The 142088-nt window shown below is 42.2% G+C and overlaps 9 protein-coding genes across 9 annotated transcripts; 3 read left to right on the top strand and 6 right to left on the bottom strand.

Annotated features, from left to right (window-relative positions):
* Positions 1 to 1293: 1293 nt before the first annotated feature.
* On the bottom strand, positions 1294 to 6191 carry nrros (negative regulator of reactive oxygen species). The gene is made up of 3 exons (XM_062379875.1): positions 6039 to 6191; positions 4551 to 4665; positions 1294 to 3387 (listed from the first exon to the last, which is right to left on the bottom strand). The coding sequence occupies exons 2-3, from the start codon at positions 4650 to 4652 to the stop codon at positions 1435 to 1437; spliced, it is 2055 nt and encodes a 684-aa protein (XP_062235859.1). The 5' UTR covers positions 4653 to 4665; positions 6039 to 6191; the 3' UTR covers positions 1294 to 1434.
* A 3382-nt stretch (positions 6192 to 9573) lies between these two features.
* Positions 9574 to 13157, bottom strand: fbxo45 (F-box protein 45). The gene is made up of 3 exons (XM_062379974.1): positions 11802 to 13157; positions 10699 to 11055; positions 9574 to 10566 (listed from the first exon to the last, which is right to left on the bottom strand). The coding sequence occupies exons 1-3, from the start codon at positions 12126 to 12128 to the stop codon at positions 10381 to 10383; spliced, it is 870 nt and encodes a 289-aa protein (XP_062235958.1). The 5' UTR covers positions 12129 to 13157; the 3' UTR covers positions 9574 to 10380.
* A 248-nt stretch (positions 13158 to 13405) lies between these two features.
* fam168b (family with sequence similarity 168 member B) lies at positions 13406 to 21650 on the top strand. Its single transcript, XM_062379682.1, has 7 exons — positions 13406 to 13521; positions 17683 to 17774; positions 17889 to 17969; positions 18617 to 18759; positions 18864 to 19059; positions 19851 to 19969; positions 20057 to 21650. Exons 2-6 carry the CDS (start codon positions 17705 to 17707, stop codon positions 19955 to 19957), a joined length of 597 nt encoding a protein of 198 aa, XP_062235666.1. The 5' UTR covers positions 13406 to 13521; positions 17683 to 17704; the 3' UTR covers positions 19958 to 19969; positions 20057 to 21650.
* Positions 21651 to 22168: 518 nt separating this feature from the next.
* Positions 22169 to 28881, top strand: rbbp8 (retinoblastoma binding protein 8). Its single transcript, XM_062380007.1, has 17 exons — positions 22169 to 22321; positions 23112 to 23232; positions 23357 to 23399; positions 23809 to 23904; positions 23985 to 24076; positions 24526 to 24598; positions 24843 to 25024; positions 25147 to 25242; positions 25627 to 25700; positions 25809 to 25876; positions 26067 to 26358; positions 26447 to 26585; positions 27604 to 27771; positions 27862 to 27904; positions 28044 to 28131; positions 28213 to 28354; positions 28627 to 28881. The coding sequence occupies exons 2-17, from the start codon at positions 23133 to 23135 to the stop codon at positions 28713 to 28715; spliced, it is 1785 nt and encodes a 594-aa protein (XP_062235991.1). The 5' UTR covers positions 22169 to 22321; positions 23112 to 23132; the 3' UTR covers positions 28716 to 28881.
* A 272-nt stretch (positions 28882 to 29153) lies between these two features.
* On the bottom strand, positions 29154 to 34339 carry LOC133933094 (transmembrane protein 241). The gene is made up of 15 exons (XM_062380056.1): positions 34163 to 34339; positions 33271 to 33317; positions 32483 to 32560; positions 32316 to 32397; positions 32096 to 32173; positions 31489 to 31514; positions 31274 to 31325; positions 31131 to 31179; positions 30855 to 30900; positions 30700 to 30735; positions 30439 to 30473; positions 30290 to 30359; positions 29861 to 29954; positions 29622 to 29686; positions 29154 to 29321 (listed from the first exon to the last, which is right to left on the bottom strand). Exons 1-15 carry the CDS (start codon positions 34232 to 34234, stop codon positions 29258 to 29260), a joined length of 894 nt encoding a protein of 297 aa, XP_062236040.1. The 5' UTR covers positions 34235 to 34339; the 3' UTR covers positions 29154 to 29257.
* Positions 34340 to 34831: 492 nt separating this feature from the next.
* On the top strand, positions 34832 to 50207 carry nsmaf (neutral sphingomyelinase (N-SMase) activation associated factor). The gene is made up of 31 exons (XM_062379536.1): positions 34832 to 34986; positions 39079 to 39165; positions 39841 to 39919; positions 40204 to 40265; positions 40422 to 40458; positions 40638 to 40688; positions 41309 to 41380; positions 41543 to 41590; positions 41710 to 41762; positions 41870 to 41999; positions 42091 to 42162; positions 42269 to 42377; positions 43445 to 43621; positions 43710 to 43789; positions 43885 to 43975; positions 44168 to 44231; positions 44643 to 44694; positions 45231 to 45351; positions 45505 to 45636; positions 45723 to 45765; positions 45857 to 46023; positions 46234 to 46345; positions 47031 to 47089; positions 47190 to 47257; positions 47337 to 47404; positions 47484 to 47607; positions 47874 to 47957; positions 48066 to 48216; positions 48667 to 48769; positions 49034 to 49143; positions 49404 to 50207. The coding sequence occupies exons 1-31, from the start codon at positions 34949 to 34951 to the stop codon at positions 49496 to 49498; spliced, it is 2739 nt and encodes a 912-aa protein (XP_062235520.1). The 5' UTR covers positions 34832 to 34948; the 3' UTR covers positions 49499 to 50207.
* A 348-nt stretch (positions 50208 to 50555) lies between these two features.
* On the bottom strand, positions 50556 to 60000 carry LOC133932728 (cyclic nucleotide-gated cation channel beta-3-like). The gene is made up of 18 exons (XM_062379537.1): positions 59864 to 60000; positions 58585 to 58720; positions 57711 to 57825; positions 55510 to 55670; positions 55098 to 55397; positions 54795 to 55003; positions 54644 to 54694; positions 54228 to 54314; positions 54065 to 54129; positions 53394 to 53516; positions 53136 to 53277; positions 52843 to 53002; positions 52630 to 52727; positions 52098 to 52181; positions 51878 to 51996; positions 51326 to 51478; positions 51025 to 51175; positions 50556 to 50877 (listed from the first exon to the last, which is right to left on the bottom strand). The coding sequence occupies exons 1-18, from the start codon at positions 59954 to 59956 to the stop codon at positions 50854 to 50856; spliced, it is 2271 nt and encodes a 756-aa protein (XP_062235521.1). The 5' UTR covers positions 59957 to 60000; the 3' UTR covers positions 50556 to 50853.
* Positions 60001 to 61240: 1240 nt separating this feature from the next.
* On the bottom strand, positions 61241 to 67605 carry LOC133933054 (cyclic nucleotide-gated cation channel beta-3-like). The gene is made up of 17 exons (XM_062380008.1): positions 67590 to 67605; positions 67238 to 67310; positions 66587 to 66747; positions 66177 to 66476; positions 65874 to 66082; positions 65719 to 65769; positions 65303 to 65389; positions 65132 to 65196; positions 64367 to 64489; positions 64109 to 64250; positions 63816 to 63975; positions 63603 to 63700; positions 62895 to 62978; positions 62673 to 62791; positions 62125 to 62277; positions 61823 to 61973; positions 61241 to 61674 (listed from the first exon to the last, which is right to left on the bottom strand). The coding sequence occupies exons 1-17, from the start codon at positions 67603 to 67605 to the stop codon at positions 61651 to 61653; spliced, it is 2016 nt and encodes a 671-aa protein (XP_062235992.1). The 3' UTR covers positions 61241 to 61650.
* A 2106-nt stretch (positions 67606 to 69711) lies between these two features.
* LOC133932816 (cyclic nucleotide-gated cation channel beta-3-like) lies at positions 69712 to 79920 on the bottom strand. Its single transcript, XM_062379671.1, has 17 exons — positions 79732 to 79920; positions 79274 to 79316; positions 78183 to 78306; positions 76008 to 76168; positions 75357 to 75883; positions 74970 to 75020; positions 74796 to 74882; positions 74619 to 74683; positions 74126 to 74248; positions 72680 to 72821; positions 72187 to 72346; positions 71794 to 71891; positions 71626 to 71709; positions 71372 to 71490; positions 71055 to 71207; positions 70604 to 70754; positions 69712 to 70503 (listed from the first exon to the last, which is right to left on the bottom strand). Exons 1-17 carry the CDS (start codon positions 79888 to 79890, stop codon positions 70483 to 70485), a joined length of 2268 nt encoding a protein of 755 aa, XP_062235655.1. The 5' UTR covers positions 79891 to 79920; the 3' UTR covers positions 69712 to 70482.
* Between the last annotated feature and the right edge of the window lie 62168 nt (positions 79921 to 142088).

Consider the following 142088-nt stretch of genomic DNA (forward strand, 5'->3'; position numbering starts at 1 on the left):
AGCGGCATCACTGTGGGTCTGGCGATTTGCTGAGCTATATAAAGACAGTTCTGTTATTCATATGTAGCACATATGTAGTCACCGGTCATTGCCTCCAGTGTATTCACTGCGTTGGCGACAAAGATCTTATCAAGGTTTGTCTGACGTGTGTGAGTGCGTTGCCCTCTGACATAATTCATATATCCTCTGACTCCTGACCTTAAACAGTTGACTAATCAAAAAAAAATTCCTCTTGGTCAACAGTTTGTCACAAGTGTCAAAGGGCCTTCCTCAAAAGATGATTTCTCGGCTGCAACTCTACGACTGTGAAAAAGGCTGTTGACGCCTTTTATCGGCCGAGCAGCACTTCATCGATTTCTCCTTCTTTTAAGATTCTTGAAGAATTCAGAGGATGTGCGCCCGGTCATGGTTCATGTTTTTCATTATAAGGCGAACGGTGGTGAGCTGAAAATTAAAAGGTCAGGTGCTTCCCCGAGTTGTCTCTGTTTTGTCTTATCTGAACTTGTTTGCATGATAAAGCTTAATCAGCGCTGCCCTGCACAGGAAGACTCGCTCAGATCTATTTTAGCTCTTTGACAGAGCGGTGACGTTTTGCAAAAGATATGTAAAAATGTGAGGCTTTTAATGAGGCTGCGCTCCTCTTTCAATTTTTTTTGAGCTCCAACCACCATGACCCTGAGCATCACCACAGCGGTATTCTGGTTTCTTTCTGGTTAAGCCTCCGGCGTTCTGCTGCAGCTAGATCAACTCCTGCTTTTGGGCAACTGAGCACATGAACATGAAGGGAGAGGCATAAAATGTCTTTGCACTGTGTGTGACACTTGGCTGATAGGTCCCCTGTTAAACAGTATAATGCTCACGTGGTCTCTGGATATATTTGTTAAAACTTAGTTGCCTGTCACTGTGTTTTCTGACAAACATCAATATATGGCTCTAACTCCTCAGTAGAAGTGACACCCTGGAATCTTCATGTTTCATCTGAGTGCCACTGGCAGGGAAACTTCAGACCCCTCCTCCTCGAGATACAGAACTGGGCAGTTGCTGCACATCTTAGCAAAACAGGAAATTTCATGTTTCCTCTGCTGCTTATAGCAACTGCTTGCATCACATTACTTCTGCATATGTTGACACACTCATACACCCACGCTCAAGCTTACACACACCCAAACACACGCACACGCCATGCACCCACAAGAACGCAGCCACAGTTTTACATAAGGATGTCAAATAGTCGTATAGAGCCGCATGTCAATGAACGAAACTAAGCAATGTAAAGAAAAACTCAACACAATGTTATTTACATACTCTTTTACAATTGCTCCTTCATCAACACAGACACTTTTACAAAAAATTCAGTTCATTACCAAAATACATTCAGTTAACATTTCTCAGTAATATGCTGTGGAGATTACAATTTTATTTTGGGTATCATTATCAATAAGACGTAGACTTCAGACACTTCTTTTTAATCGATTTTTTTAGCATCTGGGGCTTGAACGTGAGAAGAACCATAACTGAGATGCCAACAAATGAAAGACTTATGGACACGAAGAGCAGGATGTACCAGTATATAGATTCCCCAGCTTTGTTGAAACACACAGATGACTCTAAGTGCTGCAATCGCTGCGTTCGGAAGGGATCTTCACATTCGATGTCTGATAGTCCGACCATTTTGATTGTTTTTGAATTTTCAAAGGTCCTGAACCATTCTGTTTGGCAGCAGTTGAACGGATTTCCTGTGAGGAAAACAATCTGCAGGTTTGGAGCTAATGCGTTAGCCAGACCTTGGGGGATAGTGGACAGTCTGTTGTCCCTCAAGTCGAGCACTTTCAGATCAAGAGTTAGGAGGGAAGGGGAAACGTGGGCGAGAGAGTTCCTTGAAATGTTTAAAAACTTCAGATGTTTAAAATGGGAGAAGTCAAAGTCTTGTATGTCAGTGTTTCCCAAACCTAGATGCTGTAAAGTTCTGCTGAGGCTTTGTATCGATTGCAGGACGAGTCCACGGTTATCGGACAGTTCCAGGTGCGTTAGCGACAACCCTGCAAATGCAGACGATGGAATTAATTCAAGGTTGCATCCTTTGAGGTAAAGCTGCCCAAGGGACACAACATTTCTCCAATCCACACAAGCTGAGACACGGTCTGTACTGATCTCAGCTTCCTCAGCGAGACAAATGTCAATGCGGTTGTAGCTGAGATCCACCGACCTGAGGCTTGGCAGTGAAGAAAATAATCTCGAGGGTAACCTATCAAGATCATTCAGGCTCAGGTTGAAGTAGGTCAGATTGCCAAGAACCGTCAGCGTTCCTTCATCTGCTACAACCTGCTTCAGCCTGTTGTTGCTGATGTCCAGCTCGTACAAGCTGCCAGGGAACTGCTCGGAAGTTAGATTTAAGGATTCCAGACAGTTGGTGCACATTTGAAGTCTTGACAGGAAGGGCATTTTCTGGATGAACCCATAGGGGAAATACTCGACCTGGTTTCCTCTTATATCCAAAATCTCTAGAGAAGAGATGTCCCCATGAAGACTGTCATCCCACAACTCGGCAGTCACATTGCTCACATTCTTCCTCAGGTTGTAGAACTCCACAGTTGTCGTTAAGTTAGGTAACGTGGCATTGTCTGCCAGCTGTTCGTAGAACCTAAGGCGGTTGTGGGACAGGTAAAGGTTGCGTAAGTGACTATGGCTGGGTAAGAAAGGAAAGAAGAGCAGTTTGTTATCTGAAAGATCAAGTGTCTCCAGCTGGAAAGTGTCATTGAGGTCTTGTCTGGAGATGAACCACTCAATGAAGTTGTGGCTGGCATTGAGGACCACTAGGTGGGTCATGTGGAAGTCTGTTAGGCAAGGCAGGTCGTTGAAGGCCAAGTTGAGCCGCTGGAGCTTGGAATTGCTGCCAAAGGCTCCATCAATCTCGAATATGATGTTCCTTTGCAGGTTGAGCTCTTTCAGCTTGTTCAGGTCCCTGAATGAGGTCTCGTCCAGTCTCCGCAAGAGGTTTCCAGAAAGATTGAGGTACTCTAAGGAAGTCAGATTTTGGAGAAGAGTGGCTGCCATTTCATCCTCCAGTTTGTTCTCTGACAGATCCAGAACTTTGAGACCAGGTAGCTTCTTTAATGCCTGGCTGGTTTCTGGGTAACCGATATACAGATTGTTATTGGCCAAATTGAGGCTTTCTAACAACCTTAAGTCTCGAAAAGTGTTTGATTCTAATTTCTCCAAACTGTTACAAGCTACGCTCAGACTGGTTAGTGAAGGGTAACGGAGCAGAGAGTCGTCCTGTAGTGTTTGGAGGTGATTGTAGTTGAGCTGAAGTTCCTCTATGTTGCGTGGCAGTCCCGGAGGCACAGAACTGAGCTTGGCATCGTTGCAGAGAGCTGTTCTTTGTATCTACAGAGAAAAGAAGAGTACACAAATCAAAGGTAGAGTTAAAGGAGGCATCCACCGCTGAAGCGGAGACAATAGCTGGCTTCTATCAGTTGTCAGACAGTACGTGTTGCAGGGAGCTAGGTTTACCTGTGAAGGATAAATAGTGTAGCCTGTTCTTGTTAGCTTTCCCAGGATTACCATCCCTAGCTTTAAGAATGCAATCCAAACATAAGTTAATGAGTTATTTGTTTAAGGGAGAGAAATCTAACTGGAACAGGAAGTTCCTGTAATAGCCTTTGCACGTTAAGACCACAAATAGTTACTATGTTTTGTATCAGGGTGGTGTTATTCCTCCAAGAGTTTGACATTCTTGTTAATTAATTATTTTACCAGGCTCAAGGACAAAAAGCACAAGGCAGCATTTCATAGTCTCACATAGATGTTAGTGAGACTCTTCATATTAAACGTATGAAATCAAAATCGAGAAAGAATTAGTTTATCACAAGCTCTGCTGTTCAATTCAAAGGGCCAGTCCAAACATTGCGATAAACACACAGATTTTTACCTCCGCCAAGGAGGTTATGGTTTCAATAGCGTTGTCTGATTGTTTTTTATGTGACAAACGATTCACCTGATTTTCATGAAATACCCCAAAAAGTATTCGATAAATCAGGGGACGGATCCAGGGATTTGTGTTTTATTTTATTTAATATAAGGCCCATTAAATAAATAGAAAATGTTGATATTTTTAGAGCACTGATATTTATCAGTGTGTGTAATTTTGTGCAGATCCAAATAAAAATGTGGATCTGGTCAATTTAAACCTGGTTTCGAAATGGGACTGTTGGGCCTTTGGGTGAGATATTTGCCCTACAGAGTTAATTTACAAGTTTTGGTCGCTCAGGTACATTTGAATAAATCTGTCAATTTATATCCCAGGCAATCTGGATTTAGTTGCAAATGAAGATGGCTTCTTTGGTTCATCTTTATCATTTAATAGTTAAAATCTTAAACTCTTTGTTGCTGGTTCTTTCATTCATCATGAACATTTTAAAAACACACACAACCAGATACTGGGCCTTCAGACCAAACCATAATTACTAAGGACTAACACAGAAACTTGGATCTTTATAGTGCTCCTCAGATTTCACAACCAGCTGCCGAGTGAAGGTGAGACCTCTTACCAGCCGACATTCGCTGAGCTGTGGATGACCCCATGCTGGGCTCGGTATAATCCAGACGGGTAACAAGCAGAGCAGGATGGGAGTGAGTCCGTGGACTGGCATTTTAACATCTTTACTGTTGACAATAAGACACAGGGAGAGAGAAATTAGACGCTGAATGATGTCTTATTCTACAACATTAGATCCTTTCGTTTAATTTGATCTAAAACTTTACAACTTCTTAATACCTGCGTACTGTGATCTGAATGTAAAGTCTGGTATCATGAAATGAGAAACCGTGTCTTGAAATGTTTGCTCTGTTCATGAAGAGTTGGAGAAATCAACATCTTTATCAAAGTGCTGATTGCCACAGGCGTTTACATTCAACCTTGAAAAACTTGAAAAACTTGAAAAACAAAAAAATGTCCAGGCATTGAGATTTTCATTTATTTATTTTATTCTGAAGGTTTTGTGGTCTGGTCCTGGCGAACACCTCTTTGAATCTTTGAGCAAATTTGTTTTGCTGTCATATCTTAGGCTTTAACGGCGACTTGAAAATGACGTGTCCACTTCATATGTCTCTCATGGTCGAGGTCCTGTACTGAATGGGGTTTGTTTGTGTCCTTAATATGTAGATTTAATGTCTGTTGAATGAAGATGAGCCTACACAGTGTGGGAAGATGTCCCAGTAAAAAGCAGAGTCAAATAATTTGATAAATGTTGGATTGTGTTCTCCTCTGTTGAGATTGAATGTCCTCTCTGTGATGAAGCAGCAGCTACCATTTTCGCAAAATTTCAAACCGCTGGCAACACAAACTGAATATGGAGTTCCTTTATTTCAATTTCTTCAAACTATTTTTAATTTTTTTTTATTTTAGTAATGAAAAAAAGGGAAAATACTTTCAGGCAACAACACGTTATCTCTGCAATCTTGTTCTCGTTCGATTTTACCACATGATCCACATGGCTGAAAGTGATGAACCTCTGCAGTTTGTAACATAGACATTTTACACAACACTACTTTTACATGTCCTTTTGGACTTTTTAAAACTTGATTGTGAGAAAACCGCATGATCTATGATAATAACACGCAAAGTTATATTGCATAAATGCAGAGTATATAGTGTTCTATTCTTCAAAGTAAAAAAAGGTTCAAATATCATTGAGGGATACAAACCAAAACTGTATTATAAAATTGAGGTGATTTTGTGTCATTAAGCTAAATAATTTAACAAACTAGCATAAATGTGTGCAAATACATAATTCAAGAGACATCATTCCAATGCACCTCTAAGCAATTCAATAATATAAATATGGAATAACGGTGCAACTTTCTTTTCAACATTAATGCTGAGTTATGATTAAGTCAGAAAAGGCACGTGTCTCAAAGAGGCTAAAGATAATATGCATTTATATTCTTAATTCAGACACAGCATATATGTTGGCTTTCTTTCAACAGGCGCGTGCATGCAGCTGCAAAATAGCCGAGTGCACAGTGCATTTACTTACCCTGGTGGTTAGGTGAAGATTTCCCAAGCCACCGATGGTTGATCCCCTGACCATAACGCTGGTTGACTCGCCCTTGCAGAGCACGTTCTCGTGTGTGAAGCTCGGCTGCCTGCTTCTGCTCTCGCTGAACCACTGATGCCTCTTTTTTTACTATTCACGGAAGCAGGAGGCAGGCAACGGAAATCAAGTCACATGGACAAGCTGCAATCAGAAAGAGGTTCTCAAGGGCCACAGGAAGGCGAGTGCAGGCGTAACAGCTTTCAACCAGCACTGCAGATTGTTTTTTTTACCTCTAAACCCGATGACAGAAATGCTGTTGAACAGACAAGCATGGTTTGGTAGCACAACTGCCACCACAAAAACCAGTGAGAACACACCCTTCACACTCTCGGCTTGGTGTGATCATTCAACCTACAAGAGAGGAAATCGCACGACACACACCCTTCCTGCCTGATCTTCGGCCTCTCGCAGCACAAAAGACATGTTTACACTCAAAGAGACACTGAACTCTATGTGTATAAAGTAATATACAGAGGAGTCATAGTGCTCTTGGACCGTGAGACAGGGAATCAAGAGGATGACTGATGGAAAAGCACAAATAATATTACGGCATTGTGCACCAAGTGAGTAAACAAGTCCTCCAATGCTTTAGTTTCAATATAATGGCTGCTTCAGGTACCTTCAGTAAACTCTGCCTTTATGTGTGTTTGTGGCCCAGCTTCTTAAAGCAACCTTTAGGTCTATTGTGTTTTTCAGTCAAGTCCATTTCTGAACGTGTTGCTGCAGGGGTGCAAGAATAGGGAATAAGGAAACAGGAAGTGATGGTCCTGTCCTTGGAGAATTGATTTGTTGGTGAGTCCTTCCTGTTTTCATACTGGACATCTGTGGGACTCGTTTTCTGACTCTTTTCCAACTATGAGTGGCAACATGATTGTCTCCATGTTGGCTTTCATGTCCTCTCAGCAAGGTCAAATATCTGATAGAGAAAAAGAGCATTTGCTGGTTGGGCTCACTGGAAAATGTATTTTATCACACAATTTTACATAAATACATTTAGCTCCCACCAACACTTACAGTTCCTCCAGTGATCGGCTGGGGCAGCAATGCTTCAGAACAATGGCCACTTTAAAACAAAATGCACCAGAGAAAAAGAACCTTGGGGGCACCCTGGTGGCTGAAGGCTGCATGTCCTTCAGAATCAGAATGTATTTAATGCCAAGTAGATTTACACCTATGAGGAATTTGCTCTGGTTATTGGTGCATACAATGAACATAGAACATAAAAACATACAAACACAATAGATACAACACACATAAGAAAAGAGAGGCGGTGGACTAGTGGCAGAAACTTGGACTATGGGCAGAAAAGGTCTCTGGTTCGTCTCTGGTTCGGCTCCACGGAGAAACAACAAAAAGACGAACCTGGATTGATCTGTCCAAAAATCCAAGAGGATTCTACCTACCCTGTCTAGTGCCCCTGAGCAAGGCACCTTACTCCCCCAACATCTGCTCCCTGAGCGCCGTACATGGTCGCTCACTGCTCTGTGTGTCCTGCACCAGATGGGTTAAAAGCAGAGGTTAAATTTCCCTACAATGCATGAGTGTGTCTGTGCATGTGTTTGGGACAAATAAATGCATCTTAATCTTAAAGGCAATAAAAAGAAACAATATATATTTACTCACTATTGACTTCTTATTTACTCCCTTTTTCTAATATTTATTTAGACATTTATTTAGACATAAACATATCTAAATAAAATATATATAATAGATAAAAGATATAAAAAGTGAAGTAAAAAGTGAAATGCAAGACAGTGAACAGTGTCAGATTGCAATATGCAATGTAATGCAGTATAATATAATATAATGTGTTAATTTGACACATCCTTGAGTTGTGGGGGTGGAATAAAAGTCAGAGTCAGGTGGGGGTCCCGGGCCTTGTTGATGAGGCCAACGGCAGCCGGGAAGAAGCTGGTCTTGGGGCGGGCGGTTTTGGTCCTGATGGACCGCAGCCTCCTGCCCGAGGGAAGAACCTCAAAGAGTTGGTGACCCGGATGGGAAGGATCAGCCACAATCTTACCTGCACGCCTCAGGGTCCTAGAGGCAAACAGGTCCTGTAGAGGTGGCAGATTGAAGCCGATCACCTTTTTATCAAATCAATTAAATAAAATAAACCCGAACTTACCAGAACATACATCAGTGTGATAACAACCACCTGAAATGATCTTTTGCGAAGTATTCTTTGTCTGTCGCCTGATGGACACTACGGTGCACTACGAAAATTTGCTTTGCATTTTTAGTATATCAGTTGGGGAGAACAGTCCCATGGGTGATGGTCTAGTCAGCTCTCACCCCACAACACCCCTATAGGAAGGAGAATTCTCAATGTCCCAGCTTACCCCTTTTTTCTTAAGAACAGATTCACACAAATAGTTAATGTCTTCCATCTAATACCTTCAAAACATGCACGTAGATTGATTAAAAGACAACCTGCTTGACATCCAACTTCACATGATCAGGCCTTCTGTGGCGTAATACTCATATCTGTTGGCATAACACAAAGATAATCACTGTCCTCTTGTGGAAACAGGACATATTACATGCTTGAGAGGTCCTCAGAAAGGAGTCTTCTGACCCACGAGTACTCAGTAATCATTACCACATTATCACACCAGGTGTCTTGCTTATGTCTTTTCACATGAACAGGGGATGGTTCGATAAGCGGGAACAAAGTCACTCTGAGGCAGCTGTAATAGGTTTGATGGTGATCTGGAGGACACGGGTACTGTCAGTCCCAGGATCAGTCTTACAGAAACACAGCATGGTCAAAACAAGATGCAGAGACTCGGCCAGAACAGAATGACAGGAAGCTTTAGGTGCTGCTACATTAGGATACACATGTAGATTCTCAGAGAATGGTACAAGTAGTTGGAAATATAGGCTCCTAAGCTCTTAGCACATATTCAATAGATCATAAGCAGTAACATATCTCATTCATTAGGCTCCTCTATAAATCACATTGTAACTTGATTTAAAGTATCAGCGTTGTGGCTGAACCCTAATTACAACTCTAACGATGCCGATGTGAAGCTGAATATATTTTGTTGTTCAGACGATATATATTTTTCTGTATTCTCTAGCCTTTCCCTGACTGTACACAGTTCTGAAGTGTTTATGATACTGCAGCAGGTCAGGCAGGGACAGATACTGGATCCTAGTCTTGATAACTCTAAACAACTAGTAAAATGATGACTGTGTTTTAATGTCCCTGTGCAACATCTTGAATCTACCTCTGAGTGTATGAAATTAGCTTTATGAATAAAACTACTAGACTTGCCTTGCAGTGAAGTGGCTGCAGGGTAAGGGAACATGTGAATGATCTTTAGTCTGTATCTTTAAACGTTTAAAGATGCTTGTGGCATTAACTGGAAACAACTATATATTTATATAAAGCACAGTCAGTAAAAGTCAGTCTGCATATCCACAGCTGTCCAGTATGTGTATATATATGCCATATATTCTGTGCAGCCAAAAAACACATCCAACTTTCTTTTTCCTCAGAGTGGCACCATGTAGACTTTATTTTCAGGCCTTATGACATACACTATCAATAGTACCATACATAAAACCAATAAATAGTGTGTAATACTACAATAGCACATTGAAAAAAGGACAAACATTAATATGATACAGGTATATTTTCCAACACGACTGGAGGAGATTTTCAGAGGACAAGAGGACAAATGTTTGGGTCCACACTCCAGGGTCCATGCAAGTGAATGACAGATGGTCCCCACCCCCTCGGGTTGACTTTGTCAAAACACAACATTATAGGTCATATTAATTTGGCATAAAACCTTTATATCCAGTCTATAGTTCACCTGTGTCAATCCACAATGCACTGTCTCCTTTATCTCAGCTAGTTATAACGACTACTGTGTCACTCAATAAAACGATATCTTAAAGTATTTGTCACGGTTTAGAATGGTTTTGGCCTCATTCAAGCGGACATACCATCTATGTTCCCCCCGGTCACGTAAATAAAAAAAGTCCAGCAGCTGAACTGTAAAAGTGGATGCTTCCACATTGATCCAGAAACGTGTTTATGAGCTTTCCCACACCTCCCTTTTCTCCTGTAGTCTCTTTAGTCCAAAACCGGCCTCTGGCTTCATGTCCAGCCGTACTTCTCTTTCTGTACATGAATTGAGTTGTATTGCTTGGAAGAAACATGACCACCGTCTGACATGGTGCAAGGAGCATGGCGGGCACTCAGTGGATGGAAAAAGTCCTACACTCATTGGCGGTGTGTTAGTTTGAACGGTGTGGCACGTGTTGTTCTGATCTACCCATCCAGAGGTTTTCCTAGGTACACCATGGTGACTTCAGTGTTGCCGTATACTGCAGAGACAGCGGGGAATAGGCAGGCTTTGGGAAGTCCACGAAACGCTATTCCTAAAAACTCGAATCCCCTCTCAAAGGCTAACGTCTTGTCATCCATGTCTAGGATCACCCGGATTCTCTCCCCGATCTGTGGACAAACATAATCACAAATGTTCGTGTTGGATTAAACAAAGACAGTAAACATGTCTCACTATTTAGATCAATAGGTGCAAAGTTTTCAGCATCACAGACAACTTGCAGACATGGCTCCAGAACCCACCTGATATTTGGGTGCATTGTTACACTGTGGGAAATTTCCGTTAACCTCCCCATTGTGCAGCAGGTTGTTGTCGACCAGGTTCCAGCCCCAGCTCTGGTCGTCACTGCCCAGCAGAGCCACGTAGCCCTGGCACTGCAGAGAGGCCCGCTTCGTGGCGATGCCGATTACTGCGACGGTGCCCAGGGGGCCCTCCCACCAGATCTCCCAGGCATGCCGCCCTTCCAAAAAGCCGATCTTGCCCCGCGCACCGTCCGTGCTCTGGGCGATGGGGTTGCGGTGCAGGGTGAAGCCGTTCTTCTTCACGTAAACGTTGCGGGAGCAGTCGTGGGAGCTCAGGGCATGTTGATACGACTTGAGCTGTGGAAGACGGGAGATTGATCAGTTCTTTATCGGCTAAACGAATCTGTGAAAAGGTCATTATCTGTATTATTGGAATTTCTAGATAATTGGAAAACATGAATGATGAATAAGAGTGGTAGTTACAGTTTGAGGTCATGAATATCCTCACATGAAACAGCAGAAGTATGAGGTTTCACTCAGAGCTGGATTTTGCATTTTGTAAAAGGTGTAGAATCGGATTCAGTATTATCAGATCAGCAGGGCTCAAACTGAGGTCAGGGGACCCCCAGGAGTCCTTAAGGGGGGTGCACATGGTCTCATGGAAACTAAGCAACGTTTTCCTTCAGACAATCCCATTCAGTTATTGCTCTATAAATTAATTTACTTTCTATCACTTCCTAGCCTGTGATGTGCACAGTTATGAATATGTGCTGCCTGCTAGCAACAACAATCTTCTGGTTAACTTGTCAGTCATTACCCTAAAGTCATTTTGTGACTAAACACAACCTCTCACAAAATCCCATTTAAAAAATCTGAGATGAAAACACACAGATTTGTTCAATGCATTATTTACAAGGCTGAACGTGAATCACACAAGGGTCTCCGGGCGGTCAATACTATGGCGTGCAGGCCACTATCCACCACGACCCGTGAAGCTGTTTGCAGAACGGAGGTGTCACTGAACCGGCAGATTTATGAGCTGGGGTCCTAAGTAATCACTGCTCTCCCAACCATACACAGAGGTGGTGCACAGGTGAACCTACTTTCGCTTTGTAGGTGGGCAGGTTGCACAGGATGTCAGACCGCAGGGCTTCATCGGTCAGAGCCCGGCTGCAGAGGCTGCGCCACACCTCGCTGTTTTCGTCCGACAGGATGTTGTTCCAGTGCCAGCAGACCAGCGAGCAGCGCATCAGGTCGTTCATCTCCAGGTAGGAGAAGATGTGCTCCAGGACCCGGGCCGGCAGCCTCCCGGCCACCCCCGCGCCTCCTCCGGCTGCGGCGGCGTAGGGAGAGCCGGCGGAGCTGCAACTGGCCGCCGCCGCTGCGCCCCCACAGGAGGAGCCTCCTCCTCCACCGACGGCTCCAGACATTACTGCCTTGCTCCGCACCGACGACGCCAGCCGACAGAATAGCTTGAGCTTACACCGCAGAATGGCTCCTAATGGGGGTTACATGGCAACATTTCGCTGTGGAATCACACGTAGATCGCAGCTAAACCACAACAGCGCAGACCCCGCTGCCCCGACTCCAATGGCTGAATGGAGGCGATGCGTCAAGGTCCTGGAAGAACAGTAGACCTCACTGAGGGGCTGACAAAAAAACGTGGTAGTTAAACACAAAAAGAAGCAGTACACATAAGAGTTGTTCACGTTGTGTCAAATCCATTGGAGAAAAGCTGCCAATTAAAGAGAAAGCCCCCATCTCGACTCCAATTTATTTTAGTTTCTGTCAGGACCAGAGGGCAGCACTGCGGAAGAGCTGCCACAGAGAGACTAGCAGCTGTAGCATTGTAGCATGGTGACAGTTAGCAGGGTTACAGTGTTAAAATGTTGCAGTGTTACAAATGACACTGTAGCATGGTGACAACTAGTTGTGATACACTGTTACAGTATAACACAGTAGCATGGTGACAGTGTAGCAGTGACACAGGTCTCAGTGTTACAGTGTTACAAAATATAGTGTTACAGTGTTATGTTATAGTCTTACACCTTTACAGTGTTATCTCGTAGCTGTGATGATTTAGCACTCTGGTTTTACCATATAACAGTGAAGCATTGATACAGTTGTGTTACATTGAAAGTGTCACCGTGTTTTAAACCGTTTACAGTTGTGTTACGGTGACACTTACAATGTCCCAGTTAAACAGCATTATAGCATTTCAGTTTAACACTGTCAAAAATTCAGTGTAGCAGTGTTAGTGTTACAATTATATTATAGTAGTGTAACAGTCTGGTCCTACTTTATTACAGTGTGGCATTTGTATAATGTAACTGTGTTGCAGTGGACCGACACTGAGAGCACAAAGGACCTGGAACCTCATTCAGCCATTGGAGACTCTGAACAATAATACTAAACAAAACATTTATATTTTCTGTTTCATAATTGTCTTGCAAATTGATCATATATTGTGGAATAAAAAAAAAAGGTTGTATATCTAAAGACGCGAGAAAAAATAAAAAGATTCACCTGATCAGATATTAAATATATCTATTATTTGTATTGCGGTTTTTCTTTTCTTTCTTTATTCACTCAACCTGAGACCGAGTCATCTGATGAAGGACATTTGAATGTGTATCGGTTTTAGTTTTGTAATTTTTTTTTATATAAACGTAATAAAATAAATATATGCGGACCACGTGACGCCACTCGGAAGTGACGCGCGGTGCTCAAAAGAGTTGAGCGAAGCATCTGGATCAGAGCAGCGGCTGCAACGACTCATCTGACGGCAGAGGACAGAGGGACACCCGACCGCGACCCGTACAGGTACCGTACCTCACCGGGGGTCATCGTGTGCGGGACATAGTGCGTGTTCACCCGTGGTTGTGGGGGGAGGGGGCCGGCGGTGTTTGCGGGACACGGCGGTGTCTGCGCTGTGTTCTGCGGCCTTGCGGACAGGCTGCCCCCCCCCATCTGTCCGCCGCTGGCCCGGGGGACGACCGACGGGCCGGCGGTGTTCTCCGCGGTGGGACAGGTGTCAGTGTAGACGCAGGGTCCGATGAAGCTGCGGGGGATGGGTGTCCTCAGGGCGGCCGCAGTCGGAGAGCCAAGCCCGCTTGTGGTAACAAAGCCCCGGCCGCGGCTGCTCCGCTCTGCCACTGACAGGTTGCCATCTTTATTCGTGCAGGAACATAACGTCACCTGTAAACAGCAGCCTGTGTGTGTGTGTGTGTGTGTGTGTGTGTGGGAGCGCGCGGGTCCCGAGGCTCATCCACTTCGGCCTGTGCTCAGCTATTGCGTTGTGTTCTCTTTGTTGTTGTCAGTTTTTGTGTTGGGACTCATTCTGACACCAGACACCGGAGATCTGCTGAGTTACCGCTGCTCGCTGAGCTGCATGTGTGCGTCGCTGCTTTAATCACAGCTAAAGCTGCCAAGTCGAGCCGATTCGTCGATTAGTTGATCAACATATTTGGATTATTTTATAATCACTTTTAAGGCAACAACAATAATACTAATCACAATAAGATTAAATAAGACTGCACGGTATTAACCCCCCAAAAAGTATTGTGCCAGCTTGCTGCAGGATCACAATATACAACAGACTTCAGAGAATAATGCAATATAAGTTTTTAGTCAAAAAAGATTACTGAAAAGATAAATATAAGTAGAAAGTGAATTATAAATGAAAATAAAATGTTTTTATGGAGTAAATGCAGAACCAATAATTGATATAACAGTAAACCTGAGAATAAAATAAGTCAGTAAGGAGTATTGCACATGATATTGAGCATAATATGATGGGGATATAGTAATATTTTACATGAATAGTAACGTTGCCCATGAATAATACAATTGCACATGAATAGTAACATGATTTTCTTAAGTTTGTTGTCAACTGCCTCAACATCATTTTCTTCAGTAGGGTTACAACAAAAGTTGTCGATATAATGCTTATGCATCGTGTGAGCCCAGTGAGGAGGTTTCACATAATCGATCGATGTCAGATTTTATAAATGTTTTGCTGTTTAGCATGTGTTAGTAATTCTCTGATCATAAAGAAGTGCACAAAACCACAACCCTCACTCAGAGCAAAAAATAGCCTTTAAACTTTAAATGAATAATAATAATATAAGTATAGATATAGACTCATGTGAATCATTGTATCTTGATATTATTTTTCGCCCTTTCGCCCAACTAAACCTTTTTTGTTTTCACCTTCTCAAATATGCAGATTTTTCTTTATCACATGAGTCTCTTTAATTTAATTTAACAGGCATTCCCACATTTTTCTGATACGCTTACTGAAAAAGTTATTATTGTTGTACAAAGTAGAATATAGATTAATCAATAATGATAACTAATAAAGTTAAGGATACATCTTATTTAACAGCGCCTTTATACACACCCAATGACACCTTACAATATATCATAAATAGACACATAAAAACAGATGTAAAATTCAATCAATCAATAATGAAAATAATAGTCGGGTTCTATCCTATCATGAGCTCATATTCTGCCGTGAGGAGATGCCTCCCTTTAGCTAAAACAAGTCACTTTCAGCTCACTACACAGTTAGTGGTTCATTCAATCTTTAATACTTCCCTGAAAAGTGATGTAACGGTGTTTGTCGCAGCACAGAGACAAACCTCTACCCGAGTTCTCTTCTTCTAATGAGCATCATGTAGAGCAGATGTCAGAGTTGCCTCTGGCAACAGAGCAAAGAAAGTTGTGAAATGCAAAAATTAAATGTGAATGACACAAACTGTGTGTTACTGAACTGAAACCTTTTTGATGAATTGCAGTTTACAGAATGTTGCAAAATTCAAAAACGGCAAAAAACAGTGAAATGTTTATGGAACAGAGCTGGTAGTTACATTTTAAACACAGTTCTGCAGTGAGTGCTCTGGCAGAGCCACGCCTTGCTCTTGCACTGTGTTAAATTAAGCATACCATGCAAAACACAAGACCAGTTTCCACAAAATAGTTGTAATTCCAGTTATGAATATTTGTGAACGGATACACGAACAAAGTAAGTGTTACCTGGCAAGGTCATCCCAAACAAGCCCAGTCCTCACTGGACCCCTCACCACAGAATTAGATCATGTGCTCAGTCAATTTTAAACCGTCTCATCACTGAAAGATAAAGAGCTGTGGTTCCTTTAGCACCTGGGCTGGTGATGGGCTGATTAATAAACTGTCTGCAGCCATTAAATATGATTTCTCAACAGTGAACCTCTGATCGACCTTAATCGTCTAGTGAGGAAAAGCTAGGTTAGAAATCAGTTAGCTAGGTCAGAGTTGCTGATCAGGACCAAAAATAAAATTTGCGTGGAAATAAATGTCCATTCATCTGTATTTCCATCTGTAATCATTTACTATGTGGAATTCAGGGGGTAAAAAAAACACTTCTCTGTAATTGTAATCAGGTAGTGGAGTGGTAACCTGTGTTATTTTAGATTTCTTGAAATGAAATTTTTTCCTTGTATTTCCATAGCAACGATTTAGACACGATTTTGGCTCTCAACTCAAAACGTTTCATTGATCAGCAGCAGAGAGATGCCTCGGAGCGTTCTGTTTACAGGGTGCGGATAAGAGGGGAATCATTTATGGAGAGAACAAAGACTCAAAGAATTGTCCCAAATGTGCTTTACATTATCTAAAAGTGATACGTAAGATTTCAAGACATTTATCTATGTTTACGCACAAGTAATTGTCCATTTGTACGTTTTCATTTGACATTTTTTGTCTATTTGCTCTCCATAATAACCTGCGCTGAATTACAGCATCACTCAATACTCTGCAACCGCAAGCTAGGACAGATAAATAAATAAATAACAATACAAAATATGAAAAAGAAAAAAGGGCACATCTTGTGAATCCATAAAATTCCCACTTTACATGCCCATACATTTACTGTTTATGGCCTTCTTGTTGTAACAGGATTTATTCATTTTTAAATACTATTATGGAAATCAGGAAAAGGGGCCTTTGGCTTGAAAACCTTTTTTATTTATGCAGGCTGTATAGAATTTGGCAAGGAGGAGCAATGAATTAATGATAAAAGCTTTTTCCTCAATTTTTCTGTCATGGTTCCAGAATTGTTAGAGTAGGCTGACACTGCCAGACAAGCTGGGTTACCATTTCAGATTGAACCGTGCAAAAAAGTAAGATCAATATTTGTCTCAGTCTTAAATTGTGAGTAAATTGTGGTGGGATAGTTTTGTGTAGAGAAATGTCCATGAATAGTATCCTGCTTACGGAGCAGTTCTTCATCACACCAGCAGCTCAGCACGCTCTGTTCCAGATGTCTCGGTGGATGATAGAGCCATTAACACAAATTACAAAACACATAAACACTGTTGTATCTGATTCGATGTGGAGAAACAGCTGGGCAGTTAAATCGCACAAGGTTTGATTTGTTGTATGTGAAGTCAAAGGTCATGTATCATTCTAGACTACTGTGTTTATTATGTTTTCCCTCTTGATATCTGAGGATGAAAGTTTTTGGGAAACGAGGAGAACCGCTCATGGATCAGTGTTGGATTCATACGTTTATCTCATGGATCATTGAGTCAATGATGCATCAGTGGCTTCAAACAAAGCAAATACAGTGACACCTGGTGGTCTGCTACAGTCATGGCAGCAGTCTCCTGTTAGCGTTTTTAGTCTGAGTCCTTTTGTTCAGAAGTGCTGCTGTTACTGTGCTGTAAGATAAAATACACAAGAATATAAAATGATGTTGTTACTCAATATGAATGTACCTCACTGGTGTCGTCTGGGCCCAGTTTCTTTAGCATGATCTTATTCACAAGGTCTGACTACTTGTATGTCTTTGTCACAAGGTATCAGGTTGACATTGTTTTCTTATTTAAGGTGATGTCCTTCTTGTCTACATCTTCAAATTTCACCAGAGTTTCAGTGTCGTCTCTCTATCTCTATCTAAGTTTAACATGTTTTAAAATAATACTGTGCTTCTCTCTACAGCACCTGTGAGAACGTGACCATAATGAATCCTGTTTACAGCCCATCCCCAACAGGGGTCCCCTTTGCCAATACCAAAGGTTTAGGCTACCCAGGTAATCATTTAAATCCATTTAAAGACTCATATATCTAAACTCAAGGAAAATATCCTAAAGTCAAAAAACATAAAATTCCTTTTTGCTCTCTCTGTTTCTCTTGGTTCATGGCAGCTGGATTCCCTGTTGGCTACGCAGCTGCTCCAGCGTACAATCCAAACATCTACGCAGGAGCAAACGCAGCCTTCCCCGGTGGTAAGAAGAGTGTTTTTGTTAAGATAGAGGCGATTAATGCTTTACACATACTCACATTATTCCGCTTCATTAAATTGATCAAATTAAACATGTTTGTTCCAATGGTTTTATCTTAATACACTGTAAGAGTACCATAGAAGATTAGAGAATAGCTTTTCCTCACACTACAACTGTCCAACAGTCAATCAATCTCCCTGCGCACATATGAGTCTGATTTATTATTTGGTTTTTTTTCAGCAAAATACATGATTTATTTTATGGAAAGTTGGAGGAAATATTAAAACAATGTTAAAGAAAGCTATTCTTGGATCTGCCCCTTTGTCTGGATCCATACCAAGTCCAGTGTCTTCTTTCCTGGCATTTATCCCATCCTTTCACCAAGTTTCGTGAAAATCTGATCTACAAATAGAAGTTTTAGTCAAGATTACAACCCAAAGTGCTCTTAGTTGTCACATGACTCTCCTTTTATAGACAAAATAATAATTTGAACTGCATTATGATCATATCACATCAGAGGAAGATGACACAGAGTACTACATAAAAAAAAAGGCTAATCATTCCAGCTGCTCTTCAACCACAACCAGAGATTTAAGAGACAGCACATTTAAAACCTGCAGCCCTAACGGCGTCTCCCCCTCGTTCTCCAGGTTACGCTCCGGGCACTCCTTTCAAAATGTCCTGCTCTCCCAACTCAGGGACTGTGCCTCCATACTCCGCCTCACCCAACCCCTACCCTTCTGCTGTCTACCCTGTCAGGAGCACCTACCCGCAACAGAACCCATATGCACAGGTCTGTACGCCGTCAATTTCTTGTCATGTAGACGGACACTGGTCCCCCTGGTTCACCTCTGTGTTTTCAGCCTTCACATGGTGTTCTGCTCTCCTCCTATCCAGGCGTTAACACCCTCACAACAGCAGGCCATGTACTACACCCAGCCGCTGTACGCTGCACCGCCTCATGTGATCCATCACACGACGGTGGTCCAGCCGAACGGGATGCCTGCGGCCATGTATGCCCCGACCATGCCTCACCACCGCAACGGCGTCGCCATGGGGATGGTTGCAGGCACCACCATGGCCATGTCCGCTGGTGAGCCACAGTGTTTTCATACGTCTTTAGTCAAGTCACTTGAATCATACGGATGATTTGATATGTTACATTATTGTGGATTTAAGGAGAGGTAAAGAAGAGTTCAAATAAAAGTGCAGGTCAAATCCACTTGTGGTTTAAGTGTAGTTTGTCTGAAAGTGATGGCAAGTTCACACGACGCGACTTGCTGTTAGGAGATTGGGAGTCTCGCGTTCATCATCATGGAGGAGAGGAGAAATGGTTCAGTGGGCGTCACATCACAGTTGAATGGAAATTGCTTATATCTTTGTAATTATACTCAATTTTGCCATTTACAATATACCAACTTTTACATGGCTCAGGAAAAATGACTCATGTATTTTATAATTTCCCTCATACACTTTTATAGTTTGTGTGGCTCGTGCTCTTAGCCGACTCAGTATATATATAGTACTTCAAATAAAAGCAATATGCAAAAGTCACCACTTCTTATACCTTCTCCACCACCTCTGCGTTCTCTACTGATTTGTCTAGATGTCTTCACTGCTAGAAATAGTGTTTGGCGAAGGTGATGTGTGGGCGAGCCCTTTGAAGAATTCACATATAGTGTTTGGCGACTGCTGACTGAACGCCGATTTGGCTCAGACTTTGGGCTTTTGTCTGAGGGTTCCAAAATATGTTGGCGACTGCTCTTGAAGAGAACTTAATGAGGTGGAAAAGATTTATTCTTTCCCTTCTCTAATATCCTTGTACCTCATGATCTATGACAAACATTGTTTAAAGAAATCTTCTGCTCTCACTCTGCTCTTCAGGAACTTTGTTGACCTCTCCATCACCAGCATCTGTTGCCCCCCACCAGATGCCCACATATCGGACTCCCGGCACACCCAGCTACAGCTACGTGCCGCCCCAGTGGTGAAGAGAGGGAAGCGTGAGTATGATGTGCTCATCCGAAACATATCAGCAAAGTCACGCATGGACTTCGACATCAAACTAGCGCGTGTTGTTCTCCCTGCAGGTCAGGAGATGGTAGATATGCATTCACACTCTACTCCAGTGTTTTTTGCTCTCGGCGAAGACCTGCTCTGCCAGAGTTTGCAACCAGTTACTCCTCTTCCAGCATAATGTGAATCTTAAAACCCAACTACATACGGAGAGGGCGCCATTCAGACAAGGAGGTGGTGAAGAATCGGCCCTGTCCCCATTATCCCCTTCCCCTCTTCCCCTTGACGGAATACGACTGCATCCCACGCCACACCCCAGCGCCAGCACCTCTACAACCTGCTGCATATCTCACATCAAACAGCTCCCATGCAAACCTTTTTTTGTGGACTGTCATGCAGGTTTTTATAGCTTCAACTCTTTTAAGTGGTGAAAAGGGAGTTTTTTTATTTTTATTTTTATTTGGGGTACACCTATGATGTTGAATGCATGTGTACATATAGCTATATGAAGTAATGCTAGCTCAATCTACCTGCAGTGACAGATGCAAAATCAACAAAAAGGCACACATCCAAAGGAACTAAAAAGAAAAGTAATAATCTCCGATGCTGAATCACCAGTGACCATGTCTTGTATGTGAAATAAGAAAAGACGAGAAATGTTTGTTCATGCAAAAACCTACCTGCGCACTCCAGTGCAGACTAAACTGTGCTATTTTCACTGCTTTGTGTTTTGGTGAGTGACGCTAGTTTTGATTGTTTCCTTCAGCGATGCGGTGTTATGCATTGTCATGTCTTACCTTTTTTTTTGTATTTTAGGAGAAAGATGAGACTTTGAGTTTGTGCCTTCGACTGATGGCCATTCCAATAATTAGTCGCTTTACGCATGTTTGATTTTTTTTTTCTGCCCCGTTACACGTTTTAGGACAAACTGCGTTAACTTTAGCAAAAGTCTGGAGCAGCTTTTGATCCCTGCTTGAAACGCTTTGGGTGACATAAAGTATTCACTTATTTTAGCAACAAGTATTCTGGGTTTGGGTGCAAGCAGAGGATTTTTTTTTTTTTAACCATTTGCAACCATTGAATGAGTAGGAACAGAGTTGTGTGTGTGTGTGAGGGTGGGTGTATGTGTTTGTGTGCTAGACGACTAAAATATAACCCATTAAAATAGTGCCATAAAGCTCAACATGAATATTCAACCTACATGCCATTTAGTTCTTAGGTCTGAAGCACTACATCTTTTAATCGCTGCTAAATGTGGACATGTTAGGAAATTATAATGCTAATAGTAATGGTCAAACACATACAATTTGTGATTAGCACTACTGAGTAAAGGCACTAATTATTAAAAACAGTTAAGATATTTGACCTTTTTGACATTGCTTACCTCAAGGTTCCAGGCTGACCCACCAACATCACTGTTTCAGACATGCTTTTCTATGTTGCCTCAGTCACCTCAGTTTAACGATCTGTTTTGTAAATGTTACTTTTGTGAATTTTGGTTCGTGTTTTGTATTCTAAAGAAAGACCAAAAATAAAAACAAATATAAGAATAAGCAGTGTTTTCCTTTTTTTTGTTATTGGGTATTTTTTGGCACCAAAGTGTACCAGATATGAAATGTCAAGAACCTGTCCAGGATAATTTCACAACAAATAAACAAAAAAATGGTATTTTCTGGTGGGATTATTTTTATTTCTATTATTTACTGTTTATTGCACTTATTTCCTGACATTTTATACTATGCACAATGGTTAAACTTGATGGTAAATCCAGTTATATATGCTTCTCCCTGTTCATTTAATGGATGTGTTATAGAACATTTAAGAAGATATACAATTATAAATAAATTATTATTTTATTCCTAGAGACTCATACAGATGCAAATAATCATGAATGCTAAATATATGATATGATACAATTCCACATTTAGCATTTAGTTTCATACGTGACCTCATTGATACAAAAATAATATTAAGAGTTAGTAATCGACTTGCATCCGAAATAAACAAAACACTTGCAATCACAGGCATTCAGGTAAACCATTCCCTGGAAATAAAAAGGAATATATCCAATAAAATAAACAGCATGGCAAGTTCCCACTTGTCCTGAACGCAGCACACTTGACGTACATAGAATGGGCGGGGCTAAAGACAGGAAGTGGTAGAGGCGCTCTCACAACAGAAGAAGAGGGAGTTTTTCCCAGCATGCAGCGGGGCCCGCCAGTATTTGATCCTGCAACAAGAAGAAGAGCTGAGTTCATATTAACAACATGTCAGCGTGTTTGTTTTAAAGCTGATAAACTACGAGTTTTATTGGTTTTTACTGAGGGCGTCGTGTATGTGTAAGTTTAATTTAATTCTACCTTCGTTCAAAGGCTTCTGTTTGTTGACATCCCGGTGAAATGGTTGAATTAACAGCAAGAAGGAGTAGAAGCGCCATTAGTGTAAACTTAAACCCCGACAAACGGAATGAATGGTGTTTGTGTCCTTCACTTGTCATTCATTCTCCCAAGGAACTGACGATAAGGATAAGAAAACGAACCAAACCACTATGTGTGTAACACAAATTAAGTCGTTTGAAAACATGGCCACAGTTTGTCAATGTATTTTCCCCTTATTTTAACGGTGTTGAGACGGTGTTTACAATCATGAGAACGCACACACTGGGCAATCTAATTGGGACAGAGGACCACTCTCTTGGTGTTTAAACCCACGTTGGGTATTTCTGAAAACGCCCTTTCCTTCACTAACCCTTACTCACTGTATAGGGGCTTTTATGGAGACGACTCAGTGAGCTAATCAGCAAAAGAATAACACGTTATGACACTACTGTGGTCATTTCTCTGGGTCAGTATACACATCATTGTCACAGGATTATGATGTACAACAACAATGTCGGTGTCAAATCCCATTTTAGTGGTATATCACCCATTCACCATTCCTTTAATACTACACCACTAGGTCAGATTGTCTCCCAATTCAAATTGTAAATATCAAACGTGTTTGTTAGGAGGAGCTAAGTCGCTCCAGCTATCTTCCTGATTATCTGCTAGTGTTTGCCCAGCAGTGACTTCAGAAGACTTAGAATATGTTTCATCTTCAGTGTGGTTCTTTGTTCTTCCTTCATTTAAGAAATCCTCTCCAGTTGTGAGGATGAGCAGCCCAGGGCCGAGCAGTGGGACAAACAAAGCAGCTGAACTCTTTGAGGACTTGTGGAGGCGACTTGGAGAGTGTCACCAGGATGCACTTCAAGGTGACGGACCCCGTGATGTGCTGCACGCATATGTGCATTTTCTTTCCCGGCTCAGGTCGATTATCGGATGCTAAAATAGAATTCACTCACAGGTTTGGTGCATTTGTTGCTTGTTATTTTTCAGAACTGGGGGAAAAAGTGGTCAAGCTGAAGAAGGACCGCTGTTTGTAAGTCCACAGTGTCACTCAGACAATCATGGTGAAGATAATAACAGTATTTTAAACCTGAGCTTCATGAAATTATTTATGTACAGTTTATTACATAGTATCTACACACATACAAGCATGGAGAGATGTGTCCATAAAAAATGTTATGGAAATAACACAAGTAGTAACAAGTTTGTGTTTACAGGTTAATTAAAACGTTAAAGAAATAGGGTTGAAAGAAAACTAATTTATCATAGTTGTTGTTTTGTCCGACGAGTCATGTAGGAGAAATATCAGCTTTGAATCCCGAAATGTGAGGAGCTGGAGACATTTACTATTTTGTACTTCAAATGTGTAACAATTAATCACTGACTGAAACAGATTTTGTTGATCGATTAATCTTTTGTTTGATTTTGTTTGATTTCTGCAGAGATGCTCAGAGGCTTGAGGTGTTTTACAGTCGCAACCAGCAGCTGAAGGAGCAGAACACAAGCCTGCAGGATGCCATCAGCCTCCTGGAGGAAAGGTAACTACCCTCAGTCCAGGTTAAGTTCAAACCGTATGAAACCATGGAACAGAGAGAGTGACTCTGTTCACTGTTTCCAGGCTCCGAGCAGGAGAATGTGATCGATGTGCCGTGTTAGAGGAGAACCTGAAAAACGACCAGGAACAGAATCTGCGTCTCATCGCTGAGCTGAGTGAGTCAACTCATTGTTATTGTTCTTATTCTACTGTCACACCGAGCAGTGTCTAACTGAGAGATTAACATTGTGCCTGTTGTAAATAACAATAGTTATAACTATAAAACTTTATTTATTCTGCACTGTTCTTAACAATGTCACAAAGTGCTTAAGAAGAAGAGCAAAACCAAAAAGTAAAAAATCAGACAAAGCAGTTGACTGAAAAAACGACATTGGCCACAGAAGAGATAAAGCGGTCGTTTTTCTGTTGAGCACTTACACTTTTCCTCCAAGATATCACAACCTCTGCAGGATGGATTGGCTCAAACTGTCAGCCTCCATGTTGGCTGCACAATGACTCCTGATCACTTTGGAGATCGCCTGATTTCAATTTTTCCTCTAGTGTGTCTAGACAAGATATAGATAAGTCGAATACGCTGACACCTGCTGGGAAATGTGTTCCACAGAGAATGAAAGAAACGGCCTGAAGGATGAGAACAGAAGACTGCAAGCTGAAGTGCAGAACTTAAAGATGGCTTGGTAAGATTTTTACTACAAACATTTTGGTTTGACATTGTACATATGCTCAAATAAATGAGATAAAATGTTTTATATTCTGTAAGACAGCTACAAATCCTGCAGTTGTTTCATTTTCACTCATGTTTTCCTCTGTACCTTTCTACAGGAGCACTGGTTTATTATTCAAGTCATTCTTGACCTGTTGTTGTTCAAAGTGAATCTAAGGTCTCAGTTAGTTGTTGTTGTTTCTCTGTTGCTTCTTCAGCTCAGAGCTCCAACTGGCCTCAACCCCAGAACAGGAGGAAGGCATCATCCCAGACTCACCAGTAATGGCGAGCTCGCTTCCCGTGGCGAACAGACTGAAGAAACGTAAAAATATGGACAAAAGCCGGCGCCTTCAATACACAGAGCAGCCTCTAACGCAGATCAACAACTCGCTCTTCAGTGGTCAGTCTGCTCCACGTATATCTCAACATGTAACGCCCTTGTCTGTTTTCTGAATCCGACCCCCCCCCCCCCCCGCCCCAGGACGTCATATCTTCAATCCCGTGTTGTTCTTGTCGTTTTAGAGCTGAATAAGAAGCCTGTTGATGCCGCAAAGAATCCTGGAAGAGCAGAAGTGCTTGTACCCGAAACATGTGTCCTGGACTCTTCCCAGATCTCAAGTACGAGTTCATCCTCTGTTCTCTCTCGTATCATCGTCGTTTTAGAACTAACAGGAAGGACTTGTAGTTGCTAAGAGATCAGAAACAGGAAACTGATGTCTTGCAGAATTTTCTTCCCTTGAACTGCTTGATGACCTGGTTTGCCCTTTCGTCATGTGGTCACATTTTCGACATTTGTTTTGCAACACTAATCGGTAACTGATTACATCCTGGTGTTAGGTAGAGCCTCAGAGAGTGGAGACTAATGAATGAATTTAATAGCGAAATAAATACTGCCACAATTTATTTTAATCCAACTGCTGTCATTGATTTGGACTCAGGAGCTTGACTCCCGGTCCTGTGGTGTTGTTACTGTAGTTTGAACTCGTCCCTGTGTCCTTTCAGACGATGTGATTCCTGATAGAGACGAGGTGGTCGCAGAAACATGCGGCTTCGATCTTCTTGTCAAGCATCACATGGTAGGTAGGGCTCATACAGCTGCAGCCTAATCATTATGTCTTTTTTTGAAACAATAATTAAATCTTAACCTAGTCAAACAGTCATTTGGTTATTTCTCCTCTCCTCAGAAAAGTGAAGTGGTTGCAGCGCAGCCGAGAAGCTTGAAGCCTCCCTGGAAAAACAACGTTTCTTTAAAGTAAGTACTGTTGGTGAAAGAAATATTCAGATCGTTTACTCTTTACAAATACTAGTACAGCAAGGTGAAAGTTATAAGTAAAAGCTTCTTTGATTAAAAATGTACAATTCAAAAGTATGTACGTATTATCAGTAAAATATGAATAAAAAAACCACACCATTAACAGCCATGTTGGTTCTCGTGTCTAAAGACCCTGTGGCTCCTCCTCCTCCACACTGATCCACAGTCCAGACTCCACTTCGGAAAGGTCCCTGTCTCTTCTCCCCCGAGTCAAGAGGTTATCAGTGGACAGCTCCATTCAAAAAGCTAAAAGGAAGAAGGAGGAAATTCAGAGGCAAGAGGACACGAAACATGGGATCCAGGAGCGGGTGGGCGCACAGAAGGAAGGCAACCACATAGAGGCCGAAGTGACCGAGCGCACCTCCACACCAAATCAAAGTCTCGTGAAGCAGCCACCGGACAGCAAGGATAAAGGGAGACAGGTGTTGTACAGGAACCAATTTGAGTTCCTTGGCTTCTATATCCTGTTACCCATGTGTTTACATAGGTTCTATGTTATCTGTTCAACAGGTTCATTCAGGACAAAAGGAGCCCAATGTTTTTCATGCAAGTCCAGTTTTCAAGAAACCAGACGAGAGGTGTAAAGGATCGGGGGACGGGGTTGGGAGGAGAAGAAACGCATCACATGACCAACATGAAGCAGACAATGGCGAGTTGCTGTCCTTCACAGTGGAGATCTTTTGAATCTTGTCTCCGATTGTTCCGTTCAGTTGATTTTAACATGACTGTGCTGATTTGTGCTCCCGCAGCTGAAAGGAAATACAAGGTGGAGCCCATGTGGAGCATTGACCCTGCGCTCGCCCTGTCCATGTACGACAGCGAGCGGAGAGGAGACGAGGTACAGTCACATGACCTATCATTGTTTGTGTTGTTTATAAAACTTTGTCTTCGGTCATTCTGTAGTATTTAAAAACAAATATCCTGCTAGTTGTCAGGTGTCACCCAGCGGCTGCTGCTCCTGGTGGTTTATGAAGGTTTTCTGTGATCTGCACAAGTCTTCACCTTTAAAAGTTAACGTGAATGAAACCTTGAAATAGAGCATCTGGATTTACTGGATAAATGAAACCTCACTCAGGTTTTGTTTGTCTTTTAGCAAACAGAGGAACAGTGTCATGAAGAACTCGAGGACACCGACTGCACTTGGGTTAGTCACAGTTTACTGCAGGGTCATGGAGAGAATGACCGGGACACAGAGGACAGTGTTACAGGTAAAAACACCAACCAAAACTTTTGGAACTAAGATGGCTCTCAGAGAGTGCACACCTCCACCAAACACCAACAGTCCCCAGAGGGACCCACATTTAAATTCAAGGGATCTGCACCAGATTACACACACTAGTATACACAAGTATTGTTGAAAAACATCCTTTTAGGTTATTCTTGGATCTACACCATAATTTATTGGAAACTTCCTTGGCCCATGTCCCATCCTGCCACCAAGTGTTGTGGAGATTCATTCTGTGGTTTTTATTTGATCTTAAAATCAAGCCGACGCACAACATACTGAAAGGGGTTAAAACACAATATTCCTTGGTGGAGGTGATAACACTCAAGATCATGAGCACAAGTTGATTCTGTCAGTGCAGAAAATGAAAACATTGTTATAAACCATCTTAATGCGCTGTGATTAAATCCTAAGTAACAGTTTCATTCTTCTTCATCTCCAGGACTGGGCGGAAAGGCGAATGACAGTTTGGACATGATGTTTGACACTTCGGCTAATGGGGAATACAAGTCTTTCACCTGTTCACACGCAGGCCAAAGCCAGCACTGTGGTGGTGGGGATGATGATGATGATGAAGAAGAGGAGGAGGAAGAAGATGAAAAGGACAATGGTAGGTTTCATACTAATAGTAACTTTGTGAATCATTAACTAATCAGAAGAGGTCAGCACTTGAACTTAGCCTGTTTGTTTCCTGAAACAGAACGAGATGCTCCTGACAACTCTCCAGGTCAAAGCAAGTCACGGTGAGCCGCTCAGACGTCCACTTGTATTTCTATATTTCATGCTTTGTCATATTTGATGGTGAACAGATAAAGGAAGAAAGAAAAGACGGGAACTGAGGTTTGTCAGTTTCTCACAGCCTGATTTTTCTCTCTGGCTCAGACAACCAACATTTGCTCATGTGGTGGTAGTTCGCAAGAAAGACGAGAGAAGAAAACTGAAGGGCACTACCTGCAAGGAATGTGAAATTGTAAGTATTTTGATAATAAGGTAAAAAAATTTTTAAAATGTATCCTTTTATTTTTTTTAAGTTTACTTGTTTTTCTTCCAGTATTATGCTCATCTCCCAGAGGAGGAAAAGCAGAAGAAGTTGTCAGCCTGCTCGAGGCACCGTTTTCTTTACATTCCTCCGTCTACGCCGGAAAACTTCTGGGAAGTTGGATTCCCATCCACACAAACATGCATTGATAGAGGTAATTTAACAATCCAGTACAGTACAGTATGGTAGTGGAGCATTAAAGGAGCATTTTGACCAACATGCTCTCGCACACCCTGGTGCTTTAGAATACAGGGAAATCAATGTACTATCTGGTAGACTGAGATGAATAGGGCCAGAGCAACAAATGGATGTTTATCATTTCTGTCTTGTGGTGTCTTTCTGAGGCCTTTAACAGGCTTGATAACCTTGCACACATGCACGTCCTGTCAGGCTGAAATTTAAAGACTTTTCTCCTTGTTTTCACAGGTTACATCAATGAGGAGAAGAAACCTCAGGTTCGCTCACGGAGAAGAACACCCTTAAATGCTTGTTTCTCCCCAAAGCAAAAGAGCTGAAGAAGTTTGACTTCAGTTACAGCAAGTAAATAACATGAGAGAAGAAGTTTATAACTGTATTTAAACTTCACTGAGGACAGTGAAGCCGTCACCTGACTGTACAGACTGTAGATACTATGTGTGCTTGTGATGTGATAAGATAAATAAAAGTTACTATATGCCTTAAGAGTTTTGGGAATGCCAATGTTCTTCATTCAAGTAGATTGAACATAATTAAATATTTCACACAAGCCATTTTCAGAGGGTCTGAAGCAACTGAGTCTGACATTTGAATTCTCACATACAGCCCCCCCCAGCCCCCGGATAATTTCAGGAAAATAAATTCACTATCAGACCTTAAGATGTTTAGAGAATGTCTCTTCTTTCGAAATTAATTTCAGACTTCTACAGTGAAACCTCCGTCCAGATTCTGATATTTTCAGAGGAAAGCAGACAACATATTACAGAGATCATTTTATTTCGTCAGCAGGTTAAACACCAAAGATTAGAAAAGTGAAAAAATATAAACATGTTCTCTTCGTTGAAGTGAAAGCTGCTGTTTGTCAAAGCTGAGGTTCTCTGTCAGAATACACCAGCAGGGCCTCCCCGACATGACTCAACAGCACACTGCAACCACATAACAATATGAGCAGTTATCATCAGCAGCAGGCTCAGAAGGATCCATGTGGTTCTGATGGGTTCGAAGGTTCCAGAAAGTTGAATTTCAAACATAATCTCACAAAAAGTAGTAAAAAGTTGGACAGGAGAATCTGAACAGTGAGGCATTTAGTAAAAGTAAACTTAAGTTAGTATAGCATTTGAGTTATTTGAAAGAATAATTCTCTGATCATGCACCTTCAGTAGTGACAATACTCGTAGAAACCTAGACATAAGCCTGGAGGGAATAAAAGCAGCTGAGAAACTCACCAAATCAGAGATGGAGTGTTTATTTCCATGGAGAAAACCAAAGGAGAGAGGCACATGGCAGATACCTGGGGGCAAAGCATGAACAAATGTAGTTAGGGTTATCTGGTTAATCTGGTTTTATCTGAATTGAAATCACATAACCAGCTTTGGTGTCAACTTTGAAAAATAATTATTCTAATTCTGTCGCCACAAACAAAGAATTATAACTAAAAATGAATAGAAATGTGATTGATATTCACCTTTGATATAAAACACCAGATCCTAAAGTGCTCGAGGGAGATTCCACTCTTTAGTTTGATGGTGGCCAACAGCAGAAGAAACCCCAGCAGGGCGCTGTGGACCACACACTGTAATCAAAAACTAGAACTGACCTCAAAATACAAATTCAAACACTGTCAAATCAGTAACTATATAGAAACAACAACAATTGTAATTAAAATTATTGTGACATTCAATTTTTAGAACACTAGTATTTTTCTGAAGAAAAGAGTAGAAATAAAATAAAAAATCCACCCATGTATTTTCTATTTTCATCCTGTAAAACTAAGGTCATATTTCCTAGAGCCATTGTTCCTGGAGGATTTTAATCAATACAATAAAATAAATACAGATACAATAGATGCAGTGCTCAGTGCTGATTAATTATAAGAGCACAAGCTACGAAGTACCTGGCACAGCAGCCACAGTGAAACGTGTAGGACTGAAGGGAGGGGAACTCCATGGCAGCCATGAGGTCGCCTGCAGAGAAACCATGATGTGATGCAATGTGAAAGTGAAATGAGAAATGATGGGGAGCATCAGCCGAGGGGATTCCTACCTGTTGGATGAGCAGCAGCCGCCAGCAGCAGAAAGCTGAGAGGAAAAGATCAAATCAGTCACTGACAACAACTGAAGCTGCACCAGCGGCCACTTTTATCTACTGATATCAAAGGAGACACATTCAGGTTTTAATTTTAATTTGGATTATTTAACCTTGACATGCTTCAATGTGTATTGCTCTCACATACAGCACATCTGGAAAATGTCGGAAAGATTCCTTAGCATCTCTGAAACCAGCCTTCGTGTAGTTCCTTCTTACCTGAACGAGTAGTTGATGCACTGTATTTCAAGGTCACTAAAACGAAAAGAAATAAAAAGATCAGCAGTGGGTGAGACAGTGTCAGTGAACTGGTTTGACAACTTTAATAAAGCGTAGAGTCTGTACTTAAGATGAGAGAAGGATCAGGAACATACCTTAAATTACTGGGCTTGTAATGAACTTGAATCACCCTGTATGCACCTGCATGAAACGAGACATCTCCTGCTTTAGACTTCTGGCCATTCTCTATTTAAGTTAATCATTTATTTAATTTTATAAGTAACTCTCTTATATCTAATTCAGATATTCTCTTTGATGTGTAAGAACCAGACCACTGATGGTAAAGAGAGTCTAGTACATTCTCATTTTCACATGCTGACGACTTTCAATCCATTTTCTACAGCGGTACAGATCAAACAGACTTTACTCACCGACACAAAACAGATGAGCAACAGCCCACAGGTACCCACTGTAGTCAAACTACAAAGAAGGGAGAGGTGAAGCCGACACTTGATAAACACTGATGATGGACTGCTTATGAGAAATTCATCATTTGATTCTGATGTATTTTTACCTGCGGGTCATAGAGGGGAAGGTTGATGGCTGAAAGCAGCATGAGGCAGATGCTTTGAAAAGAAAAACAGTTTAAGCTTCAGGGAACTTTTCATTATCATACTTCGGATTTGTTCAAATAATCTTTGATACATCTGTTTATCTGTAGTTATTACTGTTGCTTTTATGTGACTTTTAATGTAACTTTATGTGGAAGAAGAAACAAGAAGGACAAACCTGATAAATGTCATCCAGCGCATCTTCTGTAAGTGGAAAGAGATGATGATGATGAGCGGTGTGCCACAGAGCTGTACGTGTTTATATCGTAGACCATCTATAAAGATGGACGACGCGTCTCCACTTCCCTCACTGGCCAGAAACTAAGCTAAAACAACCCAGATACTAGCGACTGTGCCATCTTGACTCAAGGAAATAATTTGGAGCCTGAGTTGGTGCCGCAGCGACCAGGAGTTGGAGCTGCGGTGTCAAGGTCACGTTGATACATGCACTCGACCAATGGTGTCCCAAGTCTGTCCCAGATGTCAATCATGATGTTTCACCCAATTTTTATAGCATCGAATAAGTCATCAAAACCAGATCTATCAGAACACTTGAATATAAATCTGTAATTACCTACAATTACATCAACTTTGGGGAAATTCAATTTGCCTTTTTAGTTTGGTCCATGTCCCACTAACGAACATGGAGGAGGAAGGATTTAGGACCTATACCACAGCCAGCCACCAGGGGGTGATCGAAATGCTTTGTCTTCTGTTTGAGGACCTTTCCTGTCGTCCATCTTTATACACAGTCCATGATTCAGATATTAAGTGCAGGATCTTACCTCTCTACGAACAACCTTCAGGATTGTGTAGCTGACAACATGAGAGGAATTCTGGAGTGTGAAGAAAAAAGGGATTTCCTGCAAGGGGAGAGAAAACACACACTTCCCTTATAACACTGCTGCAGCCACCTGATTCGTCCAATCCTGAGAATGGCCTCCTCAGGCTTTTACATCCTTTAAGAATACCATGATTTTAACTGTAGGAGGTTTCTGGACGTACAATGTGTGACAAGGCTCTGGATCCAGCATATATGTTTCCTACGAACAGGAGGGAGGCCGGGAGCCAGGGCAGAGCCGCCGACCTGTAACACAACGTTAAAACACATCACACCACGGAAAGAGTCGGCATGCACCTGGTTACGAATCCTTTGAGTCTCCGAGCAGTACCTGGTGATGCGGCTCATCTCCACCCATCCCATCTTCCAGAAGAGCAGGAGAAGAAGAGCCCCGATGAACGTCTGCCATCTGAGGACATGATTTAGTCCCGAAAGTTAACATAAACAGTAATTTCCATAGACTGTATATAAAGATGGACAGCATGACCCCAAAGCGTCTCGATCTCCACCTAGTGGCTGGCTGCAGCATTAGCCATAAGTCCTGCCACCGCCGTGTTATTTTAAAGGACATGGAAAAAACAAAGAAGTTTCAAAGGTGGTTTGTGTCATTTTACGTAGTTCTTATCACACTGCTGTTGTGTTCATTTTCAAATACTATTGGTTATAATTAGTTATTTGATACTATAAAGAAATAAAATGTTAAGATATGGCACAAGATGACAGCATTCGTATTTAGAAAATTTTGGATAGTGGGAGGAATTGGAGACATGTTGTCCATCTTTATCTACAGTTAAGTACAGGGAAGAGAGAAGCACTTTAACAATAACCAAGATGCAGATTCCTAAATGACACTTTTTAAGATTCAGAGACCATAAAGATTGTCTATTAACTGAGACACCTACAGAAACAAATGTTAACTATGTTGATAATTGATTAAAAATCTAAATTTGTCTCTATTTTCTGGCATTTTAGAGACAAAATGAAGAGAATCACAAACTGAAGCCAAATAAACTGCACAGATATTCCTCTCACCAACACTTTGACCTTTAAGGACACAGCTGGCAGCAGGTGTGTTAACATTTCAGCCCATAATGACCGTGACAGGATTCAACTACTCACCCTTGAAATAACGTTGGATATGTGAATTTTAACACAGACAGGACAAACTGAAAAAAGAGGAGAAAAAACAATTAGATCCAGGTAGTTGTCTTATCTTCATTATAAAATGCAGTGACACTTCATCACTTATTAAATCGGGGCAATATAACAATAACAAATATTGTCACAATATACAGTAATCGCATCCATATAAATATAACTAAAGTGCTATGCATTGTGTGATCACACTGAGGACGTATATCACACCATTGATCCACCTCGTGTTTGTGAGATCCAGTGTTTTATTATGTGTTTGTCGTTCTCTGCTCTTAAAGAAGAGTTTTAAACCACAACCTTCACTCAGTCTTTAAACTTCAAATAAACTAGAACAGATCTCAGTAGAGGGCAAACATCCGGCAAGGCCCATCAGTCCCCTTTAAGTCAACAAACCAAATTGCACACACTCAAAGACTACTATCAGTTCAGTTCCCTAAGTGCGTCAGATTTAAATCCGTCAAGTAGTTTTCATGCAATGCTGCTAACAGACAAACAAACAAACAAACAAACAAACAAACAAACAAACACAGATGAAAACGTCACATCATGGCTAAGGTAATAATATTATCGCAATAATTATTGGAGTATCAACAACATTATAGATTATTGATTATCAACCAACAACTTTTGTGTTAACTTGTTGCTTTTCACTTCCTGTTCCCTGCTGCTCTGATGAGCCACAATCTGATCATGAATCGATCTAAAGTGACAGTTTTGGCAGGTTATTGATTATTGATGACGTTTTGATCGCCGTCCACCCCCCCTCTATGAGGGACTTTGTTCAGCGGTGAAGAGTTGAAGAATTGGCACAGCGGTGATGACAGGATGTCGTGTGGGGTTCGAACTCCACTCTCACCTTGTTGGTGAAATAAGACACCACGAAGACGAGGCTGAAGACGAAGCCGCTGATGTGACGTCTCCATGACATGTTGACCCCTGAAGGGACATGATCATGGTCCGATCCCCTGCGTGTTGGCTTCGATGAAAGTACACAACACGCACATCTGCACACAAACTTCCCTGCACAGTAGACACGTCACCACAAAGATCGTCTATGCGCCGCAGCCTCCCAGATCTTTACATACTCACACGTCTAGGAGCCCGAGGTCTTACTCCACATGAATCTCCTGATTCGATTAATCAGACATTTGCATACAGCAGCATGTTTATCCGAAAATTGAAAAAAACAAACAAATTTACAACAAAAAACAGGATGAATTAACTCCTGTTGCATCAAATCATGTTTTCTTCTGGTTCACGATTTTTTTTTTTTTACTATAGATACATTGAGTAGAATAACATTACATGATGAATAAATGGAGTTACATGAGTTCAGTGCAGGTGACATTAAACTTCTTCAGGATATGAAAAAAAGAAAACATGTGAGGGAGTTATCTCACTGGAAATGAGTTCACTTTTCCTTTTTTCTGAGAGGCACTGTTTGGCGAAGGAGCCGGTACTCGGAAAACCGAGTCAGAGTGAGACCTCCCTGTGGAATCTGTGATCACATGGTTTCCTGACGGCTTCCGTGTTTACTGGTCTGGTCGCAGTCCAGAAGCAGTGTGCAGAACGCAGAGGAGAACACGAAGAAGAACACAGAGGAGAACACAGAGAAGAACACAGAGAAGAACACAGAGCGGCGATGGCTTCTCTAAAGACGCAAGAACGGACCAAAGAGAGGTCAGTGCTGCTTCACCATGGTTACCCCGTCATTGTCGGTCAGTGTGTGTTGTTGTTGTTGTGTGTAGCGTCACTCTGGGCCACTCAGCTAATGAGAGCTAAGCGGTGTGACGATGCGGGATCGGGAGCAGTGACCCGCAGAACCGAGATCACACCAAACGCCTGCATATCAAGCTACGACCAGGGCCAGGCCAAACTCCTGAGGGGGCCCAGGGGCAAAAGTGGGCTTTGCAACCCCCCCAGCCCCCCTGATGCACTCATGTTCTACACAACAGTCTTTTGGCTGCTGATGCAAACAATTAGAGGAGTTGTTAGTTTGTGTAGTTTCTTGTGAAAGTAGCTTCAGCATCTTTGGCTCGGCAACTGTTTCTCCGTATTGTCTCCAGAGGAGGTGTCGGTGTCTCTGATGTGCGACAGATGCAAAAGTGAAAAAATAAAGCAAACATCTCTGTGAAAAAAAACGGTGGCAAACACGCAGAAGAGGCAGACGGAGATGTCAAGAGAGTTTCTCGCCTGAAAAAGCTGACACTATGTTGTGCATGTGTGAAACGCGGACTGTGCGTTAACTCGGTACACACTTTACCCGCAGGTCATATCTGAAAACTGCTTCAGGGGTTTTGACAGTTACAAAAATATGTTCACCAGTGCTCCACTTAACAATGAGGCTGGTTTCACTGTTAGCTGACAACTTATTTAAGTTCACAATCTGTGATTCACAGCTCTGTAGTGAGGGAGTAATATGATGTAATATGTAATATGACTTGCAATCATCCCAAAGGTGTTAGATGGGGTTGAGGTAAGGGCTCCGTGTGTCAAGCCGGGCAGTCAAGCACTTCCAAACCAAACTCACACAACCATGCCTTTATGGACCTAGCTTTGTGCACTGAGGCAGATTCATGGAACAGAAAGGGGCCTCCATCAAACTGTTCCCATGAAGATGGAAGCATAGACCTTTCCAAAATGTCTCATCAAGCTGAAGCACTAAGGTTTCCTTTCCCTGGAACTAAGGGGCCTTATCCATCCGATGGCAATAGGACTGAATGGAACACTTGAATTCGATGATTAATATGTTTATCCCAATAATTGTGTCCATACATTAAATGTTCTTAGTGTGCCCTTCTAGTTTGTCATAAGTCTTTTGAGAAATACTTATGTATATACTAATATATTGCTGGCAATGTTTTTTTTTTTAGTCGGGCTCTAGACCTCACTAACGTTTTCCGTCTGATCATTAGTGTCAAACACAACAAATTAAAACAAGTATATGAGACACAACTTAACAGCAACTGGGTAACAAATAAACACTAAAACATCCCAGTTTAAACCTGTCACAGTTTCAGAAGCTTGTTAATTTTGACATTATACTTCATATGCTGTAAGTTTCTGATAACTTTGTTATCAATACGGTTAAGTAGACCTGGGGCGTTGTGCACCGGGTGAACCAGCCTTATGTATAATTGATGAGTTTCTTCCCTAAGCCGTTATATCTATCACAGTGAACCCTACGGCAGCTGCTGTGAACAAATGAAAGACGTAGCATCATACTGAGTAAGAAGAGAATGACATATGATCCTGATGTACCAAGTTGCTTATTCCCTAAAAGCTTTTAAACGATGCTCCATGTGACAGTGGTCTGAAGTGCTTAGTCAGGGCAGATTGACTCAGAGCCAACTTGGCACGACAGGAGAAGTCCCTTCCGAAAAATTATAAGATATTTGGGCCTCAGCTGTGACGAACTGTCTTTAGACCGTGGGTGGGTTGATAAGGATAATTTGTCGATAGGAAAATAAAATTGGATAAAAATCTGTCTGTTGTTGTTTCCACTGCGGTGTGTAAAAATAACTGACTTTATTGTTTCTCTCAGCTCAGAGGATCATGTGATAATAGCCCCATGACAGTGTCTTCTTCCATAGTTTAAAACCATCCAACTACTCTGCCTGCATGCAACTCAAAACCAAAAATATATTTATCTTTTTACTATCTGTTAATTCAATTGGATGTACCAACACCGACAAAGGATTTTGTCAGTAGCGTTTTGAGTATCCATCAGTTTACTGCTTAAAAAAAATTACGGGCATATTCAGAGAAACAGGATATTTCAGTGAATGTAAAAGAAGTTGATGTAATTTGTTATTCCAAGTAGAGGATTTCTATTTGTCTTTGGCTCTTTTCTTTTAAATATTTTATGCAATCAAACATTTGCTCAAAGTAGAAGGGCACTTGGAGAGAGCATTTCTCTGCCAAAGCTGATTTCTCTATATTTTAAATACATGTATTGCATTCACATACATATAACGAATACACATAAACTAACTGAAATCTTCTCATAGGAAGCGCAGGTAAAATATCTATCCTCTGATATAGTTATGAGAAATATGTCTCAATGTATTACAACTGTGCATAGATCATCCCCTTAAAATATTTATTTTGAATATTGATCACTATCCGGATCTGCATCAGATTTCAACTGTTTATAGTTATTAGTGCTATACACACGGCTAATGTTCACAAAAGTAGAAAAATGCTTTGTTAAAGACAAGTTATAAAAAACTCATTTTTTAGACGCCCTCTGAACTCTATCCCCTCCACAATGAATAGGGTCTTCCTTCACCCATACACAACCATTTCATTAGTTTCTATATAATGTTTTTAGCAGTTCCTGACTAATCTGGCTAATAGACCAACAAACAGACAAAATGCAACGACAACAAAACCTCCTTGGTGAAGATTACAAAGGTAAACACACACATTATCTGACTGGATTTGCTGGTGATCTGTTCCTGGGTCAGTGTTGCAGCGACCGAACACCTGCCTCTTCCCCTACATGCATTGGTTTGTGTTCATGTGAGTGAAACTGAGTTGGTGAGTGTAGTACAAATCTAAAACACAAACACACAAATTGGCTTTGAATGTGGAAACCACATCCTATTAGTTTGATCTTTATCAGCACCAATACTAATCCAGCAAATCCGAATTTTGTAATCTATTTTGCAATGTCAAGTGGTTGCACAATAAAATCTGAACTTGAATAGATGAAAGAAGTATTTCTTAAATCTGCTCCTTTTCCCTCAGTTTTCAAACATCGATTTGCTGACTTTCTGCCTCTGAGCCATGGGCAAATCTATAAAGATATCCAAATAAGAGTCTTGTCACAGACTCTCCTGCTCTCAACAGATCTTGGGTGGCACTTCCTATAAGGATTAAGAAACTAGGCCAAAAATACCACAGATGAAAACACTGCCACTTTGATCAATCGCCGTTGTATTGAGGTCCCACATATACGTATTACATGCAAGACCAATCATGACATGTCACCCCCTTAACAAACACAAGTGTGATAAGAACTACCTTAAATGACAGAAACCATCATTGAGAAATATATAATTGACAACGTGTACTTTGACCTACTCCATGTCCTGTCCACTAACATAGAGGAGGCATGATTTATGACCTATTCCGCAGCCAGCCACCAGGTGGCGATTGAAACGCTTTGCACTCTATCGTCTTTTGTGGTGGATCAAGGGCCTGAGTGAATAATCACTCCCAGTGGCGCTGAGCAGAAAGTTAAATGACGATTGCTAATTGTGTGATCAGACTGTGACCAAACCTGCGGATCAGGTTTGGTCACTTGAAAACTTCCTATGTTTATTTTGCTGAGTTAAACTTGATCTGAATTCACATCTGTAACCGAAACATTTGTCTCAATAAATGACAACTGTCGCAACTGATTGTTACTGGGATCCCGTCTGGAAAGAAGCCTCTGACTGTACCAGACACTCAAAGAGCTCTGTTCTTCTTTCCATGCAGTCTTCTTCCTTTGGGCCTACGTTACCCATGAAGCCGTTTGAGCTCATTGTGACATCACTTGAGGCCATGTGTCACACTTGGCCTCAAGTGAAAAAATTGTATTGCGCCTGTTTGTCCTTTCAATAATTCAGTGGTTGGGTTGTTTTTAGTCACTGGTCAGTTTATTTAGCAGTGATCCTGTTTACTTTTATTATTTTTAACTCAGTGCTTGGTTTCCTGTTATTCCCACCATGTTTAACACACTGTGCAGTTGTTTCACTTCATCTCTCCTCTGCTCTCCCTCAGGTTTTCTCTCTTGTTGCTGGATTTGGAGGAGTTTTATTTTGAACAGCACATCGCCTACCATGTGACAAACATTTCAAAAAAGGAGAGGTAAGTTTGATTATTCACAGCAGCATCTTTATCTTCGACTAATGACACCTCGGGGTCAGTGTGAGTTAAAGCCAGAATTGTTAAATGTAATTGTAGGTCTGTGTATTACAATTACACTTCAGTTAGTGATATTTGTTGAAGGTTGGAGGAGCTGAGGGCAGCTTGAACTTTACAACTGTTCAAACATCATCTCATCCTGCTATGAAGACTTTAACAAACTACACAAATAGACTGACAAGATAATTGAGTCTGAGTGTGGTTTGTAACACAGACACATTAGGGTTAGGGTATGGGATTGTTTGTTCTCTAAATCCGTTTCCAGATGTCAGAGAATTAGTTTGACATTAGTTTTCTGTCAATGTTTGAACAACAAGCTGTTTTCAGATCAGCCTTGATGTTTCAGGTGTTTCCAGCACAAAACAAAACAAAACACACAATCCTATTTATTTATTACACTCTGTAAATTAATATTAGTTTAATATGATATTTGAATTCATTCTGTTTTAGAGGAAGAAGAGTAGTTTTTTAGAAGAATATTGACACATAGCAATATATACCCAAAAAATTGTTAAATAACATAACATCCTTACATCTGTTTCCCTTTATACATTCATTACAAATTGCAGTATAATATAAATAGTTTTATTGTATAATAATTTTTTTTTTCCTTCCCAGAAAAAGCAGAGGCTCATTTAAAGTCTGTTCCAGATCAATCATATTTGATCCTGAGGATCTCACCGAGCCAATTCTAAAGGTTTGTTTTAGTAGTTGTTTTTTTAAACTCTTCCTGTCAAATATATATTCTTTTTAATAATTTCGGTGTAATAAATTTGAAATATATGTATTATTAGTAAAATGTTCTCTTAGCAATCATGAGGGGAAATCTGAGGATAAGAGAAAAAACGGTATATGTTCAATTATTATAGTGAGACGCAAAGTGTTTATATAAAAACACAGTGCTCAGTTTTGAATGATTGTCTGAAGTGGAGATTCAGAAACCAAGATGTGTGTTGATGTGGTTTTTCTCTTCATCTGCAGATTCCTCTCAGAGACTGTAAGAAGATTGAGTTTGTCCAGAAAGAGAACAACCCTTTCAATGAGTGAGTTTACACTTACACTTTACTTTCAAACTGGTTTGGTCACTTCAAAAATACCACACAAATGTTAAATATACCTGGAAACCAACATTGGGCTTTTTAAAATAATGCTCTGAGGTTGTTTCTTGTTACTTAAACACTTCTGTGTTTTCCTCACAGGCCTCAACCATCAGCCATCTCTGTTTCATGTGGACAGGTGAGTTATTATTTACATGGAGATGTGATATTGTGTGCTTGATCCTCAAAGTGACATCAGTGCTCATGACTTGTGAGGCTGAAATAAACGGTGATTGTTTGTCTTATTGTTGTCTTCAGTTGTCTGGCTTAATTATTATGGATTTGTGAAGGAAAATCTAATTTTCTCTTTGGTTTCAGGTTATTTACATCAAAGAAAGCAACGTGATCTCCCCTTACAGAAATGAGAGGGTGAGTCAACCGAATCGCTGGTCGCTGGAAACGCTGGAAACATCTGGTCATGCATGTCCTCAAAAGCCAGATTAAATCCACTCAGTTAGCAGGGATGAGGATTAGATGTGGATTTCAGAAGTTTCAGTACTTCAGGCATCACATTTGACTACTGGTTCTACCAGAATCGCGAAACGAATAAACTTGATTAAGTTTGTAATTATGTCAACATTAAGATTTCTAATTACTTGCCTGAGTTCTTAAACCACAATGATTGCAGATGAGGCTGAACACAGGACTCTGAGAGACTCCAAGACTTGTTTATGAGTTCAAATATGAAATGTGAAGCATTTCAGAAGCGATGTAGGCTGTATAAACCCATATGAGGCCATACTAACTTTTTTATAATGTATTGCCATTATTGTCTCTCTATTATTTGGGGAGATATGGTGGAATATGTTTGTTTGATGTCATATTTTGTTTAACCTCATTCTTTGACTGGCCATAACATATCCTCCCAAGTAGTACCCACATGAAGTTTGTTAAAAATCTTTCAATGCATGGTTATTTTGTACACACAATCTCACACATGCACACAGCCATGTCGACAGGCTGGGTAACTTCTCATATGTCATCCACAGGGATTAAAGAAAATGAATTTTCAACTGGAGGTTTGGACTAAAACAGAAGACGTCGTGCAAACGTTACTTCAGGTAAGTGACTGTCAGCGGGCTGAGCAGTGTGTTTGATTATCAGTCCATCAGATTTCCCTTCATCTCTCCATCTTTAGGGGTTTGGGCTGAATTTGATTTAGTGCACTCTCACTGTACAAGTTACTGTAATTCTGCACCTTCTGATTCTGCTGGTTCTTACAGCTTCACAGAGCATCGTGTCTGGACAAGCTAGGAGACCAGACTGCAATGGTGAGTCACTCGCTTCTTTATGTTCAAACGGAGAAGAAGAGAGACCGTAAATCAAAAGCATAAATTATTATTTCTGTCTTTCATTCCAGTAATTTATCTATTCTTTTGTGTGTTTCCAGATTGCTGCTAATTTACAGTCACGACTGGCGAGGTCTTCGTTTGACAAAAACTGGTATGTTGTGTATAAATTCCAAACAATAATCAAATATATAGCTCCGCAGTGTTGATTCTTTTGGATCATGTAGCTGAACATGACGCTGGCGGTACTTTGCTGTGAAGTTTTCAGAACGTGGCCGAGAAGCCTCACATGGAGTGTGAGGTGGAGATGGTCACGCCGCTGGTGTCCAACCCCGGTCACGTCTGCATCACGGATGAAAACCTTTACTTCCAGCCGCTGAACGGATTTCCGGTGAGCTGACGCAACTCATTCAAGTGCTCTCAGTAAAATAAACAGTCACCTCATCCTAACTGAGTTCATTTTCAATTTCTTCTCTCATCAGAAACACGTGATTCAAATCAAACTCCACAGAGTCAGGAGAATCTACAAAAGACGACATTGCCTCAGACCACTGGTGAGGGATCTCGCACACACATAATGATGTTAAATTATATCATGAACTGTCACAGTCTCGTATGTATGTACAGTTTGATAAGTACGTGTGTCCATGTGTGGCCAAGGGTCTGGAGGTGTTCTGCACTGAGAACGACTTCTGCTCTGACATCTACCTGAAGTTTTACCTTACCGCTGACAGAGATGAAATCTACTACTACATCGCCACCTTCCTGGGTGAGAAAATCAACACGACTGAATATGGTTTACCTCAAACCTTTAAAATGTTTTACTGCTCTGATGATTTGGCTATTGCCTCAAGATTGAACATTACAAAAAATGAACTGTTTGAATCATCTGTATTTGTATTTATAATAGTTTCAAAGAGCAGGTCTTCATCTCAATGACAATAATGAACAAACTAAATCCTTTAACAGACAAATACTAGTTGTGTTCTTCACCATATTGAAAAAATCCTTCAAACACTCACAGTGTGTGGTGGTGGGATAGATCCTGCTTATTGCTTGTGCTGTGTTTCTGTGAATATCAGCTATTGCCTATGCCAAAGGTTTGTTTGTCTATTAAATAGCAGTGTTACACAAAACTGGACTGCAACAGATAACCACGGAACTTGCTGGAAGGATGTGGTGTCAGGGAAGAACACAATAATTATGGTGCAGTTAATCAGGGGCAGATCCAGGATTTAAATTTAAACCTTTTCTCAGATTGCAAGATCATTGACCTTCAGAGACATATCTAAGGAACTAAATTGTATGAGTGAGCCCTTTTTTGATGTGGCTTGATTTAATCAAAAATGACTGTTAAGTCATAAAGTGTTGTGGAGTCGCCTGCAAGAAATTAGATATTTATCAGTTCCTAGTGGAGAAAATGGATTCAGTTTTGTGGTTGGTCACACATTAGGTCCTAGCTAATATGACTCAGACGCACAAAGCAGCGTCAGTGAGGTTAAGAAGAATAAGAAGCTCTGAGTATCAGCCCGAGGCTCCAGGGAATCATTGGAGCTGATTTACATCGTCCATATGAGGATCATGTAACTCAGAGTGCGGTGTCACAGACGAAGCTGCTCTCTCCAAAAAGTCACCATGTGTTTGATTAATGCAGAATACCAATGGTTCCCATTGTGCGTATATATAAACATCATAAACTTTGACATTCAGGAGAAAAACTTACTATCTTTATTTTCAATTGTTTTGTCTTTGTCACTTAAATTCCAATGCAAAATTCTATGTTTTTATTGGACACATGGCTAAAGCCACTCTGCTGTTCTCACATGACTCCCTCAGAGAACCACATGACGGAGCACACAGCAGAGAGCTACATGCTGCAGTGGCAGCGAGGTCATCTCAGTAACTACCAGTATCTCCTCCATCTCAACAACCTGGCGGACCGCAGCTGCAATGACCTCTCCCAGTATCCCATCTTCCCCTGGGTCATCGCCGACTACACCAGCTCACAGCTAGGTGAGTCGTCAGGCCTCTAGTAACTGGTGGTATCTAGTATCACGCGTTTGAAAATGGAGCTTTAACCATCCGGGCTTCTGTGTCTCAGACATGAAGAACGCCGCCACATTCAGAGACCTGAGCAAACCGGTGGGAGCTCTGAACAAAGAGCGTCTGGACCGACTGCTGGTGAGTCTCTTTCCCGATGTCTCCTTGTTTCTGGACCCTGAGCGTCCGTGGACCTCAGCTCCTCAGTAAGTTCAGAGATGTTCTCTTGTTCACAGGCTCGTTACAGAGGCATGCCTGAACCCCGCTTCATGTACGGCAGTCACTACTCGTCTCCAGGCTACGTCCTCTTCTACCTGGCCAGAGTTGGTACGTCGCACACTTGTGCATTAACACACAGCATGTACGGCTCCATATCAAATGCTAAGTGTGTTTATACATGTTTCATTTGTGTCAGCAGGGTTGCAGGTATTATATTAACACTGTTAAGAGCTCCCTGCTGTGTTTCCTGGTCTCCATGTTGGTGTTTTGTTAATCTGATGAAATGTCTTGTGCCTGCAGCTCCGGAGCACATGCTGTGTCTCCAGAACGGTCGCTACGACCACGCAGATCGCATGTTTAACAGGTACAGGAAGTCTGACACCAGTCCAGGTCCTTTACCAAACATATGCCGGGTAGTTGTTCTCTTTTCTTGACTGGGACCTGACCAGCCTTGAATTGTAATCACCAATCACAAACCAGTGATGTATTGAAAATTTTACTCCATTAATGGTAATGATCTGTTAAGAACCACTTAAGAAATTATGAAATTACCATTAGATTAAATATGCTTTTATTTGATCAAATGTGTTTATGAGGAAAAACCTCTTGAGATGTACAGTTTCGTCTCAGCATCACTATCACTACATAATAAAACAGGAAAACAGGTATTAAAACAGCAACGCACACAAACCATTATAAACAACACTAAAACCCAGACCACATACTTAATTTGTATACTTAATACATAATTTATGATGATGTCTCCTTTTCACAGCATCGGTGAAACCTGGAGAAACTGCTTAGAGGGGGCAACTGACTTCAAAGAGGTAAAACACTGATTTGATTATTTAGAAATGTATTGAATCAGGACAGATTCAGTGACTTTCAGGACTGTAGGACAGTGATGATACTGATGAGATTATACTGTAGCACTGCATTCAGACAGTCCGCCAAGTGGAGCCCGAGAAGAAAGAGTTTTACAGCTTAAAGGTCCTCAGCTCTTTCACCACTGACTCTCCCTGTTTCTGATGTAGCACTTGTATTGACATGCTGTGTGCACATGTGATCTACTACTGTTTGTAAGTTTATATTCTTTTGTTCTGTTGCTGATTTACAGTTAACTCTGGTACATACCATCATTTGGCAACAGTTATCAATCAATCAATCAATCAAATTTTATTTGTATAGCCCATATTCACAAATAACAATTCGTCTCATAGGGCTTTAACATGGTGAGACATCCTCACCATGATGTCTCATCATGTGCAATATTGCACATGATCCCCAATAAAATGGATATTAATAATAACATCAGTATGACTGAATAAAAATGATTATAAACCCATTTTTCTCTGACGTGCAGCTGATTCCAGAGTTTTATGGGGACGACTGCAGCTTCCTGGAAAACAAGCTGAATCTGGATTTGGGCAGGAAGCAGAATGGAAGCCTAGTCGGGGACGTCGTGCTCCCATCGTGGGCTTCAGGTAACTTCCTTTTCCAACACAGATGGGTCAAACTCCCCTCAGCCCCATGCCGCGTCCACCTGATCCTGCTGCCCTTTATTAATAATTCAACTATAGTTTTTCCGTGTGTCCTGCTGCGGCATATTTATTGTGCCCTCTCTCTCTTTAATCCAGATGCTGGTGATTTCCTCCAGAAGCACAGGACGGCACTGGAGAGTCAGTACGTGTCAGAGAACCTTCACGAGTGGATTGACCTGGTGTTTGGCTTCAAGCAGAGAGGCGGCGAAGCTGTGGCAGCTCACAATGGTAAAATACTGTTCCCAGCAGCCATCACCAACATCAGCAACCCACCAGAGCTGGCAAACACTCACATCGGTCTCATTCTCTTTCAGTTTTTCACCCTCTGACCTACGAAGGCTGCATCGACTATGACAGGTATCAGCTGAAATCCCTCAAGAGTTTTTAGGCCGATTCTTTCCTCTGCATCATTTGACCAAACCTCTCCCTCCGACATCTCTCCGCAAAGCATCCAAGACCCCGACGAGAGGATCGCCATGCTGACACAGATCCTAGAGTTTGGTCAGACGCCCACACAGCTGTTCAGCAGCCCCCACCCTCAGAGGATCACGCCACGGTTTCACAACATCACCCGGAGCTCCAGCCTCACCTCACCAGTTAGTGAACTGTCTCCATGTGAGTTACACAACCGTACATCTCGATTCACGAGTTGATAGTGATTAACTCTGAAAAGACTGATGTATATATCAGGGGAGGTCTGGATTTCTCGCCAGGTGTGCAGACATGACATTAAAGAAGTGGAAGTTCTTCACCACGGTTTTCTTGCCATATCCAACATGGATATCCAGATGTTCCTCCAGCAGTGACTCCTGTGTTGTTTTCCAGCCTCTCAGAGCGAGGACTCATCCTTCGAGGACCTGACTGAGGAGAGCAGGAAGATGGCCTGGACAAGCATGGGCACCCTGACCCAGGTCTCCAGCCACAGGATCCATAAAGAGTGAGTGAAGAGGCTTTTGGTGGGCTGCAGTAATAACTAGAACTCAGTGTTGAGCATCCCTCTGCCAAGGCCAAACAACCCTCTTAAATTCAATCATCAGCCCCAAATTGCAGCCACTTAAAGATATCACTCATCTAAATAAGCCAAGTTTGTCCTTTTATCAAGATCTTTAAAGTTTCCCCTTGGAAAACAGTCAAATGTCATCTCACAATATTAAAAAATGATTCCTGGAACCGCTGCCTGATCTGTGTTGTTCCCTTATCCATCTTGACACATCCTGCCACAGAATTTTGTATAAATCCACCCAGTAAACCAACCAACAATAACCTCCTTGGTAAAGTTAACAAAGCAGATATGCAGCTGCATTGCTGGTCTGCATGTGAAATGAAATCTCTGGTTGAAATATGAGGAAGTTCATGCAAAGCAAATAGGCGACATGCAGCTGCACCAGTCTCTCATCCGCCGTGTGTTTTAAAAAAAAAAAGTAACATCTTGAAATTGATTGTTGAGGACGTTAGAGCAGAAGGTGCTGAGGACAGGTGGCTGCTGACAAAACAATCTCACGTTTCAAAGTTTCTCTCCTCATGTTTGGCTCAGTTTTGTCTTTGCTAATTGTTATTCATGCGACTGCTACATGAACCTGAAAACCTCCTCAATCCTTCCACATGTTCTGGTGAACCTGCAGGGCTGTGACGGGCATTGCAGTGACCCGAGACGGAGCAGCCATTTTCTCCACATCCCAAGGTGAGAAACAAATCTTTCCTTCTTTCTCTTCAGAGATTTAAAATGTCTTACCTCTCTATTATTCCTCTGGATCATTTGCCTGTTTGACTCTTCATTCCAGACTCATCACTGAAGATGTTTTCCAAAGAGCTGAAGGAGTTCCAGAGAAGCATGTCCTTCTCAAACATGGTACACACTTTGACTTTACTCACCTGTTCGCCATCTCTCCTTGTGCTCCTCCTTGACTCTCTCTCTGGATGTGTTTCAGGCCTTGTCGTCGTGTTTGATGCTGGCAGACGGTAAAACTGTGGCGTGCTCTTCGTGGGACAACAATGTGTATGTACAATCTCGTGTGTGCATTCTACGCAGGGGGTTAAATAGATTTTCCTCACTTCAACATGTCTCTGTCCCCTAGGTATTTCTACTCCATCCCGTACGGCAGGCGGCAGGACACACTGATGGGTCACGATGACGCCGTCAGTGAAATGTGTTGGTATGACGACCGGCTGTACACGGCGTCGTGGGATTCCACTGTCAAGGTGAGACAATGATAAAATACAACAACATGACATCAGTGTTGCAGACAGATGTTTTCTTTTTATCTATAGTTGTTCATTTGTTTAATTTCTACCCAAAATAACCCTATGCAAAGAGACAGACACACGTGTTTCACTACTTGAGTGAAAAAGAAAATGTGAACGTTGGAGGGTTTTCGTGGGAACAAGGATCATTAATTAACTGCAGGACTGGGAGAGAAGAGAAGGCAAAGAAACATCGGCTGTTGTTTATTTTTAATTTCCGACAGGTTTGGCAGTGTGTGTGTGACAGCTCCTCCAGCAACAAGAGATCCCAGTTTGAGCTGCTGGCTGAGCTGGAACATGACACTGGGGTGAGTGAGGCTGTTAAATCCGGGTTTTCATGTGATGCCAGTTTGTGTGGATTCAACAAATTCAACTTATCGTCCCTGTCATGCTGTTTTATCCGTCCCCGTGTTCAGGTGAACGCCGCGGGTCTGAATCCAGCGGGGACTCTGTTGGTGACGGGCTGTAAAGACGGAGCCGTCACCATCTGGGACACGAGCAGCTACGAAACACTGCAGCAGATCCACTGTCACTCAGGAACCATCCACCACGCGGCCTTCAGTCCTGGTACATGTCAGAACCTCTTCTGGCCTCGCTGATTTCAGCAGGCCTCAGAATCCTGTGTGATTCAGTAACTGCTTCTGCGTGGCTCTTTAAGTGCTGTATTGTTTTACAAAGCACTTTTAACACTTTGCCTTCAAGTGTAGGCAGCTATTGAATTAGTTATTCTGTGTGAGTCATAGAGGCAAGCCAAGCAGACAAAATAAGCAGGGGTGTAAATGGCCATTACATATTTTAGATTGTCCTGGAAAACAACGTAACAGCTGAACAATATCACTCTATATCAACAAATAAAGCTGAATTGAGAAATAACATAACTATGGCAATGATCTGGGGACCTGAACGTGAATTTGAAAGATCTAAACAAACGAAGAAGTGCAAACCTGTTTTCTAAACCCTGAATCCCCTGGAAACCCAGACTCACTCTGAAGTAATGAACCTGTCTTTCGTCCTCAGACAGTCGACACATCCTCAGCATCGGAGCCGACTCCTGTATGAAAGTAATTGATGTCCAGACAGGGATGGTGATCTCATCGGTGAAGGCAGAGGAGGAGCAGAGGTGAGATCACACTGCCGTCACCACAGTGGAGCGTTTCATGGAAATGTCCAGAAACACTGTCTGTTGGAATTCGTCAGTTGAACTTTTCCTGCCTAATTTCTGGGGGTTTTCTGCGTTCCATTTCTGAAAATGTCTTTAGTGATGCTCCTTAGAAAATAAGTCCAAACTGTGATCACCAGTCTTTAACAACTGTTGTGTTCAAGTTTCAGCCATGTCAGCAGCCTGTGGTCTTCCTAAAGGACTCACCTGTTTGGTTGTTTCCAGGTGTTTCTGCTGGGACGGGAACTCGGTGCTGTGCGGGGGGCAGTCAGGTGACCTGCTGCTCTGGGACCTGCTCAGCAACACAGTCACCAAGAGAATCACCGCACACTCCGGTAAGACCTCATGAGTTTAACATCTCACCTGGGGAACAGTCTGTAGATTTTATCTGTTAAAATGATGCTTTAAATGTAACTCTAGTCAAATCAAAGGAGCTGTGAAACATTTTGATAGTGTTGAGCTTTTACAAATTCAGACCATAGAGTCCACAGCTTGTCTCTGGTCTGTGTTTCTACTTGTAAACCTTCTTTCAATCCAATTGATTTCTAATATGAAATACACTTTGTCAAATTAAAAATGATCTCTCTTTGCCCAGGTGCCGTCACGGCGATGTGGATGAACGATTTGTGCAGCACGGTGATCACAGGGGGGGAGGACCGACAGATGATCTTCTGGAAGCTCCAGAGTTAAACAAAGTGCTCCTGCACAAATCCACCATGGAGATAAAGACTTCCTGTGCAGCAGGCCAAGTATCCTGCACACCCACTGACTCTGAACAGACTCATGACGGAGCTGGACTGTAAAGCTACAGTATCAGAGCAGGGGGAGTAGCCGACACCTCTTTCTCAACTGTTCTCAATCCAAATCCGGATTATAGGAAACGCTATTTACCAGGTCTGTCTGCATATTGAGAGAAAATGTCAGATTGCTGTTTTTTGCATGAGGAGAAAAATATATAGTGTATATGCCTTACGTTTCAGCCTATTCTACATTTGTGTGGATTTTTCCCTTTGCTCTTTACCATGTTACGCTGCTGTTGTTGTTGTTGTTGTTGTTTTTTAATCAGTGATCCTGTTTCTGTAGCTTTATGTGCATTTTGTTATTATAATGTGGCCTCACAGTTACAGAGCTTCATGCTACTCAGGTTTTATTGTTAATAGATGCTTACCTCTAAATATACACAAATCAGAAGCCTCAGAGATTCAGATTCAGGCAGTTTGTTTCCTTAGATGCACCAGGAAGAGATGTATTGATAATTATTAGGTAATATTAAGAGAAACCAAACCATGAGTATACAGTATTAGCTATTCCACCAGGTGACTTGTTAAAATCATGTGGCAATAATCCAGGAAGAGAGGAAAAGACCCCAAATAAATGTGCTCATCATGTGGACATGAAATATGTTTGAGGTGTGCTTCTTCCTGCAGAGACAGAGACAGTGGACGGCTTGGATTCATGTCAGTTACAGTAGATTCCAGTTTTCCAACAGAAAAATGAACCAGTTCTCTGTGTCTTCAAGTGTTTAGTAGGTTTTACTCTGAATTTAAAAAACACTGCTTCAGTGTCACCATGTTAGTAAGCACCCAGCACCTCACTTCAATTCTCCTGTCAAACAGCAGATGGTGCTCCTGGTCTGCTCAGCCATGGATGCCATCACTGCTCATTTTAAAAAACGAATTCTTTCAATCTAAAACATCCAAATTAAAGGACTACAGAAAGAACCTCAGTCTCAAGTATAAGAGCTCGGCTTTTAATAGCAAAATATTATTTTCAATACATTTTATATGGAAAGATACACATGATTTACAATATACACAATTAAAACACAATAATAACTGCAGCATGTAGCTTAACAGACATTTCTAACCAAAGTTAAGAAGGTGAACATTATCAGATTATAACTACAGCTGTCCTGTTTCAGCTCTGCAACCTGGTTTCATGTGTGCTGAGGAGCATCACATGAAAACTAGAAACCTTTTGACTGGCAGATCTGTCCCTTTGAGTCAGTGCAAAAGTGTGGATCTGTGGCATCGAACGTCCTGTTCTCAATTTGCGTCTGCTGCAGCTTTCTGTGGACAGAGGACAAAAAAATAAATAAAAAGTCACATCACTGCTCCATACTCGGTAGGTGATGAGGTGGCTGCATCCAGAGGTCATCAGTAAAAGCTGCACACAACCAAATCAAAGCTGATTGGGTCTAAATATGAAAAGTTTACCTTGAGTCTTTCCATGAAGCCTCCTTTGCGCATGTCGGCGAACGCTCTCATCAACTTGGGCGTCTGCGGTTTGGTTCCAAACAGAGTCATACCTTTCTTCTTCTCCTCTGTGGTTTTCGCAACTACAGGACCTTTGGCTTTGAGCAGTTGCCTTTGCAGTCACAGACATAATCAACAATGAGTTGCTTATTTATTTTGATATAGTATGAAATGGATCTGATCGAGTGTAATTTGGGAGGATAAATTAGTCGTGACAGTTATAATGAACAGGCGTAGTCAAAATCAAGCTTCAGTGACTCACCTTCCCTTCCTGGCCAGCACTTTCTGAGACTCTGGGTAGTGGACGAGGATGTCAAACAGGTCCTTCTTCTCCAGGACGAAAAGGTTGGCGAAGCCGTGTGCTTTGACGTTAGCGGTGCGCCTGTTTCCTCCGTCTTTAGCAGACTGCAGTAAACTGTCGGGAGGAGGAAAGGTTAGAAACATAAATGTGTCCATGTCAAAAATCACTGGGTCTCTTGCCATCATCCTTTGTTAATATACCAGTGTTAAAAAAAAAGTTGTTGGATTGCAGTTGATCATTATTACAAATGCAATCTTAAGAAAGACTTCTAAATGTAAATATGCTATGTTTAATAGAACGATGTGGTTGCACTTGGGGAGAGTTTTTAATCACATATTCATTACATTTCATTTAGCTAACGCTTTTCTCCAAAGCGACTAACAATAAGTGCATTCAAACCTAGGGAACAACCCATTCACTGATATCAAGCTGTTCATGGATGACTAAACTAAGGACAGTATTGAATCCTTTTATATTACGTTGTAGTGGTCACTACCACATGTGCACCCTAACCTGATTTCTCCAAACACGCAGCCGGCCTTCAGTGTGACAAACACAATGCTGTTGTCAGGTCCTCCCACAACCTGCACCGCTCCACCTTTGATGATGTACATCTCTTTACCGATGTCCCCCTGCAGAGAGCGCAGGATGGGAACACAGACGTCAGCAGTGTTCACATTTACTGCATTTTAAAGTGTGTCATTAGGGGAAACACACACATGCACGTACTCACTTTCTTCACCACAAAGTCTCCAGGCAGGTAGACGATTGACTTGAGCCTCAGCAACATGTCCACCAGCATCTGCTGGTCACAGCCCTGAAAGAAGCAGATGAGGTCCACAAGTAAGTTTTCATTAGTAAGGTAATATAAACTTCTTAAATATGTCCTAGTATAATAAGGGCATCAAAAGCGTTACTAAAAATCTCAAAGGCGTAAGGCGTCAGAATATGTTATAGTATAGGAAGGCTTCCAAATTTTCATAATTTTTTTTAACAGTATAGTAGGAAGTAAAATGTCAGAGTATAGTTTTATTTTTAGGGTGCATTTTAGTTGCAGAAGACTGCAGTATCTAAAGAGACCTGATTTTGAGGTTAATTTTTTTAAACTACCACTACTGATGTAGCTTTCACTAAGGTATACAGGCCCTGTAGTTCTTTAAACTGTTCACTCAATATAGCAATTCGGCAAAACCTCAAACATTTAGTTTAAAATAACCCCAAAAACAATGCTGCTATCAAAGTGGACAAAGTGAATGCTACCTCACCTGAAACAGTGCGATCTTCTGAAAAGTGGCCAGGTTGATATCCACGGCGATGGCGATTCTCATCACCAGAGGCATCTTGTCCAGGAGCTCGGACTCATCTGGATGGGACAGAGAGTGTGTCTGCATGAATGGAGGTTTATCTGTATACACACACTTGAAGGTCTTAATTTGAGGGTCTTGACTTTCTCTATCTGTTTTTTCATTGAGACGTACCCAGCATGCCCTGTTCGGCCCACGTGTAGTTGTACCAGGTACGGACTCTGTTCTGGACGACCTTAGAGATGGTATAAGTGTTCATGTACTCAACACAGCCGTCCATCGATGCCCGGAAATATGTCTGTCCTGCTGTGGCTGCTCCAATGACATCTCTCATCTCAAAGAAAGAACAAAATCAACAAATTAAGTAAATACATACAACAAAAAACAGAGACTCAAAGAACCACTCGTATTAAAAAGAATAACCATCGAAATGAAAGACAAAAATAAAGTAAAAACTCTCCTCCCACCTGTCCAATCAAACTTGAGAACACAAAGACACCAATGAAGAAGTTTATCATCTGAAACAAGATCTCAAAGATGGTCACCGGCTCTGGAAGACCCCCGATGTTGATCAGACTCCGGACGGCGAAGTAGTAACAACGCAGGTACCTGTACCAGGACGGGAGCTTTCAGTGTTTCAGCACCATGGACAGCTCCGGCAACACCACCTAGCATCAAAATGATTCTAAATCGCAAAACGGTTACACAAAGTGAGAAGAACCTACGCCGTGCCCTTTCCGTCATAAACCCACGTAGTTGAAGCAAGGCCCTGGTGAACCGAGGCGACGTAGAACGCGCAGGCATTGAGATGGAGCACGAAGAGCAGGTAGCCTGTGGTGCGAGCAACTCTGCATCAGACACACAACCACGGAAAAATACACAAATCAATTTTAAAATCAAGGTTCTGTTTCAAATGATTTCAAGACACAAGAGGGTGTACCAAGATTATAAAGCGACTTTCTATTCTACTGTTCATTCATTTGTTTTATACTACGACACAACTCCAACATTTGAATGGCCTCATTATACTATTGCACCTTTTGATTGAATTAAAAGAAAATCAGATTTTCATGTTTTATGATAAATTACATTTTTATTCCTTTCTATATACTTTTCTGTTCAACTTCTTTTTTATTTTATTTTTTTTTAAAGTTTTGTTATTTACTATGCTATGATATATTTTATTACTCAAAGAAGTATAGTGATTGAAAAAGCATGGAATTTTACTATATGAGTTAAGGGTAATAAATACTGTATACTAAGCCAAAAATACTCATAGCGATAGCCATAAAACTGTCATTTTAATGTAACTGAAATAAATGTCAAAAGAAGATATACTATAATATATTCAGTGAATGTGAGAATGAACTTGCTCCTTTGATCCATGAGCATTTACCTCCAGATGTAAGCCTTGGCCATGATGCTCTCAAGTCGATCGCTGAATTCAAAAAACGAGTCAATCTAGTCGACAGAAGGAAACACAAAGAAAACTGTGAAGTCTTGTTAAACCCAAACTTTTTTTTCCATTATTTGTAAAAACTGATGTGTTGCCTGCCTACCCTTATCCACCGATTGAGTCTGTAGATGGTGGAGAATTGAAAGTGCAGGCAGAGAATGTCGAAGGGGACGATACTGAATAGATCAATCTACACACACACAGAGGAACAATAATAAAAACACTTATGGTCACAAAACTTCGCTCGCTGGGAGGTTACAGTGAGTTGTAGGTTATGTGTAGGTATGAAATGTTGGGCTCCAAAGGGCCACAGGATGAATCTGACAGGACATCAGATGTCAAGGGACCGTTAAGTACACACTGCTTTTAGTAATCTCTGATATTGGATTTTATTTTACAAGCGTACAATTGTATGTTTTCATATTTCAAACCTCTCTAAAGCAATTCTAACTAAAACAAGTCAAAATATATTAAACCTGTGTGTAGCCTACATCGTTGGAAGTGATTTTGCTTTATTACCTTAAATCGTTGTGATTTTCGATAGTGAACCTTTGTCATAACTCTGTCTTTCTGTAGGGGAGAGAGGATTGTGTCGGTTACACACAGTAAAACAATGCAACTCAAAGCTAACAATCACAGACACAGGACAATGACAGGGATTGTGACTCACTATGATGTCGCCGCCTTTCACAAACTGAAGGCGGGGCTGCCAAATGACGATGTCAATCACATTCACTAAGTCACTGAGAACATCAAAAACTATCCAGAAGGGGTTAGCAGTTGCGTTATGGAAAGGGAACGCCAACCGGGCCGAGCAAAACCAAAGGTTGTAGTTGTAGGCCACGGCTACCACAGTCAACCAGGCGATGTAGCGGCGGTCTGGAGACAGAAGACAGAACGGTTTTCAGTCTTTTTACTTGTTCATGTTTCATTTGAACTCAGCTGTCAGGTCGTCTGTGTGCACCTCTCCTACCTGTGAAAGGATCTATGGTGGTTCCAATGGTCGAGTCCATCATTTCCTCAATTGGCTGAATGAGGACGTCAAAGCAGGAGCAGCTGATTTCCGGGAGGAACCTTGCTTTCTTCCTGGCCTCTTCCGCCAGCCTCTCCTCCTCCGCTTTCTTCTCAGCCTCCAGCCTCTTCTCCTCGTCCTTCTTCTTCTTATCCTCCGCCTTTTTAGCGGCCTCCTCTGCCTTCTTTTTATCCGCTTCCTCTTTCGCTAACCGCTCCTCCTCCTTCAACCTGATGTAGTCCTCTTTCTTCATGATAGGTGCTAAACAGGTAAAGGGAGCGATGTTGGGTTAAGTGGCTCTTTCTCTATGTCTATGAGCTTCTATCCCGTCTCCATGCTTTTGTTTTTTTGTGGGATATTTTTCTGTACTTACTGACAGGGGGGGTGATTTCTGGAGAAGTAGCATAAGGATCTATGGCTTTCTCTCTCAGCACCTCTGTCCGTTCTCTTAACCTTTTGATCAAATCTCTGAGTGTATCATCTGCATAGCGGTTGTAGACAACAGGTGGAGGAGGAGGAGGTTCGGCTTGTTCACTGAAAACATGAAAAGAAAACAATATTTAGTGGTGATCCGTCTCAATATAATCTACTGTAGTATATTTAGCTAAGAGATCGTTTGAGCATGGTTACAAAACATAATGACATGTTAACATCTTAGGCGTGTTGATTCTCAAATTCTCAGACTCTTTAAGCACTATCATGTTATTTGTCAGTTCTCTCCCCTAGAGATTACACTTTGACTTGTATAATTAAGACGCCTTGTACTACAAGATACAAAACATGTCCTTATTTAGGCAAAAGGCCTTATGTGTAATGTCATGTTAACTCAAGTTTTGGGGTCCCACCTCCCCTGTAATACTCATTGTCTTGCAGGAGGCAAGTCAGACTTTCACCATTGGCTTGTGATGTCTCCGGGTATACCATGGGGCCCGTCCTGACCTGTGAAACTTCTGTGTAACTCTGTTATACTGCAAGTTTTGGGTCTGCGGTTAACTTCCTCAACCATCGACTTTGAACAACACTGCTGCTTGAAAGACACAACAAATTGGCGTCAGGAACTTGGACGAGCTATGAACTGTAACACTCCAACCAGCTTCACACGGTGAGCATTTCTCATTTTGACTGGACGCTGGTCATTTATGTGGCTGTTGTGTGTCTTCTGTCTGTCCACACCCTGTTAAAAAACAGTTTTTGCGGGCGTGTCTTGTTGTGTTGATGTTTGAAATGAAGCTCCGTGCTTAATTTGATTTTATTTGCAAGGTGCACGTCGTTGTTGTTGATCCAACAGAGAAAGTTACACTTCACATGCGTATGTCAGTGCTATTTACAACCAGGCATTAAAAGAAAGCTTAAGAGATAACACCCGGAAAAGCATTTTACCCTGACTGGCCTACCACACAGGCAGATCACGAGAAAGGGGGGCTCCCTCTGTTAATGCTTAGTTATTTCATTATTTCTTATTATATTAGTGATGTGTGAACAGGGGGGAAATGGACAAAGTGACTTATAATTTCACATTTACTTATAGAATGTTAATCTGCATCGACGTTTTAATTTGTATCTGTTCTGTATGCAAAGATACTGGTTTTCTTTTCTTCTATTTCATTCTACAACATACAGGTGAATTGTCATCGATACTACAACTGGGAGTCAATGCTGCTGAGAAACGGCAGTGTTCTATATTTTGGGGTTTTCCCTTCTATATTGCATAAGTAATATAAGTTATGTTCTCTTTTATTAGGTAAATATACTGGGACCTCAGAAGATTTATTTTTCTTGATGTTTAGGGATAGTGGTGCTAGGCAGTGAAAGGTCCATTGGAAGGTTCGATGGGACGACAAGCCTGACTTTGGACATTGTATTGTTTTTATTTGCTGAGAGTTCAATATGTATTTGCTTAAAGTAATTTCCTTACACAATTTGCTAAAATTCATCCTTTCAGTGGTATAGGAGTACTATGTATGGTCGCCGAGGCAGAGGGGCCATGAGAGAATTTTCCTGTCCAGTTTGTTTGATGGATATTTCAAGAAAGATAGCTGCCTGACATGTTTTTCACTCCCACTCCTACACACAGTTGCTTTATTATTGGAATTATCCACCGGTATGTTTTCAAGACTTTATTTAGTCTCAATGGGGCGAATATGTAGTATATTTAGCTAAGAGATCTTTTGAGCATGGTTATAAAACATAATGACATGTTAACATCTTAGGCGTGTTGATTCTCAAATTCTCAGACACTTTAAACACTATCGCATATGTTATTCGTCAGCTCTCTCCACCAGACAATACTCTTTGACCTGTACAATCCGTCACACTAACAATGAATCACAGAGGAGCATCTGCAAAAACCTTACATTTCGTCTTTTCTTGAGAGTCATCCACAAGATTTGCTGAAAGTCTGATGTTGCCTTTAATCTAAAATGTGAGAAGTCCAAACAAAAAGATAACAAAATTAAATAAAAATCCTGATTTGAAGCGCTGTCCTGTGGAACCTGCATTTATCTATACTCATCCTGTGTTGGGTTGATCATATTGTGTGGGGTACACGACATACACTATATTATGAATTCTTACCCTTCAGGACCCTCTGGATTGGCAGGATCGGCAGGAGGAGCAGCAGCAGCAGGAGCAGCAGCAGCAGCAGGAGCAGCTGGAGCAGGAGCAGCAGCAGCAGGAGCAGCTGGAGCAGCTATAATTGAAAACAGAATGTGTCATGCAGTTTCGGAAAAATAAAACAAATAAAAGGTGACATAAGCAGCTGATCAGACAAATACCAGTCAGACAGTGTCTCCATTGGTTTCTGCAGAAATTATTCTGCATCAAAAAGTTGGTGGTTCGATCTCCTGTTCCTCCAAGGGCACCAGACTGGTGTCCTTCGGCAAGATGGTGAGCTGAAAGTCTCAAATTGCCCCTGATGTCTCTGTGCAGGCAGTGAACGGTTTGTGTATTTGAAGTGTGATGGGACATTTTGTATTTAGATATGTTTAATGAAAGAATGACAAGTATAGATAGAGAATATTATTACAAGATGTGTTTCTGTGGGGTTTAGACTTTGTAACACTGAGATGTTCTTGTGACGTGCTCTGCTCAAATGACAAATGGTTTTCACAGCAGGGGCCAATCCAGCATATTTAGTATATAGCAAATGTGATTTCATTGTTCAGGGCCAAAAGCCTTGAGTCTGTCACCGTGATGAGAGTGCTTTGTGCCCCCAGGTATATGTGGTTCAACTCCCTGCTGCCTTTTTCCTGCTGTTATGATCTGACAGTGAAGTGTAAATAGGAGTATTAGGAACTAATGAAACAATCTGATTACATTACCCCAAAACTAGTATAGAGAAAATAACACCAGACACTGGTCAACATGTGTTGAAAAGGTACATGTGACACAAATGTGATGTGAAGTTATTGTTGGTTTAACACCAAACAAGCATGGTCTACTTTTTCACCTGGCTTTGGCTCCTCCTCTTTCTTTGCTTCTTCTTTTTGTCCCTCCTCTTTTTTGTCGTCTTTCTTTTCTTCGCCTTTCTTTTCTTCCTCTTTATTTGGCTGCTCATTTTCATCCTTTTCAGGAGGTTTTTCTTCCTGTAAACATGCAACACCTTAATAACAATCTTATTATTATATAGGACAAAGCTCTACCTTACATGAGAGACTCATTTATTGTGGTTCATGTTAAGAATTTATCCCAAAATGCTAAAATGACAAGTAGGACTGTTTTATATGCAATGGGAGTCTGACGTTATTGTAATAGCTGCTAGTGCACCATACTACACTCACTATCCTCCCCCTCAACGCTAACTGCAGGAATTCAGCCTCATTTAAAAACAGTTATATCAGCCCTGCAGGTTCCCCCTCCCTGCTGGAGCTACTTCTTCTCCAGGTCAGTGCCAAGCTGCTTCAGAGGCTTTCCCCGGAATCACTCTGATATAACCTTAATGAGGCCGTGTGCCAAGCAGGTGGCAAGACGCTGATCGGTTAGATATTTAATTGTGGCGCATGTATGAAAGTTGTTTGCAAGGTCGCCAACATTTTTTTATTCAGTGATTTTATCTAAATAAAGAAACAAAAACTTTATATTTTCAATTTAACTCACTTTGATTAATGAAGGTTACTTGTATAACTTTTAAAAATAGAGGAAAAGAAAATGAAATCTTTAAAGAGCTTTATATCGCTTTGATTTCAACTATCACTGAAGTCAGATCAAATACACAATTTTCAAGTATTTTGCCACACATACTAACGTCTGAAATCTTATTTCTTGGAGTGATTACTGATAATTAACTAAAATGGAAGCAACATGTTAATTATACTGGACCAAAAATATTTCAACATCACAAGCAAAACTATATAAAGTGAAAGTTTCTCCAAATCAATCATAACATAATATATTGTTCTCATATAACTCTACACAAAACGTATATATATATATATATATATATATAAATATTCTAAATATAAAACGTTCATACTAAAACCTAAGAGCTGTCAACAATATTTCTTGGTTCAGATTAAGCTTACATCTTTTAAAGTTGTTTTTAGATCAGTTGTTGTTCAATTTGACTCAACAAACTGTTGTTGTGTAACTGTTTATGTCATTATTCTGGAATAGGGGTAAAATAACACATAACCCTACTTTGTAAAACGCCTTGAAATATTAGTATGCTGTGATTTTCTGTTTCATTTACTATGAATATTTGAGGAATCAGAGAGCGAGCAGGGTCTTACCTTGGCGGCTGGATCTAAGGATGGAGGAGGGGCTGCAGCCGGGGCAGGGGGCGGCTCTGGAGCCCCTACAAGCCTTTTCAACCTGCTGAGCATGATGGTCTGCTGGGGCTACAGAGAACAGACCTGCCTGTGCGTAGGATGTTCTCGCTGTGGAGTGCTTGTCTAACATCCAACCACCAGAGAGAGGGAATTCAATTTCCCAGACTCATTAATGCCTTCTGGGAACTCCTCTTTGTCCTGAAGTCGACGTCAGGTCAGCGAATGTAGCTCAGCTGCCAATCACCAGCAGGCAACACGACTGTAGGGCTGGCTCCAGTCCAGAACAAGGAATACTTAGACCTGATTACTTTACAATTTGTTTGAAAATATGATTTATAATGAAAAAATGACAATTGCAAGTAAAGTGGGTTCACTTGTTATCAATTCTGCCATTCGGGAGTTTGAAGAAGATTTTAATTTGTGGTCGGAGATGTTTCCAGTCATATGAGCAGTGAATGTGGTTATGAAGGTTATCACGGGATCCCAGTAGATTGTGTAAAATTAGGCCGTGCTGAGGTTATTTCAGTCCCGGCTGCAGACTTCACTAACACAACCACTTAGTGAATTAATCCCTGCAGCGTCCCCGTCTGGCTAACAGGATTAGACCTGAACGTCACAGACCAACACAGACGCACAACCAGGGAAAAGGGAAGAAAGGATCATTCTGGGAGTGAACTGTTGTGAAGATGCGGGGTCGTTTATTGAAGCAGATACAGACAGGGATCAAATTGACTGAGCATAATCAATCAAAGTATTTACAATGATGGATTGTCTCCGCTTAGATTTTCATTTAACTACTGTGATTACAAAGCCAATGAATACTCATAAACATAAAATATACAGTATATACCTATATCATATAAATGGCAGTATCCACTAGGGGCAGCAGTCTTTCAATTATTGCATGTCATAAATTTTGAAATATGTAAATTTGGCTGTTAGTTTAAATCCTTTAGCTGTTTGAGTTCTATTGTAATCATTTTTCAGACTACTCTAATACAATCTGAGAGTCTATTAAGAATACTTGATGTATTATATTATATTGTTTCCATTCTGTTATATTTGTGTATGTTAATCTTACAGTTGTATAATATTGTGTGTTTCATTGCTTTGTTTTTGGGTGTGGCGAGACAGAGTGGTTTACCTGCCTTTGCCTGACATATAATTTGCCATTTAACAGCCCCTTAATTAAAAAAAAAATATATATATAATAATTTACAGTATTTTCTATTTTGTAGGTTCACAAACTGACATCCCTTAATTATTCCGCCCTCAGAGCATCGGTGAAATGGGTTGAAAAGCATTCACAAAAAAATAATCAGAAAAATAAATCAGTTCTCTGTATCTTAAAAACACTGCTTCAGTGTTACAATGTTATTAAGCGCCCAGCACTTCACTTCAATTCTCTTGTCAAACAGCAGATGGCGCCACCATGGATGCCATCACTGTTAATGATTTAAAATATACACAATTGAAACACAATATTAACTGCAGCAAGTGGCTTAACAGATATTTCTTTGTCTATTAAAGACAAGAAACCAAAGAAGGTGAACATTATTAGATTATAACAACAGCTGTCCTGTTTCAGCTCTGCAACCTGGTTTCATGTGTGCTGAGGAGCATCACATGAAAACTAGAATCATTTTGACTGGCAGATCTGTCCCTTTGAGTCAGTGCTTGAAAGGTGCATCATACAGAATGACGGAGATTTGTAAAAGTGTGGATCTGTGGCATCGAACGTCCTGTTCTCAATTTGCCTCTGCTGCAGCTTTCTGTGGACAGAGGACAAAAAAATAAAATGAAAAGTCACATCACGGCTCCATACTCGGTAGGTGATGAGGTGGCTGCATCCAGAGGTCATCAGTAAAAGCTGCTAACAACCAAATCAAAGCTGGTTGGGTCTAAATATGAAAAGTTTACCTTGAGGCTTTCAAAGAAGCCTCCTTTGCGCATGTCGGCGAACAGTCTCATCAACTTGGGCGTCTGTGGTCTGGTTCCAAACAGAGTCATACCTTTCCTCCTCACCTGGGCGGTTTTAGAATCTGCGGGACCTTTGGCTTTGAGCAGTTGCCTTTGCAGTCACAGACACAATCAACAATGAGCTGCTTATTTATTTTGATAAAGTATGAAATGGATCTGATATGAGTGTAATTTGGGAGGATAAATTAGTCGTGACAGTTATAATGAACAGCCGTAGTCAAAATCAAGCTTCAGTGACTCACCTTCCCTTCCTGGCCAGCACTTTCTGAGACTCTGGGTAGTGGACGAGGATGTCAAACAGGTCCTTCTTCTCCAGGACGAAAAGGTTGGCGAAGCCGTGTGCTTTGACGTTAGCGGTGCGCCTGTTTCCTCCGTCTTTAGCAGACTGCAGTAAACTGTCGGGAGGAGGAAAGGTTAGAAACATAAATGTGTCCATGTCAAAAATCACTGGGTCTCTTGCCATCATCATATGTTAATATACCAGTGTTAAAAAAAAAGTTGTTGGATTGCAGTTGATTATTATTACAAATGCAATCTTAAGAAAGACTTCTAAATGTAAATATGCTTTGTTTAATAGAAAAATGTGGTTGCACTTGGGGAGAGTTTTTAATCACATAATTCATTTCATTTAGCTGACGCTTTTCTCCAAAGCGACTAACAATAAGTGCATTCAAACCCAGGGAACAACCCATTCACTGATATCAAGCTGTTCATGGATGACTAAACTAAGGACAGTATTGAATCCTTTTATATTACGTTGTAGTGGTCACTACCACATGTGCACCCTAACCTGATTTCTCCGAACACGCAGCCGGCCTTCAGTGTGACAAACACAATGTTGTTGTCAGGTCCTCCCACAACCTGCACCGCTCCACCTTTGATGATGTACATCTCTTTACCGATGTCCCCCTGCAGAGAGCGCAGGATGGGAACACAGACGTCAGCAGTGTTCACATTTACTGCATTTTAAAGTGTGTCATTAACGGGGAAACACACACATGAACGTACTCACTTTCTTCACCACAAAGTCTCCAGGCAGGTAGACAATTGACTTGAGCCTCAGCAACATGTCCACCAGCATCTGCTGGTCACAGCCCTGAAAGAAGCAGACGATGTCCACAGGTAAGTTTTCAGTGGTAAAGCAAGGTGTCATAAACTTCTTATATATGTCCCAGTATTATAAGGCATCAACATGTTGTATATTCAGCTAAGAGATCTTTTGAGCATGGTTACAAAACATAATGACATTTACATCTATGAAGCCTTATGCTAAGACTTTTAAGTACTATTCCATATGTTTATGTTAGTTCTCTCCCTTCTTGGAATGATCTATGACGGGGGTTTTCAACCAGGGGTCTGCGGCCCCCTGGTGGTCCGCAACGGCATTGCAGGTGATGAGGGGAACCTTGAAACCGGCTTGGGGCTAGAAATTACCAGTAGTTTCCCCCTGTGCATGCTTGTTAATCAACTCACGTTCGATCATGTAATATATTTATTACAACAGATTTAGTGTATATTATATATATATTATAGTATATTATTATGTCCAAAATATGATAAAAATGAAATGGTATAAGTTTATTTTTAGGTGTATTTGAGTTGCAGAAGACCACAGCTGATGTCACTTCCACTCAATGTACATAGGCCCTGCAGTTCTCTAAACTGTTCACTCAATATAGCAATGCTGCTATCAAAGTGGACAAAGTGAATGCTACCTCACCTGAAACAGTGCGATCTTCTGAAAAGTGGCCAGGTTGATATCCACGGCGATGGCGATTCTCATCACCAGAGGCATCTTGTCCAGGAGCTCGGACTCATCTGGAGAGGACAGAGAGTGTGTCTGTATGAATGGAGGTTAATCTGTTTACACATACTTGAAGGTCTTTATTTGTGGGTCTTGACTTTCTCTGTCTGTTTTTTCGTTGAGACGTACCCAGCATGCCCTGTTCGGCCCACGTGTAGTTGTACCAGGTACGGACTCTGTTCTGGACGACATTGGAGATGGTATAAGTGTTCATGTACTCAACACAGCCGTCCATCGATGCCCGGAAATATGTCTGTCCCGCTGTGGCTGCTCCAATGACATCTCTCATCTCAAAGAAAGAACAAAATCAACAAATTAAGTAAAAACATACAACAAAAAACAGAGACTCAAAGAACCACTCGTATTAAAAAGAATAACCATCGAAATGAAAGACAAAAATAAAGTAAAAACTCTCCTCCCACCTGTCCAATCAAACTTGAGAACACAAAGACACCAATGAAGAAGTTTGTCATCTGAAACAAGATCTCAAAGATGGTCACCGGCTCTGGAAGACCCCCGATGTTGATCAGACTCCGGACGGCGAAGTAGTAACAACGCAGGTACCTGTACAGGGACGGGAGCTTTCAGTGTTTCAGCACCATGGAAAGCTCCGGCAACACCACCTAGCATCAAAATGATTCTAAATCGCAAAACGGTTACACAAAGTGAGAAGAACCTACGCCGTGCCCTTTCCGTCATAAACCCACGTAGTTGAAGCAAGGCCCTGGTGAACCGAGGCGACGTAGAACACACAGGCGTTGAGATGGAGCACAAAGAGCAGGTAGCCTGTGGTGCGAGCAACTCTGCATCAGACACACGGAAAAATACACAAATCAATTTTAAAATCAAGGTTCTGTTGCAAATGATGTCAAGACACAAGAGGGTGTACAAAGATTATAACCAGACTCAATTCTATTTCATTTGTCTTATACTATGACATTACTCTAACATTTGAATGGCCTCATAATACTATTGTGATTTTGATTCCTTATTTAAAAAATGACATTTTAATTCCTTTCTATATACATCTATGTTCAACTGCTATTCTTTGACCTTCGTATGCCTTATGGCAGTTTTCTGAATTTTGATGCTATGAATTAAGTTTAGTTAAACTATGACCAATTTGAATATACTTTTATAATATGATGATATATATTTTTTATACTATGACATTTGTATTTAATTTTCCTAAATAGTTTTGTAATTAACTATGCTATGATATATTTTATTACTCAAAGAAGTATAGTGATGAAAAAGCATGAAATGTTAATATTTATACTAAGAGTAAAAAATAGTGTATATTAAATCAAAAATAGTCATAGAGATAACCATTGAACCATCATTTTAATATCAGTTAAAGAAATGTCAAAAGAAGGCACACAAACATCATAATATATTCAGTGAATGTGAGAATGAACTTGCTCCTTTGATCCATGAGCATTTACCTCCAGATGTAAGCCTTGGCCATGATGCTCTCAAGTCGATCGCTGAATTCAAAAAACGAGTCAATCTAATAGAGAGAATGAAACACAAAGAAAACTGTGAAGTCTTAGATAACCCTAATTTTTTTTTCTATTTTTCCATTATTTGTAAAAACTGATGTGTTGCCTGCCTACCCTTATCCACCGATTGAGTCTGTAGATGGTGGAGAATTGAAAGTGCAGGCAGAGAATGTCGAAGGGGACGATACTGAATAGATCAATCTACACACACACAGAGGAACAATAATAAAAACACTTATGGTCACAAAATTCTGCTCACTAGGTGGTTACAGTGAGATGTAGGTTATGTGTAGGTATTAAATGTTGGGCTCCAAAGGCCACAGGTTGAATCTGACAGGACATCAGATGTCAAGGGACCGTTAAGTACACACTGCTGTTAGTAATCTCTGATATTGGATTTTCTTTTACAAGCGTACAATTGTATGTTTTCATATTTCAAACCTCTCTAAAGCAATTCTAACTAAAACAAGTCCAAATAATGTCAAATCTGTGAGTAGCCTACATCGTTGGAAGTGATTTTGCTTTATTACCTTAAATCGTTGTGATTTTCGATAGTGAACTTTTGTCATAACTCTGTCTTTCTGCAAGGTGAGAGAGGATCTTTTTGTCGGTTACACACAGTAAAACAATGCAACTTAAAGCTAACAATCACAGACACAGGACAATGACAGGGATTGTTTCTCACTACTATGTCGCCGCCTTTCACAAACTGAAGGCGGGGCTGCCAAATGACGATGTCAATCACATTCACTAAGTCACTGAGACCATCAAAAATTATCCAGAAGGGGTTAGCAGTTGCGTTATGGAAAGGGAACGCCAACCGGGCCGAGCAAAACCAAAGGTTGTAGTTGTAGGCCACGGCTACCACAGTCAACCAGGCGATGTAGCGGCGGTCTGGAGACAGAAGACAGAACGGTTTTCAGTCTTTTTACGCGTTCATGTTTCATTTGAACTCAGCTGTCAGGTCGTCTGTGTGCACCTCTCCTACCTGTGAAAGGATCTATGGTGGTTCCAATGGTCGAGTCCATCATTTCCTCGATCGGCTGAATGAGGACGTCAAAGCAGGAGCAGCTGATTTCCGGGAGGAACCTTGCTTTCTTCCTGGCCTCTTCCGCCAGCCTCTCCTCCTCCGCTTTTTTCTCAGCCTCCAGCCTCTTCTCCTCGTCCTTCTTCTTCTTATCCTCCGCCTTTTTAGCGGCCTCCTCTGCCTTCTTTTTATCCGCTTCCTCTTTCGCTAACCGCTCCTCCTCCTTCAACCTGATGTAGTCCTCCTTCTTCATTATAGGTGCTAAACAGGTAAAGGGAGTGATGTTGGGTTAAGTGGCTCTTTCTCTATGTCTATGAGCTTCTATCCCGTCTCCATGCTTTTTTTTATTTTGCATATTTTTCTGTACTTACTGACAGGTGGGGTGATTTCTGGAGAAGTGGCATAAGGATCTATGGCTTTCTCTCTCAGCATCTCTGTCCGTTCTTTTAACCTTTTGATCAAATCTCTGAGTGTATCATCTGTGAAGCGGTTGTAGACAACAGGTGGAGGAGGAGGAGGTTCACCTTGTTTACTGAAAACGTGAAAAGACAACAATATTGAGTGGTGATCCGTCTCAATATAATCTACCAACCAATTTCATAAACATCTGTCTTCATGCACTAGGCATATCTTGTAAACTCTCCATCTTATCGGCTTCACACTTGACACGTGTGGTGGAAATTGCAGAGGCAGTTCTGAATTTGGACCATTGACAATTTATAAAAAGCTGCACACAAACAATTAAAAGTGACAGTAAGTATATCATAGAACTGTCTGAGGAGGACACAATGTGAAGTAGCTCCTGAGCAGGTTTAGAATGAGGACTATAGTAGTTCTGCCTAAATGGGACAGTTCCTTCTTGTGTGGCAGTGTCATGTTGTTACTGTCACATACGAGCGGCTCTTACAGAATAAAAAGCAGCTCTACGTTAGCTTATAACAAGACCTGACACTAGAGAGACTTTTCAGTTTTTATCTGAACCTCCTATAGAACACATTAAACAGTATATTATGAATTCTTACCCTTTAGGACCCTCTGCATTGGCAGGATCAGCAGGAGGAGCCGAAGCAGGAGCAGGAGCAGCAGCAGGAGCAGCTGTAAATGAAAACAGAATGTGTCATGCAGTTTCTGAAAAATAAAACAAATAAAAGGTGACGTAAGCAGCTGATCAGACAAAGACAGACAGTTTCTCCATTGGTTTCTGCTGAATTTATTCTGCATCAATAAAATCAGTTCAACAGTTACTTCCAAAAGATGCCTGTTGTTTTAAGTGAAGTCAAAGTTAAACTCTATAAGAGAGAAGGGAATCTGAGTGTTTGAGCAGCAGCTTAGCACCAGAAAGTTGGTGGTTCAAACTCCTGCTCCTCTAAGTGCACCAGTCTGGGGCCATTGGGCAAGATATAGAGAAAAAAACACCAGACACTGGTCAACACTTGTTAAAAAGGTAATTGTGACACAAACATGTGATGTGACATTATTGTTGGTTTAACACCGAACAAGCTCAAACTACTTTTTCACCTGGCTTTGGCTCCTCCTCTTTCTTTGCTTCATCTTTTTGTCCCTCCTCTTTTTTGTCCTCATTCTTTTCCTCCTCTTTCTTCTCATCCTCTTTCTTTTCTTCCTCTTTCTTTGGCTGCTCATTTTCGTCCTTCTTTTCAGGAGATTTTTCTTCCTGTAAATATGAAACACCTTAATCTTCAAACAACTATAGGACAAAGCTCAACCTTGCATGATGACTCATTTATTTTGGGTCATTTGTAGAATTTATCCCAAAATGCTAAAAAGTATGACTGTTATATATGCAACGGGAGGCTGAAGCTATTGTAATAGCTGCTAGTGCACCAAATGACCCTCACTATCCTCCCCCTCAACGTTAACTGCAGGAATTCAGCCTCATTTATAAACAGTTAGATCAGCCCTACAGGTTCCCCCCTCCCCGCTGGAGCTACTTACATTACATGTCATTTGGCTGATGCTTCTGTCCAAAGCGACTTACAATTAGTACACTCAACGTTTATGAGGGGCCATTTTAGGGTTTCAGTATCTTGCCAAGGACACTTCGGCATGCAGATTGGGAAGAGTGGGGATTGAACCGCCAACCTTCTTGTTGGAAAATGACCCCCCGAGGCCACACCGCCCACACTACTTGTTCTCCACGTCAGTGACAAGCTGCTTCAGAGGCTTTCCCCAAAATGACCTTAATATAACCTTAATGAGGCTGTGTGCCAAGCAGGTGGCAAGACGCTGATCGGTCAGATATTTTATAATAGAGCATGTATGAAAGCTGTTTATAGAGTCGCCAATATATCTTGATTCAGTGATTTTATCTACATGAAGCTAAAACACCTTTATCACACCCTTTATATTTTCAATTTAACTCAATTTGATTAATGAAGGTTACTGGTTCCTCAGGGCCCAGCATGTGGCCCACTACTCTTTATTTTGTACATTAATTATATAACTTCTCAAAACGGAGGAAACGAAGTTGAGATCTCTAGAGTTTTATATTGCTTTGAGTTCAACTATCACTGAAGTCAGATCAAATACACAATTTATAAGTGTGATTACTGATAATTAACTAAAATGGAAGCAACATGTAAACTATACTGAATAGAAATATTTCAACGTCACAATTAAACCTATAAAAGTGAATGTTTTCCAAATCAAGCTTCATTAGATAATATATTGTTCTCATATATTTCTACACATAACTTTATTTTCTGTTTTATTTACAATGAATATTTGAGGAATCAGAGAGAGAGCAGGGTCTTACCTTAGTGAGTAGATCTGAGGCCGGAGGATGGGCTGCAGCCGGGGCAGGGGGCGGCTCTGGAGCCCCTACAAGCCTTTTCAACCTGCTGAGCATGATGGTCTGCTGGGGCTACAGAGAACAGACCTGCCTGTGCGTAGGATGTTCTCGCTGTGGAGTGTTCGTCTAACATCCAACCACCAGAGAGAGGGAATTAAATTTCTCAGACTCATTAATGCCGTCTGGGAACTCCTCTTTGACCTGTATACAACGTCAGGTCAGAGTCTGTAGCTCAGCTGCCAATCACCAGCAGGCAACACGACTGTTGGGCTGGGTTAGGGTTAGGGTCCAGAACAAGGAATACTTAGACCTGATTACTTTCAATTTGTTGGAAAATGTGATTTATAATAAGAAAAATGACAATAGAAAGTAAAGTGGGTTCACTTGTTATCAATTCTGCCATTAGGGAGTTTGAAGAAGATTTTAATTTCTGGACGGACATGTTTCCAGACAGAATGAGCAGTGAATGTGGTTATGAAGGTGGTACGGGGATCAAAGTTGATGTTGTAAAATTAGGCCGTGCTGAGGTTATTTCAGTCCCGGCTGCAGACATCACTAACACAACCACTTAGTGAATCAGTCCCTGCAGCGTCCCAGTCTGGCTAACAGGATTAGACCTGAACGTCACAGACCAACACAGACGCACAACCAGCGCAAAGGGAAGAAAGGATCATTCTGGGAGTGAACTGTTGTGAAGTTGCGGGGTCGTTTATTGAAGCAGATACAGACAGGGATCAAATTGACTGAGCATAATCAATCAAAGTATTTACATTGATGGATTGTCTCCGCTTAGATTTTCATTTAACTACTGTGATTACAAAGCCAATAAATGCTCATAAACATAAAATTTACAGTATATTCCTATAGTATATAAGTGGCAGTATCCTAGCCTGACGTTGTCATGTTCACAATTCAAATGTTGTGGGCGGGGCTAAATTCATCTGGCATCCAGGCTAGCAGTATCCACTAGGGGCAGCAGTCTTCCAAATATTGCAGTTGAGTTGTATTGTAATAAATTGTCGGACTATTCTAATACAATCTTACATTCTATTATGAATACTTGATATATTATATTATATTGTTTCCATTCTGTCATATTTTTATGTTAATCTCACAGTTGTGTAATATGTTGTGTTTCATTGCTTTGTTTTTGGGTGTGGCGAGACAGAGTGGTTTACCTGTGTTTGCCTGACACATAATTTGCCATTTAATAGCCCCTTAATTTTAATAAAGAAAAGATATAATAATTTACAGTATTTTACATTTTATAGGTTCACAAACTGACATTCCTTTATTGTTCTGCCCTCAGAGCATCGGTGAAATGAGTATTTACAAAAAATAATCAAAAAATGAAGGTGCTACAACAGAAAAAAGCAGTCAGTAAAAAAGAGCAGTAAGATATGGAAAATAAAGCTGTACATTCACTCTCAAAAAAGAGATAATAAGAAACGGAAAAAATCAGTTTCCAGCAGCTGCAGCCTGCAACACAAAGGACACCAAACCAGAGGGAATCACTTGTTATGTTCAATAAATGAAGATTCTTGGGTTTGTCAGGGAAAGATAAATGAAGAGTGGTTACCTTCATCCTGTCAATGAAATTTCTGTTGAAGTTTCCACCGACAGCTCGGAGAAGTTTGGGCGTCGCTGGTTTGGGTCCAAACAGAGCGAGTCCCTTCTTCTTCTCCTCGTCGACCTTCGCTGCTGCAGGACCCTTGGCCTTCATTAGCTTCCTATACACACACACCGCACATAAATACACATCGTGACGGAAATGTCTTCTCATATTATATAAACTGCAAAACCTAATGAGGAGAGACAAATAAAAAAACAAAAAAAACGTCTCCTAACATTAGAAAACTCATTTGAGAGCATAACTACAAAAAATCTGACACATTACTAGTTCTTCTATTAGCTGCTTTCTAGTTCTTCATTGATAGATTTAAAAAAAAAAACAACAACTAAATAATCGATTTGTAACTAAAGATACTTCCCTTAACACCCGTAACAATAGATGATGGAAAACGACTCACCTTCCCTTCCTGGCAAGAACTTTCTGAGACTCTGGGTAGTGGACGAGGATGTCAAACAGGTCCTTCTTCTCCAGGACAAAGAGGTTAGCGAAGCCGTACGCTTTGACGTTAGCTGTGCGCCTGTTTCCTCCGTCTTTGGAAGACTGCAACAGGCTGAGACCACAGAATACATCTAAGAATCATCACTGAACATTCCGTCTCTGTATTTCTTTGCGATTGAATCTTAAAGAATAATCTCTTCATTAGAAGCGTTATGTAAACATCACTGTTGGAGTTTATCTCAATGTTTTAAACAAAGCATTTGGACCTCATCTGACCTGATTTCTCCGAACACGCAGCCGGCCTTCAGTGTGACAAACACAATGCTGTTGTCAGGTCCTCCCACCACCTGCACTGCTCCACCTTTGATGATGTACATCTCTTTACCGATGTCCCCCTGCACAGGCAGAAGCAGAGATTTCCATGAAATCTGGATCAAACCAGGATTTGAACTAAGAAACAATAACCCAAATAAAAATAAGGAACCCGCATATATCTCTAACGTCAGTAAGCAGTAACTTTCCACACTCACTTTCTTCACCACAAAGTCTCCAGGTAGGTAGACGATTGACTTGAGCCTCAGCAACATGTCCACCAACATCTGCTGGTCGCAGCCCTGAGGGAAAGTACACTGATTTATCTGACAGCCCGCCCAAAGCTGCAGTTTGCCTGTTTGCGGTGTCTTTTCATGTGGCTGTACCTTGAAAAGTTCAATCTTCTGAAAGGTGGTCAGGTTGATGTCCACGGCGATGGCGGTTCTCATCACCAGAGGCATTTTGTCCAGCAGCTCTGACTCATCTGAAAGAAGGAAGATGACACAGCAAGAGTTTGATCTGAGGCCCAAATGGCCGTTGCATGAGTCTGGAGCCACAGGAGGGGAATCAAAACCATGTTTTGATTCATGGTTTAACTACTCCACCAACAAAGCACAGTACAATTGTTCCCAAGAATGAGGCGGATGAACGGATGGACATAGCAACATTTACACAACCCGAAACCACATCACCTCTGGCCAGTGGCTGAGGATTGTCATTTCAGACTTTTGGACATTTTCCTGAAACCGAACTGAACACCTTGTGGAGAATGCACTGACCCAGCATGCCCTGAGCGTCCCAGGTGTACGTGTACCAGGTGCGGACTCTGTTCTGCACCATCGGTGGGATGCGGTTGTTCACCATGTAGTCCACGGTGTTGTCCATGGAACCTCGGAAGTATGTCTGTCCGGCTGTGGCTGCACCAATGACATCTCTCATCTGAGGTGAGAAGGCGGGATCAACAAATATATGAACGGAGGACGACTTGATGAATGCATTACTTATACTTATTACTTATTTTTGACAGTTAAGACTCAACAGGGAACCATGAAAGAAAAACAACGGATGGTGAGGTGTAAGTGCTACGACTAACGATCCATCCACATTTCTACCACGACAGATTTCCTTCATCTATCACTACATAGTAACGAGACAAATGAGGGAGGAGATGAGGACGAGCTGATTTAGCGACGCTAGTTTCTACCAGGGTTTCAGACGAACTGAGGACGCTGTGATGGGTCATGCAACAGACACGGTGTGGCTTTATGTTACCTGTCCGATCAGACTGGAGAACACAAAGACGCCCGTGAAAAAGTTAGTCATCTGAAAGGTAATCTCAAAGACGGTGTGGGGCTCGCTAAGCCCCCCGATGTTGATCAGACTGCGGACAGCGTGGTAGTAACAACGCAGGTACCTGTGGACAGGGTGGGGGTGTGAGAAGGGGACATCACAAACTAGGCTCGCTGTCACTGGCCTGACGAAGACACGTGAGAGTGTGTGTGTGTGTGTGTGTGTGTGTGTGTGTGTGTGTGTGTGTGTGTGTGTGTGTGTGAGTGTGCGTGCGTGCGATTCGAAGGGTGCTCATCCTCCAAGACAGCTGCACAGTTTAATTCCCTTGATGTCTTTGCTGCCAAATTTTCAAGAAACCTACAGTTGCCTAGGTTTTCTTGAATTTTTTTTTACGACTATTAGATGAAAAGACAAAAGAAAAACAACGGGAGAAAAGAAAAATGTAATTTATGCCAAAGGCCGAGTCGTTATTATAATGATAAAAAAAAAATATTTCAAAGAAAACTACCTGGCCAAGAATGATGGACATAAAGAATGCCCCAAAAAGGTAGTTAGTCATCTGAAAGATCTGTCCGAACATGGTGTCTGGAAAGGGCAGCTCAGCGATCATCAGCAGGGACTTCTCCGCATAGAAGAAGCAGCTGAGGTAACTGCAGCGGCAGCAAACACGGAACACACAACACGTGTCATTTTCTCTGGATCCCCTTAGTGATGGAGGTTTTAGAAACTGCAACTAAAAACTCTGTTACTGTGCAACCAACACTGAATATAACTCTCTGAAGGTCTGTGTTGTTTATAATGGATATGTCCTGTAAGTATTTTAGACATCTAAAAATGTTGGGATCATTTGCAATTTGAATCAGGGTAAAACAATAAAGATTTGTATTAAAGTCATACACAGAAAGACATTATTCTTTTATGTTTTGGATTTCCTCCTAACCAGAAATGCTAGAAATAAGATACATCATGTTGAATTCAGAGTTCAAACTGTTATGATCAAACACACCTTTCCAATCACATGACGCTGCTGAGAGCTGCTGACAAGGTTTCAGCTTTGAGAGGGAAACATACAAATCAACATAGAACCTGAGGTCATTTTACAATGAAGTTAGAGATCGTGTGGTGGCCGGAGGAAGCTCCTCCACACTTTGTGTCTGCCACCACCCCAGAGAACTGTTAAAAAACATCACTGACATGGATTTCCTTGACCTGTAGAGTCAGAATCCTAGGAAATTTAAGTTTTTTAAGTTTAATGTAAATGGTAACTTTATCTAAGTTGAAATTTGTCTGTAACTCACTAATGTGTTGAAGAGGACACTATAATGAGAGAGTCCTTTTGTACACTACTTGTAGTGTACATTAGGCAGGAAAGACAGATCAGTCCCATGCAGTCAAACACAAGTAGGATGACGGATGCAGTGTACTCACGCACTGCCGAGGCCCGAGTAGACCCATTTAGTTTGGCCGATGCCCTGGTACTCTGAGGCCACGTAGTAGCAGCAGGCGTTGAGGTGGAGCATGAAGAGCAGATAACCGATGGTCCGAATCACTCTAACAGAGGAGGAAAGATGTTAACTGTGTAACTGGGCTCCGTTCCTCCTTGCTTCCATTTAGTGGCTCCATAATGAACCATCTTGCAGTAGATTAATACAGGGAGTTTTGTAACCACAAAAAAAAAGTGTAAATGTAAAGTAGTGGTAAAACATTTAAATTCAAAAAGAAACAAGAGTCATGGTTTCTCAACAACTGCTGAGGAAATAGTCCCAGTGAAAACCCTCCTTTTATCTACCGCCTCCATCTTTCCACTGGTCCATCCTTCATGGGTTAAAGGCTCTTTATAAATCACTGGCTGCCCAACGTGTGTATATTGACAACAATAATGGCGTTATTATAGGTTGTGACTTCCTGTCATGTGACTCACCTCCAGATGTACGCCTTGGCCATGAGGCTCTCCAGACGATCACTGAACTCAAAGAACGTATCCGCCTTGATGAAAATAATGAGAAGGTCGATGACGGGAAGCAAACAAAATGATCTCAGTGTGTTTGCAGCGTTGTCGGATTAAAACCTCTCCAAATATACACAGAAGTAAATTCACCTTCAGCAGACGATTGACTCGGAAAATGGATTTGAATCCAAACTGCATGTACAGCAAGTCGAAAGGAATGAGACACAGCATGTCCATCTGTTGAGGATAAGAGACAGGATGAGGACGGTCGCTGACCTTGGTTCACAGTCAAGTCCAAAGGTCAAAGAATTCACTTTACGATACCTTGAATCTCTCTGAGGCCCTGTAGTTCTTCTTCGTCATTTCTCTGTCTTTCTGAAAGCGAGAAAAGGGACTTTAGAAGCCGCCTGGTCTTCATCAGGCAAATGGAAAACAATAACACTCAACACATGATAGAGATCTAATCATTATTAGGGCCTGAAGAAAGTTAAACAATGACCAAAGGAGCTTCTCTTTCCTCCTCTTCATCACATTACACTTGCAGCTTGTCCTCGCTGCGGTTTCAAGGTTTCAAGCTTTATCTTTTGAGTTTATGTAAAAGTGCTTATAAAAATAATCTATTGTCCTAAACCTAAATGTGTCATTGGACGTCTACTGACCAAGGTCATGGTGTTGTAGTCATTCTCAGTGATGATCACCGGTCACACTTACTATGATGTCTCCACCTTTGACAAACTGCTTGCGGGACTGGAAGAGGATGGAGTCGATGAGGTAGATGAGGTCGGCCAGCAGGTCCAGTGTGAACCAGATTGGGATGGCGGTCGCCGTGTGGTACGGGAAGCATAGGCGGGCCGTGATGAACCAGGTGTTGTAGTTGAAGGCCAGGGTCACCAGGCTCAGCCAGGCAATGTAGCGGCGGTCTGTGAACGGGTCGATGGTTTGCCCCACCACAGAGTCCATACTCCCCTCAAACGGCTTCAGCACGGTGTCCACAGTGCGCCACGCGGCTTCGATCACCTTGGTCTTCATGGCCACTTTCTCCAATTTCTTCTGTTCTTCCATCTCCGCCTTCTTTCTCTCCTCATCCTCCTTCTTCTTCTGGTCATTCTCTTTCTTCTTCTGCTCCTGCTCCTCTTTCTTCTTCTTATCCGCCTCCTCCTTCTTTATCCGATCCTCCTCGGCTTGTCTCTTCCGCTCCTCGATGACTATTGCGTAGTGGTCTTTGCGGAGCAGAGGTGCTGAAAAGACCGATATCTAGGTTGAGTGCAATGTTCAAGATCAAGTAACACTATCTCTGGTTGGTGCTGAAGAGGAGCTCTACCCGGCCTCCGCCAAAACGAGTAAAGATGAGATTGTACTCACTGACGGGAGGGGTGATCTCGGGGGAAGAAGCGTACTGATCCAACACTTTCTCCTTGTAGAGCGCCTGTCTCTCCCTCATCAGCTTGATGATGGACCGGAGGTGATCGTCTGAGTACCTATTGATGACGATGGGCGGGGGCGGAGGAGGGGGCTGCTCTGGTCTGAGGAAAATACCACCAACATCAGACAGTGTACAACAACCTTGTATTTGGTATAAGTAGGTAAGGTAGATATGGTGGATGATGGTTTCTGATGTAATGAGGTTGGAGAAACCATCTTTTTGTCTGATTTCACGTGTGTAGGTACAATTCTTACTGCTCCTATGACTCGAGCCAATATTTCAAATGAGGTTTTGTCTGCAACTCGCATGTGTCCAATCAGCAATGAGGCTTGTACATAGCTGGTAACTAGCTTTGCTGTTGGGGATGAATGTCTTTGTGCTTTGTGCTTTGTCATTGTTTTCAAATTCAGCATTGTGTTGTGATGTTTTCCCTTTTGACTCGCTGTTGTGTTTTGAATTTCAGGGCTGCTGTAGTTTTCGCATTTTTTACACACTTTCTGGAGCCTGCAGCTTTTTCTGTTTCCACTCTAGTCAAGCTCATTCAGGCAAAATCTGTTGATGTGACATGACGTGATCTGACTTATTGACCTAAATGCTTTCTACACAGTGAACAGGTGAGCTGCTGCAACTTTATTTCCAGTGACACGGTACACATGTTGACTCCTCTGATAAGTCATTACAAAACTAGATTATTACAGGAGGTTTTAATTCGTGAAAGGATTGACTTCACCTGATAGGGAATAGAAAAGGTCACTGATTTATTTATTTATTTAAAAGGGTCACCACCCAAATTGCAACCGTTAAAGTTAAAAAGAAAATGTTTGTCTCTTAACAACCCACATCCACCGAGTCTACAGTTTTCAACGGAGCAGCTTTCAAATGAAGACATTCAGACTGTGTAGAAACGACGCAGCTGATACATACTCAGCACTGCAGGCAGCAGGTCTGTGTTCATGTGTCGCCTTCTAGTGGGCAAACTATGGCAATACATCTGGCTGACCAAGGGATCCGGGTGTGACTCCACAGAACGCTCCACAGCAAATCTCGATCACATGTCTGAGTTCAGCTCTTAAATGAATCAAAACAAGCTTATTCTAAGTAACAAGTGACACAGTAACGGCTCCAGATCCGGAAGACATGGTCTTGACGTGGGGTATTGGAGCACTATGCTGCTATTGAACTCAGTGCAGAGAAGTGGGTTTTATCATGCTTTACTGATGCAAAGTAAAAGGAGTTAAATTATTACAAAAATAGTTCTATTCTCTTTCTTTAAAATCAATGACCACACATCTTGAATGTTAAAGTTGAGTTTTCAGAATAACTTGTGAGTCAGACACAACAGAAGAAGTGATGTGTGGTCCTCGGGGTATTTAGTTGGACAACCAAATTTGAACAACAAACAAAATACATCTTGATGGTCGCCAGCGCAAGTCATAATTCTGTCACTGGAACAGATCGCTGCTTGTAACATTAAACAGGATCTTTACCATCAGGCACTGCATTGTGTTCATCTGAGGTGAATGAGGTCCGTTTGTAACATGTCAATACTGAGCTCACACCAGGCTCATCCTGCAGTGGAGTGCTGTGCATCGCCTGTGAGCTCCTGACGCTCTCAGACTAGAGGTGCACATTTCTAACTGCAGAGCCCCTCGCTCTTACATCCCACTCTCATTTGTAAAAGTGTTTACAACTGTGAGCATCAAACCTCTTGTCACACTTGTTTTGCAGGAGCAGAGGTAGCTGTGTTGAGCTTATTAACGCTGAAAAGCTGAAAAGCTTTTAATCCACTTTCTGGCCGTCCCTCTGTTAACATGCATATAGCACCAGGGGATAAAGATCTAACTTGCTGGTTCATCTCTCAGGGTTTCTGTCTCTGTCTGCCATCTTGCCAGGGAATCTGACAGGTGATTAATTTGATACTGGTTTGGTGGATCAGCGTTGATCCAGGAGTGTGTTTTGTAGGTTAAGTGTAATACCCTATATCTCCTCTCTTTAATTTAATTTACTCTTGTATCCTAGATCTTATTCATCTACACAACAGGTCTGGTAAAATGCCACTTGTACCACTGTGTAGCTAAATCAACTGGGAACTTCAGAAAGCACAAAGGACTTACCCATCAGGTCCAGCTTGGTCAGGGTTAGTTGGAGCTGCTGCAGTGCCGGGTGCTGGAGCAGGGGTCGGGCCTGAGGCTGGGCCTGAGGCTGGAGCAGGGGCTGGAGCAGGGGCTGGGGTCGGGTCTGAGAAAGGAGAAGGTACATATTGTTCCCTTTTTCTGAATGTTTTACGGTAAAGCACTTTGTGTCATTCATTATCTTAAAACACCTAAAAAATGATCCTGACAGTAGCTGACTTGGCTTCCCCCCCCTTTGCGACAAATAAGGTCCCTGCCTGCCTGCTCTATGTATCTAAGCATGATTTCAAGAAAGAGCTCTTTAGTTTTCGTTTAGTTTTTATTCTCTTGTGACTCTCATTGCTGTACTTGACAGATTCAATGTGATGATTTACAATGACAATGAAGACAGATTTTTGTTCAAGCATATGCAACAGTCAGAGGACAGTTTGAGTTTATATAATAGTTTGGGGGGTTATATTAATATTCATCACATTCGTGCTCTCCTGGAGGACCCACCTATTGTGCCTGACTCTACACGTCAGGTGCCTTATTCAAAAGCAACACAGTCTGCATGTCACAGAGATTCAATTAATCTGCTAAATCAATAGATATGTCTTCATGGCAATCGTTAAATCAATATAAATGTCATCTTGATCATAATTATGCCGGAACAGTGCAGAAAAAGCTAATCACAGTCATCTGAACCATCACAATTTTTAAAATGACCAGAATAAGCATCACAACAAATACTTTGATATGGTTGTCAGAAAAGTTGAGGTAATTATATTTCAACTGAATGAAGATAGGTTAATCAGCACTGATGCGTATTTACTGTTGAAGTAGCTTAGTCAGAGCATGTTCTGAAGAGAGTGAGTATCAGAAGTGAATTTAGATAACCCTTTTAGTAAGTAACACCATATTCATGAGGCTCCCATGAGTTAAAGAGCATTCCCAGTATCTAACCACAGGCTTTGGTCCTAGGAAAGCAGAGGGCAGAAAGCTGAAAGTCAACAAAGTCAAACAAAGAGGGACATACAGTGATTCAGCTTCTCTATGTGTCTATTCAGCCTCTCAAATAAACAATGACTTACCCTGCGGTTTGGCCTCATTCCCCTTATCGTCCGCCTTCGCCTCCTACGTGTCAAATCAACATGTTCAGCATCATTACTCAGACCACACTCATTAGAGAGGCACTTTAACTCACAGAAGTTTTTGTAGGAAAGTGAATTTGCATTTGACAAATTGCTGCCTTGCCTGATGGAGTCTTTTTCAAAAAGGGCCAAATTTGAGGTGAAATGAATTTGAAAGGGCGAAGAAAGATTTCACCACTTGTGATCTCAGAAGAATTAAATGTAACAAAACCTGCTGGTTTTCTCAGCTGGGATTTTAGCTTTGGCTGCTGCTGCTGTTTCTGGCACCAAGTGAACAGTATGAAAGCTGCTCCGCAGAATACAACAGCTCTCAATACAGCAGGGAAGAAATGAAAGTATCAGAAGCTTGCAAAACTGAATATAGAGCACACTTTTCCCTTCTCTCAAGCAGGTCTTACCTTAGCTGGAGCAGGAGCCGGGGCTGGGGCCGGATCTGGAGCTGAGGCCGGAGCTGGAGCCGAAGCTGGAGCTGGAGATGGGTCAGGGGCCACTCTGGTGGTCCCAGGAGCTGTTGGCGCCCGCGGGCCACTGAGGAGGCCTTTGAATTTGCTAAACATTTCTAGCAACCTAAAGGTGCATCTGCTGTGTTCTCTGCCACCTGTATGAGTGGAATGCACGGATTCCTCTTGCCCCACAAGATCCCCTCCTCCGGGCTTAGCCCTCCCTTTTCTGCCTGTCCAGCTCTACTCCTTCTTCTTCGCCCCCTCTGTTAAAGCACCATGCACTCAGAACCACACTGGTCCTGATGGTATTACTGCTTTTAGCCCCACTAATACTCTTGCATGCAAAATAGCCCCCACCTTCACCAGGGACATCTAAGCACATCACCATCTCATGAGAGATCGCAATAGGCTTATGGGTGACCACTAAAGCAGAGCTGAGGCCCTGAAGCAGTGCCTGTACCAATGCATCTGTGAGGAGCTCAGTATCTGGTCGGCTACACTGCAGCACTGATTGTTTACAGTCATTCTACATTCAGTTTGCTGCAAGAAAATAAATTCATCCATGCACACTGGACTTTTACTTAACTAAACTATATGATCTTAATAATCTCTGTGACTTAAGCCATTTTTTCATTCCTGGAGTGAAACAGAGGAAACAAAGTTCAGATTAATTCTAAAGTTTGAGTGGCAGGCCCAAAACGTATCACGTCTGCCTATGGTGCTGGTGTGTGTCTCTCAGTAGCTCAGCCGTTAGTAAAGAAAAGACTGTGGCTTTAAATTAAAGGTGGTTTGACATACATCCATTTGTACATTTAATAATAATAATAATTATTATAATTGCTATGATATTTATTGCACATAGGGTTAGGGTTATAAATAATAATAGTCTGATTTTTAATTACAGTAGATTTCTTGGTGTTACCTTCTTGTGGCAATTAGAAGAATAACACCTTAGAGTTTTACAGTACTGGCATCAGCACTATCAAAATGTGTATCCCCTTACTTGTGCCCCCTTGAGCTTTCTACGCATTTCTTCCACTGTGTTTTTTGTTAGTTCTCTTTGTTAGAGAGAAGCTGTAAGTTTGTGCAATTTCTGCTCACAAATCTCTCTTCCTTGTCGTTTTCATTATCTTTGCATATTTTCCAGTTTCCGTTTATATCTTATCTGCGACAGACATTCTCTCTCGTCATTTGGAATCTAATTACGCCTCTATTGCCCATCCCCTCAGCCCGTTTCCTCGCTGTTCCACTCCTCTTATCACACGGGGGACCGAGCAGTGAAAATGCCGCAGCGCTGCAGACGGGGTCTCGACTGCAGCCGTGGGCTCCATGTAATGTATCTCGAAGCGTTCTAAAGGATCATTGACTTGTCTGGGGCTGAGGGGAGGGCGAGTGGAAGAGGAACCGGCGAGAGTTGATGCACTTCCCATCTTTCCGCCATCCAGTGATGCAGAGAGATAGGTCATTAGACGCTCTGCTCCTCTACCATTAATCTAATTAAGCCTTGGGGGTCGGGCCGAGTCCCTGACATTACTGCGAGAGAGCTCGATGGATCTGCTAAGGGGGAAAACATCGGTCTTTTTGTTGTTTACTCACTGTGCACTGATGAAAAAGTGCAGATACTACTTTAGTGTAATTGCTTTGTCGAAGAAGTAACAGTGTGTCATTCTCAGATTATGCATTAGTCACACAAAGTAGAATAAAATAAATCATTTAAGGGTGACTTTAATGTAACACTGAAATGGAAACCCAGACCTTGCACCTTGTCGCTGACAGAGGCCCGCACGTACACACACACACACACACGCATGCAAACGCAAACACTGGACTACATCGGCCAACATGTGCCTGACTTCCACCTGTCAGTCACCAGCACAGCGACAATAGACCTTAATGGTGTAAAAGCCAGAGATGAATATATAGCTCAAAGTGGAAGAGGCTGAATTCTCCTGTAGGCGCTTACACATGACTCACCGCTGTAATTGGTGCAATTCAGTGCTGCTCTCAACCAGGGGTCTGGAAATTATAACAAGGCCTGACCAAGGGAGGCCAGTTCACAGTGATCACAGTGGCAAATTACACTATGATTACCCCCTTTAACAATGCCATAAAAATCCAGCACCATTCGATACTGTGTGAGGGGTCTCTCTTCAGTGGAGAGGAGGACAGAAATGATTTGTTCTGAGAAAAAAACACTCAAAGGACTATGTCTTGTCCCCGTAAAAAGAGCAGTTATCCTGGTGTTTGAAATATTAGAGACAAGTCCTGTGCCCACATCTACTGCTTGTGAAAGTGAATGAGCCGAAGCGGTATGGAGAGAAGATCCAGAATATTTATTGAGTGAGCTTGACTGTGGCTAGCTGAATAACTTAGCTTTGGATCTGATTCAATGGGTTATATCTTTACACATGTATATTGTCTAATTTCAATTCTAGGCTCCACTATTTTAATCCTACTGCATAAACTAAACACAGAGACTTATAAATTTAACAACCTCTCATTCTCACTTTGTCACAATCTGTGATTATGGCTTTATCCCTTTGTGTCAATCCATGGGTCTCCCACAGGGCTCTGTACTGGGCCCAGGTCCTGTTCAGTATATACACAAATGATTTGCTTAGCTTGTTGCTCTTTGCTTTTGAGTCATGGAAAACCTGCAGAAAATACAACGGGCACATTCTGGCCTTTTCAATATTGTTTGAAACCAAGGGTGTCAAAGAAATTCTGTATGTTTTTCTTTAAAAGCCACAGATGAAGAGTGAGACAGACTTATATTAGGACAGAGACAACAAGTTGCTGAATATAAACATTTAGTTTCAAACCTTTTTTAAATGGTAACCAATCAATGGTTCTTTCTCACATCACCTAATGGCTTGTCCAACAATATCTAATACAGTTTACAGCCTTAAAATCATAGAGAAATGTCTGGCTAGTTGAAAAGAATAGGCTTTATTTCCTCTTGGTCATGTCTGGCTTCATCTAAATCAAATCTCCGGAAACTAGAGCAGAAACTTTGCATTAAGTCAATCCTGTGTTTTCCTTCAGAACATCATATCAATAATTATCTGTGCCAAAATCATTAGAGTCCCCCGTTCAATCTAACTTCAAGAAATTGTTTATTGGAAACCAACAATGTCAACACTATTATTGTTAACATCCACCTTTAACATGGGTACTCATATATACCTGCATCACTAAACTGTACTATATTTACCATATTTAACAGAGCAGTATATGTTCTAATCAATGTTGTAAATATTGCAATTGTGTTGATGTGTATTGTTGATTATCTGGGCAGTAAGCATTGGTGCTATATGAGGTCACAGCCCTTAATGTTGAGTTGCACTTCTCTCTCCTACCAAATGGGGGCAGAACATCCTTTTATATGTCCCCCCTCAGGTTCTCTCAAACAGATGATAAAACAACAGTGTTTTCAATATAACTCCCCCGGTGCGGCTGAGAAATGCTCCAGGAGTTAAAACAAAGAACAGTGTGACTTGTAGACACAACAACATCTGTTTTCACTACAGAAGTTGTCCCAAGCAAATAGTAAGAGCCACTAATTCATTGTCACAGCTGACTCTTTTGGGTGAGACGAGCGAATGGGACTTTTGAGTCTCTGGGTGTGAACAACACATATTTGATTAAATTGTTCGGGATAAAAAGAGCAGACACATGTCAGGAACATTTTCCATAAATGTTTGCAAAAACAGTTTTTTTTATGTAGGAGAATGTATGAACATACAAATCATCCATCCATGGGGTTTGACTAATAAACACCACATGCATTTCTTTGTTCGCAGTTTTGGAAATCATCCTCTTATTTGTCACATCTTTTGTTTTATATCAGTAATTCGCTTAAAAACTCCTGGACAGTTGAATGAAACCTGATGTTATGAATAAAGATAAGAGGTTCCCCGTGTCCTGTGAGTACCGGCGGCTGGCTGAAGACTGAAGGGGGGTGAGATGAGGTAGCGATTGAGGACATGCTTGTGTTGTTATTGGATACATTCACAGATACAATTGACTCCTATTGTTTCCCTCTTTCCATAGAAACTCTTCTCTTCCCAAGGTTGCGGTGCACTGCTGTATTGGCTTTTCCTGGCGAGTGTGTGTGGGTGTGTGTGTTATGAGTGCTGAGCCACAGAGCACTGAGGTGTGTCATTGAGAGGCCCTGTGAGGCTTAATGCCTGGACCATTGGAGTGCACATTAATCTGAATGAAGGCACAAAGTGACAGGTCAGTGATTTAGGCGGCCCATTAAAGCTCAAATTCACAACAGAGGGGTGGCGGGGCGGCAGGGAAGGGCCAGCAGCTCAGGTGCTTTGGGCTGCCCACCCCACAGAGGGCGGGACGGACAGGTGGTTGAAGAGCGGGGATATGCTCATATGTAGCACTTACCTTCTTCATGATGCCAAATCCGTCCGAGAGCTATTTATACACACATGATGCTAAGAGAAAGTTTTCTTATCTGAAAGTCCAGACCATGGTTCACTGTGTTTACATTCAGGTCAGCTTTGCTTTAACATTGTAATTTAGGGAGAGGACTAAAAACGTTTGTTACTCAACCCTAGTCTGAAGACTCCAAATGAACTTCCTCATCATTCAAACATTATATAATGGGAGGTAAAGACTGCAAGCAATCCTGTTAGTCGCTACCGCTTTCTTATCTTCTTCTTCTGTTTAATGATATCTCGACTTCCTTGAAATGGCCCAAAAGTCTGATCTATCCAAAAATCTGGGTTCAAAAAGAAAAGACATAAATCAGGGTTAGTTTGATCCTTGTTCCGAGGCACCTTTCACACTTGTTTGGTTCAGACTAAACTGAAAAATCAGAAAGTCCAAATAAACCAAGGGAGCTGTGAAAGGGTCCTCGGCGCCGATGCCTACTTATCTTGTTCAACATAAATCTAATTTAACATATAATCACTGTCATTTTTTTCTTGATAAATCTCTCCAGATCAAATAAAAGTATATATGCATTCTTCTTTTTTGGTGACACAGGTGAAGGAAAGAAAGAAAGATCCATCCATCCATCCATCGGAGGGATGAAGAGCAGACGGCCAGTGTGACAGATGACACATGGCCTCTGCCTGTGACACCGTGATCGTTTCCCATGAATGTTAACAACCCACTTTCTCTCTTCAGTTATTTTCAGCCAGGATCTAACACACCCTGTGGCAGCCATCAAGTCTTACACGACCAGGCTGTCATCCGGCGTTTAGCCACAGGTCTCCTCATCAAAACACTGTCAACCTGACAAAGGTCAACCGTTGCTGAAATGTATTAGTGTCTTGGTCAACACTTCCCAGATTAGACCGGAGCACATATTGTGTGTGGAGCTGTGGACAGTACAGCCGCAATCAGACGCAGGATGTAGAGGAAGCAGACAATGTAAATATTAGCTTACAACTATCTCACAATATGACACCAATTATTACAACATGTATCTTCACCAGTGTGCAACACCCCCGATGCCGCTCACTAAACGGGTAGAAAGCAGCCACCCTGAAGCGTGAGCGTCACATGTGCGTCACAGGTTGTCTTGCTTTTCGTGTCGTCGCCCATGTGGTCAGGTTAGACGGGCTCCAGTCTCAGGTGCATCTCCTGTGTGTGCTTCACGCTACTCTTAAAGAATCACGCCTATTTTCTCCACGTCTGCGAGTGGTTCACAGCAAAATAGACTTTCACCACGGTTTCAATGTCTAGATTTAATTTACATTTCCTGTTCATCAGCAACAAAGCGGTCACACGCTACACATGCACCCCGTGTGGCCCAGACATGAGACTGTTGTTTGGACTGTAGACTGGACAGAGACAGCATCCGGTGTTTTGTCGGGGGTGGACGTCGGCCCATCCGATGCCTCCTTTCGGGCAAATCCTCACGTATCTACATGGGTGTAAATGTTGGCTGAAGACAATTAGACATTGCTGCAAATGTGGGAAGGACTTTCCCACATTTTTAATGGTTGCCCACACTAAACAGGATGAAAAAAGCACCACCTATAGGGATGTTAATTACAGTAGTAATTACAACCACATGAGCAGCAAAAAATGGACGTAGGCACAGTTACAAGTAAATCTCAAGTGTCTCTATGTCTGAGAGCAGCGTTCGCACACATCTCACTCTCAGCGACTTCCCACGCCCTCTGCCAGCGTTTTATCACCACGTCAACACAAACACACACATGCACACGTCAGAACAAGCGGAGGAAGGTGAGGGTTAAGGAAAGGTGCGTCTCTCATTTTGTCTTGTGCCACCTTCCACAGATGGAGACAATGATAAGATCCTCCCTCTTCCTCTCCGAGCTCAGGCTGCATTGTGGCCCCGGGCTGCTGAGCTCCACTTCCTCTGGATAAGAGCTGCAGCACCAACTATCTTCATATCTAGGCTACGGATGCCAACTGTAATCTGTCAGGTCTCTCTCTCTCTTTCCCTCTCTCTCTCTCTCTTTCTCTCTCTCTCTCTCTCTCTGTGCGTGTGTGTTTTATCTGTGAGGAATAGAGGACAGCCTCATACTGTAGCCTGTGAAAGTGCATGTGCATGAAACAATGTATTGAGTGGTGCTGTAAAAAGCCTTTTATGTGATAAAGCAGCCATGTTGGAGTAATGACAGGAAGTTGACCTCAGCTTGAGGATACATAGTGTGCCTCCAGTCGCTGCTTGCACACTGATAAAATGCTGTTTTGTTTTTATCGTGGTGCAGCCTATGAGGCGTGTGCATCTCAGTCGGGCCAAATCCATATCAAACACCTGAGTGCTACCTTCACGTACTGAATATTTCACATGCTCGAGTGTGACTGTGTTGAAAAACAATTCAAAACACATGTATTTCTTGATAATACATTGTATATATGTATAGATAGTAATAATACATAATATATATTTCAACCACTCGGTTTATGAGACACGACAATGGCGCTGTAGACGTGCGTGTAGACACCATCAGCACAAATTAAAAGACCACCAGTTGTGTATCTTCTGAAATGGTGGTTTCTTTTGTGCTGCCACCCATGATAACCATCAACTACAGCAACAAAAACATACGGAACAAGAACACGTCGCCCCCTGTGAATAACTGTGTGGGTTTTGTCTTGCAGATCAAGTGAGAATGAAAGATTTTGGCCCCTTTATGTGGGGGCCTGGGAGTACCTGGCCTCTCACCCTGATGATTGCTGGAATAGGCTTCAGCCCCCTCACGACCCTCAAAGTACAAGTGGGATACATGATGGACAAATGGATGGATTTCAGCTATTGCTAATTGTGATCTAGGGAATGTTAGTTGCAGGTGTAATAGACATACCAGCACACCTCCCTGCATGAAAGTAAGAAACTCATCCAGTTAAAGGAGTATTCCAAGATTTAGAGTTGAACTTGAACCAAGTCAGGGAACTCATCAAAACATAATCCCAACATATCCCAACTATTCTCACTTCTTCCATTCTCTCGTGCTCAAAAGAAATTTGACAATCGTCTCTTAGTTTCATGGCAGTTGTGGCCAACATAAAAAAACCTCAAGATGGTCAAACTCTACAATCAAGGGAGAAGCTTCATGACTCTAAATACAGAGGGTTCACCACAAGGTGCAAACCACTGGCCAGAAATTATACTGTCCAGCTGTGGAGAGATGAAACCAAGATGAACCAGCACGATGGGAGGAGAACAGTCTGGAACAGGATAATGAATGGGTCATGATCCAACGCTACCACTTCATCTGTCAAACATGATGGAGCCAGTGTTATGGCAAGGACACGGGAATCGCTGGTGTCAACTGATGACGCGGAAGCGAGATGCATTCTGAAGTGTACAGGGCCATTGTAAATGATCTGCTGAGATTCAGCCAAATGCAAGAAAACTGACAGGACTGTGCTTTAAAGTGTGGATGGATAATGACCCACAACCCACAGCGAGAGCAAACCAAGAGCTTCTCAAAAGCAAACAGAGAGAATATTCCCCAGTGACCGAGCTGGTTTCCTGACCTCGACCAAAATTCGAGCAGCTTTTCAAAACAGAAAATCCCACAAACAAGCCTCAGCCTGGCATTTGTCCATGGGCTCTCGACTTCAGGCAGTCATTATCAGGCAGTGTATTTTTATCCGAGTGGTAAAAATAATCCTGATAATTTGTCCAATTACGGTTGAGTTTCTGGAAATAGATCGGGATATTTATAAAAACGCCTGCAATTCCTGAACAATTCCAATGATTTTGTTAGTTTTTTGTCAAACCCCTGGAATTAAACTTCAACACTTTAGTTACAACCCACTTTGGTGCTTCTCAGTCCCAAGACCTGACCTGTGATGTACAGCCACAGAGCTCCTATTGAGTCGGCTCCTGGCAGCTTTAACCGAGCCTCCTGCTCCTCTGGCGCTTGGCATCGACCTGATCTACTTTACTGGCTGCAGGTCTAAACCTCTGTACTCCTCCTTCACCCTGCACCTACGCTGCATCGTCCACTTAGTCCACTGCCCCAGAGGCTTGTCTCAGTGCAAACAAACAAGAGACGGTGGAGCCAAGACACAGACTGTGTGGTGTAACCCGGAGTTTATGCACCTCCAGGACTGTGAAGAAGACACTGAGCCCTGGTGCAGATTTAAAGGCAACACATACAGCTAAAGGTAAAGCACAATATATCAAATTGACTTAAGATCAATGAAAACAAATTTACAGTTTTTTTGTAAAAGTGTGCATACTTCACAATCGAGCCTGTCAAGCACAAAACACAGGTCTCCAGATGATAAGAGCAGCTCCACAGCTCCACAGCTTTTATTCACACTTCATCCTGCATTTCACCTGACTTGCATGTCTTTGGAGTCTGAGAGGACATCGGAGCCCCCAGAGAAAACCCAGAGCTGTTGGAATACTCTCGCTGCCACTCTCTCTGCAGAACCCACGCACAGTTCTACAGTATGAATTTGAGCTTCGGGCCATTTGTAGGGAGATGAGGCAGACTGCCATCTCCTTTAAAACAAAAGGAGCGCAACACTCTTTGCTTCCCTCATCCTCACAATCAACTTGACTTCTGACAATTTGGGGGCAGACACCAAGAGGGGGCAGATCCTGCTGCCTATGTTACTTACAGGTTGTTAAATTCCTCCATGTAGTAGGAAGCTGATATTTAGAGAACTTCACAACCTGGAAACCCCCTGGAATTCAACGTGGTAAAATGGATGCGACTGTCTTTATATCTGACTGCTGCAGGTTTTCTGGAGAAGAGGCTTCCACTGTTTGGAGAAATGTCAGCAGGGAGATACACAGTTTAATGTTGAAGAATGTTTCGCTTTAAAATATGTATGTGAGTGGATTCTGTTTCATGCAGGCGGGGGTGCAGTGTAGTATGGCTCAAATGCAAAGCTTGACTTTTACCACAGACCTGCTCAAAGGCATTCACTGAGTGTGTGTGTCCGTGTGTGTGTGTGTGTGAGAGTTTGTGTGTGTGCCTATACAGTACTGCTGACCTTATATCACATCCAAGAGCATTGCAGTTTTTTCCACTTACACCTGCTGCCTCGGCCAGATTTCCACTTTCAGAGAGGCAGGAGTCTGAACAGTAGCATGAACAAGCCTCACACACACGCACACACACACACACACACACACACACACACACACACACACACAAACACACACACACACACACACACACACGCACGCACACACACACACAAACACACACTTCCTGTGCCTCTTTCCCATGAGAGTCTGACTGCTTGCCAGACAGGAATTGCATACATTGGCTCCCCCCACCGCCGTCCTGCTGGGACCCAGCACCTGCCCCGACCACGGCGGACGAAGCGTCTTTGCAGGGACAGGATGGGACGGGTGTCCACACCCGGTGCTGGGGGGTAATGTCCAAAGGGACACGAGCCCTTGGTGCGTGAGCTCAGCGAAACCTCAGGGTTGTTTTCTGACAAAAGGCGCGACTACAGCAAAGAATCTGCTGTGTCTGCACTTCACACTGATTTTCTGTGTGATTTGTATTTATGTGTCTTCATGATTCACCTCTCCTCTCTTTGTCTCTTTTTCCACTTCCATTTCCTCTTTCCAAACATTCAAGCTTCAGGATGTGAGACGGACACCAAGAGAAAAATCTCTCTTTCCTTTTCTTACCTCGGTCCCCAGTCACCATTGAATCCTAACTCGCTCTTAGTGAGCGGTAAACAACGGGTCACAGTCGTCATCATTAAAGGACCTGGCTCAGGAGTTGTCACCTGAGTGAGCCGCTCCATTTATTCATGAAAATACACAGGACGTGTGAGATGTGCTTGAAAGCCCCAATATAACAAACTCGAGGGGATTATTGTGGCAGCACTGCAGGTTTCTCAGGCCAGGGATGAATTTCCCAAAATTTGGGGAAATCACAGTTTAATTGCTAAAGCACGTAAAAATAAAATAGACATTATTTATTTTAATTAAAGAGTATCTGCACTTTAAGTTATAAAATGTGCTCATCACCTTTTTTGGGTAGTCTTGATTTTAGAAATACACAAATTGTATCATTAAATATTGACAGATAAATTAAAAGACAATGCAAGATAATAATAAAACAACAAAAAATGTCTGTATTGCCAGAGCAGTCCTCTATGGTCATTGGCTGCAGCTGTCATTCGAGTCACATGAACTTTTGTAACAAAATGCAAACATATACCAGTTGCACTGGTAGAGTCTGAGTCTGTGCAGCAATGATCGGGAGATGGAGCCATGGTAACTGCGACCTAAAATAACTGAAACCATCTTTGGTTAAACAATTTTGTACATTTTAGGTACATTTACGTTTTAGTTTAGTCCATATCCCAGACACTGACATGGATGAGGTGGGGTTTATGACCGATACGTTTTGTCTTCACCTTGGGAAAGATGTAATGTCGACCATCTTTAAAACAGACTATGGTCAGGAGAATCACCAAATTCTGAGGGATTCCTCCTCTGCAGAGCATGGGTCAGTCACTGAGATATTTCAGCCACTCGCACGACATACAAATTGAGAAAGAAAGTTCATCATTTCAACACAAATGATATCAAAACCATTTTATCAATGAAACTCTGCCGTGTTTTGTTTTTGGGTCCAGGAAATGCATCAGTCCTGGGATCACTACGACTGAGGAGACGGCAACTGTACAACGACGAAGAGAGCAGCTCGGCGTGTAACCTCGTGTATCACAACTCTGAGTGACAGAGGAGCTGTCAGCTGCGTAAAACAGGAACAAAGTTATTCAACAGATGGAGAGCTGCCAGACTGACTGGTGTCAAAGTTAGATCTCTGTCTCTCTGTCTCTCTGTCACACACACACACACACACAAACTCAGAGGACAAACGATTACAGCAGCTAATATTTTCCTTATTGGGTCCTGCCCGAGCTAATGGCTCTGCTATCCTTAAAACCATCCATTACAATTATCCATATACTTGCCTCGACACCACCATCCGAGATCCTACATACATCATATATTTCATCTTTATTAGACAGTAATGATGGTGGTCCACCTCGTGGCAAACCGGGGGGGTATACGCAGCATTGTGGATCTGCAGCAGCTAAGGCAACATATTATTTATTAGCAGCCGAAGGGATGAGCACAATCAATAGGCGCCATCATGTTAGAGTGGATATGGAAATGTGATAGCCAGCCTGCCCTGGCTTTGTGTCTGTGATTGTCCACTCAACTAGAAGCTGTGATCGATATGCAGTAAGTCACACACTGACCCGTGGTCTAAAAGCTGAGCTCCTATAGCCGGGTTACTGCATTGTGGTTTAGAGCTCTGGTCCTCACAGGAATACACACATACAAAAAATCACAAACAACATTTAAAACGATGGACAAGATGAAAGCTCCCAAAAGTGAAGCCCCAACATCTGGGGACCCCCCTGGTGGCTGGTTACAGCATATGTCAGAAACCCGGCCTCTTCCATGTTAGCAGATGTGACATGGACCAAACCAAAAAGTCAAATAACATGTTATTGAAGTGGTTTTAATTAGTTATGTGATGGTACAAAAAGGAAAATGTCACGACAGCAGAGATTGACTCATGGTTGGTCGGGCAGATCTTTAGGCAGGAACTTGATACCGTGGCTCTATTCTCCAATAACTACTGCTCAGACTCTTTGGGCCACCACATGTGTTCATGCTGATCAGGTACTCATAAAGGTACTCTACATGAGGGCATATTTAAATGAGTGATAAAGTAACACGTTCCCATAAGAACATTGAACTCGGGACCTTCATGAAGCAGTGAGCACAGGTGAGATGTTGACGGCAAAAATAATACATTAAATTTTAAAGGTCAGGCTGTTTATGGCCACACGTGTTACGAAGGTGTGTTGGTTTTTCCATTGTGAATATTTCAACATGGCTCAGTAGGAGAAGCATGGGTTTTAATAATAAAAAGAGTTATGGATGCATTTCATTTAGATGCTTTAGAATCATCCCCTCGCCTTCCCGTTCCATTCAAATGCTTGTGTTCTTGCCTCCTCCACCTTTAATACAAATTGGATCAACGAGCGCAACTGCAAAAATAAGACCCAAATGAAAATAAACCAGAACTACCGTTAATTTATGACCCTTGTACAAAGGCTTGCATCTTTCCAGCTGCTCTGTTTTGCCTCTTAGCTCCGGTCTTCCCCACATTTTCCAAGAAACCAGAAGCCTGCAGGACGGCGGGTATGCCAGTGTTTCACAGAGGCTGCAAATATCCAAAGATACGCTGCCAGAACTCTGGGTGGGACTCATATCTGTCTTGTGAGCAAACGATTTAACCATCCCACCTCCTCTCTGTTAATGTGGCCTGTGTGCGAGCTGAATCCACTGCGTGTTTTCACAGAGTGACTTGAGATGGATAAATAGAATGTGCAGACGGTATGGGCTGTCTTTGAGCAGCAGGCATATGCACACGGGAAGATGTGTGTATAGGTGCTGGGCCGGCCAAGGACATGGAGCATATAACTGTAATGTCTGTGCCTCAGCTCTGATGGAGTGAACAACAGAGCGTCACTCTCCAATGTGAGACAGGTGCTTGGAAGCAGCTTCGTTACACTGATGCTCGTCCAGTGATAAAAAATCCTCCTGCAGCCATACAGTGGTGGAAATGCAATATCCCTCTAGATTACAACCTCCCCCTCCCCTTCCCTTCCTCATTTTCTCCCTCCGGCTGTTGCGTAACTTTATACCCATCTAACTGTCCTTTTTGATTTGAACGTGTCTGACAGTGTGCCAGGAGGTGGAAAGAGCAGCACGACACAAATATCACACGGGCGCCCATCATGCTGTGGGAACGTCAACACTGAGAGAGGAGCGGAGAGACAGGAGTCACTGAAGAAGGAAAAGAAGGGAAGTTCCCTTCTCATCTGGCTCCGGCAGAGGAGGAATGAGTCAATCGTGTGGAGCGCCGCTAAATGACTTTTCCTTCCCACACCGCTGCGAGGGTCAGCTGAGGTAGAGGGTCTTTCAGGACGAGTCAGGTGCACAGACACCCTGCACAGCTTTCATTGTCAAGCAAGACACACTGCTTTTCATTTCACTGTTCAAAGCTAGAGAAGTCATTTAAGGGCTGAGCTAAAGGCCAACGGAGGCAACGGTGATATTTGTTGCGAGTGCATGAACTCCTCACTCTGCAATTGCCAGTGGAGCGCCTCCAGCCTGGTGGTGAAACATGAGAGAGACCGAGTTCCCCGGGGCTTTGAAAATTACAGAGTGGAGCTCAGCTCAGTCACCTAACGAGAGGAAGAAATAGAAATCCTCGGGACAAGTGACACAAGAAGAAAAGTTGGTGAGATCTGAATCTAAATGTGACAGCGTGGTCACGTGAATCTACAACTTTGCTCTGGCGGCAGTAGGCGATGCCAGCGCCGCGTTACACAGACGTCAATCAGTGTCAGGAAAATAACACAAGGACTGTGGTGGTTCTCACAGCATCGTGTCGCGTGGTGTCCTCCTCAGGAACGGATGTGCAGGCCAGTTTCTCAGTTTATTCTTTTGCAGTCTACAACACATGGTCAGTGGGTGGGGACCTGGCTGAAATCCGGCTGTCGAGTCGAGCTAACAAAACACTCTGGACACAGCGTTTTAAGGAGAACACACCATATTCAGTATTTGATCCAAATCAAACTGAAGAAACTCACAGCACAATGTTAGTTTGAGGTTGATATACATATAAAGATCTCTTATGGGAAATAAGAAGGTTAAAAAACTGCTCTAGAATGTAATATTAATCTGTTAAATGTAATCTATTAATCAAAATGCTAACTGTATAACAATGTGTTATTGTTGTAATTCATAGAGATTTCAAATAATCAAAGAGATCTTAGTTTGGATATTTAGGTTATTTACATTTTATCCTGACAAACTAACAATAGCAATGATAAAATGTTGCTGTTGAGAGGGAGAAGCCATATTCACTGTTACCTTTGTATTCAAGTTTTGGCAATGTGGAGGTTTGATGCTGTTTGTCATCTTGCGTTCGTGTCTGGTCACAGTGTTTATTCTGATGGCTGCTCCCATCAGCAGGACTGATCTCTTATATTCTTCAGCGGAGAGAATGTTATCTCCCTCGCTGGTGTCAGAGGCCTCGGTGCTGAAGATTACATTTTTTGGTTTCTTTGTGAGCCCATCATTGAGAACAGATATCTGATAGACACCTTTATTGAGGGTGGCTTGGATTTATTTTAGATTTTTTTTTATCTTTTATCGTACGAGATGGGGCAGATGTTATTGCCAATAATGAAAAGTGTACCCTGGCTGTTGGGTAATGTGATAGACCTGATGTAACAGTGTTGGACTCAGACAAAACATCCCCTGCACTCAGATTAGCTACTGCAGATTCTTCTTTTCTGCTGAAATATCAACACTCTGAACTCTGAGGTAGATTTATTCTGATCAAGACTGGATTCTTTCTGATCTTGGCGGGATGAAGAAACTCACGTCCCAATTCCTGGTTTATTTGTTGTTGTCCAGGTCATTCTTCAACTTGTTACGATGTTTGCAATTGCTAAAAAAACTTGTTCTGTGTGCACACAGATCCAAAATGATGAATTTTGAGACCTGAGTGTTGTGATGTGGTTCATGCTGGGTGGTGATGGTGGACACAGCTCTCTGGCTCTTGGTGCTCAGGCCTTGTTGGTGTTGTTAGCCTTAGGCTGCGACCTCTAGACTCCATGAATGGGTTTGAAGTTTCTGTTGAAGTTTTTGGTGTTTGTTATGGTTATTTCTTTATGCCTCTGTCGGCTGTACCATACAAGACATGCCTACAGTAAAGGACTTCATCCGAGTGAAAGACGCCGGGTCCTTTAAGGACAGTGGAGGACATTCTACGTCCTCTCGAGACGCCACACCCTCCTTCTTTTTCTCACAAGGCATTATCTGGTGTCCTGGCCCTGCTCTCTTCTCTGTGATGGATGGTCCTCAGTGCTCCACATCGGGCCACAGTGATTGGCTAGTGTTGATAAAGCTCTAAATGGCTTTAGCAACAATCAGATTGCCCCAGAATCCCCCAAAGACATGACTGGGCTACAGAATCCTCTTAAGTCCCCTGCTGGTGAAAGTGAAACTGTTAGCCCTGTTTTCCACAGGACTGACATTTGACTGCTTCCGCTTCTTTCTGAGGAAAAGCTCAGCAAAGGCAAGAAAAAAACAAACACAAGGACATTTGAGGGCCATCACAGAAACAATCAGAGTCTCTGGATCCCACGGATGAGCCAGCGAAGCCCCCAGCCCTGCTGTCAGGACGGAGGGAAAGTGGTACATGGACTCGGAACAAAATTCAGCCCTAATTCCACTTTACCCACTGTTTTGTCAGGAGGGCTTTCCACTTCCCAGCTTCGGTCAGACAGCTCTTATCAGCAGGGTCCATCCTAACGACTTATGTCACCGGCTGACTCTGCTGCAGTGTCACTTTTCTGCTGCGAGACAGTGGAAAGTGTCGGAGGGGCTGTGGAAGAGGACTCTCTTCTCTGTGAGGCGAAGCTGAGCGGATCTTTCTCTTTCCTCATCTCTAGAAGAGCAGGACTCTTTCTGATATTGATGGGTTAAACGCTACGCAGCAAATTCTGGGGCTGGGCCGAACCTGAAACTAATCGGATCCAACGCCTGGACGCCCCAAGAGTGAGTCGTGAACACGTTTGATATGATGATGCTGGAGGAGCAGGATGTGTGGGGGAGGAATCAGCATCACTGTGATTATTCATGATGACAGACTGATGACTGTGATCGCCTTCAACAGTGAAAGGCCACCAACACACAGCCATCATCTCAAGAAGAACAGATTATTCCTAATTACAGCATTTTACTTAACCATACATATTACTTACCACTTCTCTCTGCCCACTATATTTGGCTTTAACTTTTATGACCCTGCAGCCTCTCAGTTCATTAGTAGTTTTATTCAGCATGGACCTGGTCAGCGTTGAAGGTTTCAGTTTTCTAAATACATCTACAGCCACTGAACACTGTGACTTGGGGGGGCCAACATTTAATCTACAATAATTCTGGCATTGCTGCGATTATTGCTGTTTTGAAGGGGGTTTCGGGAAAATAGTCCCTGTCTTCATCAGCTGTTGTATTTTGATTTTCCACAGACAAAAAAAGAGTCATCACAGCAGGACCAGTGCTCCAGGCCCCAGGTGCGTCTGTGGCAGCTGAGATCCCAGCATGCAGTGCTGTGCTGATGCTCTGTTCACACCTACAATCAGTTTAGAGTTTTCAATCAACCTAACCCAGATCTGCATGTCTTTGGACTGCGGGGTGAAGCCGGAGTACCAGGAGAAAACACAGGCAAACACAGGGAGAACATGTAAACTACATATATAAATATAAATAGCTAACCCGGCCGATCTGGGATTCGAACCGGGAACCACCCAAGTTGACAAATGATATTGTTTGTTTGGACATGAAAGCCTTTTTATTTAGGCGATCATTCATGTCAGTGAGGCTGCCGTGGACCTGAGCTTTTTGCTGCATCCTGGGATCATTATACAGAGAAGACATTAAATTCATGGTGCACTTCTCATTTCCATTTTGGTGGAATGAAAAAGAAAAACATGTGGTCCCCCTGAGACCCCAGCAGAAAGGGAAAACCCCTTTCCATGGATGTGGTTTGGAGCAATTCAAAGAGCACAGCTCAGCATAAACCCATTAGGCTCCGGTGTCACTGACAAACACAGCTCATCCCACATGAGGCGCAATAACCATAAACCTATTATTACTTTATGCTCACAAATGCAACAGCAACCTTAGAAGGAAAATCGAATGCAGACACCACAGCCTGCGTATTGCATGCTGGCCCCAGTGTGACCGAATGGATGAGCATCGATTTAGCATGCCGACTCGTTTGGCTTGTCCAGGACTGAACCTTTGAAATAAACTGTGAGCTACGAGGCTGAGCTCAGCAGGAGTCATGCACGAGTCGGCCTGTAGAGAACACAGGTCCTGAGTGCTGGAGGATTCTTCATTTAAAAGGTACGCACGGCTCGGCAGGTGGGAAAGAAGAGATCACCTTCTGACTTTTAATAAATGTTGATGATCAGAAAGAGAATCTAATACTGCAGAAGCATATGGTTATGACCATAAGGTCTTAAACTATGTCAGAAATAGTTTAAGACCTTGATTTGGACTTTGCTGTTTTCAGGATATCTTATTACCCCACTCAACAAAGGCACGTTTTCATCTCTGTCAGTTAATTTGTTTGTTTCTTTGTCTACAAAGGATAAGTTGTTAATGTCCAACCACATGTCAGTTCTTCAAACTACAACATTATGTCCGATGCCTTTTTTATATCAAGCCGAGAAGATCACGTTTTCATTCCTGTATTTAGCAGGGTTACTGAAAAACGAGATGTTGAGGGGAGGGACATGACCCATGGAAGAAACTATTACATTTAGGAGCAGATCCGGATAAGCAGCTTTTCTTTTCCTCTTAAACTTGGTCCGTAATCAAGTGTCCTGCTAGTTATTGCTCTGCAAAGTTTAGTCACTGTATGTTGCCTTTGGATCATAATGTGTGTATTTATCCACTATGACTATAATGGATACTGTGCCGAACTGTCTGCTTTCCCACACTAGTAGAAATCGCTAGTGTTTTGCTGTGTTTCTATTTGAAAAGGACACAGTCTCCAAATGCCAGGCACAGAACCAGGAAGCTCAGCTTCTCGGAGTGAGGGAGTGAACCTCGTTCTGCCCCTGATCCTGTTGCATCCTGTGAAACTGGCAGCTCCGCTCTGGATCTGTCTCTGGTGTGATGAAGGTACGAGATCGCGACGTCTCCATCCTCAGCGTTGACAGTGTTGTGACTCGTCAACAATCCCCCTGCTAAACAATACGAGTCACGCCAGTGGCTGACAGCATCTACTCTGGGACAAGTCAAAGATTTAGATATAAAACTGCAGCATTAGATAATAGTTGTCATTTTGACAGAAAGAAAAAACGTTCAGTTGAATGTATTTGTTGCTTTGCAGAAAATGTGCTTGTTTGGATTGTTGTTCTGTTTTCTGAACAACTTGACTGATCCCAGTTTTCTCTGGTCACCCGGTTTACGACCACAGTCCGAAGACATGCAGATTAGGGTTATTTGAGAATGGTTCTTTGTCTTTGATGTTGTCCTTGTGATGCAAAATGACCTGTCCAGGTTGTGTCCTACCTCTTGTCCATAGTCAGCTGGGACCCTCATAGGATAAGCATTATGGGAAATGGATGGATGGTTCAACTTCCACCTTAAAAAAAAGTAATTGACCAACGTAATGCAATGTAATGCAACAGCTGTTTGTCAAGATGGACACAGATGCTCAGTATTTGGTTTGGCCGAGATGATGTGAGGAAGACAGAGCTGTCATCTGTGATGTGGTTTTTGTTTACTGGATTGTGAATCCATGGTTTAACTGGACAAACACAACTTTCTGTAATTACACGGTGTGAGCACACACCCATGGACGCAAATACAACGTGCGGACAACACCCTCTCCCTGTGTCTGTCTCAGACTCACATCAATAACAATCTCCCAGTCACTGTCTGTGACTCATGTCTCTGACCTATTCTGTGAGCAGGAAGCCACGTGGCAAACCTAATTACACACACACACACACACACACACACACACTGTTGTGTCTCAATGACTTCCTGGAGACTGACACTAACCTAATCTATAGTTACTTCTTGCCGAACCCTAACCTGGACAGGCTCGACAGTGGTCATATATTTCAAAGCTGTGCTGTAGATGTGTCGTTTCTGGACTTCATCACATTGTCACTGTTTGGCTGTTTCATGTTGCTTTGTTGTCGTGTTTAATGAACAGCTGCTGTGCAGGTGCAATATGTTTCACATTGTTTGACCCTTTGTTAAAGACATTTATTGTACTCGCCCTCTCATGCAGGCTCAGAACATTTGGTCTATTTCTCCTTTTCAGGTCTTAACCATTTGAACTTTTCTGGTTTAAAACATAATTGGGATTTTCCGTCTGTTGTGTCGTCAGTTTCTTGAAGAGCTTGATGCATACAATAGGCCTACAATAGGCCTTTATGATACAGGCTAGAAGCTGAAATATCGAGGCCAACGTTAAATCTGAACAGTATAGAACAGCAGCAGCTTCCTGGTGACCTTGCCCTGTAAAGTCCAAAGTAAAAGTTGCAGGTTTCAGTTCGATCAATCTTAAAACCTGCAGCGGAACAGAAGGTGTTGTTTTTCACAGTTAATCCCTTCGAGCAGTTTACTGTGCGGGAGAGGACGTCTCCTGATTTGCCCTGGGACGTTCCATCCATTCTCTCCGCCTTTGGGTTGTTTGCTCAAACAGTGACGGCAGCTTTTCTCTTTAAATCTCTCCTTCATCAATCTGGTGAGTATATGTGAAGTCATGCTGGATTCCCAGAGAACTGATCGGCTCGAGTGTCTTTTGTCAGGACACTTGCACTGTTCCTCCTGCAGGGGGACGACGCTGCAACAGAAGGAGATTTTACTTTGGGTCATTTATCAAACCTGAATCTTTATGCATAACAAAGAATATAACTAATTCAGATGTTTTATGATGATTAATGTATATGAAATTGTTTTATTTACAAAGGTTGAAATAGAATGACCCTCATAATACATAATTATTATTTCCATTATCTATTGATTTGCTGAATATTTCCTTAAAATGTCTCACTGGTCATGTGATGTGTTTTTACAAAGCCCAAAGATATTCAATTTAATATCATGAAGAGAAGCATCAAATAAATGAAAACAAGGTTGTATTGTGTGTATTTGCAGTGTGTTTGTGCATTTACAGCAGTTATGTATTAGGTGGTTTGCACATTTTGTTGTGTAGTGTGTATTTGCAGTGGATTTTTATATTAGTTGTGTAGTGTGTATTTTTATATTTGATTGTGCTGTGTGTCTTTGCAGTGCATACGTGTATTTGGTTGTGTAGTGTGTATTTGCAGTGTGGTGCGCTCTCTGTTGTTTTTCATTTCAATCATTTCAAGGCACAAAAACACATAATCACAACTCATCCACCATCAATCTACTTTTTATTCTATTATTTCTATTATTGGTTGTTCATTCTATTGTTTATTTTTTTGTTTTTAAATTTTAGTCGCTAAAGTCGTGTTAACACGTGAAGCGAGCAGGCTGCTGTGTCTGTCATATGTCGCTGCAGGACGCAAAACAGTCAGTCTGCCTGGTCATGCCTGAACAATTATTAAACATAAATGTTTGAGCACACAGCCTAATGCATGTGTATGCAACTATTTCACACACACACACACACACACACACATACACACGCACAAACACGCACACAAACACAGTGCCCAGGGTCCCTCGACCCCATTTTCTGTAAGAGGAACTGAACTTGAACATTAGGAGAGCTGTCTGGTCGCCCAAAAAGCAATCCCATCTGCCTCAGGTTCTCTTAATTATTCAGACTCTATCCATCCATCTATAATTTACTCTCTGTGCTCCTCCATCGAAAAGCTCTTTCTCACGTAGGGGCGGCTGAATTAGGCCGATCGAGGCGCCCCTCCATGTGATGAGAGCAGGAGGACGAGGACGTGGACGGAAAATAGGAAGAAAAGACAGAAAGAGAAAAACAGAGGACTCGGATGGGACGGGTCATAGATGAGAAGCAACACAGGGAATTCCACCACTTACAAACTATCGTCAGCCCTTTGGCCTCTGAAGTGACTTTTCACGACCGAAGTGGCAACAATTGATAAATGATTCCTTAAAAGATTTGTTTTTTACACATTTATTTCAGGCTCTCTGCAACTGACTTCTGACTAACAAGTGGAGTAGGGCTGATATCTTCATCGCCAAGTATATTAATTAACACTAGCAATCTCAAAAAGCATTTGAAGAACCATCACAGGAAAGAGGATGAGGAGTTCACCAAGGCGAATGAACCACAGCAGCAAACTTTAGAAACTCAACAATGTCGGACCCAATGCAAGTAAAATAATAATAATAATAACAGATTTCTTTTTTTGATGCTCTTTTTCAGTTTTGACTGTCATACTAGATAATAAACAAAAGTTCAATAGCATTCCTGCTTTGTATTATTTTATGGGAAAAAGGTTTAACCTGAACCAGGCCATGCGACAATGACTGAGAAATATGGATATCAATATTCGGATATTCACCAGATAAAGAAGTCTGACTAAGATGTTGCTGTATAAACAATATTTTCTGATCACCTTCACCTAAATAAGGTCAAATTCCGAATGAGCAATAGGAGTATTCTGATCTTAGTCTCATATGTAGACATGTATTCTTCTGCTTGACGACCTATGGCTCGGGTGTAAACAAGATGGAGGAGTAAAAAGGAGTTGTAGCTTTTGCAAAATTAGCAAGAGAAAAACCAATATGGAACGTCATATAACATACATTTCATGTTGGGATTTCAAAACTAGCAGAGTAGCATTGGGTGTTATATGATGTGAGTCATAATAGGGCTATACTCTGTAACATGAAAATGTTAATATGAATTGAAATTTGTTTAAGAAGCTAATTGAAACAATGTCTTATTCAGATGAAGGTCAATAGTCAGCATACTGGTGGAAACATAGTGACTGATAGCATCATCACTTCTATACAGGGTTAGTGGAACACAGCTGTTAAAATAGTCTTGAAATTGCACCAGTATCGGATAGGTACTCAGTATCAGGCTGATATGCAAAGTCCAGGTTTAGGAAGAGGAATTGGGAAGGGAAAAATTAGAACATTTCTCTGTTAAACACGTGATGAATGAAGTGAGGAGGAACTGAGCAACCGGACGGAGAGGAATGTTCAATACCTCAAATCCGATGTCAAGAGAGTCGATAGGAGGTTTTGGTTTCAGCTTCATCCGACAGTGATGGACAGTGAGGCCGGAAACCTCTCCTAAAGAGATGTGTTTATAGTCCGCACTGAAACAATGGGATCTGCTGCCTGTTTGGTAAAGACCGAGCTGAGAAGGTCATTCCTCCATTGGGGAGTCATTGTTCCATGAGCCATGATTACGTTTGCTGATTAAATGATGGTCTCTAGGTCTTTAGAAACCACTGAGCTAAATCAGCAACACATTACGCTTATAATTAATGAGAGCCACATGATGCTTCGGTCAGACCGAGCTGCTCATGTAACCACGCAGCACTCGAATAGAAGGGAAGAAGAGAAAACTCCACTGGGTCGTCACCGTCTTCTTCTGCGACACCTGAGGGATCGCATCTCATTGTGACGTGCTGGTGGAAAAGCTCCACTCAAAGTGTTTCTTGCTTTTGCGTGCTGTAATCATCCAACTCCAAAATTCCAATAAGTGCTTAACAAGACAATACAACACTGTAAAGTAAAAAGCATTTTAGATTTCTACGACTTGGCACTAAAAATAAGTAACACTTCATCCAGCAGTGCTTCAGGCTGCTTTTGTAGGTCTGAGCATTTTTGTTTTCACATTTAAACTGGATTTTGTGGCCTGAGAGAATTGATCCTGACTTGGAGAACTCTTTTCTTTTCTATCAACTCAGTGCCTGCTCTGGAATTGGTTCCATGCATTTCCTCGGCTCCAACCTGCTGGTGCAATTGTTGACACCACTGACGTCAGTGGCCGTGGGAGAAGCTACCAAGAGAAATTCTCCATAATTTAGAGAAAACATGAGTGAAAGCAGCAGCAGCAGCGAGATGCTTTGTGAAACCTTCCCATGTGAGATGTCGTCAGACTTCAAAAGTCAATTTATAAAAAGCAGCTGCGTTCTGTCAGCCATGATTTCTCTCCAGTAAGAATCACTCCAACTTCTGCTTAACAACATTCTTCTTCTTCTTTTGAGGTCTATCACTGGTTGGCACAAGCAGGTGTGAGATGTGGACTATGTAACCTTTAGTTCTCTAGTTACTCAGGAAACGAGGCGATTTGGTCAAAAATGTGGGAAAATATTCCAAACTGATTCTGATGCTGAGAGTGAGAAATCACACTCATTATAATAATGCAGGATTATTACCTCTGAGAAGGAGGTTATGTTTTTATCTGCTATTGTCTGTCTGGAAGGAAGGATTTTGCAAAAAAACTACCAGACAGATTATTAAAAAACTTATTGGAATGATATGGGATGTGTCAAGAAAGAATTCCTTAAATCTGGAGCTGATCTGGATCAGTGGGCCCATCCAGGAATTATTAAAAACTTTCTTAAACATTGATAGATAAGGTGTCCTTTTACATTTTAGTGGATTTCTCAGAGAAAAACAAAATCTAGATTCGTAGGGGAAGAGTTGGGCCTCTTCTAGTTTGTAGATGTATTTCATGTTTCCTTTATACCAGAGGAAGAGTGTTCAGGACTCTCTCCTCCTTGGATTAATGGGTTCTCATCAAGAGTCCCAGTGTTTCCTATCCTTTTTCTGAAAAACAGATGTAGCGGAAGGTCTGGTTTTCTTATATTATAGGTCGTCATCTATACACGTCAACACTGAATCAAATGGCTCTGACTCACGAGTAACACTGGATATGTTGATGTTTGCGGCATGATAAATAGTACTTTTGTTTTGAAAGACTATTAAAATGCAAAAACCCACAAAATCTTTTTACAGTATGTGCAAGATCATTCCTGCTAAAGCCTCATGTTCACTAATGGTGGATTAATCTAAGGCCTGACAGATGCTAACTCTGACTATGATTGGACAATTGCTGCTAGGGGGAGGTCTTTATTCAACAGTAAATTCAGGGTTAAATGGTCGTGCATGACATGCAATCCTCCTCCTCACCTTTAAATCCCCTCAGGCCCTGGTCCCCCGGTATCTGTCTGATAGGGTACTTATAGGTAACTGGTCAGGAGGTGGAGTGGGTCGTCCGTTAACCAGAAGGATCGATCCCTTAGACGTCCAGTTCATTCTGAAGTGTCTGAATGTCTGAATGGAATTAAGAAAAGCACTTATGTGAGCTTGAATGGGTAAATGTGACGCACTTTGAACGGTAAGTGTACATTCAGCACCCAGTGTTCACATCATGGCTGCCATTTTAATGCATTACATGTTGACTTCTCCTTCCCAGCACAGAAAGCCCTCCTCGTTCCACCTGTGGCGTAAACGACTTGTCCTGTTGAGTCGCGCCGAAGCTCTGCTGCAAATGAAAATACCTCCATTACACTGACATTGTTGAAAACCAGGTTCGATTTATGAATCAATTTGTCACCATCAAAGGGCGTCAAAGCAGAGCCGACAGCGGGCAGTGGATTTTCAGTTGTCGTCTCAGGATTGTCTCTGTTTTGATAGCGGCAATTCTCCCTCTCTCACATTCACCTGATTGCTTTTTCTTTGTCAGAAATGATAATCGCTTGTGTGCGTTGGTCGCTTAATGATTGCGAGAGAATTCAAACTGAAGGAAAACAAAGACCTGTCTCATCTAAAGGTTAGAGAACCAGCAAGTGTTAGGCAAGGGACAATACCTGGATATGTCAGAGGTAAATGTCAGCACTGGAGACAACATGAGGTTCGGACGAGGCAACGGTTTTGTGACAATTAAAGTGAAATGCGTTTAAATGTATTTTCTTTCTCGTGTATATTTGTTTCTGGAGACAAAGACTCCAGCATTATTGTTATTCTCGGAGAGATAAGCCTCGGCATTGGTTAGATGTCTGGCTTTTTATCTCGGTGAAGGCTGGTTTGTTAATTGCCTGGAAAAAAACAACACAAACTGATTAGGAACGTTCAGACATCAAAATGTAAATGATTATTTTATGCTTATGCCTTAATTTCCCAGAGTGACAACATTCAGTCAGAGAGAAGCAGGACAATGACTCACTCTGCTCGCTGCTTCATCTGCTTGTTTGACAAACCTCAGAGTGTATTTGAAGGGTTAGGTGTGACTCTATGAACTGGACTCAGACCCAAAGATCCCAATAATGAGATATTCAAACATATGAATCATCTTGTGAAGGTTGAAAGACCTTGTATTACACAGAATAACAAAAATCATGCGTTTGCAGAAGTGCGAGGGAATCATTTCACAACTTTACCCCTTCTGTGTTACTGGTACTTTGTTTCCTGCTCTGCCTCAACCCAGGTAACCCTGCATCATAACTCTTACTTTGAGTCATAAGTGGCAGTGGTTATTTTCAGTTTAATAACACTCAATGATAAATGGCACCCTGTCGTGTCTCCAGCTTTTCTGTGAACTAACAACGTCCATAGCTGTGCGGCTCTGTACATTTTGTCTGAATGAGTCTTGATGGATATGATTAAAAGAGAAGAAAAATGAAATATAAATGTAAAATGAATAAAAACATTTCCCAGTTTTTAAATTCGCTCTCTTTAAATGCTAGTTAATTACCTGCTGTACTTTTAAACTTACTTTAGTAACTTTACCACGATCCAACGAATCAGAGTTTATCCAGAGGCTTCTATATGGAGATACAGAGACTTTTAAAAGGCAGAGATCTATAGTCTCCCAGAATGCACACACACACACACACACACACACACACACACACGTTTCACTATCCCTGTAAAAATAAAATAATAAAAAAAGCAATTCCTAACCCAAATAAGCATTTGTGACCTCAATTTAGGTCCCAATAGGTTAGTGTCCCCCCCACAAAACACAATATAAACCCAAGCCCTCACTAATACACAGACATGGACACCCACAAACGGACACACACACACACATGGACACACACATTGACACACACACACACACACACACACACACACACAAACACACACGGACACACACACAGTAGTCTGATACACACAGCTTTTGTGTTTGGGTTCGGATGATATCATTGGATAGGCTGGATTCACTCGGATGCTACTGCTGCAAAACAGACACTTGTACAAACACACACAAACACACACACATAGTCCCACTCACACACCCTCACACAATCCTCAGGGGTCCCCTGACTGGCCTGGTTCAAACAGCAGCTCTACTTTCCCACGCTTCCAAACTGGAGCAGACTGTCCTGGAATAAGACACCGTGGAACATTGTAACACTGGACAGACTATTGGAATAAAGTAACCCATGTCCAGACCGTTATGTCCACTGGACACACACATTCCTGCATGGAGGTCTCACCGATTGTTTTGTTTTTTTGTAACTGAGCAGACGTAAGGATCAAATATACTGTACCTGCAGCCTGATGGATTACATGTAAACATGGAGACACGTTCATGCTTCCTGCCATTATTCTATGAACCCGGTCCAGGCTCTGGTTTGCCCTCCTGTTGCAGTGTCTTTTGATTGAGTTGGACGGCTCAATGTTGATATACAGCATCACTGATGCCTCCGGTCAACGCAGGTGGTAGCACTTACACAGCGCTGCGTAGTGTGTGGTGTTTTGCATCGTTCCCACCGAGCGGCTCAGGGGCTGAGCAGAGGTGTGTGTACACTGGTGTTACATGACACGTCCTCTGGGAATGAATTCATTTCCTCCTGCAGCCTGTGTGTTGTTGGCATCTGGCCTCATGTGAGAGCTCTCAGCCGTCCCTCTTCTTCCCTTCTGCCTCCATCTTTCTCCAACTGTTGCTCTGTGTGCCAGGGCTCCTCACTACATTATGAACTGATTATCGCTCCACTGGCCTCATTACTGTCAGAGGTGGGCTCAAACAGGGTAATAATCACAATAATAGCCGTCTATTACAGGGCCATTAGGTAAGATGACTTGCCCCCTCTGCTTGGTAACTAGACATTCAATGAGCTGAGCCGCAGCGGGTTGGTGTTTTTTTGGCAGTGAGGTACAAAATATCCTTAAATGTCATGCGCCTGCCAACGCACAGTGACAGGCAGACAACTGTGTAAATGTGTACACATTAATACACTCTGAACATAATCCCTTCAGCCATCTCCACAGACCACAAACCAGTAGGAGCTCTGGTTTCGGCTTTACCCCCATTAGCTTGATGTCAATCACAGATGCCAAGTTTCTGGGTCCGAGAGCACACGTCACATTTATGCCTGTAATTTACAGCTGATTAATAAGCAGCTGCTGCTCTGTTTAGTCAGTTCTGATGGGAAATTGAATGACGTATTTGAGTAAAACCTTTACAGAAAACTAGTGACCTTAAATGGATGAGGAACTGGTGACACATGCTGATTAAGGTCCATGCCTTTATACCTAATGACAAAAGCAAGGGTGGTCCCTGGAAGCCTGCTGCAGCCTGCAAACAAGCTGAGGGTTCTAGGAAGCAGGCAGAAGGTCAGCGACCAGTGGCGCATGTTGGTGGCTTCACAACTGGGTGACGACTAGTGGTAAGCAAGCTGGATGAAGGTTTGTCAGTTGGACGACTAGTTGATTAGCTGGGCACCAGGAATGTTTAGAAAATCCTGATGTCATTCAGCCCAGATTCAGATTTCTCCATCCATATCAAAGGGCGTTTTTACACCAGAAAGTCCAGACCATGGTCTGAGCCAAGGTTCATGTCTTTGTTACATCTGTTTAAAAACATGCAATCTGAACATCCTTGTCATTCAAACTTAATATCTAAGGCGAAGACTTCAAGCTATCCTGCGAGTCACTTCTTCTTCTCCTCCTTTTTCTACTTCTATTATTTAATACTGTCTAAGCTTCCGATAATTGATCCGAAAGTCAGAACAACACACTCCAGTCCCCTTAAATGAACATGATCCAGATCAGTTCTGTTCTGAGTAGCTATCAGCTACCCCCCCCCCCCCCCCCCCCGCCTCTAAGCTTGGAGCTCGGACTTGAGGATGTACTTTACAGTTTTATATTTATTCTTGTTGCCTCCATCAGGACACAGATGTACTTCTTCTAGTATTGGTAATAGTATTATTTGAAATTATCTGATTTTTAGGCAGCAAGTTCGAGCTGAAAACAACTCGGCTTCATTCCTCTGAAGGCTTCAGAAGGGCTGGCTGCTGCTCTCACATGTCAGGGATAATGAATGTTACTTTGAGTCATGAGTGGCAGTGGTTATTTTCAGCTTAATGACACTTAATAATAAATGGCACCCTGTCGCGTCTCCAATGTTTGCTTGAACTCATAACGTCCAGAACTGTGTGGCTGTGCCTGTCTGAATACACCATGATGGATATCAGTACAAGAGAAGAAAAATTAAACAAATGGAGGAATTTCCAACATCTACAGTCAGCAAGAGATTCAGAGAGACAGACGGAATTTCGAGCTGCTAATATTTCACCAGTCGGACAGAGTCAACCACATGTCTCTTGACCTGAGGGACATCAGCATCTCACTCACTTTCCTCTGTTAGAAGACACATATATTCGAAATTTCCACAAAAAAGTCCAAATAACGCCAAATAAAGTATTAACGCTCGGTTGAGATGAGGAAGTTTGACGTATCGCAGAAGACGAAATGGAACAAAAGAAGTGAAATGGAAACAGATGGTTTCAATACAGTCTCGCGTCCATGAAGCATGAAGAAGTGAAGGCGTCAGATATGTGTGTAGCAATGAGAAGAGAATAACTTTCCCCACATTCAACACATGAAACTTTCCCCTCATGTTTTCCACATGGTTTTCATTGTCTGAGTTCTGCCTGTAGCTCTCTACTATCACCTAGCTATCACCTCTACTTCTCCTCCAGTGGTTCAATGGCAGCGACTGAAGATTCAGCTCCACCTGAATGTTTATACAGCAGGAGAGGCAGTGATTCGATAAATCCAAGTTTCAATGAATTTGACAATCGGTCATGTACAGCCAATGGAATGAACACCAAACACTTCCACATGACATTTCTTTGATGCCGTGATTGTCTGATTAGGACGGCTTTGCTTGCTCGGGTCCTGGATCTCGAGGCAAACTGCTTAAGACAGTCAAATTCGCTTCTAGACTATATATTTTGAATTTGAACAGGTCATTACAGTTCGAATGTGAACCCATCCCCTGATGTTCGAATGTTGAATATCAAAGTAAAGGGACAGCCCTAACAGAGACACAAAGCTGCAGTCGTGTAGTTGTCATGTGGATTTATTTATTAATGTATTGTCTTTTAGTATTTTTCGATGGAATTGCACTCTGATCTCCAAACAATTTAACAGCTCTGTTTTTGTGTTTTATTGTTTTATTGCAGATTTTTATTCTGTTTCTTCTTGGTTTTGTTGTATTGTTTTGTTCTGTATTGTTGTTTGCGGCTCATCCAAATCCTCTCGTCCACTGGTCCAGAAACTCACTGACACCCACTAACATCTGGCTTTTGTCTGCAATGGGAATGGATCAGAATTCACTCACAGGTCAAATGACAGGAGTTTAAATCTGCTCTGGCTCTGATCAGCGGTGTTGGAAACGTGATACCTGGGTGAAATCGCTAATTTGGCAAGACAGCGGGGTGAGAGAGCGCGTCAGCTGTCGCTGCTTTTTAAAGATTGAACATGACGCACCAGGGACAAAACAAATAAAGGAAAACTCCTCTACTGCCGATGGGGAAAGAGTCACCTACAGCAGAAGATTTGAAATCCAATTTTTCTCCGAGCTGACAGGGGGTTTCCCCGTAAAACAGCAAACACCTCCTCAAACAGAGACATTCTCATGACCTCCTGCTTTTATGTGATCAGCTGTGGGCCATTTGTCAGGATGTTTCACTGAGAAGCTTCTTTTTTTCTCCGCTTGGTTTCAGTGGGTGTAGGGTGTCATGATAGCACTATGAGATCAGTGGGAACAGAGAGTATAAACTAAACTCCTGGTCTTTTCTTCTGTGTCTCTCTTGATGCCAAAAGAAACAGGAACAGGTTGAGTTCACTTTCAGCTAAAAGAAAAAACAGTTTGCTCTTGAAATGTGTGTCTGTTCATCTGTCACTGACCAGTTTGTGAATGATGTTTGGAGAATGATGCATCGCACCATTGCTCTCCAGCATTTTCACAATTAGTCTAAAATGTCAACTGCCATATCAGCCGTGGCACAGACACCAAAAAAAGAAGGTCGGTCTTGCAAAATGTCCTTTTTCTCTGTTCCATAACAGGCTAGAAACTTTTGACATTTGCACAACTGATAAGCTGAACGGCTGGCTGCATCGTTCCCAGGAAGTCGCTCCGTCCTCCCGGGTTGATGGCAACTTGGATTTCTTTCCCTTTAGTGCACACCCGGAGCAGATTGGAGCAGACGATGGAGTCGGCACCTCGGGCTCATTAGTTGGAACAGGATGTTGACCGCAAACACAGGGCCAGGACAGATGGGTGCAGCGATGGAAAAAAAGATTCGACAGAGGAGGCACCAGCTTCGGGAGACACCATTTGGAAGGATTCAAACGAGGAGCGAGGCCGTGCGAGGTCATGCAAAACCTGACAAAGTTTGGAGCAGCGTCATGGCTGCGTTTAGCTGATGTAAGGCCATGGTTGTGTCTGCTTAAATCACTACAAGCTGCAGGAGAGCAGAGGGTCCCATTCCAAATTAGGGACAGACAACATATCCACCCTGCTGGCCTTTGAAGTCGGGTATAACGGGAGAGATGTTTTTCCCAGTGGACAGCGAGCCGTTAATGGAAAACTAAGAGTGAAGTACATACTGTGTGTTAACTGCTGAGTGTCCTTTATTAGTAAAGCACCCAGTGCTCTGTGACCACAGTGTTTGAAGCTGCAGGCGTCTCATGTTTTACACATATTCTGATAAATGCCGTTCATGGGAACTTTATTATGGGCCATAAACTGGTACTTAGAAAAATCCTAGAGTAACCACACACATTTAAATCAGGTAGCTGCCCCATCAAACTGTCACACATCTTTCTTCATTTCTCACAGGAGGTATTGAGGGAGGTCCCAGAGAAATATTCTGTACTTAAAAGTGCAGTGTGTAAGATTTAGTGACATCTATTGAAGTTGCCTGTTGCAGCTGAACACCCCTCACCTCACCCTCCACTTCCAAACATGAAAGAGAACCTGTGGAAGCCTTCAGTTGTCATATGGCGGCCTCCGTGATGAAACCCCCTCCCTATGTAAATATAAAGTATTTAAATATAAAGGGCCCATTCAAGGGTAAAGAACACACCCATTTCTAGATTTTAGATGAAACAAAGTAGTGAAAACATCACTAGGATTATTTTTAATACAATTTCTGCCAAAAGATCCCTTCACCGAAATCGTACACACTGAACCTTTAAGCTTGAGTGACTGAAATATCGGGCCTGTTCACAACTGCTATTAATATGTGTCGGTGGTGTTCTGATCACAAGTGGACAGATCTGAGTGCGTCGCTTCACACCAGGCAATAGAGCGTGTCTCCACACGTGTCTCTAAGGCAAACATGTGATCGGATCACCTGAGACAGATTTTAATTGAGCGTCTTTGATTAGCAGCCATAATGTTGTAACCATTCAAGGTAGACTTACAAAAAGCTACGAGATAGCCAAACATTGTTATATACTCCTGTAGAAGCAGCAGGTCTGTATGATGTTAGCTGCATTTTAAGAAAAACATGTTTATTCACAATGGACCTCGCTCACAAACAAAATCTTGGCTTAAACTGTGCGTACGATTGTTGACGCACAAATCTGGGATTCATCAATATGCTAAATGCAGAAATATATTCAAACTCTAAAACAGGTCCTTGATAGACCAGTAACTGAATTTACTAATGCATTGACCAAATGTATTAAATAACCATGAAATTGACGCTCTTATCATCATTATTGTATCATTAAAATCTTCAACTATACCAGTTGAAATAGTATACTTAGTTTACAATAGAGTATATTAAACTGTTTATATTGAAATGTAACAGTTTTGGCTTTTGTTAAATTGTTCATTGGCTTATAATTGACAGTATTCACCGATAGTGTCTTCCCTTGAGTACAGTACATATGCCTGTATGTCATAACCTATTGCCCCTTGGCATCGTCACGTCTCGTTCCACAGCTTCCACAGAATTTCTTCCTTGTGTCAGACGGTCATCTCGCTGGAGGTGTGGTCAAAGAATTTCAAGCGTTTTCTTAAAATGCTAAATTGACCTGCATGAGATAAGAACAGAGGCTCAGACAAAATACATAGTTTTTCAGTTCAGTGGAGGAAGACACACTGGAACATATCATTAGCCTTAAAAAAACTCATTTTGGGATCCTAATGCTGCTGATCTATTTGGAAGGACAGTGTAACAAATCTGAAGACACGCTTGAGACAAATCCCAGCAGGCATCAGTGGAACAGTGATGATGTGTCTCAACCACGACATGGACAGAATACTGGAATCGAGAGAATCCGGTAAAATCGTTATTGAACTAATGGGAGGAAAGATGTGACTTATATGTTTGGTTGGATTTTTCAGTCTGGAAATATCTGTCCACAGATGATCACATTGAAAAACCTTTTAAAACAGTAGGAAGAATGTCTCCGTTCAGTGGATCTGTTCTTTATTTCTCATATAAAACTTTTACCTTTGTCTTTATTGCTCGTGAAATGGCTGCCAGCAAAAATACATCCTCTCCCCGTAAAACAAACATCTGGGCTGATACCTCCTCATGCTTTTTATTAAGGCTACGAAAATGTTGTCATGCTGCCTGTAGACCAGTGGTTCACATGTGGTAACACTTTTAAATGATTTGGTTAGTTGGGGAATATTTCATGGCCTTGAGCATTTAGCCAAATCACTACGTTGCAGGCTTCACCTGGGTTTATTACGGATACGAAGGATTTCATTATTAATTTCTTAATGTTTGATACGAGCTGAGCATCAACCCACCTTGAAGAGAGGAGAAATAACAGAGCAGAAATAACACTGTGGGGCTCCTGCTGATGAAAAGTCCAGTGATTGAGAGCCTCTGCTTCCTCCAGAGCAGCTGTTCTGGAGTCTGTTGACTCCAGCTCCTTGGTGGAAACCGGAGCATCAGATGGAGTCAGTGGCCCTGCTCAGACCTGGTATTAACATCCGTCCTCATAGATCCGATCAAAAGTGGTCAGCTCTAAGTTCCTTTGTTCACACCTGGCAGTAGAATGCGTCCTGAATGTGTCTCCTGCGACCACTTGTGATCGGATCGCAAACACAAGACTAAATGATGTGGTTATCGCCTTCTCTGAGTTCACAGATATGAGTGAGTGTAAGAAAAATATAAAAATATATATATCGACAAGGATTAAGGACGGATTAGGGACGGATTAAGGTGCGTTCACACTTTATCAGATTCACGCAGGATGGATGTTGATACCAGGTCTGAAGGGGTCTATAGAATTAAACTGTTGCAGATTGTTGCCTTAGTAAAATGTTGCATATCAGATTGTATTATTTGGAATATTTCTAATAGCCCCTGTGGATAAAAGTCTTTAGAAGTCATATTAAACAGTTCATTTCATTTGTTCATCTCCTAAATCAGCAGAATGCAAACTATCCATAAACCTTAGCAGAGAACTCCATGGTGATAATGGTGGTGATGTTTCAACCATGGCAGAATGTCCTGGGGGGACGTTCAGATGGAAGTCACCGTGTCCTTGTTTGTTGGGAGAAAACTGCAACATCAACCTCAGGTGTGGGAGATTCGAGCTGTATTCAGTGGTTGAGAGAATCCGCATGAAAAAGTCTCAAAACAACCGTCAGGAGTGCACGTGAACTCTGAGAGAGCTTCTTCTCGGTAATGCACTTTTCATGTGAGTGACGGGGTCAAAACTCCACGATCGTCATCCTGTGCAAAAACCTCAAAATGTTTATCTGAAGTTGAGAAGTTTAGTCGACTGACTTCCAAAAACAGAAGGACATGAAGCTGCACAATTCCACAAAGCTCCATTACTCCATGCAACAAAATGACATCTCCTTATCACATTATAAGTTAATACTTAGAAAGCTGTGGCCGCCCACACCGTCCTGTATCTGCGCCATTAACACCATTATTTGTGTTTATTATTTAATTCCCTCGTCAGTTCCTGCTGCAAAGAGTCGGGAAAACATCTCAACCCCAGCTGCACTTACCCAATCGAGCCATCCAGACTTGATGGCCAAATTGGCCCCAAAAACGACAGTGGGACCCTGGTGTTTAGATTGGATAAAAGCCTTGAAGGACTTTCTCCAAACAGGATAAACACGGGGGGCCGAGTGTTTATCCGAGTCCGGTGTTCTATAAAATGAGAGGGAGAAACCAGGGAAACGTTAGAGAGGTTTTTCTAACAACTGGAGTGAAGGGTTTTATATATATATGATGTTCACAGCCACCATATACCACACAGCCCTCTGGATCTGCTTCCTTCATCGACTCTCAAAGATAATGGGTCTGTCCTTGGCTCACACCCCACTTTTCTACCAAGTCTCAATAAGGCAGGCTGTGGCGTGGGAGGTGGAGTGGTGTTGATGACTCTGTTGTGCAGGTGATGGGTGGGTTTACAAGGTTTGTTTGAGCGTGTCCACCTGGGTGGTAGGTTTTTACCAATAAGAGGTATAGACGTATCAGTTATAAACATGTGCAGGCCCAACGGGGACTCACATGCACTAATAGGCACGGACACAAATACGCTAATGTCCTGGACTGGTTACTAAAAGGACCATAGAGGCTCGGATCAATGCACACAGAGGGACTGTGATCATAAATCCCTGCTCACAGGAAGATTACCACACCAATCTTTACATAGAACAGTTTCCAACTGCTGTCTAATGTTTAAAAACCTCATAAAACTTTTGATAGCATCATAACTTAAATCTGTTGGACGTCCTGTTCAATTACTGGGTTTGCCGAATGGTTGTGCAGCTGAACAGTCACTTAAAACTACACATCCGAGATGTCAAACAGGCATTGAGTCATTTCTTCCCTAATTTTCAACAACACTGGAGTGATTACAAACAGCAGCTCCAGCATGAAATCAGGCTGCTAACCATTATTATAATATTTTTTTGTCACTTTGTTTTCCTATTAACTTATAGACAGAGAAACATACATTTTCACTAACACACAGCTTCTCTCAGGTCTCACGGGATGAACGCACCCCTGGCAGCACATTACTAGCTGTGCATGAGAATTCATGTAATATACTTGTGTGCCTGATTTATTCAAGCTGAATATGGCTTTTGTGAACAACTGGTAATCAGAGGATGTTAGTGCCAATTATGCTGAATCATGCTAAGAATAAAAAGCAGCGTGCATGTTCTCAAGAGATGAGTGGAACCAGCGACTGCAGCTCTGGGTGAACTTCAAACAGACACCAGGTCAATTCTTATTGGACCAGAAATTTTGGATTACCTGTTGTAAAATGACACAGAGAATTAGTCTAGAAATATGACATATTTTCATAACTTAGATCTTGCAAACTGTTGTATCAAAGCCTTATATCCTATGTGCATCAGACCTCAATTAAATAACTATTTAAAAACATGCTGACTTTGCACTTGCTCTATCTCTGGTTACATCTGCTTGATATCCAATAAGGTTTTACAGTTTATCAAGAAACATTATGTCTTTTTCTCATTAAATTCTAACTTATATTCTTTTAATGTAATACATTTATTTCCCACTAAATTACCTCTTTATTCTTGTAATATTATGCATTTTTTTTCTGATTAAATAAAAGCACAGCTGCTTATCCAATGTGTTATTTTCCTGCTTGGGTAAACTTTTATACAAACTGGAGTGATCAGTGATTTGTGGGAATTGGTGAACTTTTTCAGGAAAAGAAAACTTGTGACCCATTTTAAAGGTTTGTGTCTGCAGTAACAGACAAACTGCTCCTGGTCACACGTCGACAGCGAAAACACAGAGAAACAGGGGCTTTATTTGGTTTTAGATGGTTTAAAGAGAGAGAGAGCATTTACTGCTGATTCTTATACTGGGTATTAACTACTGTGTTTACAGCTTGTGTTGATAGTTTGCACAACAGATCGTAGCTGGCCTGGATTTTATGGACATTTACGCTGAATGGACTCACACATTTGCATTAGAGGCTTCAACCGAAACGCTGCTCATTTACTTGTGATGTCAAGTGACAAACAGCAGAGTCGTGGAAGGACTGCTTGTGTCTGGAGGGACAGATTAAAGTCCACAGTTCAACATCAGTGGGAGATTACACTAATTGATATTTATTTGAGATGCTTGTTTCAGGCTGAGTGGTCCGAGGGACTGTGAAGATCAGGCCCATTAACTCTGGACAGGTCTCCGTCCTTCAGCACCAGCCACCCCTCACTGTCACGTCAACAGAGCCGCCAGCATAGACTCGGCCCATTAATTCAGCTTTTCACTGTCTAATTCATCCCTGTTGACATGCTCCCGTAGAGCTGCAGATCATTTTACTTTATCTCTCTATAGAGTCGCAGGAAGAATCGAGGCAGGAGAGTGCTCTGGGGCACTAATAGGAAAAGTCCACTGGAAGAAACTTCTGTTGAAACCTTTATGGCCTTTAGAAAAATGGCCCCGTACTCACCTGGTATATTGACATGTGGTTTTTGTGATCCTCTCGGAAGCGGAGAGGCCACATGAGTCCATATTCTTTTAACAGTGTGAATGTGAATCCGTCCTGGTCCACATATGAAGGACCTTCTACTCAGCTGATGTCCTCTCACCCGCTGCAGTTTCACTATAGATCAAATATATTTGCTCTCAACCCACTGATCTGTTTGTTACCACCATCACAATTTCAACACTGATCACCACATAATAATCAATAGGTTCCTCAAAAACTGTACAAATCTCTCTGCACAGTGATCACAAGATTTATTCGGACTCTCCTTGCATCTCTACGTCTGTTGACACAGACAGACTCACACGCTGGGGAATAGGACTTCACTTCTCACTGAATCGCAGAGCGGTTGAGATAATTCTCTCTCTTGTCATCACCACAAACCCCCCCTGATTCACACACTAATATACCTCTAACAGTAAGGTACGTCTGCATGCGCTCATTAGCACAAGCTAGCAAGAAGCAGCTGCTTGGCCCCTGTCAGATAAAAACAGGAGTTAAGTGATCATTTGGTCTGAGGAGCCCATTTCTGTCACTTTCTGCTAGGTTTCCATTTTCTATTGGCCAGTTTGCTTTTAATCACCAAGGCACCATCGTGATTGGTTGTGTATTTTATTATCATCAATCCGGACATCAGAAAGTTTACACATCTCCGCTGCAAACTAAAAACACACCTCTTCCGACTATACCTTGAGTAATTTTGTTTTGAAACTAACAATTTTGTAGCACTTAAATGGCACTTACTTATACCACTTTGTAGTTTTGCTTTATTTTTGAAGAAATTGTACTTTCTTAATTCTTGTTGTTCTGGGTTTGTACCTTCGGGGTTGAATGCACTTATTGTAAGTCGATAAAAGCGTCAGCTGAATGAAAAATGTAATGTAAAATCAATCGTAGACAATAAAATCCTACTTTTCAAAGACAGGATGAACTGCAGTGTAATTCTTTTCTGTGTCATTTGACACCACAACGGCAGAATATTCAGTTGACACCATTTCAATTATTTATGATTATTTATTTTCAGCGACTCTTCCCTGAAACAGAATCTAATAGACCCAGTACAAAAGCCTCTTGCTCCAATCACCTCTCTATTGAACTGTGTGCTCAAGTGCATCCACCCTGTCTGAGCACCTGTCCGTCTAATGAGCGTGCCGCATGCGTCCAGATCTCAGGCCGCTCGGGCCACCGCAGTGCAGCGGTTTAAGCTCATAAACATAATCCACATCGACCCCTTGATCTATTTCCACAGCCAAATCAGTCTGGGTGTCTGTCCGTCTCTAATTCACTCTATGATTAGTTATCTGTTTCCTATAATTTTGATCCAAACTTCATGCCCATGAGAGAGTTGAAGCGATCGCACTGCATTGATTCCTATATGTTCTCCTGCTCTTGGTAATGAGTCTCCTTCTCGCAGAGTGGTGTTCGGTCTGTTCATATATGGAGACTCTTGGCAGACGTGAACTACTGAGGATATATTACACATATATATATTATATAGGTGTTTATTTGTCTCATCTTTTATTTTGTATATTCACAGGATGTTGACTCTAAGCAACAAAAAAACAAATAGGAGTTCTATAGGAGCATCTATATAATTCCATATCCTGCTCACTTTTTTAGGCATCGAAAAAAGTTTTGAAGATTTTGTTTATCTCAGCATGGCTGTCCTTTACATAAGCTTCATATAAAGACTGACTCTGTCCAAACATCTGTCATCTCTCCAGCACCTCAGAAGCTCACTAATTAGCAAGTAGCATTGTGTTTAAGTTTTCTTCAAATAAAGTTGTAGCAATACATGTAGCAACAACCACAGACTGTATATAAAGATGGATGACACTCCCCAAAACCGAAGCCAAAACAGTGCAATCGCCACCTGGTGGCTGGCTGCAGTATGGGTCATGTTTCAGGTCAGTTTGTTTTAAAATCAGCTGGTGGAGACCAACTCAGAGTTGAAATGAGGTGAAAGTCACACAGGGTCTGCTCAGCTTGACATCAGTAAGAAAAGCCATTATTCTATGTGTTTGGATACTTTGCTCGTTACTCTTTAAACATAAAGCTGGAATTGAACATGTGATATCAGTATTGTTTTTTTCTTTAGGTAGAAGTGAATTTTAAGCAGTGGAAAACTTCACATGCCTCAGTGTGGGACAAACACAGTCTCACACATACACACACACAAAGTTTTTGGCCCAGGGGGAAGCCAGATGTTGCAGTATTCAAATGAACCCTGCCAAACCCTAATTTGCTGTTTACAGGATGACTTCATCCTATCATATCCTACTTCTCACCAGATTTTATCCAGATTGCATCCATCCATCATCCTGGGATCTGCTGGAGCATCAGAGAAACTTAACTTCAGCTCTCAGCTCGCAGTGAGTGGATGAAGAGCACCAGGCAAATGTCAGCCAGATCTACACAAGCTCCAGTCCTCCAGCTCGTCCTAAAGATTTGACATTTTTTGTTAATGCTGTCTTCTTCTTTTTTCTTTAATGGGTTAACCGTCAAGTTCCCTCCGTTCACAGGCACTTTTTTCAAGGTGACCTACAGCAGTGACATTTGATATTATTTGCTTTCCTTCTAAAACTGTCAGATCAGAATGTCACTGCAGGACAGCCCCATATTTCAAGTATCAGCGCAGACGATCAGAGACCTTAAACAGCACCGGCAATGTTAAGCCTTCACAGATCTTGACTGACCCTCTTCAAGAATCTGCAGAGGGTCATATTTCCCGGAGAAAGGTTCTGGTCATCGCCTCAGACTGAAGCGACCCCTCCGTCTGGGTCAACCCATTCAACAATGACACCAGCGGCCTGGACCATCTTGCCGCAGGACCTTTGCTGTTTTTCTATTTGATCGTATCTGAGTGCTACACTTTTCATTTCGTCTGACGAAAGCTGCACTGGTGTTAATCACCATGTGGGATGTGATAGAAATAGCTCAGATTGCATCAGGTAATTACAGCACTGCTTTTATGTTGAAATTATCTGCAGAAATATTCGGATCAGCAGTGATGGCAGATGAAAGGCCTACATTAGTTGGAGATATGTGTCTGCTGCTTCTGCCATTTCTCCCAGATGTCAAACATAAGTCACTAATAACAACGAGAATCGTTTTCTTTCACCATAACAGTGGAAGAAATTGTCCTGATGATTTTATTTCACTTCAGAATTAATTTCCCTTTTTTAATGGTGTCCTCACTCAACAAGGACACATGTTTTGAGTGACTTAACTTATTGTTGTACCCATAGAGTGTATATAAAGATGGACGACATGACAGCTGCCAAAAGTGAAGTCAAACAGGGTGAAACATTATGATTGACATGTGACACTGACTCGAGATTGGTTGAGAAAGTGAATCAGCCTGATCTCAATCCCGCAGCTCCACCCCCTGATTACGACTGCGCAGACTCCAAATATCCCAGATGGCAACGTGTGTATCTGGGATCTCCTGGCTTCATTTGGGAGGAAGTGTAGTGTTCTGTTGAAAGAGGTCAGAGGAACTCGTGGGTAGCATGAAAAAACATCTGTATGGTACAATAACAAGTCTGGTGAAAACAATAAGAACCTTGTACAACAGCCCTGCAATAAATCCTCAACTTACAATGTTCATATAACATGGACGTTTTGTTTTATGCACCAAAACGACCTGTCTTGAATATTTGACTGCGCTACTGGTGAGACTAAATCTTTTTATGTTGCATCACTTTCTGTGTAGTTCCTTCAGGTGTCTCTTCAGGTCTATGATTTTTTTATATTCGGAGCTTCTCTCCTTACAGACCTGAACACTCACTGTAGGAGCCAAATTAGCCTTTATGTTGACTCTAATGCTATCTTTCTTTATTAGTTCGGCATTTGTGTGTTTATGTAAGAATGAATGAGTGACACTGTGTCCGTAGGTGTTTTGACCCCCACCTAGAGGACACCTGAACTGGACCCGAGAGGCTGAAGGTGGAGCCCATGGGGAAAGGCTTAAGGAGCCAGCAGCCCGAGCATCTGGGCGTGGCTGAGGAAAGCAACAGTTTTTGGACCGTGTGCTGTGACGTTGGCCAGGGGAACTGTGCTCTACGAGAGACTCTTTACTTTAATATCTTTTAGTTTGTTTCTCACCAACTTGAAATCTACCTTTCTGCAATAAACGGTCAAAGGGACCAACTGGACTCACCTCTACTCCTCATCCTTTTCTACACGCGTCAGAACCAAAACCGAGCTCAGCCACCAGTAGTAGTAAAATAGAAATTGCTGCTACACTCACTGTTTCTGTCATATTTGACCTGAGTCGAAGTGTATAATACAAGCAGAGAAAACAATATTGATATATCATATTTGTATTTGTTGAATCAAACGGCTGCTCATGTCCACATCCAACAGTCAAAGGTCAATAGTGGTGCTTATGTCCAGTATTCCCTCTATTTTAACACTCCTTTGGTCTCCACAGCCTACTGAGGGAGATATTGGACTCTTCAGCAGCTTAATACTCCACTGTGTCCACCTGCAGCTCCCTGTCTGTGCTCGGTGCCTTGCAGGCAGTTTACAGTGGGATTTAAGAGCTTGGAACATTTTGGTACACACATTTAAATCAAGTGTGGGATCTGCTGACAGTTCTTGGCAAGAAGCTGTTCAACTGCAAAAAACGTTTCGTGAAATTCACAAAGTGAGGTGGTGCAGAAACCGTTACTCTGACATGAGGGAAGTCATTTTCTGTCCTCGGCGTTTAACAAGTTAGTGTGTAAAGTGTGTGCGGCCTCCCGTTTGCCCTCACAAGGTGCAGAGGAGGGGGTGGGGGGTCACTGCCAAGTCATTTCCGCTATTCGGATTAAACCCTGTGAAAAACGTCCCAGGAGGCCAGAGGACTCATTAGGTGCGGTGACACCACTGCCGCAGGAGGTGTCACCGGGAAACCAGCTGACAGGTCCTTAAATACAACACGCACTTCCCGTGACCTCCCAGCCGGACGAGCTGCTGGGGCGTGATCGCTGAGGCCAATATGTCTTCAGTCATCGTTTAAAATGGACACACACACACACACCCAAATACACACAGACACACACACAAACACACACACACACACACATACACAAACCTCTACAGCACAAAAACACCATATATATGTATATAAAATTGTGACCCCTTTACAAATTAATCTGACCCTTGGAGAGGTCACTGAAAACTTCAGTACCCAGGTACACCTCTTACGTGAAGTGCTTAACTGACGCTTGTAGAGCAACACAGAGACCTGTGACGCTTTAAACCTGCTGACAACAAAGGAGCATGGGAGACTGTGTTGTCTGCATTTCACCGTTAGATTTTCATTCCAACAGTTTCCTGTGTGAAGAAACAACAAAGCAAATGTTTCCCTTTTCAATTGGCAGTCAGGGGAACAAGTGGTTCTTCTCTACATGTTGTTCTCTGAGTGATACAGTGCTCCACAACCACGCTGGCTCAGAAAATCTGTTTGAGGCTGCTGCAGTGGAAGCAGAGGTGCAATGTGCTGCCAAAACACCTTGTTGCGAACCAAGCAGACGAGAAAAAGGTCTGTTACCTATCGTGTATTTTTTAGCTTTACTAATTCAAATCCATCCAATAAAAAAATGAACAACAAAAAAAGAACAAAAATCAGCAAATTGGAGAAACTCCAAGGCTGGCACGATCTTAAAGCTGATCAGCAAAGGTGCTGTTCAGTCAGCTACGTGAGCTTTAAATTCAAGTCAAGATTGGGCATTGGTTCCCAACCGGCCCTTGAACGTCCATGGTGGAAAAGGGGTAAAAGCATCCTCAAGAAAACAGTTTATTCCTCATCTTACCTGGCTTAATGCGGACATAAAACTAGGATGGGAAAACTCAACATCAATTAAGGTGATCGAGGCGACCTGAGACCTCCGCTGCATTAATGGTGACGTCATCATCTTGTCTTATTTATCTTGGTCACATACAACTTGTGGTATCGAGCTGTAGTAGCCCAACAACTAGTCCATCAGGATCACATTAAGCATTGATAATCAACACGGCCCTGATGTGGCTGATTAGGCAAACCCTGTAGTATTGCCCTTTGTATCATGGCCTGAGGCTGCTCTGCTGACAGATGACTCAACACAGCGTAATAATAAACATAGGACACAGGGGGAAACATGAGACCCCGCTTGACTTCCAGCCCTTATAAGTAATCCATCATCACTGTGCTGACCGACTGACTTTCAGGGACCCGTGTACAATACAACGAGGAGAGTCTCCGAGAACGTGCCGCCCCCCCCCCCCCCTTCCAACGCCAAGCATCGTTTCCCGCCGACTCCGCTGGCTCATCCGAGACAAGAAAGGCTAAACAGAGCAATGGACTTTGCACAAAGGTTTGTCCTCGTCCTCAGTGGAGTGCACCGTCCAGAGCCCAAACATCATTCATCGTGCTCCAGCTTCTGCGTTGGTATGTGAACGTCTACACCCGACGTCCGGCTATATCTGCGTCTCTGTGTTTTCAGTTCTGGCCGGTGCAGGCAGACAACACAGCACCAAGGACTTTGACAGAGACAACAAAACAAACAGGCCACTTTGACCCATTTGTGTTGTTTGGCTTTTGTTTTGTTTGGCACCAAATTAATGCGTCTAATTTCCTGGCCATTAGTTGACAGAAATCGTAGTTTTATCTAATTTTCATATGGAGATTCCATGGTTGATTTATGCAGCATGATGCCACTACTTCCCCGGATATTCACTAGGGAATTAGCCTAAGTCTGTGCCAAAATATTTACATGTATAATCGTTAGCTTGTGTTTAATCTGTGCTCAGATGTGTATCACAATTTGGCAAATGTGAGTTATGAATATCAACGATAAAAGTCAAGAATGGACGTATGGGTCCGTCAGGGGCAAAGCTGAGAATGTGTTTCATCCGGCGTAACTGTAAAATGATCCGGAAAGTTTGAATGGATCAGAGTAAAGTAATCTGAAGATGTCTGCTTGATCACAGCCTGTGTTCACTGAGGGCAAAGAGCAGAGGGAAATTGTGCTTGCAGATAAAACTGAGAAACTGAAACCTGCCTTTGAATCTGTGATATCTTCCATATGGGGCTGTGCTGTTCTACAGCTGTAGCATAACAAAAGAAGCTGATCCTCTCCAGACACGGCTGTGCTGAATATAATATGCGAGGGTCAATAGCTGATTTGGTTGTTATGTTTGTCGGAGCATAACATTGGAATGGCTAAACTCTGTTTCGTTATGCTGACAAATATATTTAGGATTTTCCTCAGATTCCTAACATAACAAATGATATCAATTTTAAATGCACACACGTAATGTTTTACATCTGGAAACTTTAAATGCATTGGTTTCCTAAAACAAAGAAGTTTGTCGCTGGTGGACGGTCCAAACCTTTTTAATACTCAGAGCTCCTTTAGAGGAGGATGATCACAACATGTCAGCTAAGGAACACAGAACACAGAAAGAAAACAAAAGAAGAAGAATATGGTCCCAATATCGAAGACGGAAACAACACTGAGACAACGGTACAGCAAGAAAATATTATCTCAAAGATCCAACTGACGGACCCAGTCTCAACATCATGTGGAAATAGTAAATGTGTTTGTCCTTATTCAGTCCACCGGATCAACATGACCTATGAAATATCTACCTTTTTGGCAGATTTACACATACAAGTCATATAACTCAGCCTCATTTTATTAGTTTTGGCTGTTTTTGCTGTCTTGTTCAGCTAAAACTCGGAGAGCAAAATGTCAGTGTTTTCTATTGAATTGGCTTTGTGCCCTTTTAACATTCTGAGGGTTGTCTGAGGACTCAACAGCCCATCAGGGATGAAACTCCAATATGTATTTGTTAGGTATTAAGTTATAACTATATTGATACCCGCCACACTGATTTCAGGGGTTGTTACACTGTGCGCCGCTGCCTGCTGATTTAAATTCAAGGCGACATCTCCAGCAGTATAGTTCACCTCAGATGACCCACAATCTCATACACAGGAGATAAGAAGCCATCACAACATCAGGTAACATAAGGAGAAGTAGGTCGCATTAAGGATATGAACCTCTGCTTAGCTCTGTGTGTGTGTGTGTGTGTGCTCTCAGCAGCCTCTACAGATAAAACTCCCTTATCTCTACTCCATTTCCAGCCGCCATGCCTCGGTCTGCGTTACACCGACGGCCGCCTCAGGGGAAATAAGGATACGGCACTCAGGTTCCCAGCAGGCCCAACATATGGGAGCTGCTTTTCATCCAGTAGAGATGAATTCATCCCAAACTCATCTCCTCACACAGATTAATTTGGCAGACATGGTGAGGCAGGTGGAGAGTGCTGAGCAGCATCTGTGTGTGTGGGTGTGTGTGTGTGTGTGTGTGTGTTTGTGTGTGTGTTTGTGACTGATGTGGGCGCTTCACTTTTGTGTATCTCTCTCCTGTACTGCTGAAGGCCTAGGTGATGGAAAACACAATGAGACGTCAGCTTTGCTACTTATTGTCGTCTCTTTGTTATTATTAGTCTCAGAAGTGAAGGAAGGAAATTCATAATTTAATGTGACAGTGTAGATCTTTACCCTGGCAACGACAATTCAACCATTAAAATAAAGTGGATGGATTTACATCTCATTTCTAGTTGTCATTTTCAGAGCCATTGGAGTTTCTCTGACTCGAGAACCTGAAACTGTGTTTTGATTGGAAGTAGTATTCACATAGAAGTTCAAACTTATAGATGTTGTAACATAGATAATAATACGTATTAACATTTTATAGTGATGTTTTCATGACATACTTTATACCAAATGATAACAGATGATTGATTAATCTAAATGAGATGTAAAAAGTTGATGAAAAACTGCACTAAGCTTGTGAGTAAATCGTACAAGCAAATAATTGGTCTAAAAACAACATCACTGTCTCTAGACAGTTAGTTGTTTGAACAATTTGAACATTTGAACAAAGCAGTACAACATGGAGTGACAGCTGTTTTACTGTGGGAGTACTCAAAGTACGTAATCTGTTTAAATTCTGGTTTTATTAGTGTTTAACAATGGCCTTTGTGTTCTTTTCCCAGTCATAATTAAAACATGTGGATTGGACAGTGCATTTGTGACCATTACTGAGATTACTTTCTACAGGGCAAGTTGTTTTCCAGTTGAAAGAACAGTGTTTTACACTGTACCCTCGTTTTGGGTGCAGAAGTAGCCCAGGGCTAACTCTGATCTGTTAATCAATGGAGAGAAAAACTCGGGTCTCTTAAATTAAATCTGATCCTTTTCTAATCCAATCGTTTTCTATCCTCATGGTGAACAACCTTAACGCAGACATTGCAGCAAACTAATAAATTGTCTCATGCTCTTGACCAGTTGACAGATGGTCAGAAGTTCAAATGACTCTTCTCAGCTGTTTCAGGCCTAAATTCAGAACTGGCCGCAGACCTAGAAAACAATAACAACAGAGGAGCTGGTTCCGCCTCCAGGCCACTGCCTCAGCTGAAAAATGAAACCATATGGTAACAAACACAATCCACCTTCATCATCCAAACCAACAAATACAGGCATTATGTGCGGTGGCTTCCTCCAGACAGAAGTCAAACGCTCCGCTGCTTTTTCTGCTTTGGGCAGAAGAGGGCAATGGTTAATGGAGAAATAAAAATGTCTAACATGTCTCAGTCCCTTAGGAGAGAAAGTATCACACTGGAAAAAAGGTCTTCAGTTATAATAATTATAAAAATAATCCACAGTGATTGAAGTTGAACTCCCTTCACACTACCATTATTATTACACAGCCATTTTATGTGTTCTGGGACTTTATCAAACTAATACAGAAGTGCCAGCTTTGCTTATTTACTGTCAGACTCATGGAATAAAACAATTGGAGGCCAGGAACAATGCAATGCCCATGAATATGACTTTCATCCCCATAAACACAATAAACACAATTTATAATTATCGAGCAATCCCTCTCCAGTGGCTACTTGGGAAACAATTAAAAATGAGAAAATGGCAATAGCATTATACATTGCTTTTCAAATTAATTTCCTTCGTCTACACTGTTTGTTTTATCCCTGACTAACGACTACTGGAGGAATAGTATATGCAATATTCACATTATAATTGGAGATGTAAATGGAAAAAACAAAACACACTGAAAGACGATTATCTACACACTGTTGCACCATGATGTAACCGTCTAAAGGTTCAGTGTTTTCCTCTGTGCAGAGAACCAGGGACCTCGAAAAACCTCATCAAAGACACGTGGACTAACCCTAACCCTTTAGACCGGCTGCCAACTTGCTGGTGTATGGTCTGTGGCAGAGGTTAATAACCACTGTGGTGGGGATCTGATGGCTTTCCAAGGGTGATGGGAACCTGTGAGTGTGTGGAAACCCGACAGAGGGAGGAAGAGACAGACAACATGGCACTGACCCTGGCTCACTGTCTGACTGCTGTTTTGTTTTCCTTCCGCACTGTTGCTTCTGGTATAGTTAACAAAACAGCAAACTGGCAGCCCCTTTGTTGAAGGAACATTACAGGAGTGGTCGTCTGGGTTTGAATGAGGCAGCACTGTTGCACCATCCATGCCTGACTGCTAACATGTGGAGCAACACGATTCTTCCATTTCGAGCCCTGGTGACATTGTGGTTCCTTGTTGGGTTAATCGGTCAGTCCCAAAAGTCACTAGTTGTAAATTGAGCTTGTGGTTGTTGAAGCAGGTTTAAAAGATGAACAATGTATATGCACCATTGACTTTTAATCATCTGCGCACTCCATGGAGCAGTCCCAACCCCAGCAGGGAAAATAAAGGTTATATTAAAATAAAAAAGTAAAATAGAAGTTGATGTGTAGCAAAACAGCAGATAATCTATGATATTTATCTTTGAATCCAGAAAAAAGATTCCAGTTTCTGCTGCCAATGGGTCTCATGAGTTATTCACCAGAGGAATATTCTGAAACACCTTGAGGCAAATTTAATCCCCAGAATCAGATGTCTGTGATGCAGAGGCCTCAGAGAGTTGGACGGCAGAAGGACTTGGAGATTGCAATTCCTGCTTGACAGAATGTTTACTTTAAGTAATTGTATCTTTGTCACTTACTCTCTGTATATGAGCATCACAGGCCGACACATATAGACCGAAAAAAACACTAGCTTGCGAGATTATTTGCTTGGATGCATAATTCAAAAATGCAATGTGGGGCAACTTTAGTTTAGGTACAAACCTTGAGCCCTAAAACAGTTAAAAACACTAGGTTTTGTAATTTTGGGTCAGTTCGCGGAGGAGTCGGATAATTGCCTCTGCAATGTCCGTCACTTAATTTGGAGAGAGATTCATCAACCATTATCCACAGTGTATGTGCACAGCTGATTGCTTTCCCTTTATATGGATTTTCATTTGTTATTAAATACAGTCATTAATACAGCACAAATAACAAACCTGCAAACTCTGAAAATATAAAAAGCACGTAGAGAATGAATTCCCCTGTGCCGTTCCTAGGATGACTCTGGAATCATTCGATTCTGTATTTTAATTACACAAGGCATTATGCGAGACCCTGCGCCTGCTGCTGAGGCTCAGATTAGCCCTCTGTGTGAGACCTGGGTAGCTTTAGGTGGATGCTGTTGTCGTTGGCCTTATTTGGACATGATTAACTACACCGTGGGAAGTGTGGTTATGTACTAGTCATCACCAGAACAAGGCACCGAATTTAGCATCATGTCCCCACTCACGTTGTCATGTTTCTGTATTGGATTGGCGCTGGGATCAGTTTCTCTGGTGTTAGGGCCATGCTGTCTTTTTATTGTTGAAATAGTTTATGAGAAGAAGAAGAAGAAGAAGAAGAAGAAGAAGAAGAAGAAGAAGAAGAAGAAGAAGAAGAAGAAGAAGAAGAAGAAGAAGAAGAAGAAGTTTGCACAAGTGAATAAGATCAGACTTCATTATCCATAAAATCGCCTTTTAAGAGCAGAACTGTCTCATAACAAAATGCAGGAAGAGCAACTTTCCTGCTGGATCCGGACGCAAATATAGACCAAATTCTGTAAGTCGATGAAAGTAAAATTTTGCAAAGCCTCTTTAGACTTTGTGTAAAACACGATTTGCAACCCCTCTTCCTTCAAAAAGTCTGTAATCTCCAGTATCTGCCGTCTTTCTTTGCCCTTCCATCTCTTCCTCCCCTGGTCAGTCTGAAGCTCTCACCTCCTGCAGCCCACTCTCCCCCTGTGATGCTGCTCATGAGCACATGACATTCCTCCTCATTTGCTCAACGGTCTGCCCGTCCCCCTGCGGCTCTGTCACTCGGGATTATTCTCTGCACCTCACCCTCAAAATGTTCAGCCTCTCTCGGTCCTCTGTGCCATCTTTCCTTCCTCTGCTGTCGTCTGCTCAGCTCGTCCGTCTGTCACCTACAGTGTAACCACCGACTGCGGGACAGGTAACGACATGGGACGCTCCGAGGCACTCGCAGGGAAGAAGGCTGAATTGTTTTAATAAACCCTCTTGGTAATATTGTCACTCAAAGTTGGTGACTTTTACTTTAACACAGGGCAAAAACTAACTGACAGATTTCCTGTAGTGACACTTCACAGCTCCTCATAACTGCACAGGTTGGTGCAGAGCAGGCTCCTCAGACATCTGCAGAGGTTGTGTTCTGACAAGGTGGTTATGTTTTCACGACAGTTTGACATTGAAAGATTACCCAAAAACTACTCAACCGACTTTATAGAAACTTTTTGCAAGGGTGGGGTATCGGCCAAGGAAGAGCTTGTGGAGCAGATTCGATGTCCACAACAATGAGGATATTAAGCAACATGAACTTTTCCCGTTTTGGCCTCTAGTCTAGCCTCTAGTTTTTTGTTTGACATAAATATTTTGTAAAACAAAGATATTTTTTTTTATGCGGAGGTGAAAATGGCTTTTGAAAAAAATACCTATAGTAGTGCAGACAAGGCCTGACTGAGGCACTCTGTGGTTCATCCTTCAGGCCAAAATAATCCTGTTGTTTGTGGTTTACATCTTCTCCGTCACAGGTTCTTTCTTGTTTACAAGTAGGGTTTGAATTTGTCTATTTTTACGTTCGGTACAGAGAGTATCACTGAAATCTAAAACTGCTTCAGGGTTAATTTTATAGACAGAAATGAAATGTATGAAGTTGAAATAACATTTCACTTTCTTTCCTTTGTTTTTTTAAACAAAGACCACAAGAAGCAGTAAATGCTGTGTATGAAACATCTTTGGTTCACGCTACATCTGTGTTTACCAGACTATAGAGAGGCTGGAACATCCTTCAGCCAAATAACAGTTCAGTGTTACAATTATCACTCAACACAGTGTCAGTGGTCCTTGTTGGTCTGGATTCAGGAGGAGTAATGCATCACTGGGGTCACTTTCAGTTCCATACGTAATGAAAATACTCGGTGTGCTTTCTCATTTCAGACCAACTGATGGGCCACACAGCCGCCACAGAGGAGCACAGCTGATCTTACAAATAGAAAACCACAGTTTATTTCAACTGTGAACCAGACGCCATCATATTGCAACAGTTCCTAAAGAGACTTTTAGGACAGTTTCCATTATCCTTCACCATATGTCACGTACAAAAAAAACAACAACTCGCCAACCAATTACATGTCAGCGCGAGGACAAAAACACACACAGGCGCCGCAAAATGAAACAACAGAAAGAAAACTAATTACACCGTGTCAGTGACGGCGTCAAAAACACCCAAAGGGACGATGGCGGAGACGGGTGACACCCCCCCCCCACACACACACACACACATTTCTTGGAAAGCTGCAGCATCATCATCTTTGAATGCTCCTGCTTTCTCTTCCAGATGAAAAGCATTAAACATGTTCACCCGTCTGTAAGTGGCGGTGTTGTGCGGATCACTTGTACGACAAACAACAACATCATGTCCAATATACAGAAGAAAAAGCTGCCGACCTAAAGTACAAGCCCATTGTGTGGCACATTGGCGTAAACAGGAGCTCATGCGTAAACATGGAAAAAAAGAGTGGCTCCAAAGTTTCAGAAGTCAACTCGATGTGCAAGTGAGTGGTGAGTGAATTTCCGGGAAGAGTCATACGGGCGCTCATCACAGCCGCGTCCCCACGTGACCAGCTGCTCTCTCATGAAGACAGTTTTCCTCTCCTGCATACTACGCACTCTAATCACATGCTCACGGTTTCAACGTATCGAGGCAGATTAAATGCCAAGCAGGCTGACTGATCCGCACACCACCAGCCCTGGCATGGATTCACTCTCATAAAGGTTTTATTCGAAAGCGACGTATTATCTTGTCTTATTATGGTCTGCGGTGAAGTGAATGGCCCAGTTTAATGGCCCTTTCCGCCGGCCGCTCAGACACTACATCCGTTACCTTGTCACCCTCATGCACTCGTCTGTCGCTAAGAGAGATCTTCTTTTTTTCCCTTAGCGTTTAATTTTTTATTCCTTCCGTGCTTACGTTTGAACCCAGATAAACACACACACACACACACGCATGCACATGCAGACACACACAGACACTTCTCTCCATCAGCTCCAGATGTGATATCCAGAGTGGTGGACTGGCTGCAAATTATTCCGGATGTAATTAGCCAGAAGGGAAATCACATTAGCAGATCTTAACTTAGACCTCTGGGAAACTTTAAGCACTTCATCAAATAATGGGCCCCGGCAACCAAATAATATCACTGACCCATTTCTGCTCTCCCGCGGGCGAGAGGCGTCTCCGCCGCTGTGAAGAAATAAGAAACGTTTCATGTTTGATCCGGCCAGGTTCACTTAAACCAGCATTTAAATACCATATAATGAGAGCTGCTCAGAAACTTGTAAAGCAGTTTTGTACAGTCAGAAGAAGGTAGATTAATTATGAAGGGATACACTGATGTGTGTTACAAGGCTTCTGGGGCAATCATCACTGTGTCCATGAGTGAGAATGATGGCGTGAATATGTGACATTTAACAAAAAACATAGATTTGGGGAGAAAGGTTTAGTCTGGGCATCATTTTGTTTGTTTATTTCCTTTTCTACCATCACTGACATTTATTTTTCTTTCTTTTACTAATTTCCTCAATCTTTCTTTCTTTCCCAGCGCTAGTGACGGGATAAGCTGTTGATAGTGTTGTTTAGATGTTGTGTTATTTGTCTGCACATGTCTTTCCTTGTCATTCATTTATAATATGATACCAACAGGAAAAGGGAAAGGAGGAAGAGAACAGTTGGAAAGTTTAAATACAGTTGTGTCCTGCTGCTTCTCCCAGTGTTCTGCGGCTGCACCCACTCTGAGTTCATTCTGTGATCCACTTCGATTCGTCTTCACCAGTCAGCTCAGCACTGCTCTCAATGATTTCCCAGTCACTGGACCGATAATACTAAATATGTGGCCCATGGAAATTGCAAACTCAGCAAAAGCTTCAGCTCAATCGGTAGAATATCACACGATGTTAACTGACCCACGAGAGCCATAGATTACAGTGTGAAATTCAGATATCGCAGCACCTTCCAAGGGTCAGTGAACAGTGACGGTGTACTGGTGGGATGCACAGGGACTGGTGAGTTATAGTTGAAGGCAATTTGCTGAATAATGACAGGGGCTGATAGGGGAATCGAAACAGGATCCGGCTCGCTGTTTGAGTCTTGTTTCAAAGTAAAGGAAAATCCCAGAGAGGATCAGGGTGGGAGTCGCAGGAAGACGGTGTGTTGTTGAGGGAGGCTCACCGTGAAAACATGAGCCACCTGTTCCACATCCACAGCCCTCGAACACGGGGGTTTCCGAGCCCTGACCCCGCTCCTACTTCTTCAAGTTTCCTCCTCACAACAGTCTTCTCGGTCCCATGTGGACATACACTATATCCTAGCCGCATGAAACTTGTCCCTCTTGGCAGGGAAGTGAATGTTGTTTTTTATATGCTTTCCTATCACTGGGAATACCATGCTATTAAAACATTCTCTGTTACACTCCACACTTTATCCCCAACTGTTCTTTCCAGCCTTTTGCAGCATCACTCAGCACTTCCCCAAACGCAGCTCTGATACTTCCGCAGGCCTTCTGGATGCATCGACATTGGAAAACCTTTCCAATTCTTGTCATTTGCAATGTGTGTTTTCCCTCCCTTTAGAAATAATGAAATAAAAAGGTATATACTCCTCTTCCTCTCACTTCCGTTGTTTACCCGCAGACGATGGCTGCCTTTATTTCCCTCATAAATCTCATTGTCAGCCTCTGACTGGTAGATTGAGCAGACAAAATGGGCTGCTACTCTGAGCCTAGAAGGAGTTTGTTCCACGACATTACACCTCTGTTTGCAGGCGGTGTAAAGGCAAAGAGGGTACTCCTGTTTCAGCAGGGACACAGCAGCCAGGACATATATCTGAGAATGCAAGGCCTCGCTTTGCGTGGTTGCAGGACATCAGTCGTAATTTTTACGATGTGCCTGAGGTCACTTGTTAGCTTCCTTGGTGGTGTGGCTTTGTCTTTGTGCGTTTTGCAAACTGAGGTAACTATAGAAGCTTTAGCATTTGGTTGTGCAATGAGAAAATGTTTGTGTTTAAAATCCTCTCTTGTGGAACCACTGGAACACCAGTGTTGATGCAACTCGGTTCCAAGACAGAGCAAACACACTTATCACCGTCTGCCAAGTCTTTGAGATTATTTAACCTCCTGTTAGTTTTACTGGGTCAATGCTTATGGTGTCTGTATATGTGCTGATTCATTCAGAATCATGCTGTCTTGGATCCCTGCAGGCTTTTTTCTCTGCTGCCCACCTTTCAATCACGTCAGGAGCCTTGACAGCTTTGGGGATTGAGGTGCACCTCGGGACCGAATGAGCTATGAAGTGCACGGCAGCTGGTGTTCTGATGGCGATGCTAGAATGTGCCCGACGATGAGCCCCGGCCTGCAATGTCGCTTTGAAAGCCAATTCTTCTGAAATTTGTGCAATATCAGACATCTGGATATATGAGCGTGTTCTCGTTGCTGTACTGTGATGATCCCAACAGATGGAGCAGTGGGGGGAAGGAAGGATGCACAGGGTAGAAAAGAGGCCGAGAGGAAAGGATTATGACAATTGAATCGGAGAAAGGGAGAAGGGGAGAAGGAGCCATGTGGACTAGGAAAGACAAATGAAGATGAAGCAAAATGCAGAACGGAGAGAAATGTTTTTTCTTTCCAATTGGTGAGGAACAAACTCTTCCCTCAAGCCACAGCTCGGCTGGAGGGAAGATTTCGTTTTCCCCTGGGGATGTCTTCAACCTCAAGTAAAAGGCTATGGTGGCCCTATATTCACCCGCTGATACGCTCAAATTCAGAGAAATAGACCTGATGTCGAAAAGTTGCCTTTCTTTAGACTCCCTGAGACATTTAATTTATGCTGATGAAACGTTTGGTGTTGATAAAGCAAAAAAAGCTCCATCAACGATGGGTAAAGACAACACAGGGGCGTGTTTTCCAAGAGTCTCCAGCCACATTAGCAGATCATTGAGACTGTGCAGCAACAGGTGATATGCAGGTTGGAGTTTGTATAATGGACCAAAGCCGTTTAGCACCTGGGATGTGGATCAGGCTTGGTTCAGACAGAACGTTTGAACTGATATTCAGGTCGGGTTAAGTCACGTTAGAGGGGCCAGCTACTTTTCACATTGCACATTGCCGGGGGCAGGTTTGGACACTAAAAAGAGAATGCCTGTCAGGTTCAGGTCTGTGAGAACGTGACTGTTAAGTTAAGTGAAGACCGGTGTTTGTAAAGTTCATCCTGAGGGGGACCGTGAATGTACGAAACAGTCAGGCCGCTAACTTGGCTGAAAACATTTGCACAATGCTTCTGTCTTTTTTATTAGCTTTTTGTCGAGAGGATCAGTCAACTTCTACTGAACGTTTTTTTTTTTTTTAAAGTACATTTTTGTTATGAGAAGCCATCACATAAGAACTAGGTGCAGAGAGAAATAATCCATTTCCACCAGACAAAATGAACCTTGTTTTCACAGAGGAATCTGCACAACATGGGAGATTCTCCCCCAGGTCACCTCACATCAGCCTCGTTCTCTTCCTGTGTCCTTTTAATTTGTCCTCATGTCACTTCATTATGGCTCATTGATGACAGACGACTGTCAACACCAGGTCATTTCAAACCATTACCAAGTGATGAAGCTCATCCGTTCAGACGTCTTGTTCGGCACAATGCAGCTCAGCAGAAAAGGGTTTCGGCTTTTATGAGTGACAAAAGCTGAAAAAATGGATTCGTGGAAAAAGCATTTCCAGATGCATGCAGAGTCAAAAGCATCTCTCGGCAGCTCCTCTCTCTCTCTCCCCCCCCCGGGTCATCTGAAATGTGGCCCCCTCCTTCGATATGGGCTCAGAATACGGGGGAGGCCCCTCAGGTAACCAGAGCCGACTCCAGGCTTTTGGAGAGAGGTAGATGCGTCATTGAAGACGGCCGACCGTGACCTACAGGCAGAGCAGGCAGCCTGGGAGGCTCTGACAAACAGCTCCCACACCCCCTGCTGAACCCCCTTTTTATACTCATAAAATCTAACATTATCCCGTTAGGACACGTTTGGGACTTTGAAAGGGAACAACTTATCTCGTTTCATTTGCTGCTTTTCGGTTTTCACCCTCTCGAGGAAACGTGGCGGGTTTTCATGCGAACAAATGGCTGCAAACCTGCAAAGCTTTTTTTTCCCGCAACCAGCTTCTGACTAGGAGTGATGAGATCTGTTTCTGTAATCACCTCCTACATCTTTAGAAACACCATTAAATGCATTTTTCCACTGGCATATGTTCACATTATCAACAAAGCCACACACTTTGGTTCCAGACTCCCTTTGCTACTATAAACGCAATGCCACTTGCACTTTATCGCCTCCGCTACATGTGGCTGAGTGGTAGTTGGCCGGCCTGGGAAGCATACCTGCACACACTGGAAATAAAAACAACTGGGGGTGAAAAGAAAATGATATTTGTCTGCAGTGCTTAAAGGGACTGATTCCAGCAGCACTCTCCTGAAACTAAAACCACTACACCAAGATGATGATGCTCTCACAGCCAGCGGAGGTGAGACCATGTGAGAGTGATGTGGATCTCCTCGATGCTGCGCTCACAGGATTAATGTGCGACACTTTTGCTGGACCGACAGATGATTGGCTATCAAGCAGCCTCAACCATCTTTACTCTCAACTTCGCTGTCAGGCACTAGGTCATGTGATTTGCCGTAGTGACTCAGAAGTGGACGGGTGATTCAGCAACTGGGGCTTTTACACATTATAGTTAAATGGGGTCATTTGGCAGCCCGTGTCTGCTCCCCCCACTGTGTATCAGCGACAGAGATCAATAGGACTCATTCTGTTTCATTGACTTTCCATCACGTTCCTCTGACTTCCCCTGTTCCCCCACCGGCTGACAAACCTGACTCATTACAGGCCTAGGTAAAAGGTAACCAGGCCTCTGCAGCCGATGCATTATGGGCTGGATCTCATCCTGTCCAATGGCGCTGTAATGTGCTGGTGTTTATGCAGTAAATCCGCCTGCCTCATTCTCCCTAGCTAACTTTTTTTGTCAGACAGTATCGACTCACTCAAATCATTTCAGCTGTGGCAACTGGTGACGTTCCTGAGGAAATTAAACACTTATAATTGTAATTATTGTATAAAATCCAATATAATGGCTCCCACACTGAGTTTCTATTCATTGTCCAAATCACATCAATACTGAATACTCTATGCAGTGATAAAAATGTTTTACATCAACCCTCAAATAATTCTTCTACAATAAAGCTGCAGAAGGGAAGATTTATATGGTAAAACGTGATGTTATTAAAAAAGGGCTGCAGTTTGTATGACATACATGTACATACGTCTTGTCGTCAGGGCCCCTACATGGGCTGTGTCTATCTATGTCTGACATTGTTTGGTTTGTCGATAGGCGTGTGTCTGATAACGGCATGTTGTCAGTTTGGCAGGCAGTAGGCAGTAAGCAGTAGGCATTTAAATGCAGAAAATGTATTAAGTTCATTTAATTCCCACTGTAATATAATTGTAGTATAACTGCCAGCACCACCAATTTCAGGAGCAGTAATCATCACTAGTGCAAATGTGCCGAATGAACATCCTTGTTCAAAAGTACCATCAGAGGAGAAGCAAGCTGTGAGCCTGGGAAATGTCGTTTCTTGAGACCACTAAGGTTTGAGTTTCTTTTACTTTCTGTTTTGTTTAATGCTGTCTTCCTGACATTCGTCAAAAAGTCTAAACCAGCGGTCCTGAACCTTTTCAAGCCCAATATTTAGCGCCTCAGTTCAACAACCTCTGCAGAGGTGCTGCTACCGCAGCTCAATGTTTTAGCATAAAGGCTTTTAATATGGCCATTAATATGAAAATATATAAAATCAATCGTGTGAACTAAAATAAATACCAGTACTGTACAGTATGAAGCCATGCATCTTCTTCTCCTGCAAATATTTCACAAATGAATAGATTTTTTTAAACGTGTACACTTATATTCATCAGATAAACATTAAACTCAGTTGAAAGATCATTTTCTCTGTTTATTCTACAATGATTGTCTGATAAATTTAGTTTAGACCACTGGTCCAATTAATCCAATAAAGTGTTGTCACTCTGCAAACAAACCAATGCATTCAAAACACAGACCACCTCTTGGGGTAGGATAAGATTTTGGTCTGTGGGTGACCCTGCTCTGAAGAACCTTCACACCTGTTATGTTGACACTAAAATTTAAAGTCTGGAGGTCTGGACCAGACAAGCTAAATGTGAAAGAGCACTAAAAAACAGAACAATGCAGAAACCCTCTTGACTAAGGTTGTAGTGAAGGCTTGTTTATGTTTTACTTACAAATATGTTTTACTTACTTATATCCTTGAGATAAGGAACATGGTGCAAACTTGCTGCCTGGATCCAGCGCTAACAACACACAGGCCATCTGTTCCATTAGTTCAGCAAGAAAAAGGGCTGCGGTTCATCTGAGCAACCACAAAAAAAAAAAAAAAAAAAAGATTAATCTCCGTTGGAAAATATTCTGGCTGTGGACACAGGGTCTGCCTGCTGCTGAGCACACAAACACAGATGAGCTTTTACTGTCTCTCTGGCTTCAAGTGAAAGGTCAACTGGGGCCTTTTACCCCCCCGCTTGCTCCTGTTCTCTCCGTCGTCTGCACGGCAAAAAGCATTTGAAATGGTAATCTACCACTGAGGAGGGCTGTCATTTTCCAAAGACGCAGGTTTGAACATATCTGAGCCAACGTGTGTTTGGTTCTGATTCAGACTGATCAACCTCACCTTTATCCACTAGTTTTTCATTATGGCATCGAACCCAAACTGCTCCACACATGATGTCTCTGATGGTTCTGGGGTCGTGAATTTGATTGTTCTCACACTAGCAAAGAGAACAACATCATTGAAATCAGCAGGCAGTCAGAGTCTCAAATGGTAATTTAGTTTGAGCATTGAAGTTTCTGTTTAGCTGAAAAATGAGCAAATAAATCATTTCCATTTAATAGTGTTCATCTCTGAGGTTAGAGCTGATCTGGAGAGGGTTCTGAATCAGAACCAAAGATCAAAGATTATTTTCTTTATTCCGACGCAGCTCGCTCCTGGCTCTCGATTTGAACACTTCATCACTTTTGACGGAATATGTTTCCATCGATTTTCCATCGATGGCAAACTTCCAGGTTTCCTACTGTCCTTCACTGTAACGTGTCATCACTAATAATTCACAGCATTTATCGCATTTAAAAATCTCTCTTCTCGTCTTTGGTTGATATTGTTAGTGCTGTGATAACATTATACAATGGTGATGGCAGGTTTTATGTGAGGGTCACGTGTCATCGTGAAGCCGTCTACAACTGTCAATCTGTCCCAGTAAATGATTATTTTCAGCAACAGACTGCTCTATATTAATAGAGCCTATAAGTGGCAAGTAGCAACATGTCCTCATAGAGGGTTGTAAGTCTTGTGTGCTGTCTGCTTACTTGATGACCCAAGGCTGAGAGTAGCCACTCACATGATACTGATGTTCCACAAATGCAAAGATGCAGAGGAAAAACAACTACTCACATCTATGGTCAATTTAGAGTCTCCAATTAAACTAACCCAGATCTGCATGACTGTGAAGCCAGAGAAAACCTAATTTGTTATATTTCACTTTGTTGTATTTAACAGATGGAAAATAATAACAACTACTTACTATCGGCTTTATATCAGCAATAGCATCACTGATTGAAAACCTGTTTTGCTTGACAAACCCTTTGCCTTGACCTCACAGAGACCCAGGCCAGCTGAGAGAGAGGAGGAGGATGAGTCAGTAATTGTGAGCTTGTCTGTCTCGACACACGCACACACAAGGATGCGTGTGCATGTTTTGCTCATGAAGTTGATGGAGATTGAGCCATTAAAGGCATTATGACCGCTCTGCTCAGGGGGACAATTGACGGTGATGAAAACAAAGAGAAAATTCTACATCTCAACCTGTCTCTTCGCCATTTATCATTGTTAGGACGACAGCTGCAGCACTCCCAGTATGTGTGTGTGTGTGTGTGTCTGTGTGTGTGTTTGTGTGTGTGTGTGTAAGTATCCCTCCATTGCACACTGTATTTCACAAAGGAAGGCAATTTACGATGATGTGAGGGAGATAAAGCTCGGGGGAAAGAGAGGAAAACACAAAACGCTGTTGGAAGGAAGCAAATTTTATCTTGGCAGAGCGGTTTGCCTGAGGGCTGGTGGACTTTTTGTATTCCAGATGCTGATGGAAAATGGGCTCTGGACTGGATATTACCGAGAACCTAAGAAGAGAGTGGTGCGACCCTGTGTGCACGTGTATGTTCTTCTACATTTAGGGATCTCCAGACACAAAAACAACTTCATTATGCACTTGTTGACGCACTCACACACACACACAAACGCACGCACATCTGTCTGCAGGTTTGATTTCCTGTGTGCGGGTGCATGTTTCTATGAGTCCAACCCCTGGAGGTCTGTCCAGGCCATAGTAGTGAGCACAGAGCGCTGAGTCAGTGCATTAGTGTCATGGCAGATGCATCCTCCGGTCGGTCCCTTGGCGTTCACTGCCCGCCTGTTGAGATGCATTCAGTTGCAGCCAGCGGCACTTTGCGTGATGAGCCTGGGCAAATGCCTCAATAAGGACTGATGGCATCATTCAGAGAGAAGCAGGCAGGGGAAGCGGCAGAGGAAGGGAACAGTATGAGGAAAGATAGTGAAAGGAGGCATTACAGAGGGAAGGATAGAGGGATGGTCGTAACAATTGAAAAGAAGGGTAATGTCGGTGTATGGCGAGCAATGTGCACCATCCTATGAACACACTTCTGACCATCCCTGATAGTCTCTCACGTTCTCGTCAACCGGCTCTGACACCTATCAATACCCCAATGAATTTATTATGACACACATTTCACAGCCACACAGAATCCATGAGTGGAGCGTCGCTGGCAGCTGAGTCCGTGGCACGTGTCAGGCGGTGGCACGCGTTGGAAACCTTCACTGAGTCCTGCTGCTGCTGCTGGGAGGGGGCCACAGCAGCTGGTGCCATCTCATTAGCTCTTCGGATCCATATTGCTGGGACTCATAAATAATTAGGCACTACAGGGAGCCAGACGTGTTGCCGAGTCAAAGGTTCATCAACACCGTGTCGATTTCTTGCCATGGAGATCACTGACACGTCACATGGTTCACTTAACACATTGTTTTGCCACAGAATCTTTTTTTGCACAGTTGATCAGATGCTGACCTCAGATCGGGGAAAAGAGCCTGGACATTTCTGTATTGACTTATGAGCAGAGGCTCATTTAATGGCACCGATGAGTCGTGCAATAGACGGCATGTGACTCCATTCAGCGGCGGCAGCCTTCGTGTCATTCGGAATCCGTCACATTTCGTTTGTCACGCTTTCATGAGGCTCTAATGGCCTCAGGAAACAAGCAAATAACCTTGACCTCCAATTGCGTCACTGAATAAGATCTAAAACTGCCACTTATCTGCATTATACACTATTACTGGATGATACAGTGGCTTTGACCCAAGTTCAGCTTAACTGGGCTGCCTCTTATTATACCATTTTATCAGCACTTACAATCCAGCACAAAATGACTTCTCTTTAGAACACCAAAGAAAGAAAAAGACTTGTTGAGTAGAGACGCGTTGAGCTGCCACGAAACTGAATTGTGGTGCCATTGCTGGGGCTGCTGCAGATTAGAAAAACTAGAGGGGCATTTCTCATGCCTGGTCTATGGATCTAGAGCTTTGTAACATGTTGTGCTGCTTATCAGTATAGGTGTTTGTCTCTGCCCATAAAGAAGAATTTAAAATTAAAACATGTTTTCTTTGCCCATCTCACCGAACCCTATCCAGTTCTGCAGTTTGCTTCACCGTCCTTCTCAACCAAACAGACACTAATTTCTGCGTATGGCTAAAGTCTGATGACAACTTGTTCTTCCGCTGGAAATTGAGGCTGACAGGAAGCTTCCTAATCAGGAATCACCTGCCGACCTGCTGCATCCACTTCCACTGAGCTTGATTATTTCAGCACTGATTTCTGGCAGCAGCACAGCAGTGCATGACTTGACTGTGAATGATCCAGGATGTGAGACAACTACTGTCGGCTGATAATTAAGAGGGAGAGGAAGAACTGGGTAGTTGCAGAATGTCAAGAGAAGTTTTGGAGAAAGTACTGCTGAGATGCAATCAAATAGACATGGGTCAGAATTTCTGCGGTGACTAATGTCTGCTCTGATTATTACTGCGTATCTATAAAAGTGACCATCACTGCTGACATCAGCAGAATTAAAGCCCTATACCAATAAAACCAGTTATTCAACCAGAACCTTTCAAACAGATTCAGCTCTGAAGTTAAATTGTTATTGACGCCGTAGCTCCTGTAAAGATCAAGTTGTCTCTTGTGAGACACAAAGGAACCACGGAGGAATGCAACACTGACAAAAGCTCAAAATAAGAGAGCGTAGACAGACAGAATCCAGGTTGTGGAAATCTAAAAGAAGCAGTCTGGATGCATCAGTAATAGATGACAACTGGTCGATAGCAAACTTACCTTCCTTAGAAAAGACCAGTGAAAACGCTGTTATTCAGGAACTTAACGATTTCTTGGTTCAAACATCTTTTCGACCGGATTTCGACCACAGCACTTGTTAAAGTTTTGAATGAGCACCGACTCGAGCAGTGATGAATCAAACATGTCAGTTTGAGTTTTTTGGGTCAGTTTTCTCTCAGGCTCAAGTGGGTTTGTACAGAAAAACAAGGCTGAAGCGTTTCACCTCTCGTCAAGCTTGATGTGTCATTCTGCAAAACTCCTGATCACAAGACAGTGAGTTGTGTAGTGTTAAATTGCACAGCGATCCGGCAACACTGGAAGGCACGTAGTCTGAACTCTGGCTAAGTCAGGCATCAGCTGTAGATACTCATTTGTGGTGTCTTACAACAGCATCATGTGTCTATCACTGATCTTCAATGAAAAACATTGAACTGTTGCAGTGTTGTTGCAACACAGTGTGGTGTCTCTGTTGTGTGTTCAGCTTCCTCCAACCTGCCAACACACCTCCCAGCAATCAAAGCCACTACCATTACGTTCCCA

The sequence above is a fragment of the Platichthys flesus genome, chromosome 21 (genome assembly GCF_949316205.1).
Source record: "Platichthys flesus chromosome 21, fPlaFle2.1, whole genome shotgun sequence".
NCBI classification, from domain to species: domain Eukaryota; kingdom Metazoa; phylum Chordata; class Actinopteri; order Pleuronectiformes; family Pleuronectidae; genus Platichthys; species Platichthys flesus.

Excerpts from the sequence above, each read along its gene's own strand:
- LOC133933054 (XM_062380008.1), bottom strand. Across the intron at positions 64,490-65,131 it reads GCCAAGGCTTACATCTGGAG|AGTTGCTCGCACCACAGGCT; the intron begins GTAAATGCTCAT and ends TGTCTGATGCAG. Across the intron at positions 62,792-62,894 it reads GAGACTTTGTGGTGAAGAAA|GGGGACATCGGTAAAGAGAT; the intron begins GTGAGTACGTTC and ends CGCTCTCTGCAG.
- fbxo45 (XM_062379974.1), bottom strand. The coding sequence starts at position 12,128 with ATGTCTGGAGCCGTCGGTGGAGGAGGAGGCTCCTCCTGTGGGGGCGCA. Across the intron at positions 11,056-11,801 it reads TGCCCACCTACAAAGCGAAA|CTCAAGTCGTATCAACATGC; the intron begins GTAGGTTCACCT and ends CGTCTTCCACAG. Across the intron at positions 10,567-10,698 it reads ACAATGCACCCAAATATCAG|ATCGGGGAGAGAATCCGGGT; the intron begins GTGGGTTCTGGA and ends GTTTGTCCACAG.
- fam168b (XM_062379682.1), top strand. The coding sequence starts at position 17,705 with ATGAATCCTGTTTACAGCCCATCCCCAACAGGGGTCCCCTTTGCCAAT. Across the intron at positions 17,775-17,888 it reads CAAAGGTTTAGGCTACCCAG|CTGGATTCCCTGTTGGCTAC; the intron begins GTAATCATTTAA and ends GGTTCATGGCAG. Across the intron at positions 17,970-18,616 it reads AAACGCAGCCTTCCCCGGTG|GTTACGCTCCGGGCACTCCT; the intron begins GTAAGAAGAGTG and ends CTCGTTCTCCAG.
- LOC133932816 (XM_062379671.1), bottom strand. The coding sequence starts at position 79,890 with ATGTTTAGCAAATTCAAAGGCCTCCTCAGTGGCCCGCGGGCGCCAACA. Across the intron at positions 79,317-79,731 it reads CGGCTCCTGCTCCAGCTAAG|GAGGCGAAGGCGGACGATAA; the intron begins GTAAGACCTGCT and ends TTTGACACGTAG. Across the intron at positions 71,491-71,625 it reads GAGACTTTGTGGTGAAGAAA|GGGGACATCGGTAAAGAGAT; the intron begins GTGAGTGTGGAA and ends CTGCCTGTGCAG.
- LOC133932728 (XM_062379537.1), bottom strand. The coding sequence starts at position 59,956 with ATGCTCAGCAGGTTGAAAAGGCTTGTAGGGGCTCCAGAGCCGCCCCCT. Across the intron at positions 55,671-57,710 it reads AATCCAGAGGGTCCTGAAGG|TGAACAAGCCGAACCTCCTC; the intron begins GTAAGAATTCAT and ends TCATGTTTTCAG. Across the intron at positions 50,878-51,024 it reads GCTTCATGGAAAGACTCAAG|AAAGCTGCAGCAGACGCAAA; the intron begins GTAAACTTTTCA and ends CTCTGTCCACAG.
- LOC133933094 (XM_062380056.1), bottom strand. The coding sequence starts at position 34,234 with ATGTCATGGAGACGTCACATCAGCGGCTTCGTCTTCAGCCTCGTCTTC. Across the intron at positions 33,318-34,162 it reads TGTCTTATTTCACCAACAAG|TTTGTCCTGTCTGTGTTAAA; the intron begins GTGAGAGTGGAG and ends CTCTTTTTTCAG. Across the intron at positions 31,515-32,095 it reads TGAAGGTTGTTCGTAGAGAG|AAGATGCGCTGGATGACATT; the intron begins GTAAGATCCTGC and ends TTCCACTTACAG.
- nrros (XM_062379875.1), bottom strand. The coding sequence starts at position 4,652 with ATGCCAGTCCACGGACTCACTCCCATCCTGCTCTGCTTGTTACCCGTC. Across the intron at positions 3,388-4,550 it reads AGCTCAGCGAATGTCGGCTG|ATACAAAGAACAGCTCTCTG; the intron begins GTAAGAGGTCTC and ends TTTTCTCTGTAG.
- rbbp8 (XM_062380007.1), top strand. The coding sequence starts at position 23,133 with ATGAGCAGCCCAGGGCCGAGCAGTGGGACAAACAAAGCAGCTGAACTC. Across the intron at positions 23,233-23,356 it reads TCACCAGGATGCACTTCAAG|AACTGGGGGAAAAAGTGGTC; the intron begins GTGACGGACCCC and ends GTTATTTTTCAG. Across the intron at positions 24,599-24,842 it reads CAGAACTTAAAGATGGCTTG|CTCAGAGCTCCAACTGGCCT; the intron begins GTAAGATTTTTA and ends TTGCTTCTTCAG.
- nsmaf (XM_062379536.1), top strand. The coding sequence starts at position 34,949 with ATGGCTTCTCTAAAGACGCAAGAACGGACCAAAGAGAG. Across the intron at positions 41,763-41,869 it reads TCTTCGTTTGACAAAAACTG|TTTTCAGAACGTGGCCGAGA; the intron begins GTATGTTGTGTA and ends TTTGCTGTGAAG. Across the intron at positions 47,608-47,873 it reads CGTGGGATTCCACTGTCAAG|GTTTGGCAGTGTGTGTGTGA; the intron begins GTGAGACAATGA and ends AATTTCCGACAG.